Genomic DNA, 126,758 nt, shown 5'->3' on the forward strand with positions numbered 1-126,758 from the left:
CTACTCTTTTCTTTACCAAAAATTCGTGTGAAATTTTGAGTTTCTCCCACTTTTTTCTAGCTGACATACCAAGAAATCAATCCCTTGATCCACTATAAGTATTTTTGATCCCGACGAGACGTACGTGACAGGCGAAATAAGCGACACACGCGAGCTACAAACTCTGGCCGGCATGAGGCAGTCTGCCCTGCAATTGTGTGTGCCGATGGTCCGTAATTCAGGGTCTGGTCAGGTTGCGCTGCTCCGTCCGTCCATATTCCTTGTAGACGCTTCGGTTCCCGATGTGTGTAGCACCGTACCTGTGGATAGCTTGTATTTGCTGTCCGCTTTAATCATTAATACAGGACTGGGAATCCAAATCAAGAATTTTTATTTTTTAGTGCAGGAAGTTTGACACCAGTCAATAATTGAAGTATTTTTTAATTTATAACTAAATTTTTTAACTTACAATTTGACAGGCAGAATATTTAATGATTATTTTATATTATTAATTATTATGTGATTATCAGTCAAGATTAATGTTGATGATACATTGCAAGATGAGCTCGTTAATACGTAATGTATTCCAATATCATTAGCTACTATAGTCGATATTTTTCATAGCTTACTTGTGTATGACGGACGCGGAGTGAAAGTTGCATTGAAAATACACTATTGGGATTCATTAGAGCCGTCAGTTTCCGTGAACTGTAAACCACCCACACGCAGCTTCGTCATCCGTACATCATTCCGGGACCAGGAAACGCTCGTGTGATCAGGCTTCCGCAAGTTGCATAAATTCGTAAATTCGTGTCTCGAGTGCGTGCGATAGGAAGAGAAATTCCGATGCTGCAGTCGGTGCGTGTATGCATGAGAACTGATTACTCAGACTTCCAACCAACGTCATTTTATTGCTGCTGGTTACGAAATGTGTTACATGTGCAGTTGTCACTGGTGCCGGCACGTCATGCGTTCACAACGGCGATATCGTCCTAAAACTCTTCCTATTTGAACTCCAACTTTGTTCATTTCTATTCTCCAATATTGTCGCTTTCCATCCAAACTGTTTTTGCGTACCAGTTTAGATGCGTGTTGCCATTGAACTTATGCACAATTATGTCCTGACATAGCATTATTTATTTTACTTGTGCTCTTGTAATGATTTATTTGTGATTATTGAAACCTAGTATGCTGATCTAGTTGATGCAGAAGAATTGTCGCGTATTGTTTTTCTAGAGGACACACATGACATACAAATAGTGCGTTTATGGTTTAGTTATGCAATACCGTTCGGAATAAAACGTGTACCGTGAAGAAATGAAATTTTATTAACTTGATTTTTACCATAAAAAATTGCAGGTAAGCATGCATGCAAATATATCCACGAGACGAGCAGGGCAGTCGAAAGATCTTGTATCCTTCATGCAGTAGAGATCTGAAGGTCAGCCCGTCAGCAAACATTTCTAAGTCGCTAAGTGTTCTCCGAAGATCATAAGTAATAATATCCTCCCGTGCGCTGTGGTCCCGTCAGTAGAGATCTGAAGGTCAACTCGTCAGCAAACATTTCTAAGTCGCTAAGTGTTCTCAGAGGATCATAAGTTTAATATCCTCCCGTGCTCTGTGGTCCGTCAGTGGAGATCTGAAGGTCAGCCCGTCAGCAAATATTTCTAAGTGGCTAAGTGTTCTCAGAAGATCATAAGTAATAATATCCTGCTGTGCGCTGTGCCATGGTCCCGCCAGTAGAGATCTGAAGGTCAGCCCGTCAGCAAACATTTCTAAGTCGCTAAGTGTTCTCCGAAGATCATAAGTAATAATGTCCTCCCGTGCGCTGTGGTCCGTCAGTAGAGATCTGAAGGTCAGCTCGTCAGCAAACATTTCTAAGTCGCTAAGTGTTCTCAGAAGATCATAAGTAATAATATCCTCCCGTGCGCTGTGGTCCCGTCAGTGGAGATCTGAATGCTGCTGGCCCCTCACTCGGCACGACTCGCCCCAGGCGCATGATTGATCTTGCGCCTCTTCCGTACGTAGGCCCCGCGCACACCGCCTGCATGGATGGCCTCATGTCTTTGCTAGCAAATCCTTCTTAACCCTCAACCGCCGTATATGTCACTCTCCGGAACATAACTTTCAACTTAACCCTCTACCGCCGTATGCGTCACTCTCCGGGAACATAACTTTCAACTTAACCCTCTACCGCCGTACATGTCACTCTTCGGGAACATAACTTTCAACTTAACCCTCTACCGCCGTATACGTCACTCTCCGGGAACATAACTTTCAACTTAACCCTCTATACCGCCGTATATGTCACAATCCGGGAACATAACTTTCAACTTAACCCTCTACCGCCGTATGAGTTGTCGTACGTGGCGGCAACCATCAGTGCAAGTCATTTTGCGCTCAGTAGAACGTATTCTTTTTGGGAAGTAGGCTTGTGACAATATTGCTCCGGTTACTCATGTCAGGCGGTAGAGGGTTAAACTTATTTCCCGGGCTGAGGAATGGGATTAATCTCATGTTTCACGATAACCCGTTTTAACTCGTCGATTGAATATGGTTTTAACTTTAGTTGAATGATTGAAATTGTGAAATATTATTAGTTCGACGATTTATGGTGTACAATTTAAGCTGTCGAAGGTGCTGCTTTCAGCATGGCCTCGGCTTGGTTTCCTAAATGAACTATGGGTACCTTAATTCCTAGGGAGATTTAATGAGAAATTATAGGATGTATTTAAAATATAGAAGATGAATTCTCATGATTTGGTTTGTTTAAATTTAAAAATAAGAAAGAGCAGTTTTCTTAACGATAATACCTTTATGTTTATTTCATTATTTTTCATTTCAATTCTATTAGTTAAATTGTTTAGTTCCTAACCCAGTGATAATTACTTATAAGCATAAGGCAGACTACTATTGTATTAAATAAGAAGAATCAGGCTTAGTTTCACCCTCGGTGTCATCGAAATCAGCGCGATGCGGCTCTCAGTACCTCATTTCTCTCTTTTGCTTCATGTCCTTAATTCAGCTTAGTATTGCGGATTAATAATTAATAGAGCACAATAATTATTACTGTTACAACGACCGTGAACGGGGGAAATTGTGTCGTGAAAATATACTGTCTTAGATAATGGTTCTTTATCACTGTTATAATTAGTGTTGTTAATCATCTAATTAGCTTGAGGATATCGACTGATGGTTTTTTTTTTCTTTGCAGCGATGGCAGAGGAGGTGGTTCGTGCTCTACGACGACGGTGAACTCACCTACTCTGTTGATGACCTGGTCAGTGATTGTGTTTGTTAAAATTCAATAGATTTTAAAACAAAACTTAGCTTTCAGTTATGCATGTTGTTAATAATCAGCTATGCTGTACTCATTATACGATTAATCTTACTGCTGAGTGTTGGCGTAATTTTCACTCTTTTAATTACATTAGATATTCCTTAAATGCATACGGTTGTTTTTGTGGAATTGATAAAAAATTATTTCTTTATCCTTGAACAATTATTAAAAAATGACCAATGCTACTTGGTCAAAAATTTTTTTAAGCAGTGCTCACTGGTATTGCAGCAGTGGAAGAAATGAATGTGTCATAAAATTTTTACTAGAGTCGAAACGCTTTATTCTCACATGAGATCACTAATTGTCGGTCTTTGTTCATATTCTTCTTATTCAATAATCTATGGATTCCTGATGCTCGTCTCATTCGCCTCTAATTGCAAACGAAATTTTTCTCATTTGCAAATTTTAACCCTTCATTTTAAAAATCTATGTAATTACCAGCGTTAAACATGAAGATATTTGTGCAGTTGCATACAATACCGATCTTGACATGAGCAATCCAAAGCTCGTGTTGGCCGCGGCGCTTCTGCTGCTCAAGTAGTTTGGCTACGTCATGGCAAGACGGTCTATAATTTGCCTGTCAGAAGCCTGCATGGGTCGGACACCTAACTCTATGCAACAGCCGCTGCTTTTGTCCTTATCCTCGCCGATCTGCGGCGTACGATGGATGTTTTTCTGATGCTTTCCAGCATAGCGATGTACTCTTGTCTCGTCTATCTCTGGCGAATAAGCGCTCATGGAAATTTCTAGGTACCTTACGTAAGACACCAAACTTCTTTTGCAATAACAAATAATCAGAAAAAATAATGCGGTGACTTTCATCTACGGGCAAATATTATTGTAGTGAAATTAATAAGGAAAAATGTATTCAAAACTATAAATACTATTGGATCATGTTTGAATACGATGCATTTTGGGAATTTAAAATTGACGTCGTCGATCGAGAATGCCGCTGATCTGTAAGCACCATGTTTCATTGCTATCCTCCAGAAAATAGACGGTGAAAATATCACTAAATTTTCGCGCTTTATATTGCTGGTGGCCACGGGCATAAAGCATTGCACGTAGTCTTTTCTACGAATCCCTGAAAATTTTTAAAATTTACGCAGTAGAACTACTCTGTTTCAGCTACAGTACACGAAGAAAATTTTAGTCTCTTGAACCTTGGTCCACTGACGCTCTTCTCACCAGGCATTTAGGTAAGAACAGCTCGTGTTCATGCTTCCATGCATAGACCAAGAATTGAACTGTCTTCTAAGGGTTGCGCTTGTAATAGACTTTAAACACGAATTGCACTGTCGAGGGTTAATGTAACACTCAAAATAATGACAAAATTAGAGTTTCAGTACACCTGCATGAACACTACTTTGATTCGACTTAAGAACGAAGACTACATGCATGCCATCTATCATCAGTCCTTCGAATAAGACCATCAATCATACTATTGATAAAATGACTCGTGCTGAATTTCACATCTGATGCGTCGTTTTGCCGCTGCTCCATAGCCCAAACAAGAATTTTGTACAGAATTTCACTATAGGAAAGTTAAGGCATTCCATATAATTTTCTATCTCAATTCACGGGTAACCTTTCTTATCTACTTGAATCCTTTGTAAATTGTCTGTTCGCAATGATTTTATTTTTAATTAATCAGGCGTACCTGAAGCTCGCACGCCTAATTGTTTGCGAGTTGCTCATATTACGTATCAGACTTGCTATTATACATGAACAATCGGGGAACAGTAATCCTAATTTACAGCATTTTGGTTGCATTCTAAAACCACCATTACCACCCGAACATTTTCCTCTCAGCATCTATGTGCTGTCAGCTCAAGGTTTATTTCACCATCTACGAGACAAGCAATGTTTTGTCTTCTCTGCCATGAACAAATGGCACGATTCAGTTTAGATGCACGAGTAATATGACCTGAAGAATTCGATCTCCGTCAAGCAGCGGGATGTCTAACTTTCTCGTAGACGGGCTTGACATTTCTTGAACACGCCTAGGATTTTTAATAAAGAGGCAGGCAGGAATAATTGATGAAGCTATCATTAGTGTTAGAAGTGGCACAGAATGAAGAAGTTGGCTTGATCTTTGCACAAAGATATGACGTATTACGCAGCCGACACCTTGTAGTACTCAGAGAAATGAGTTAAACATTGTCCAACTTGTGATGTACTTTTGCCAACGTATGTGTCATCCTCACCTAGTTTGGCTGGCCGAAGGACATATCAGTGCAACCTCCGTTCTCTGCTTGCGCCTTAGGGGTAAAATGTATCACTATTTGGACAATATGACCCATTAATTTTTTGAAGTGAGTGACGCTTTCTTAATTGAATTCTTGTTGATTCGTTTTGGAGGATTGAGGCAATGTGTACATAATGCAAGTATTCCATGAATGATCCGACTGCACCCATGCAGGTATTATCTATAGCTACTGTGAACACCTAAGCATGCATGCCAACTATCGTTTTTTACCTGGTTAAATTATTCACTGGTACTATGACGAAGCTTTTGGTACGATGACACTTCTGTTCGCTCTACGCTCCGTGTATTAACTAAGTATTGGATGCAGTGCATTTTTTGACTACCTGCATTGCACGCTAGCTGTGCTCTTTGTTATATATTTTTAGCTCTGCCGTCGCCCACGCTCCGCCAGTTCAAGCCTGATTATATTAACTCGACGTCTGCAATTTCGCTGATCTCTAAAATTATTCTCGTGCAAGGCTGCCCTGCTTTGCCATTTGAAAAGCCACTGCCCTACCGCAGTCACCGTACGGAGAACTGACTGTTGGACTTACCGTGATTGCCGTGCGCTCGAGGGCTTCTTAAGCCTGCAATGTGGACTGGTAAGCGATAATTAAAGAAAATTAGGCAATAGGTACTTTTGTATGTTACGCGTGCTGCGCATGATTAGGGTACTTTCGTAAATACTGACTTCGCTATTATTCCCATGTGATTTTTTAAATAACTTTGATATTAACGCATACAAGAGATACCTCCATAAAATCAAGTAATAGTTTATACTATCATGCGCACAAACCGTCTCCTGCGATACAGGTGGTGCGCATGGTTCTAATACTTTCTTAAAATAGTGATTCAAATTTTAAGTAACAATCAAGTTATCAATTAGTAACCTAATTGTGTAACGGAGCATAATTAGGATCGTGTATAGAGATGGGCGTTGAATAGCCTCATTACCAATGGGTTTTGTTTAGCGGTGGGTCCATTCAAGATTTCTCATTGTCGGCCTGGAGGGGACACATATGCGATTTGCCTAATGACAGTAATCCTGTTTTTAAACCCCTGTTATTAACTGCAGTTTGTAGTTTTTATATCCTTGCTGCTACTTAGTATACTCTTACAAATTGTCTCCTACGTTTTTATTCTCTACCAACCCTTTCACTTATATTTTGTCTCGGTGTTGCTTCTGCCAAATTGGCTCTCATTCCAAGTATCCTGCTGTAGCTCTCGCTATTGAATGGTTGACGTCGCAGTCTTGCTTCTGCTACTGCAAGAGCTGTGACCAAATTGAGTTGTGATATGAATTAATTTATTGAAATAAACTCTTCTAAGTGTTTTTCGCTTCTTGCTATCTAGCATTCGACTCGTATCACTACTTTATTTTCTTTCTGTTAACTCCACTTAACTCAACTTTAGCGTTCAAGGTACTCATCTTGTCTGTAAACATTAGTCTCAGCTGCCTGCTATTTTTACAAGACAGTAATTCCTGTTATTTCTTTATTTCTACTAATTTATTCATTTGCTTTTAAGCTACTATTCTACTGATAACTTTCCAGCTCTTTTTGCTCATACTGCTGATGTTGCTCTTATGACTGCATTTGCTTTCACAGCTGCTTTTGCTCCTTGTATTTCTGTATCTCTCATAACTGTTGTTACCTCTTTGCATTGCTGTTGCTCCGTCCGTTTTTTGTTGCCCCTTTGCATTGCTGTTGCTCCGTCCGTTTCTTGTTGCCCTTTGCATTGCTGTTGCTCCGTCCGTTTCTTGTTGCCCCTTGCATTGCTGTTGCTCCGTCCGTTTCTTGTTGCCCCTTGCATTGCTGTTGCTCTTACTGCTGTTGCTCCATCCGTTTCTTGTTGCCCTTTGCATTGCTGTTGCTCCGTCCGTTTCTTGTTGCCCCTTGCATTGCTGTTGCTCCGTCCATTTCTTGTTGCCCTTTGCATTGCTGTTGCTCTCACTGCTGTTGCTCCGTCCATTTCTTGTTGCCCTTTGCATTGCTGTTGCTCATACTACTGTTGCTCCGTCCGTTTCTTGTTGCCTTTTTTTCATTGCTGTTGCTCATACTACTGTTGCTCCGTCCGTTTCTTGTTGCCCTTTGCATTGCTGTTGCTCTTACTACTGTTGCTCCGTCCGCTTCTTGTTGCCCCTTTGCATTGCTGTTGCTCTTACTACTGTTGCTCCGAACGTTTCCTGTTGCCCCTTTGCATTGCTGTTGCTTCGTCCGTGTCTTGGCTTGCTCCGCGGGCCGCCGCTGCTGTCGAGGCATAAACGGTACTGACCGACGCAGGTCAAAGACCCACCTCCGCTTGAGGCCTCAGCCTCTCGGCCTAAGAGCCTCTCGTTGTAACTGACAACCGCGGCCTGCTAGCTGATGCCCCTGCTCGGCGCTGTCCCCTATACTGCAACATCGTCGCTCCCGCTTGTAGCGTCGACTAAACACTTATGCACTGGTGCTGGAGTATCAAAAATAGTTAAGAATTCATAACTCCGGTAGCCAATGGCAATTAACGATGGCATTTCAAGCTAAATCAACCAATCACAGACGAGAAAACGGCCGCTACGTGCCCTTAAGCTGCAACGTGTACTTAAAATAGTTATAAATGCCCGGCCGTGGATTTCCTCAAGTCACTTATGATTTGCAATTTAATTACGTAATGGTGTTGTGGTAGACGATAAGAAAATCGTAATGGTGTGGTGGTTCGCCATAAGAATTTATGGCGAATATTTAGGGATCTTAGTTTATGACTGACATCTTTCTTTCTAAAAGATTGTCATGCGTTAGATGTCCTTGGTTGGAGATTTGCAAGCTTTTATATAATTGTTCCTGATAGTTGCTTTCTGGCACGCAGATCGCTCTCTGCTGATCTATTTTAGTAGGAATAATTTTTGATTCTTGAGACCTCCTCGAAAGATTTCACTTTTCTAATCTTTTTCTGGTGTTTTTTTTTCTAATTCACCTAATGTCTTGCCTTTTTACCTTTGAAGTTTTTTATTTATTTTTTCTCACTATAAATGTTGAGCTTCATACGACGACTTCAATCTCTAGTTTCCATTCAAGTGCGACTCTCATGAAACTGAATGCAATTTACTTAGATTATCTTATACATTATACCTATCCAGACCATGGAGATTGCTGTCATTATGTTGCATGGTATGACCATTAACCAACCACATGGCAACTACCATCGTTCTCTTGCACTGCTGTCACCTGCAGGCGACCACACGACAATTATTCAAAACCTGACACCAGCCACGTGTTAATCACGTGCTGGAGACGCTCCATTTGAACGTATTAATCTTCCCCTAGCGTGTACGTAGCTGGCACTGGAATATATGCCACATCATCCTTGCTATGTTTGTTGTTACCGCATCTGGGATTTGTCTTGGAGACGCGCGTCACGGGCCGTGTTATTATGAACACCCGATCTTCCTTCTCCGTATCAGTCGCGCTCATTTCTCACAGTGTTCGTTTCTTGAGCGTTCTTGGCCAGGACAGCTCAGTATTTGGTTCAGTTACGATGCAAATTTGGTTCAAATGTTCTTCTTAGGCCTACAGTACCGCAATTTAAATATTTTCAGGCAACTTATTACTTTGTTTGGTTACTTAACTATATTGTTGCTGACTGGTTACTCTCAATTTATTTTATTGAAGGGAACTGTGTGTGTGAAACTAAGTTTGTTTGTGTGAATTATTCTTCAAGTTATTTTTTCAATTAGTTCATTAACCCACTGAGCACCACTGGCTGGCACTTCTTTAATGCATTCTCGCATCGTACCCGCTTTGAATTGTAATTCAACGTTTACAAGGCAGCATTGGTGTTTTTATTCACATTACCACACTCCCCTATTTTGTCCTGTGCAGCTTACGAGAGAATCTGTTCCATCCATTTAGGTGCGATTTTCTCTAGAATCTTGAAATACCTCTCATCATAATACCTCTCATTATAATACCTCTCATCATAATACCTCTCATCATAATACCTCTCATTATAATACCTCTCATTTTAATACCTCTCATCATAATACCTCTCATTATTAACGAATACATTATTTTACCTCGAACAAAATCACAACCATTACTTACGACGCAACCGTTACGTACGACACAACCGTTACTTATAACACAACCGTTACTTATAACACAACCGTTACTTATAACACAACCGTTACTTATAACACAACCGTTATTTATAACACAACCGTTACTTATATCAACCGTTATTAATAACACAACCGTTACGTACGACACAACCGTTACTTAGAACACAACCATTATTTATAACACAACCGTTACTTAGAACACAACCGTTACTTAGAACACAACCGTTACTTAGAACACAACCGTTACTTAGAACACAACCGTTACTTAGAACACAACCGTTACTTATAACACAACCGTTACGCACAACACAATTTAAATGAGAAAGCAGCTGGTCAGATAAGTTGGGCTGAACGTGATTAGAAAGAATTAATAAGACAAGCCACGTTGATTGCCTGTGTTGGTATGAGCTTCATTAATTCAATTGGCTTCATTGTGGGGCTGGCCATAAGCTTCAACGATTCATTAATTTATTCTATTGTTATTAATTCGGCATGATAAGTCCATTAGTTTCGTACGTGCTTCATCGCCAGGCAGGTTCTGAGCTCTGAAATGTTTATTACACATTTGTTTATTGTGTGGTATACTAAATGTACTATGCATTATTACATATTATGTTTTCTCCAACCAGCGACAGTTAGGCAGTTATCTCTTGCTAACAGGTACCACTTTTCTAAAAATAGTGTGTACGTCTCAAGTTATACTTTGGGAGCTAGATGAATGCAGTGATATTATTGTTTATTTTACTACATTCTGACCATGTTTTTCTCTATAATTCTTTTCTGTTTGATGATTTATGGCAAAATTTTTCATTCATTGCGATTAACATTATCTGGACAATCCTCGTAGTTTTATGCATTAAACTCAAGATGACCGATATCCGCGTTTTAATTCCTTACCCTATTGCATTGAACTCAAGATGACCAGTCTCCACATTCTAACTCCTTACCGTTGTATTTCTTGATGATGATTCTCAATAGTCGAAAGAATTGCATTGTTTCACTCCGCATCGTCATTTCGCATTCAAGACACGCGTGCATTCATAGCTAATTTACCCTGGCATTCGACACAGCTTGGCCACAATCTTTCCTGGGTTTACGTGTCGTCGTTTGTTGTTAAGAGTACTGTTCCGTTGCAGAGCCTAGCGTGGCTGTGCTAGCTTTATCAATTCATCGTACTTAACAGTCTTTATGGCTTGGAGGCGTCCTGTTTATGGCCAGTCATCAAGTTCTAGCTTTATTACAGCGACCGTAAAGTTCGTAATTGCCGAGGTGAGTGAGAACTTTTAAACTACATTCAAGACCGCTCGTTTATAATGCCCCAAGTTTATACCGTTACGACTGTGGCGCCAGCTTCGTTGAACGGTATGCTTCAGTGGTTTTGTTTATAAAAACCAGTATGGGTTGCTGCAGTGGAGCTGGTATAATGCATATATTAGGCTGAGCTTTACTTTTTTATGCAGATCATGTGGGGTATCCCTTGAGTCTTGTTGAACCCAATGGTACGGCAGCATTCTTATCATTCTAGTGCTTGCTTTCTACTGCGTAGGTTACAGTCGTGACGTTGAATGTTAATTATTACAGCCTCTGCTCTGCGTATATATGTACATTTCCAACTTGAATCTGTCGTACCACTTCGTAATTTTGTTATCATGTAACAACAATTAATAGCCAGTTTGATTTCTGCGATGAACATAAAAATCATTCCTCGATTTATGAATTCCCTTTTTTAAAAATACACAGCCTTGGATGGCAGGTTAATTGTGGCAGTTTCCTTTCAATTTATCCTCAGATTTCGGTTGAAGCAAACGTCGTGATAAGCGCTTCGTAGAATATTAATAATAATAAAATATTTGACTAGCTGGAAGTCGTTTGTTAAATTCTTGGGATTGTAGAATTTTTTAGTGTAGTTATTCAATAGTTAATTTGTCTATAACAGATTTATTCTACCAATAAAGGAAACATAAATATAGTCCTTTTGTTATATATTACTTAGGTGAGTTTTGTTACGTTAAGTAATTTTTAATTAGGAGCAATACGTGATTTATGCAGCCTCAGAAAATCATTTTCAAAATTCCATTAAATGTAAAAAAAACTAACCGTCCTTATAGTTCGCAAGCGCAATTTTCTTAAAATTGCACGAGTTCTAGGTGAGAGAACGTGATCTTACTGATCCTCATCCATTAGCTGAGTTAGTTTGCTATCGAGACACATTTAAACAGAATTTGTCCATCGTTTGTTGGAGGTCGTCGGAGCGTTAACACATCGTGATGCAGCCAATAAACTGCATTACTCAGGCGCTCACATCGCTGATCTTAAAAGCCAGATGATGTTCACGACTTTATGCGAGGCGCCTAATTTTGCATTTAATGACGTGCTCTCTAAATCCTTTATTGACCAGTTTATTATCCATTAATTGCCGTGTGTCCCTTTTATGGCTATCTAATGTTTGAACTGGAATGCCTGCTGCTTTAAATAATGAAGATTGACTATCCACATGCTTGTCACTCGGTCGTTGCATTGTTGCATTTTTATATTTTTCCGCTAATGCATGTTGTGTGGCATCCACGAACGACGTGGCTTCAGAGGTTTCGATGGCACCATGATCATATATCAAAAACTAGATCGTCCTTTTCACTTATAGCTGTCTGTTATAATCTGTATAAAATCTTTTTATATGATCAAATGTTCACAAATGTCTTCTTGATATCTTTATATTGTATTTATTTAAAAAATGTATTTTTTGGTGAATCCAGACATAGTTCCATGCGCTATTTTCTTCGTGGTATTCGTATAATGGTTCGTGACGTGTACATTTATTCGCGTATAAACTACTTTTCGACAACAATTCCAGGAATTTATTGTTGTCTCTTTGTGTTCACTTCTCTAGCAGACTCATACTTGCACGTGCAACTTTTACCTTGCCATCAATTTCAGGAATTTCTTGTTGTCTGTTTGTGTTCACTTCTCTCGCAAACTCATACTTGCACGTGCAACTTTTACCTTGCCATCAATTCCAGGAATTTCTTGTTGTCAGTTTGTGTTCACTTCTTTCGCAGACTCATACTTGCACGTGCAACTTTTACCTTGCCATCAATTCCAGGAATTTATTGTTGTCTCTTTGTGTTCACTTCTCTCGCAGTCTCATACGTGCACGTGCAACTTTTACCTTGCCATTGCTGAGGTTGAGGCTCGCTTAGTGTCGTTCATGTACGAGGTTCTCGTAGAAAGCCTGGCAGTCGGCGTACCACGTATACGCTGACCACCAACAGCCGGGCCACTCCGTGTCACTTTCGAAAGTCCGCTGGTGTTTTCGATCAGCATGCAGGCACCCAGAGAAATGAGTGAGATTTTGTCCAAATAGCAATGCATTTTTGCCTCCGTGTGGGTCATCCTAGCTGTCCCAGTTTGGACCTGCAAGAGGGGGTATCAGTCATCCGTGCAAAAAGTTGTCACGATGCGGACAATACGATCCAACCTTTTTTGGCGCATTTTCTCATTTATGGAAAAAATGCACTATTGTGCTCGTCATGTCCGTCCGTCTGTCTGTCCGTCTGTCTGTCCGTCTGTCTGTCCGTCTGTCTGTCTGTCCATCCGTCCGTGACCTAAAGTTTTCGTCGACGAGAAAATGCGCTCTCTGTCACTCACTGCAGTGAGTACTGAGTTAAATTTTTTCAGAGTACATACGTTGCACAGGTATACTCTGTCTTCCAGCTCAGTATTTTAAATTGTTTTAATTGGTTAGAATGTTATTATTTAAGTATTTAAATTATTCAATGTTGATCACAGCAATTAAACTCTTAGAATTTTTTATGTAAATTCGTTTGTACCACCGAAAAACAATAATTTAATAGAAAGTTACGGAAATATTTTTATTGCCTTCAAGAATGAGGTGGCTTTCTTTATAGCACATCTATTCCGCAAACGCTCATGCCTCTCCGCAGCACAACACAGATCATATTTTAGACTGGAATTTGCTTCTGACAGCTTTGCCCGATGCTGAGTTCCGAATCCGTTCCTGCCGAATACTTCTTTCGGCATATTATATTATGAGTATATACATATACATATAATATATACTACATAATATATAATATATACTATAATATATACTATACATACATATAATATATAATATACTTTCTATCTCGTAATCGTGATTACAATGTTACGTATTCATTCCGTTATGTTATTTTCTGCAATCGCCTTTTTCCTCAATATTGGCAAGGTATTTGCTTTAATCCAGTTTCTACAATAAATTAATACTAACATTTTTACAAAGACTATTATACTAACATAATAACACGGTCACCAATGAGCAGCCTACAGCCTCCTTCTCAGGGATTTATTCTAAAGATCAGGGGCCATACTTTCAAAACTCGCTAAGTGTACGTAAGTACTTACGCTCTATTTTCTTGTCTATGATTGGTGGATTTTGCTTGGAAGGCCGTCAATGATTGGCTGATGAACTTACGATCTCTTAACTTTTTTTTAAGTATGGCCCCAGTAATCGAGGTATGACTCACCTCGTACGGTTTTCACGTAACAGTAGTTCTGCTTTTGCCCGAGAAATAGTCTGAATTCACTGTCTTGGATTTAAACGTTATTTCTGTTTTAGACTTAACGGTAAAAAAATAATTTCGGTGAAAAATATCAGATTTTTGCTCGTGCTTGGTTTCGTTCAAGCAGCGACCGAAACAAACGCAGGGCGTTTAGTTAATACTTGGCGTGAAAAATTTATATTTTTGCTTTTATGCTCGTAAGAGAAGCGCTACTTATTTTGTATCGATTTACGTTACTGTGAGGTTCGCTGAATTTTCAATTGAATTTCTTTTATCTGCGTCGTTGTCTGTTTTATATTGCCGCTTCCTGGTAACGGTCTGCCACTCATAATTAAAGAACTTGCATTTCAAGACTGCCCGCTGGACAGGGCTTTACGATTCAATAATATAGCTTTCAGGTTCGATTAAAGTCAATGTCGCATCGCTTACCGTTTTCAATTTGGCTCTGAACTATTTATGCGACGTTATGCTCATGAACAGCTGCTCAAGACGTGCACCGCAGCAGCCTCAAGCCGCTCGCTGATGTGAACTTCGATGCAACGATCCGTGTCTCTCTCTCGGCTCGACGAACATATTTACTCCCATCTTTTATTCTTGGCATGTCTGCCTGCCGCCATGAGCATCGCCATCGGCAATTTCAGGATTCTTTTTATCGAGGCATGATCTTGATAATTACAGCGGTCGCGATTGCGTTCTTGTAAGGTGTTCGCAGATCAGTTGCGAATGCAGTTCTCTATCTTGCTTTCTATCTCGTGTGTTGCTGGCTTCTTGTCTTTACTGAAATTGTGATCGATATCGCAGGCTTCTGCTTCACACGATTCTTGGGCCTCTCTGGACCGTTGCTCGGTCACGATGTCTATTAAACGACCGCCATAACTAACTGTATTTATTTATACTAGATGTATGCATTCAGTATAGCATAACGCTGATCATTTAAGTGTTTCCAGTACAATTCAACTGCCTGTTGTTCTTGTAAGTTTCAAAAGCGTCTGGTAGTGGAAGTTAATTCTTTTTGGGTTTATACCGTGAATTTCATGTTTTGCGAATTGATTACTAAAAAACATAATAAATTGCTTTGTATCCGAATCTGCACATTTTTAGCTGTCTGCATTTTTTATTAAATCGTCATAGTAACTCCCTTACTCTTTCTAAGAATATCTCGTTAGAAAGGCTAATATTTTAGTTTGCCTTCAATTTTCTCAGCGGGCGCTGTCCTATCGTAGCGTCATCTATTAATTTCCAAGAGGCGCTGTTAGGCTAAGGTCCTCCACTTTAGAACAGCTTGAGGCATCCCGGCCGGTGTCTTGTCATCTACGTATCTCTTGATGCATCTTTCCGGTGCTCGAACACTCACTGCATCAGTAGCGAATAGGACTAAATCTCTTACTTATTTCATTCCGCTTGATCGCCGTTGAAAATTCCTGTAGACATCGCTTCGTCCTCGATAGAATATCTTTTGGAATTCACTTCGTTGTCGTGCACAGTTCTTCCACGAAAATATTTACTACAAGGGATGCAATGTGTGTGGCAAAATTTAAAGCTAAAATAAACAATTTGTTTATTTTTGTCCATGTCTTCCCTGTGTGTTTTTCAATAAAAGGAGAAGGTTTATTTCCTCTGTTCAAAATTCGTTCGCTATAATTGTAACGAAATTGTTTGCACATCTTAATAAAACCTGCATAATCACGTCCTTAGACGCCGCTTTGATTCTTTCTTTAATTCTCCCGATGAAAAACACTGGCGCAAGTTTCGAACTTTTCACTCCAACGTTGCTTATTGGCCCGATTTTCATCATTTTATTGAAGTAATAAAAGTCTGCAGTGACGCAAAGAAACTATTCCCGGCACTTTACCATATCGGTTGAACCATCTATCATAGGCAGTCTCAGACAATAGCTACTGTGCACTAAAATTCCAAATCAACCCATGAACCGTCGAAGATCTTGTAATTTCATTACATCCTTGGAATTTATCATGCAATACGTCAGATTTTTTTCTATCTCAAATCACATGGCAATTCTCAATTAGTTGCGCATAAGGGAATCTTCGAGTCCAATTAATAAGCTTGTTGGTACGACCAATGCCTCATTCGTTCCGAGTTCGTTCCGCTGAAGTACAACATTATTTATTGCTGCCTGGATCTCAAGTTGCATCATCAATTGCCAATCACTGGCTGTTAATCTCATATCTGGCGATGGATCCCGGAGTTTGAAACGTTCTCATAAACAATAATAGATTTTTTTTTACATTTTTTTCCTTTATTTACCACTTATTAGGCACAACGTTTTAGAATCGGGCAGCTTCAGCTTCCAGTTCGCAGCTCTGTTCCTCGTGTCGGGCGATTAGGCCCGAAATATTACACGCCCGTCTCCGCGGTCTCTAACCTTTTATCTGAGGAGGCTTGCCTAGGTGTCTTTAGACAATTAGCCTTTCGTAATTTTCTCTGCACTTCCTGACTGGAATTTTAAGTCAGTGGCCATTGTCGAAATCTGTGGCAGATTGCTGCGATGTTTTCATTGAAGCGAAATTTCATTGTTCAATTTTGAAATTATTGGCCAAATTGAGAATAACGTCTAGTGATTACGTTTGACTGATGGGAATGAGATTATATTTGAACTTTTATGCGTGGCTATCCGCGCATTTATAGGTTACTGGTCAGCTCGAGCTCTCATGTACCCAGCGCCAAGCTTCACTAATTTCGAATTTTAACCGGACATTGTCGTACAATTTTTGAGACGACCGACAGGTATTATCATATTTTCATATTTCAGTTTCGGTTTAATTATTTATATTAAATATTTTGAGTTCATCAGCTATGAACGATCGCTTCCAGTCACAATTCAATTGGAAAATTATAGATCAACTTGTGCTCTGTATTGAAGTTTTTTTTTTTTTTTGTTTTAATCTGGACTTTTATTCTATGGGCGACCAATTTATTTGCCTGATTAGATGGGCTCGTATTTTACTGTCCTATCAATTGATGATGATGGTTGGATATAAGTACGTGTTTTACAGTTCGAATAACATTAAGATCGCTAATCTGTAAAGGCTAGTAAGAAGTTTCTTACAGAGGCTTCTTTTTTCGATCGAAGAAAATTTGAATCTATTTCACTTTTAGAAAAATATTTTATTTCTTAATTTCTAGTGCTCTTTGTTCAAAATTAATTCATTGTCGGAAAACCTCACCATTAGACGCCTCAAAATTATTTATAATAATTTTTAGGATGTAGGAGCTTACTGTAAATGCGTTATCGCGCAAAATTGTAGCTCTTTATTAAAGTGTTCATGAGATTGCACTAATAACTCTGCGGCAGTACTATAGCAACACTATCATATGAAGCTCCAATGAGAAAATCAGAAATAGGAAATATGCATCGGAAGAAAAAATTTTAAAAGATGAAAACTTTTAACGGCTTAAATCAACAGATGATCGAGTGCGATATCCAGGTTAAGTTTTAACCTTGAGCGGTCTATGTGAGTGGGATTATCGATGAAACCTTAATTATCATTACTATATATGAGATGGGAACCGCAACGCAGTAATGGTAGTGATCCGTTAGTGACGTCCAACTGGCAGGCATCTACTGAATTTCGTACTGACTCTTCAAACTTCTAGCTTTAATTTCTTCAAAATTCTTTCTACTTCATTCACGCTGAGTGTTATCCAGCGACACATTGTTAACATTTCCTGCGTTTCAGAGTATTTGATGCTTTTGCTGCAATTCTATTACATGCAATGCATGCATGTAGTTATCTGTTAGTTTCTGTGTCTGTTATTGTGTTGGTCTTGCACATCGCATTGAAAATGGTACCGGTGTATCTGTTGACGAACATCGGACAAAATGCCAATGTATAGCGAAAAAAGTACTTGGAATTATGGATGTCTTTTGATGCGATGGTGAAAGGATCCATTTGAAGGTATTAGCTGTCACTTTAAAGACGGCTTAATGACTGTCGCGGTTTGCTTTAGTGACTGAGTGGCTCAGCGTATCCAAGAGAAAGTTTCTGCAGGACCATTGCTCCCGTCACCGCAAATGGTGCGCTAATAACCAAACGAAATTAGACGCTCTTCCCGTCGCATAGAATTCTTCTTACCTTCTGCTCCACTCCAACCACACTTTTTATCTTTTCGTCCAGTCTTTTTAAATACCTTTTTTGTCTTTTCGTACAGTCTTCTCTTAAATTACGTCTGTCAAAATGTACCGAGAATCGAGTAGTGCGAACATTAAGAAAGGAATGCGTCCGTCAGGGCAATTTTTTTATCAGGTTTTTAACCAGTGCGAACAAGGCGTCTCTGAGGATTCCCACATCAAAAATATTGGCTTGCGGTATAACTAGATGAGAATTTGGAATTGAAGTCGGCCAGAGTTGAGTAAAATGGGTATTAGGAACTCGTTATTCCGAGGCCCCTGATGCCGGGTTAACAATTAATCGCAGAACGTACGCCTCGCCTCGAGGGTTCTGACCCATGAAAATTACACGAGTCATCCAGGCAAACCTGATTTTTTAGTTCCTATTTACTTTAATTCCTTGCGTTATATAGTCGGGATATGTTTGTTGTAACGCGTCATTACTGCCAGCGTCGTGATTTGGCACAAAGTTGCGACATTTTTGTTTTAATGCTCATCATGCAATATCGTGAGGTTTTACTGACTTCTATAACGTGTAACTCTGAAGCCTGGAATGTCATTCGTACAATGAAATTAAGTTCTCTTTTTTACATTCTTTCTAGACACTGTTCGTGTTTTTATTTCACAGGCGAGTTAATTGCATTCAACGAATTCTTAGGGATTATTTTTTCCCAGCTGAAATTTATTGTACAATCTTTTTCGCAGCCTCGGTTGCGCATCGACTCTGTTGAAAATCAGTGCTTCGATAATTGTCTCATGTACACAAGCTAATTTTTTTTTAAATCAGAAACTTTAACCAATGTCAAAGGTTGTTGAAGACGAAGCGAACTTAAACTCAACTTAATTACCTTAATTAATATCACTATTTCATAAATATTTTTAGCGCATTTCCTCATTTATGGAAAAAAATGCACTATTGTGCTCGCCATGTCCGTCTGTCTGTCTGTCCGTCCGTGACTTCACGTTTTCGTCGACGAGAAAATGCGCTCTCTGTCACTTACTGCAGTGTGTACTGTGTTATATTTTATTATATTGCCTCAATTAATACGAGTGTTTTTGCACAGCCTGCGACCATCCCGCAAGGAGTGATCGACATGAACCGCGTGCTGGAGGTGTCAGGTGCCGAGGATGTCACGGGCAACCAGTTCTCGCTGGCGATCACATCACCTGATCGTGTCACGTTCGTTAAGGGCACGTCACGGGAGGAGAGCCGGTGGTGGCAGGACGTACTCTCCGTCTTTCCTCGCATGCACAAGGTACGTCAAGTTTTAGAGCTGATTTTTATTTATTTATTGAGGAAAAGTGGTTACCCCGATGGCTCGAAGAAAACCTTCACATTGAATTAAAAATATATACATATATACATACAAGTTTGATTGAAGACCAGAGCATGCTTTTTATTAACAATCTTCTTGTTCGTCTTTTCAATGAGTCGAACCAAATTTCTAGCTGGAGCCGGGAGATCGAAAAGCAGGTTTCCGAATGACATTTTAATAGATTGCGACGTTTCGAAAATACAATTTTCATTATCAAGCTGGTGAAGGTTTTACAGCACTTGAAATTAAATTTTGGGAATGACAGAAACTATTTGGGAACAACTATTTGGAACAACTATTTGACAGAAACTATTTGGGAACAACTATTTTACTCTCGTAAAAACTTATTTCTCATGCATTGAACTTATTGATGTATGCATTAATTATAGCACGGACGCCATAAGCGCAACGCCACGTTCCCCGGCATCAAAGGCAGCAGCGCCCCAGCCTCGTCTGCCGCCGCGCATCCTGCCGCTCGGTCAGGAGCTGCAGGGAGAGGCAAGTCATCTTTAATATTTATCATGCACACTTGATTCTTTTTATTCGTAGAATGATGCTAAGGTCTTTTTAGCGCATTTTCTCATTTATGGAAAAAATTCACTATTGTGCTCGCTATGTCCGTCTGTCTGTCCGTCCGTGACCTCACGTTTTCGTCGATGAGAAAATGCGCTCTCTGTCACTCACTTAGTGAGTGAGTAGTGAGTTATTTTTCTTATATTATTTTCAGATTTTTTATATTATTTTTTAAAAATCTTTATTAGAACATGTATTGTAACTACAATCGAAATTAAAATGGAATATTGTGTGCAGTGCCCAGCACGCTGGAGTCTCCAGTGAGCCAGCGCGTGCGGTTCCACAGCATCAGCTCAGACCTGCGCGGCAACAGAAGGCCTTGTTCCGCCCCATCCCTGGACACTCAACAGTCTCTGTTTACACATCAACAGCAGTTCAGCGGCAACAGAAACTCCTCGGGTAATGTCCAGCTCCTATTCTACCCTTTAGATTAGCAAATTATTATCATTTATTACGCAATTTCTCATTTTCTTTCGATTTGTAATATGGACATATCTTTATGAGATTTTTAATGGGCCTTTTGTTTGTCAGATTAGTGTACTATAATAGTTTTTCTTTAATTTGCATCAATTTAATAATTTTTCAGAAATTTTCCGAGTGTGTTTCTATTGGAAAAACATGTTGGAGAAATAATTTGATCTCAATATTAGTCCGTTCTCTTCGATCTAGCCTTACCGTTCGTCCGTCTTAATTGCAGGGCGGCAGTACGACAGCGTTACCGAGAGTAGCAATGGCAGCGACAACAGCAACGAGGATGATGATGGTCTGTCATCTACGAAAAATATTGATAATGACGACGACATTGAAAAGAAAAACCAGATCAACTCCTACTATTCATCCAGGCTTCCAGGGTCACCGACTTCACATACTATTGGCAATGATTCCGCAGGCAATGGACTTGGAAATAACATATCGTCGATCGTTAGCTCGACTGTAACACCTTTCAACAGCCTTCATCATTCAAGATCTAACCCCATTCCAACGCCATCGCAAACGCCTTCCCCTCGAGTGGGGATGACCACTTCCACAGCCCCTATCTCGCCTACGATCCTTCCATCGACTCCCCCGAGACTTGTTCCTGACGATCATAAGGAGAACACACCTCCTTATGTTCCTGGTAAATAACGATCATAAGGAGAACACTCCTTATGTTCCTGGTAAATAACGATCATAAGGAGAACACACCTCCTTATGTTCCTGGTAAATAACGATCATAAGGAGAACACTCCTCCTTATGTTCCTGGTAAATATTCCTGACTTATGTTTATCTATAAGCAATATTCACTTGTTTGGATTCACGACTTTTTTTTGCTTCTTAAAGGATTGCTTTTATGAAGCAATTCTTTTGAACATACAGAGGCAGCATTCTGTTTCTATTGAGCAATTTATTTATGGTTCCCGAGCTTAAGTTTCTGTTTGTAGTATGTAATTATTCTGGACCTTTCAAGCATTGTTGAGGTCAATGTTCATAATTTGTATGGGATTTTTGCCTCGTCTTACTTCGGATTTCCGAACATGGAATTGAAGTGTGTTCATGGAGTGTAGATGCCATCAATTTGGATTAATTTTTTATTCATTATTCAAGTCTGTTCAAATAATGCGTATATTTGATGAAGATAGCTTGAAAACTCTCATTCATATTTAGGTTCAGACATTTATATATCAAATTCATATTACCGATGTATGAGTAATACGGTAACAAATAATTTGGTAACAAAATAATATAATAATAATACGGTAACGAAATAATAATTACGGCACTGGCATAAGAGAACAACCTCGTTTCGGTAAGATTTATCGTAACATGAAAACGGTCTTCACGAAAAATATGAATTTCTGCAGCATGCTGAAGAACCTGCTTTGTTTGACTTGGGAAGAAAATTTTCATCATTTTACGTTACAGAAGTCGCGCAAGGTCACACTCAACACACACGATGCTTGGAACTAACTAAATTATGACTCAAAGGCCAATTCCCTTAACGGCTGTTGGTGTGTCCCAAATGCTGACAGTCGCTTCAACAATAAACACAATATATATAGTGTTAGTTAGGGAACTGGTTTCATTCACAGGATTGAAGTCTTCTTCTGGGCCTATACTTTCAAAAAGTTAAGAGATCGTAAGTTCATCAGCCAATCAGTGACGGCCTTTCAAGCAAAATCCACCAATCATAGACAAGAAAATAGAACGTAAGTACTTACGTTCACTTTGCGAATTTTGAAAGTATGGCCCCAGACCATTTATTGTGACTGTATTAGTTTATTTTCTTACTAAATTGTAATTACATCTTGCACAGCGTACAGCGACCATTTATTGTGACTGTATTAGTTTATTTTCTTACTAAATTGTATTTATATGTTGCACAGCGTACAGCGACAACCCGCCCACATCAGAGAGCCCCCCCACACAAGACAAGCAGACTCACAGGCTCAGGACTCGCCGCGCTTTGAACAGAGAAGCCCGCGCGTTGTCCCAGCCTGGCAGTGAGTGAAGCCTCATTCTATTCCCAACCACAAAGTTAAATTCGGAAAAACGGCTCCATTTAACTTTAAACTCACTGTTCAAATGCTGCCATGAGTCGTAAAAATTCGAACTCATCGATAAAGCATTATCAGAGTTGAAAGGTCTACAACTCACTATCATATTTTAGTCAGAAACACAAAGTTAAACTCGAAAAAACGTCTCAATTTAACTTTAAACTCATAGTTCAAATGCTGCCATGAGTTGCAAAAACTCGAACTCGTGGATAAATCATCATCAAAGTTGAAAGGTCTCCAACCCACTATCATATTTTAGTCCCAAACACCAAGTAAAACTCGGAAAAACGGCTCCATTTAACTTTAAACTCAGAGTTCAAATGCTGCCATGAGTCGTAAAAATTCGAACTCATCGATAAATCATCATCAAAGTTCTAATGTCCACAACTGTCATATTTCCAAATCATATTTCCAAATCGCACTCTTTAATTCTGGTTACATCCTTATCAAAAGTCACTATCATTACGCATTTCATCTCTGCAACGTTGTTTCTACTTCGCATGACGGTGCTAAAGGATCAGCTCCTTGCTATAGGTAACCCCTAACCATGCTTGGATTTATATAATCCTAAACAGTAAACTTCTAAATATATTCCCAGAAAACTTAACTGCCCGGCAATACTGAAAACAATAAATAACGTTAAAGCGTTCTTAATATTGAAGTTCATACGTTTTTATTAATTCATTGGATTGATTTATTGGTTTATGGTGTTTCTTGCGGTGACTTAATGCGTAATATGCAGCCAACGTCTTTTTGCGCCTGTGATCTTGGTACTCTGAACTTTAACCACTGGGCCACCAATTCAACTTCATGTCTTTCATCCGAGGTTTGGTTCGCCTCATTTGAATTGTAATACGATGTTGACACCTTGTTTTGAGGTTGATAACCAAACCAGCGTTTATTTTTCCAAATGATATATTTTTCTTATCATGCGTTTCCAATATATGCAATATATCATGTTATTTCTCAAGCTTGACCATTTGGGTCCCCTTTTTATTGTGCGAATTTTGTCTAAAATGCTTCACTATGAGATTAATTTTGAAGTTATATCGTACATCAAAGAGCAGTTCTAGCTTCTTGGAAGCCTTTATTCTTGCGGCCAATTGCCTACCTTCATTCCTTTCTCTTCATCCCCCATTCTCTCGTATTCACTCCTCATCCTCTAGTTTTCATTCTTCATCGTCTAGTGTTCATTCCTCGCTCTCTAGTCATTATATTTCATCTGCTAGTGTTCATTCCTAGCACTCTAGCGTTCATTTCATTCCTAGTTGTTTTAGTTTATATTCTTCAATTTTTCCAGCTTGGCCTCGTATCAGTTCCTCTAATGATTGATAGTTCTTAAATTGATTTATTTAAGTCTTTTGGCAAGTTTCGGTACGCATATTGGCAGAAACTGTTCTGTTCTGATTATCATTTTTGTTCATAGCATGTGTCTAGTGCTAGTTTCATGGCTCTTTCATAGTGTTAAGTTTAGTGCTGAAAAAAATCTAATCAAACTACCTTACGCCTGAATTAAAAAAAACTACCCTACCTTCTCGGTGTTTCAATAATGGAATTCTTTCTGAATTTTTCTATTTACATGACTTGAGAAAGCTGTCAGTATTGATGCAGTCCTCCCATCTTCAACCAGATGCTATTTTCTAACTAAACTTACTGGCAATAACGGTTTCACGGACAAATATCTTGAAATTAGAAGCTATTTTCTAATAATTTATGCATTACTTGATTCCAGTGTTCATGTTAACAATGCTTGTGATTGATCTCCGGTTACATAACTTAGCTGAAGCATGTTTTTTGCAGAGAAGCTAATTAAACAGGCCTTAATCTTACACTTGCTCTTCCGATCGGTAGCTAGATTTTGCATGCTAATTTTGTGCTTCTACTGGCTAAATTTTCCCTTGCATTGTGCCTGCACTACCCTCATCTAACCGTTTCTCATTGAACTGCTTGCAGGTAGAGAAACTAGTTCTACTCACGGTATGACATCTGTAGCTCTAGTGCGTAGCGCCTACGTTGCATCTCAGCTGCACAAGAGGCTGCCGTCTGGCATCGACAGATACAGAAGTTTACCATGTACTACAAGCCGTGATTCTGATTCATCAAACATGTTTACTAACTCCGATCTTAGAACAAATCCATTTGTTGACTTTAGAAGCCGAGCTTTGTCGATTCCCATACAAAGTGATTTTGGGTCGTCCCCGGCTACTGTTGAACCTGATGGAACGAAAAGGTTGGCCGATGAATCATTCAAAAATGTTTGCAAAGCTCCTCTTGACAGTCCTGTATTAGGCAGCTCTTATACTCCTGTATATCAACCAAGAACTTGTATGCCCCTTAAGAGTATTTTGAAGAAATCAGCTTCTGCGAGCTCTTTTGCTACGTATCGACCTAGATGTGACTCTGGGTCATCGAACACATTTCCGTCGCTGGATGGCGCCTCGTCTTCTACCGACGACAATCAAGTGTTCGATTCTAAACCAAAGACAACTTTTTTTCCTTCTACTGCTTCATCCTACGTGAAATATTCGCCGGTACCCGACATTCTTAAAGACTCCATGTCTCTCAAGCCGTCGTCGGCTAAACCGAAACCAGAAAACGAAAACCTCCGTCGATGCGACATTACGCTGGAAAGAACGCATTCCTCGTCTCCATCTTCTGATGCTTTCGATTTCAAAACCGAAAGTTCTCGAGGAAGAAGTACTTCCTCATCCACGTACTTACATGGTAACGGTGTACTAAATTCTTATGCATCTGAACTGTCACTGGGTGCGTTTTCTGTCACACCCCTCTCTTAATATTTATACATTTGGCCTAAGGTTGGTGCGGTCTGTGAGTGGTCAGGAGGATTAATGAGGCATAGAGTAAGGATTAATCCAGTATTATTTGAAGATTATATACGGCTTACAGTTTATGGGAATATAGATCAGAGCAAAAGGTTAACACTTTCTGGCAAATGCTCACAACTCTAATGGAATTGAGTCTGAACATATCCGCAACCGTTCTTTGTCCTGACTACAGTTCCTGTTAAAGTGTACCGTTAAATAGTCTATATTTAGCTGACGTCACAAGGACGTGAGTTGCTAACTGTTAAGTAGGAAGAGGGTATAGATAAGGAAGATTTCATTGACATATGCCAATCATGGAAGTTATCTTCCGAAAAGGAAGTTATTAATGAGAAAATATCCACGGTCAAATGATAATAACGAATTGTGACCTGACAACAAGTCTTTGTTTAATCTTATCTGAATATTCGCCTTACTGGTGAGTAATTGTGGAAATCATTACTTGATATCAGCTGTTTTGCATGTCGACATCGCATGACTCCTCTGCTAGTTGTTTTTCTTAACCATTTAATTTTGAAATCATTCTGATTTAACAATATGACAACTTATGGTGCTATTCATTCGGTTTTGGTCGCTGTTGCAACATATAGCTTTGGTGCCATACTTGACCCATGGCTTATTATACCTTAAAAATATCTTTATCATGTTCCTATTACAGATCTCGAAAAATTACCTTGCATAATTGAATTATAATGATTTTTATCACTGACACTCATCCAGCAAGTCATTACGATAATCAACACTCGTCCAAATTTGTATTTATATAGTATACATTTTTTAAAGCCTCATTTATACTATTTTATGTCCATCTGCTTCAGTAACTTGCTATTAAAAACGTAGAATTTAGGTTACTAAGTTTTTGATCATCACTTTAAACTTATGTTTTCACACCGAAATGAAATAAATGCATCAAAATTTCAATACTCAATTTTACTTAAAAGCGACCAAGCTCTATCAATCTTATGAGATACAAACAATTTTAACCGATCTTTAATATTTATCAAAGTAGTGTCCTGTTGCTTCGGTCGAGTCCTGTTAACCAAGTTTAATGGATGAGTCAAATTAATTATCGTAAGTAAATGTGATACGAGCAGGCGAGCTTGAGACCAGTACAGCACTGGCAGACCTGGAGGCCAGTAAGAGGGAGGCCAAATTGAAGGACATAGCAGCGTCCATCACCACGACCTCCTCCAGACGTCGCCAGTACCACCATCTACACCATCAGCAGGTTCTATTGGTACTATAGTTATAGTTCACCATTCTCATAACTTAATGTACCACCATCTACACCACCAGCAGGTGCTAATGGTACTATAGTTAAAGTTCACCATTCTCATAACTTAATGTACCACCATCTTCACCACCAGCAGGTACTAATGGTACTATAGTTAAAGTTCACCATTCTCATAACTTAATGTACCGCCATCTACACCACCAGCAGGTACTAATGGTACTATAGGTAAAGTTCACCATTGTCATCACCAATGTTGTGTACGCTACGTTCATCACCGCAACCTGGTACTAGCGCCTATTGATGAAATCATAACAGGAGTTTTGTTAATGGTTGAAAATAAAATGTATCTTGAGATATATAGAAGCTGCATACATAATTATCACCTAAAAATTGCCTAATAATTACAAAACGAAGAAAATGTCGAATAAACGTATTGTTTTCCCTGTAAACGTTCCGGAGTCATTTTAAATTGAAGCACTTCAGGAATACCAGTATAATCAATAGAATGAAGTAATTAAGAAAATTAAATTTAAATTGCTCAATATATCTTGTGTGAACCACGTTCTACTTCAAATTATCAATCAAAAGGATTTTTGGCCACTCACTTTTTTGGAAATCTATATTTTTATCTTGTAAATTTGTGCATCCTTTTGATCTTGCCTTTTTAAGTCTTTGAACTAAGTACGGAGCTGGTCTCCGGCACGTTTTTAATGGAGTATAATGAATTAACTGCAATATCTTAGCTTTTAAATCAACAATTAATTTGCGATTCATCCAAAAAAAATGATTTAATATTTGAAAATCATGTAAATCAGAGCAACGTGGCCGACAAACCGACTCGTGACCGCGACACCGACGTCCTGAACACCAATAGCGACCCAACCGACATACCGCCATCGCAGGTGATGTTCTGTTTTACATAAAACTTATTTTAAAACATTACCCTTTGGACTATCATTGGTTCATTTATGTAAATTTATTTTAAAATCTTAAACTTTGGATTATCATTGGTGAATTTATGTAAATTTATTTTAAAATCTTGCACTTTGGACTATCATCGGTTCATTTATGTAAATTTTTTTAAAAATCTTAAACTTTGACTGTCATTGGTTTATTTATGTGCATAAATTCACTGCCACTACCATGCACAAACAGTTGCAGTTTTCGATGCAAGAGCGACTGATCGGTAGCTTTTTTCATGTATTTTGTTTGTTCCACAATCTACGTATATATTTACAGAATGTTTTCCCGTGTATGAGACAGAATGTTTTCCCGAAACTGATTCAAGCATGAGACGGATTCAAGAGCTGACGTTTTCTTAAGTTGCCCTAGATTTAAAAAAAAGTAAATATAAGAAGAATTAGCGGTCGATCGTGATATTCCGTGATTTTGATCCGTATCCAATGTTTTTAAACTGTTTACGTTTCAACTTCTTGCCCTACGTACCAATACCTCTTCTCTTCTGTACCAATACGTAACTTAATTGTTATTTTCTGCTTCAATTTCCGATTTAAATATAATAATGCTATCGAGCTACAATTTCATTTTGAGCTTGATGTGAATTTGTTGTACTTCGTCTGTGATATTTGTGGTTATTTTTCGTCTTCAATTTCCGAATTAAATATGATCATGTTTTCGATCTACAATTTCAGTTGCGCTGGATACAAATATTTTGTACTTCGTCTGTGATATTTGTGCGTCTAAACAAAACTTAACTTCTGAAATATTCAGTATGTTTTAGAGCTACAATTTCAGTTGCCCTAGATGTGAATATTTTGTACGTCGTCCGTGACATTTGTGCGTCTAAAACTTAACTTTTAAAATATCCAGTGTGTTTTCGAGCTACAATTTCAGTTACGCTGGATGTGAATATTTTGTACGTCGTCCGTGACATTTGTGCGTCTAAATCTTAACATCTAAAATATTCAGTATGTTTTCGAGCTACAATTTCAGTTACGCTGGATGTGAATTTTTTATACAACGTCAGTGATATTTGTGCAGCTAAAACTTAACCTAAAAAATATTCAGATGCGCGGTGCCCCGGACGGGTGTGGCGGCACTGACGAAGGAGGCTCCGTAAGCCTGCCGCGCGTCGACCTCCCAGCGGAGGACCTGCTCTTCATTAAGAAGGGCTGGTTGCTGAAGGCGGGCGATAACCAGGTGATAATGACCTTCATAAACCAAGTGTACTTTTGGCACTATTTCATCTTATATTCGATATAAATGGGCAATATAGATCAACTATACTAAGCCATGGAAAGTAACTTGGAAATTTGTAGCAATACAATCATAAACCAACTGTACTTATGGCCCTATTTCACCTTATATTCAATATAAATGGGCAATATAGATCAACTATACTAATCCAAGGAAAGTGACTTTATTTTTTAATAATGGAAATTTGTAGCAATACAATCATAAACCAACTGTACTTATGACTCTACTTCACCTTCTATTAAATATAAATGGGCAATGTAGATCAACTATACTAATCCAAGGAAAGTGACTTGGAAATTTGTAGCAATACAATCATAAACAACTGTACTTATGACTTCTTCACCTTATTGTCTATATAAATGGGGAAAAAAAGATCAACTATACTAAGCCAAAGAAAGTGACTTTATGTTTTAATAATGGAAATTTGTAGCAATACAAGCTCTGTAAAATTGAGAAATTATTCAAAAATCATAAAATTGACTTCAATTCAGGAATGCCTAAAATGGTTCATGTTTCATTCTATCTGTAGCCAAAGCAAGCATGAAACTTTTATATATATATTCTCGCCAGCGCCCCACTGTTAATAGTTTCTAGTTGAACGCGTTTTATCGTAATATTTATTATAGTTGAACGCATTGAACGCGTTTTATCGTAATATTTATTATAGTTGAACGCGTTTTAGCGTAATATTTATTATAGTTGAACGCGTTTTATCGTAATATTTATAATATTTGAACGCGTTTTATCCCGAGCAGGAATGGAACAAGTACTGGTTCGTGCTGCAAGGCGCCGGCCTTCGCTTCTACAGGAATTCCAGCGCCGAGGACAACGGCATACTGGACGGCATCATCGACATGGCCACCGCTGAGGACATACATAATGTCGACGTCGCCAGAAATTATGGCTTCGTCATCAAAGTGAGCGTCAATTATTGAAATATTTGTCATGTCATATTTATGTTGGATTTGGCGTATTAGATCGCTGTGTGTCTTCAAATCTGCATTGTTTTCGGAAGTGGCGGATCTAAATAAAAATTCTGGATATTATTGGATATTTAAATTTTCAAACTTATATTTTTATTTTCGATTTCATGACTCGCACAAAAATTTACATTGGGCTGGATTACATGTGCCCTTCTCGGAAGCTTTACAAAACATTACAAAATAGCAATTTCAAATATTAGATTCGTATATCATTCACGTAGACTATTTATACAGGTGATTTAGCACGCGTCCTTTTACTTTTTTAGACGTGGTCGGAGAAACAGTTTGTTTTCTCTGCCGTGACCGCGGGCATCCGCAACAACTGGGTGACGGCACTGCGGAACGCCGCTGGGCTCAAGGCTGTCAAGACCACGTTGGAAAAAGAAGCGCTTCAGAAAACGTGAGTATTTTCAGTTAAATCATAATTTTCGGATGCATAATATTGCTGATATTATTAAAGACTCTAGCTCGTTTGAACATGTATTTTTTGTTGGATTAATTTATATCACATTGCGTTCTAAGTTTATCTAACTAGAACAATTTGATCCTCATGGTTAGTTTTTAAAACATCTTTGCTTCTTCATTTTTTTCTATCAATGATCTGTTATATTAATTTGTGTTATAATTATAAATTTTATTCTTGAAGTGCGACCATTGAAAGCATCGCAGCCGAGCGCGACAACTCTACTGTAAACAAAAGTTTGCTCTCGAACAACAAGAAAAATGCCTCCCAGCTCAACAACTCTGGCTCTAAACTTGAGTCTTTCTCCACTCCCAACGGTGCGCCTAAGTCTAACTTCTCTTCAAGTGAAGCCGACATCTGTAAGCCCTTCGACGGCATTAAAGACGAGGATGTTGGTGAGATACGCAGCCCGTCTCGAGTTGCTTTGTCGTCTGATGATGAGTACAAAACAGCGTCCGAGACATCGGGGGTTAGCAACGTCAGCAACGAGAACGCTGAATTCTTCGACTGGGGTGAGTTGCAGGAATTGATTCATTATGATTCATTCAATTGATTGATCAATTCATTCAATTGATTGATTCATTCAATTGATTGATTCATTTAATTGATTTATGCATCCAATTGATTGATTCATTTTGCTAATTCTAATCCGCGATAAGCCGTGCGAGTTGAAATAGCGCCTCTTCAGATATATTTGCTTGGACTGATTTTTTCAAGACTGTTTTTTTCCAATTTATTTACTTGGTATTTGTTATAGAAATCAATTTTCATTGTTCTTTATAGTTCATTATACAAGTTTAACTAAGATTGTTAATTTTGTTATTTTCATCAGATGGGTCACGACTTCCGCACTCCACCAGCAGCCCCGTTAGAAAGCCTCGGTCTCAGTCGTCCCCACCCAACTCCCGAAGAACAACCGCTGATACTTTCCCGACTTCGGAGAGCCCATTCGGTCTGGGCAGGAACCTTCTGGACCGCTACAGAGACATGCAAAATCTCACCGTCAAGCAGAACATTCCAAAGACTTCTATTTCTGATGAAGTTGATTCACAGTCGCCTTGTGGTCGTGGTATCGACGGCCACCCTTGCGCCGCCCAGTCGACCTGCGCAAAGTTGTCCAACTTGCCGACCGGCGTCTCGTCGCTCAAGTTGTCCGACTCGCTCAGGTCGCTGGACTTGGAAGGCTCCATCAATCACGAGAAGGCAAGTCTGCAACTTTGATCAATAATCGCCTACTGCGCATAATTTACAGTGTGATAAGACTTTAATAAAAATTTATTTCTTCAATTACATTGTAACTCTGCATTGGTAGAATTATATTTTGAATTTTTATACATTGAATTTTTCACTTACTTGCGTAATATATGTGATGCAGGTAACTTCAAATTTCAAATTTACTTTAAATAAATTGTTCCTAAATAACAATGAAATGATATGTTCTTTCTGCAGCCATTTCTCTGATGTACTGCAGTGTTGCTTCTTAATTTGCGATACCTTTCGCAGTGATATGCATTAGTACTTAGTTATACCATCCTCAGAGCTGCATCTTAACTTATTGCGCCATTTGCAGTGCTGTAACTCATTTTTTTGCGCCATTAGCAGTGTTGCAACTCAATTTATTGCAGGATTCGGAGTATTGGATCCTAATCAGTAATTATATATTGTTCATGTGCAGGTCTCTAGCTCCGGCACGCTCGCGTCAGGCAGCGGCGACGCGCTGCTGGTCGACCTGCTGGAGACGCAAGTGGAAACTCTCAAGGCGAAGCTCGAGGCTACTCAGGTAAGGATCAAGGCTTCTTTGATTTTCTATTTCTATTCGTAGTTTTAAATATTTTTAAACTGAGAGTGATTTTTTTAGCTAATGGAGTGCATTTGTCTTCAAATTTTTTGAATGTAGAGTGTTTTCCCTGCATCGAGCAACCAGGCTTTGATGTTCTATTTCTATTCGTAGTTTCAGAAATTTTTAAACTGAGAGTGATTTTTTAGCTAATGGAGTGCATTTATCTTCAAATTTTTTGCGTGTAGTGTTTTCCCTGCATCGAGCAGCCAGGCTTTCATGTTCTATTTCTTTCCGTAGTTTTAAATATTTTTAAACTGAAAGTGATTTTTTTAGCTAATGGAGTGCATTTGTCTTCAAATTTTTTGAACGTAGAGTGTTTTCCCTGCATCGAGCATCCAGGCATTGATGTTCCATTTATTTCCGTAGTTTTAAACTTTTTTATTAAAATGAGTGATTTTTTTTTAGCTAATGGAGTGCAGTTGTCTTCAAATTTTTTGAATGTAGAGTGTTTTCCCTGCATCGAGCATCCAGGCATTGATGTTCCATTTCTATTCGTAGTTTTAAATATTTTTAAACTGAGAGTGATTTTTTTAGCTAATGGAGTGCATTTGTCTTCAAAGTTTTTGCGTGTAGTGTGTTTTCCATAGTATGATGTGCCACAGAAGCGTGTGATCAACTAATGCATTCACGTTCATTATCTCAGCACTTAGTCTCATATTCTGATCGATCAAAAATATGCATTCCTCATGAAACCTTCCCCTACAATTTCATAACAATTGTAACAAACACGATCTATAATTAAACCTACGTAGGGCAAAAACAATGACGGTGTAGATTCTATGATCAAGCCCTAATTCACCAAATGTTTTCTCTTGACTCAAATGGATTTTAACCTAGTTTCAGTTCTAGACAATGCGCATGCGGCCGATAGTTAACGTGCAAATGCGCCAGCGCTTTTGACGTCGTCAAAAATTTCTCAATAATAAATTAGTCGGTGTCTCATTCGGGGTTTTCAGTGTAAACATATTTTTCGATTATTATATAGCTTTCAGACTTACCAAAAATGATACCTAGAAACTTACCGCCTTTAAAGCACCTCGTACATCGCTTGTCTAAAACATGAATATACTCTCAATGCTTTGTCCGGGTATTGCAAGAACTGAAATATGATCAGTGACAAGACAGCACTTGACGTAACGCTCATTTTTCTCCAGTATATCATTAACATTAGCACGTATAACGTTCTTATTCAGCATTTGATGATTGACTATATCGGGAAGAGAATTAGACTACCTCACATACCTAGCGTATTCTGACTCGCTCGACTGGTTTGCTCTGTGACGTAGGCTGACTTATTGGAGCTGCACAAAGAGCACGTGGCTCTGCACCAGCGCGTGACTGTCGCTCCATACTCCAGGGGCTGTCATGGAGCTCTCCTCACGGCACCTCAGGTAGCGTTGCACATCATAGACTTTAGATGGACAGTCATAAAAAGTCATAAAGTCATTCATAAAGTCATAAGCCTTAACCTGACAATCTCAGTTCAAAGACATAACCGCTTCGATGGCATCAGTTTCATCTTTCTTTTTAAAGAAACTGCTTCAGCAATTCAGATTATTCCTCTAAATTTTTTGATGTGTTTCAAATTCAACTCAATTTCATTTTGCATTATTTTCCTCAACATGATTAATCTGTTACGCTTTTTTCAACGTTAACTCTGTTTTTCGTATGTAGTCTAGAAGAAAACCAAATTATAAGTATAACGATACGATTACAATGTCTACTAAAATCGTAACACGAATGTAAAATTAATTATTGACAAGTTTTTGACGTTATTTGACTTAATAATTACGATCAATTAAATGTAATAATATTTTCTGCTGCACCAGTCAACTCCCTGCACAGTTTACAAAACGTCGAATTTGTGATGATTGAAATTTATTCTTTTCTCACAGTTCTCCACAGCGTTTGCATTTAATTGATATGTTTTAAATAATAATTAAAGTGAGAGTGTAAAACCTTTGTGTCAGAGCGAAACAGCATTGCATGCACTTTACACTTCAGCATGATTACGTTGATAAATCATATCCTATACTCTCGTAAACGTGCACGTCACTTCGTTTTGGAGCACATGCAATGACCAGGCGATTTTGTGTAGCACCTCCTATTATTTTTCATCAAAGTATATTTCTGATGCACCAGCATGTCCTCTTCACCTGTATTTTCGAGGAAGGTTTGTGAGGCCGTTAATCAATCTTATTTCAACGGCGACACTTTTGCAACGTCGCTCCGTTAGTGTTCCAACCTACACACATTTCCTTTATTCAAATAATCTTGCTATTGTGTATCGATCGAAGCATCATTTCGTCATTCCGAATGTTTATTTGACAACTTTGCGCGTCAGATTGCCCCCTCAAACGCCGAAGAAAGTCCGCCTGAATCACTGCAGGAGCTCGAGAGTGTGAGATCAAAGTTGATGGCTGCCGAAGCCAACCTGGCCGAGACCTTAGAACAGCTCTCGGAACTACAGAACTTGAATCTCGATTACGAAATACAGCTACAAGAACTGCGCGACGGAAATCAAGTCGTGAGAAATGAGTGCGATGAATTTAAGGAAGAAGCAATAAGATGTCGTAAACAAGTTGAGGAACATTGTGCTACAATTCTCCAGCTTCAAGCTTGTGTGGATGAATCCGATGACCTCCTCTCGCAATTCCGACACCAGATTGAGGTGAGGGACAAAGAATTGGATGCATTACGACTAGAGTTTCTTGATGCCCAGGCTTTTTTCAACGAAAAAGAAACTGCATTGGATGAAATTCAACGCAAGTTCGTTTCGGAGAACCTAATATTGAAAGAAAAACTCGAGGTGACTGAACACATGCTTTTGGAAGAAGAACAGAGAAATGCAAGATTGGAGGAAGCCACGCTTGTCGCTGACGAAGATAATACTATAGCACGATCTCAAATGGAAGAAGTTCTGACACGAGCTGACTTCTTGCAAGGAGAGGTAACCGCCGAGTTCTCTTCCGTCCCCTTGTAGAGTTTGCTGGTGCACTTGGGGTCTGAATTTACGTTGATATTTTTTTGTAGAATCGTGTAATAATTCTTATGGTGCTTCTATTTTACATCTTTACAGCGAACCACAAAAATTCTTTACAACGCTCGATGGTTGGATGGTACTTGAGCTCTCCCTTGTATGCTGTTTACTGAAAAATCTTCATTGACTTTACAATTCTACAGCTGAAACGTTGTTTATAGTTGTAAAAACGAACACATAGAAAGTAACATGATGAAGCGTGCAGATAGTTTGTGCTTCGAAAGTGTATATAAATTACTCGTATATTAAATACTCAATCCATTTGTAATGTATTGCCTCGTATTAATAATTTAGGATATTGTGTTTTTTTTGTAATCACTCGTATAATTTTTAGTGCATTTTTATTTCTTAGCGGCATTAGTTTTATTTGATTTACCTCTTGTAGTTTTTTGTTGCGTTATCTTTCTTTCTCATTTCGATTAATATTAGAAGTAGCTTTGTATTTACCCCTGGGTTTTTGATGCTTCCACTGCATGTAACACGCATGTTGACTTGTTCAATGCTAAGTCACTGCAAAAAAACTCAAAAATTTGTTCTCGTTACTTTCAATGATGAAAAAATTCCCTTCGACTTTTATTGGTCACTTTCATTTAATTGGTATTTTTTCGCTGTTGAATTGGCGCTACTGAGAGTTTGGGTGCAATACTAACTCGAACAATATGAGCTGGAAATTAGATTTATTTTATAAGTTTTAATTCGTTTTATTTTATAGGTACAAAAAAATTGAAATGCAATTTTTTGTGCGACACATTTCTAATCACTATGAAGAATTATTCCCCATTTTTAAAGTTTATTCATTGTAAAAAATTTGAAGGATTTCATATATGTCCACATGGTCGTAGCGCAGACTGAAACTAGAAGCGACAAATCTGAACAATTGGACGAATGACCTTCACACATGAACAAAATACGTTACATTTCTAATGAAAAAGCTGGTGACATGTAGTATAATTAACACTTGAATGAAAATACGCTCAAGTGCTACACTGAAAATATCGTTTATCTGAAACTTATTATTCGACGTCACGTCATGAGGGGATGTGCCTTACACCCTTCTGGTCAAATAGTTGCTTCGGTAGAAGCATTTGTTGCACGTTCCTCCTTTTTTATTTTTCATATATTCTGACTGGACATTTTCTGAAGATAAAAAACCATGTGTTTTTGCAATTTCCTCGCTTGCACATAACGCATCATGGTTTCTGTTTGAATTCACTATTACTAGTTAGCTGATGGTCAGGCAGTTTCTTCCAGGTAGTGTTGTAGGACTGCGTCTGCAACCCCGGCATGCAACGTAGGACGACATGTCATTGCATGTTATGTAAGACTGCGTACGTGCCCCGGCATCTAGTACTACAGGGCTGCGTGTGCACTTCGGCGTGCAGTGTAGGACTGCGTGTACACCCCGGCAGTATAGGTGAACATCGTGCTCCTGCATGTCGTGTAGGACTGCATGCGCGCCCGGGCATGCATAGCAGCTAGGACTGCTACGTGCTACCTTGCCTGCAGTGTAACTCTGTTACGTACGACCTTGTCTAGTGTACGACTATTGCTCATCCTGTGCCTTGTGCATGGCTGTTGAATTTTGCGAAAACCAGATCTTATTCTGATTTATTACACCCTCGTGGAATCTTATTAGGGGCTTCTTGTTAAAAAATTTCGAATTCAGAGGGCTTGATTACAAGTAGTATCGGTCCATCCTTAACATCTCGATGACTTTCTTCTCAACTTTTGGGTGACAGTATTGAACAGACTGAAAAGTCTTCATCAAGAACACCGTCATCATCAAATAAATTGTGTTTAGAGGCACTGGGAGAGGTAGTTTTGATGTGTCGCTCTATTTTGCTGAGAAGCATTCTTATAGAGTAGAAAAATTTAATTGGACTCCAGTAAACAATTCTGTAGAACACAAAATACGTCAATATGTGCAGTTAACACTCTCACCCGCTAACATAACGATCAATAATTGACTAGTTTCAAAAGCCTAGTTAGATTTACATAATTTATTTTTAGTCAATATTTCACCGAAATTTTTCAATATGCAAATGAAATTAAGTGAACCCATGACCTTATTAAAATTATGAGGCTATGTTATATCACTATAGGCATAACTACGCTGAATTGCCAAGTATCACGCAAAGAAGTTCTGTTTACAGTGTTTTGCGACCGACTGGACATATGGGCAGAATTTCCAGCGGATAACCGTTAAATTCAAACAATCATTTTCTCAATTCATTAATTATTTACGCCTGAGGTTGAACAAAATGCAAAAACTACAACCTATTAACAGCCAATACGATAGTAGAAGTCGGTGGGTCGGTGGCAACCACTATTGGAAAGAAATTTTTTTGAGCCGCACTTTACTCGAGTCATTAACTCATAAGCGAAATGAGTTTCATTTCATTTTCTTTTATAAGTAAGATGCCTTCTTCAGCTACTGTCAAAAGCTGGCATTTAGCTAACACGTCTAATTTCTGTTATAACTGCATTTATTGATGCAAGTCTCGACCTGCATGAGGAGTCTGTTCGTTATTTGTGTCGCGCATGGCGGCAGAAAGGCAGATACTCGCTTACCAATATGAAAACTCTTTTGCTTGTGACCTTTCGTGTTAAAAAAGCGGTACTATGACGGGTACTCATTATGCAATCAAACGCTCGATAACATTTTTGTGCATTGGTTAATTACTACGTCAGTATTCGTAAACGACAAAGTTTAACACTCGAGCCAAAATTTTTAAATTTGATTTTTCACTTTGAAATTTTTTTTTCATATAGCGTTGGCTCAGTTTGAAATCGAAATGTTCCGTGTGCCATTACGATATAAATTGACGATTTACAATGCGCCAGACGATTTACAAAAAGGTAAATTCATCACAAGGCCAATATAGACTTATTCTGTAGTGTTGTCTTCCTCTCTTGAATTTATCAACTTTTTAAATACATTAACATTATCACTAATTTTGTTTATTAGTTCCTGTTCGATTTCATGATACTAATCGTTAGCGGTCCATTCAGACGCATTTGTTTCTTATGCTTATGCTGCTTTTCGTACGAGAATGTCTTACTTATTTGATGATTAACAGCGTGAATGCTCGCAAGATATTCTTTGTTTGAAATTTCCTTGTGAATTTTTCAATATTAAAAGATATTACTCCTCGATGTCGCAGGTGGATCGGCTCGTGGAACAAGTAAACATCAAAGACCGGCAGCTGGTAGAACAGGCGAACGTGCTACGTGAACTTCAATCAAAGTGAGTATCAGCTTTGGGATGGTTCAATATCTTTATCGCTTCAATATTTAATGGTAATCTGTGAAGTTGATTACCTAAAAATAGTGTAAAACTGTAAATGAATTGATTATCATGGACACGTGCAGATAGTCCATTTGCAAAATGATTTGCAAATTGTTCGAAGTTAATAGCTACGGTTTGGGTTGTTGTTGAGTTATACTGAAACGCTTGCCAAATTCGCATTGCAATAATTTATACTATACTTTTGTTTACTACGAATCATTCGGATCGACAGTTTTCTTTTTGATTCGCCTCGTCGTTAACTTCACCACATGAACGTTCCCTCGATGTAAATTGTAAGACATATCCGCACTGCACTGCATGAATCCTGCCATCGTTATAGGAGCAGCCGTCTTGCATATCATCACTACACTGCATGCATCCTGCCATCGTTATAGGAGCAGCCGTCTTGCATATCCGCACTGCACTGCATGCATCCTGCAATCGTTATAGGAGCAGCCGTCTTGCATATCCTCAATCCTGCCATCGTTATAGGAGCAGCCGTCTTGCATATCCTCGCTGTACTGCATGCATCCTGCCATCGTTATAGGAGCAGTGCTTCATATCCTCAGCTGTGTGGTGATCGAGTTCTCACGGTCACCGCTATCTTGAGCTGAACTGGGTCGCTGTCATCAGCCATTATGGTTTTTAATTCAATGTCTGTTTCATTTATACCTGTCTTTTACAAATGGACGTATATATTACGTTTTTTTACTAATTCTTCTTTAGCCGGCTATACTACGTCGTTCTTACTTCCTTTATGGTTCGGAATTAACGTGCAATTTTAACTATTAAAATGAGATGCAACATTCTAATAAATTTGAAATGTGGAGTTTCCTCCATGTAGATTTAGGAAGTTCCTATGAAAAGAATTTCATTTTCATTCAATTTCCAAGCTCTCAAAATTGTCGGAAAAAATGTAGAGTCTCCTGAAATTTTTTGCAAGAAACGATTGTGATCGTGATAAAAGTTCAGTTTCTTCACTTTAGTTTTCTCCCAAGTGCATTCCGGAAAAAAATGTGCTCACTGATAGATGCCAGCTAGTCGGCCTTTTCAGTCGAGCTAATACCGTGAGCATTGTGTCGTTTCCCGGTGTGTGCATGGGAAAGAATCCCACAACAACGAACTCTTTATGAACTTTTTCATATGTATACACTCTGCCGTTTTCCGACCTAGAAAAAAATTGTCGTGAAATAACCGATACCATTTTTTTACATTTACAGCCTTACTTGTTCGCGTACCGTATAAACATTTGCAATCGAATAAAGTTTCACACATGTCGTACTTGTATGAAAAGAGTTAAGGATGTCTAATTTATCAGAAGAGACTTGGTTTTTCATGGTTCTGAACTGAGTGCTAATTAATGGAATTATTGACATCATTCCTCTCCTTAAACTGTGAGTACTTGAACCTTGACTCTACATTTGTAATAAACTCATTCATTCAATTTCCACAGCGGTTAAGGAATGTTAATGCATTGCAAGTAGCTGTCGTTGAGCGCGAGGCACTCAACTACAAAATGCTCAATTTCGGATTACTTTCAAAAGGAATTTTTTTATCAGAACTGCTTAAGCTTCACTTTGTACAGTCTTTAGCCAGCTTTATTATATTTTTTGTCTTTTATCTACTCTGCTCTCAATGATTTTTCTCATTAATTTACTGCAAGTATTAGCTTTTTTCAAGTGTTTTCGAGTAAGGGATTCCATTACTCTGAGTAATATGGCCAGTTATCTGATGCCGGAAGTTTTAACTAATTTTTTTCGAAATCGTGCGCAAGAAGTGGCTTTCGTCATCAAGTGTTGCGTAAGACAAGTTTCTCCAGTGAGACCTGTCACAGCTTAAACAAACAAGTATACAATTTAGTAAGAATATGAAGCTCAGATCCCTTTTGTCTACCAGAGCGTGAACTCGTCCATTCTCCTCGCATCCGCGTTAAATGTCACCCTCATTTTCTCAAACTTGCGTGGTTTTTATTTCAAAATCCCTTGCATAATACAGAACGCTTGGATGTTAATTATATCGTATTGCTAGCATTAATTATGAATCTGTTGATGCAGGTAGTCATAGATTGATTATGAAACTAATATCGATACAATTGCATCTGTATTACATGAAAAAATTGTTTCCATTAAAATCTCTAAAGTCAATATCTACTAATAATTTATAAATATTTGTATCATTTGTCTGCTTAAATCGCGAGTTCACCAATAATTTAAAAGCAAGTAAAGCGTCAAGAAAACTAAGAGATGGATATAGTGAATTTACTTGGTGTTATCGTTGCTTTTAGATTCTTAGCTACTTATCATCTTATCAAGTCTTGAAATTAGAACATTTAGTTAAGCATCAAACTAGGTACATCTTTTTCATTTATTTGTTTCTTGAATTGTTTTTGCAGCTAGCGCATTGAATTTTTATTTCAATGCGATTTTCAAGTAAAGTATCAATTCCTCAACGATAATATGAGTCATGTTGAATGCTGGCGCATCCGGATGTATTCCATTTAAAAGACATAATCAAGAGCGAATGCGGGCGTGTGTTAAAGTATAAAAACTTGATTTATTTCGTTAGGTTTTATAATATGAGTTGTATGATAATGTGAGTGGTATTAGTGGTATAAGTTCTCGGTTGTTTTCATTATGAAGTTACCCAGGGCATCCACTTTTTCCTCGTTAGAAAGTTGTTAGAGTCTGGTCCATGCTTGCTTGCCGACCGAGCTTTCTTTTACCTTGCCTTTGTTAATTTTTTTTTCCTATTGTGGCACTGACCTTTTTAGTATCTCTTTGTATTGATGCTGGTGCAATCTTCGCGCACTTTACATTTCTACTATTCTAGAGAATTTAATATATTGAAAATTCAGTGTTATTGGATTCAGTATTGGTATTCAGTATTCAGTTATTTTCTCTTCATATATTTGATACTTAACAGAAAATTCAGTATTATATTGTATTGATGCTGGTGCAATCTCCACACACTTTACATAGCTACCATTTCACAGTAATAATATATTGAAACTTTAGCGTGAGGCACTCTGTGGCTGCCTGTTCGTTGTTATCCTCCTGTGTTCGTTGTTATCCTGCTGTGTGTAGTGTGCTGTGTAGGATAACAATGAACTAGAAAATATCTGGTAGTTATGATACGAACTAACTACCTTCCCCAATTCCCAAATCTAGTGGATCGCAGCCGCTCTCTTCTTTCATCGCTCAAACTTTCGGCATACTTTTTTTATGTAGGAAAAAAACCATCATGGAGCCGTGCAAACATCCCTTATTTTCTCTGGCCTTGTTTGCATATGATAACTTCTTCCTGGTCATGTAGGCATACACCCAACTTTCCCTCTATTATTCATTAGCATTGTGACGTATTAGCAATTAAACTTTGTTGAGTGCACCATGCGTGGGTAGCCAGCTGGACCGCTGCCTAGATTTCGGGTGACTTTTTGTCCAGTTTTGTTGCGAACTTTTTGGTTGCGATTCCGTTTTGAGGGCACCCTGATATGCTCATTAGTGTGCGCATATCTTGATAATGCGACATACTTTGGCAGCTTTATGTTACACTCAATGAAGCGAAACTGTTGTCGTTAGCATTACGCGCCATGATTACAATTTGGACACTTAACGGTTTGTTGCTGGTGTGGCTTAGAATACGTAATATCTTCGAAGAAAATAAGTATTATAGATATATAATAATACTTATAACTGGGTGCAGGATTTCTGTGTGCGTTGCATTATCTTAATTTATATTATGTCAAGGCGTACGTGTATTTTAACGCTTTTATTACCTGAGCCTTCAATTAATTCAATGAAAGTTTCAGATAATACATCCATCGAAATGTTTAATGCAGTAACTATTTATCGGTCATAGTTATGAATTGTAGTCGTGCATGCTCCCTAATGTTTTTTTTATTCGAGTCTCCGAGAAGATAGTAGTTAATGATTGTGCTCGCTCGCAAATGTTCTTCTATTCGAGTTTTCGTTTTGTAAACTGCAATAGTTTTGGTCGCATTCTAATGGTTTTTTTATTGATGTCTTCGATGAGGTAAGCGTTAACATAGTTGTGGGAGCTTGTTCCCTTGATCGTAACGCAGTCGTGCAGAGAGCGGTGTGTTGGATGGTTACACGTTTGGTCTGTCCGTAGCTCTTGCGCGATTTACCGGACACGAATATGATGTGAAAGGTCTGGGTCCTAGTTTGGTTTTAAAGTCCATTCCTGTATTGGTTCTAAAATTGGGACGGTTTTATTCTAGGAACTACATTTTCTAGAAAGTCGTACGGTTTACATCTGAAAGGAGTTCCTAACAAGAGAGAATGGAAAAATAATGGAAAATACGTTCAATTTTCGTGAGTTTTCAGTTGTGTACGTATTGATTTAATTTGCATTACATTGACTAGTGACAAACTTTCACAATTAAAAAGTGTTCATTTTTTAGGTTGATCATCTGGGTAACGAAATACGATAACGGGAGTGGAAACTTTTGAAGTATAGAAGCACATTTATCATGAAAAATTGAATGGTGGCTCTAATTGGGTGAACTATAACTTGCACGAGGCAATACTCTTGAATTGTTATACATATTAAAAGTGATAAACGTCTCCCATTAAATACTACGACGAGTGTTATTCGCCATCATGATTTGCTCGCCGCCGTTTCGGTACAGCAACTCGCGAAGCTTGTATGCACATTTCTTCTCCAAAGAAGGGTGAGTTACGCGATCAGTTCTCATTAAAACATCGCGTCTATCACTGTTTCCTTTCGTGTGATTTTTAAACATGTTTTCGAGTGCTTGAATGATCATTGATTAATGCACAATTTTTCCAGTCTAGCATTACACTAATTACGTGATTTCTGCACACCAAAAATTCAACTTTTTTGTTTTGATGGACAGGATCGGATATTTTTACTGTGTTGATATGTAGGTTTCGTGTTACGAACGATAGATTCCGTCACATCCTGACTGAACGCTCATTTGATCGCGTCAACAAAATTCATATAGATTCCCATTACCAATTGTAAATATTATCAGAATTTGTTGTAAAATACACTGTCTCATAGTTTGAAATATTTGTTTCCTGTCATTCTGTTTTCCATAAGCAAAATCATTTTTTTTTTTGGAAACGTTTATTCTCATGCATGCATGAATGCCTTTACAATATTAAAATTTTTCCGGGAGTGAATTCAAATTTTTAGACTAATCATGCGTATTGTAAGCATTTGGACTAATTCGGGCCTTTAAATTACGTAAATTTTGTATGATGTCATTAATTTGCAATGATCGCTCGATATAATTTGAGATTACTCCATTTCGAACGTTGTTATGAAATATTAATCAAATCGAATCATTTTTTATGTTATGTGGGATTTATTTACTGTAGTTGGGGGAGTTTTTTTATACATCCTATTCATAATCCCTTGATTAGGATTTCTAAAACCTTCATTGGACACGCATTCATTGGTCGTGAGCGTCGTAGCTCTCACGATAACGTTCGTTGTGCGAAGTTTCCGTTAAGGGGTAATAACAGCCTGCTCGTTATATTACAGTTAGGCTGCGAGAAGCGCGTGTAATTTCCTACAGCACATTACGTTACTGCGTAAATTGCCAATTTTGTCACCGTTAAGGTAGGTGAAAGTGCGCATGACTGACTTGCGTAATGGGACAACAGCTGCTTGATGGCTCTCTGTCTGCATGACGAGGCCGGACTTGCAAAGAATGACGTGAAAGGAAAAAGAAAGTGTTGCGAGATGAGGTATGCATGCATAAAATATATACCCTTTGGGCTAATGCTACATCGTATTTGTGTCTCAATTACGTCATGACCCATTGATGAAATTCGAAATTCAAATTTTCTATCTGCGAGTCTCTCCGAAAGTTTGCTATTCATAAAGACAATTATGTTGTAGACATTCTGTTTGCCTAATTCTCCGCTAAAATTAAAGCGGAAATTCTATAATTTCATGTTGTGAAGAGCAGAATATGTTACGTGTCGTTATACATGAGCAAATAAAGTCATCTTTTATATAATAGACGACGTGAGTGTGTGTTGGACTTGCTTTACGTTTCAGCCAAGCATTATAAACAGACGAGTTATTCACTCGCACGTACTCCAAAAAACTTACGATGGAAAGGCATATTGTGTAAGCCAATGCCTGCAATTCAATACCACTATACGAGGATTAGATGAAACTTGTATTGACAGCGGTCTAGGTGGAGCTATACTCAGTTATATCATTAAATCGCTTTCCTTTATTAGTCTCGTGTGGGGTTTATCGAACCAATTAAGGAGCGAGTTCGTATATGTATAAGTGCCTTACGTATGTAGATCGCATATAACTGACGTCAATTTCACTCTTAGTATATTGGATGGATTTTTAACCTTTTGAAATTAAAAGAAATCCTCATACCTTTTCTTGCGTTTGCTGAGACAATACCGATGGATTAGGGTTCTAACAGGAACTGAAATGTATTTAGAAGAACCCACTTTAATTGATTGAAAAAGTAGCATCGTTTTTCATTAGGGCTTTTTAATCAGGTAGTCTATATATTAGTCATATATTAGCACTGAATGTTGGAGACAGTGAAAAAAGCTTTGGTCGAGCTAGGATTGCCCTTCAATTCACTCGTTATTGACTATTAATCTATTTTTCTAAGGTACAAGTTTCATAATGGAAGACGTTCCTTTCCAAATACATTCTAGTTCCTATCGCCGATTGGTTGCTCTTCGTGTTGGATGTGCCACATCGTATTGTGCGTTAATTGCGTCGCTGCGTGCATCGTTGATATTGCGAACTCCCCTCGAAACGCTTCCTGCTTAGCTTGTGTAAACGGTCTGGAGCACGTTTTTCTTATTTACCAGGCGAAGTTGTATTAGGATTTAAATAGCTTTCATGAACTATTTAACAACATTGTTTTTTAGCGCATTTTCTCATTTAAGGAAAAATGCTCTATTGTGCTCGTCATGTCCGTCTGTCCGTCCGTCTTTCTGCCCATGACTTCTCGTTTTCGTCAATTCTGAGAAAATGCGCTCTCTGTCACTCACTGCAGTGAGTACGGAGTTATATATATTTTATATATTTTTAAATTTTATGCCTCATTCAAATTGAAATGATGACTGTTTTTTGTCTCGCAATGCAGACACGAGCAAGAGAAAGCAGCCTGGCGAGAGGCCGCTGAGGGAGGGAACGGTCATCTCGACACCGTCCGGCAGCTCAAGAGGTTGGTTGCACATTATCACTAAAAATACAATTATGCATAATTTAAGGATTAATATTACGAGTAATTGATTTGAAAATCTGTTAAAGAAAATATTTGTATTCGTGTTAACGTTACTACTTTATTTTTGAAAATTCGCACGGTCAATATCTCGACAATTTAGATTATTTCCGTCGTAGAGCCTTAACTCGTATTGTATTTATTAAATGTATATCGCATTTTCTCATTTATGGAAAGAAAGGCGCTATCGTGCTTGCCATGTCCGTCCGTCTGTCTGTCCGTCCGTCCGTGACTTCATGTTTTCGTCGACGAGAAAATGCACTCTCTGTCACTCAATGCAGTGAGTACTGAGTTATATTTTTTTATTATATCTATTGAATACTTATAAAATGATTGTATTTTTTCAGCTCACTGGAAGAGTCGGAAAGACGCGTGACGGCATTAAGGGCTCGGCTGGATGATCGTGACGTCACTGATGGACTGAGGGAACACAAGACCCCCGCGTCGCTGCAAACCGACAACTCTGCGCTACTTGCCCAGGTGAATTTTTTCTATTTTTATGTTACGCGCTCTACTATAAGGGTTAGATTACTCATCTCTAGTTATTATTTATATACTAGCAGGTTAGCCCAGCTTGAAAATTCCTGCAATTTCGTAATTTTGTTTTGCCAAATTTTGTCATTACTGAAATCCCTATTGCCGGTGATAATAATAAGTGTATATATTCTAATAAAATAATCCTTTTAACCCACAATTTACGTAGAAGATATGCCTCCCATTTTGATCTCGTTTTAAATAATGGAAACAAAATTTTGCGTCTTTTATATTGAATTTATAATTACCACTTTCAAAATCAACTATAAATTTTTGATCCAATCCTTTCCTCCCTTTCTTACAATTCTTTCCCATTCTCCATTAAAAATGAGATTTCAGGTCCAGGTAATATTCCGACTCGGTAGCTATCCTTGATATGCGCCCCAACAGCCTCTAAATATTTACTGTGCCAGGCTTCCAACAAACACGTATATATACGCACGCAAACTTTTATAAATGACTCGCTTCAAATTTAGGCTGAGGTCACTATTCTTTAGATTTTTTTACAGTACGCGCTTCTTTTAGGGTGGTGTATTTAATATTCCGATTGAAGAAGAACTTGGAATTTGATTTAAAAGTTGGACGTACTGTTTTTCAAGTTGAACTTTTGATATAGCATGAAAGCCCAGTCTGGCTAAATTTTGTCCCTGTTCTTTTGTCCGAATTGTAAATTTCGACTTCTATTTACTCTAATACTGAGCAGTCATGATAGACCCTGCGTCATCGGTATATGAGTGGCTACTTTCCACAGGAGTCAAATAAAAAGGCATAAAGGAGTCAAATAAAGGCATATCATTGACAGCTAATATGAATAAATCTCTTAGACACAGTAGTTTTACACAGCGAGACTGCAAATAATTCAAGATCGGTAAAGAAATAACAACCACTACTAATTAGCAAGGTTCGGTAGTATAACAGCAAATGCTCGAGGTACACCTAACAAATAACGGCGACTAAGCACCAAATTAGCTTCGGGCTCATGGAAGCCAAACATGTTGTGGATGTTGGATGTGTGGATGTTGGGGCATATGCTCAACAGAGTCCAATGTGTCAAATCCTAGACGGGCTCTCCAAGTATCCCACCCATCTGATAAACAAAAATGTTCAACATTTAAACGAAATGGGCAACTAAACTATACATAAACCTAAACCTTACAAGTGAAGTTAACATGCAAGGAATACAAGGACGACAATACCTAATATCGGCAGCAATGGAGGGGGCTTACCAATTTATGTTCATTAACTGAGGAATCATTGAGGCAAGGTTGCTAGAGAGTGTAAAAAATTTGATATCATAAGTACGCATTGTTCAGCAGCAGGTAAATCTGATAAATTTAGCTGATGAATAATACTCTTCCCGCAGCCGTGAAAAAAGGAGGCATAAGTACTAGTTACAGGCAACAAGTTAAGCTTAACAATCTTGGAAAAGTAGAAAATAGTGGCGTACCGTGAACAAATATGACTTGATGCACAATTAATTCAATAGGTGATGATTTTTAATTTCACAGAAGTGACCAGTTAGGAAATACACTGAAATTAAAACTGCAACCAAACCAACACGCGACATAACATCTGGTTCAACTGTTGCCAACGTTAGGCGCCAAATCCTGGGCTACTACAATGTTATATGTTATTAAAGTTTCAATACTTCCTACAGCTCAACGACTGCAAGAATGAGATCGTGCAGCTCAAAGAAAGCATTAAATGCGAGAAAAGTGAAGTTTACAAATGGAAGGACCTTGTCAAGGAGCTCAGGTCTCTACTCGATGGACGGAACATCGACATGGACAGGAAAAGAGAAGAGGTGAACCCCTTTCAAATGTAGCGTTTTCTTGAGAGAAAAATGCCTTGAATAGCCTTATTTCAATTTAAAGTTGTCCCAAATTTTGATATGAATTGGACGAACTAAAATTGAAATTGTTTCTAGTAAATGTTTTCATATGAATTAAAAATATTGCTCGAAAATTTGCCTCATTTCTCATTTACATGTTTGATCATTTGCGTTTTATATCTGTCCTAAGTATAATGAAGCTGATAACAAATATCAGCAGAATAAAATTTCAGAAATACTAATTTAAATTTGAAAATGTTCTAAATAGTTATTTTTTAACCATGTTAATTGTTTCCAGATTCGGCAGGCTCGCGAGAGTCTTCGCATATCTCAGCAGGAGCACGAGGTGACCAGAGACAGACTGCAGCGCGGCATTGAAGAGAACGAAGCTCTCAGCGCCAAGCTCAGGGAGCTGCAGAGACAGCTTACGCCACATGACAAGGTGTGTTATGTTATGTTACGGCTTATAACAAGGTGCGTTACGTTATGTTACGCCTTATAACAAGGTGCGTTATGTTATGTTACGCCTTATAACGAGGTGCGTTATGTTATGCTACGCCTTAAAAAAGTGCGTTGCGTTATGCTACGCTTTATAACAAGATGCTTTGTGTTTTTACGTTACACGTTATGCCTTATAACAAGGTGCGTTATATTTTTACGTTACTCCGTAATCGAGGTGCGTTATGTCGTTACGTTAATACGTAAACGAGGTGCGTCATGTAGCTAAATTATACCGTAGACGAGGTGCGTTATGTCTTTACACCGTAAAACGAGGTGTGGTACATCTCTGCGTTATACCGTAATACGAGGCGCGTCACGTTAAACAACCCCACTTGTGGAAGACAGGTTAAAGATACGAAGAATATTTGTCTGTAAAAATTTTAAGAGAAAGACTGTAAAGACATTTCCTTTGTAACTTTCAGAAAAAATTAATCAAAGTCTTGAGTGAGGCGAGACAAGCGTTACGTTACGTAAATGATAAATTATCAAGCCGCTACCGTTTTGGTGTCACAAAACTACTGATTGTTCAGAAAAAATAAGTAAATTTGCAGTTGCCTTTTTGCTAGATATTTCCACGCATTTGAACCGCCATTCTTCATCACATTTCAATGTACTTCTACGATGTTTATTGCAATTCTATAGAAAATTGCATCAGTGAAATCTCTTGTACAAGTATACTTGACATTCGATGTCAATAGTACTATTTGCTTTACTTTTGAAGTACTATTTGCTTTATTTTAAATAGTACCAATAGTACTATCTGCGATATTTTTGATGCCAATAGTAGTACTATTTGCTTCATTTTTGAAGTACTATTTTGCTTTATTTTAAATAGTACCAATAGCACTATCTGCGTTATTTTTGATGCCAATAGTACTATTTGCTTTACATTTGAAGTCAATATACTTCAATTCAACATGACTAATTTTTCGCCATGACATTACACAGCGGACGTGCTCTGTGACGTCAGTGTACAGCAGCCGTGAAAAGTTCTCATCGCGCCGCCACTTGCCGCTCTTCGACAGTCTCAGCGACCTCAGCAACGTCGACTTCTCTCTCGACCCTGAAGCTATGGACCGAGAGACGTGAGTTGTTCATAACAGTTAACTTGGTGCTCTACTCAGTGACTTGAAGCTATTTTTACCAGAAAGTCAATGAATGATACTATCATTAAACATTTTACATAAACAATGAATGCTTTCATTAAATTTTACCTGATCGCTCACTTTTTTTAGGACTACTTTTTACCAGAAAGCCAATGAATGCTATCATTAAAAATTTTACATAAACAGTGAATGTTTTAATTAAATTTTACCCGATCGCTCACTCTGTTAACGTACTCCAGACTCAACGACGAGTTTTGCAACGTTCGCTCGCGACTCGAGCTGAGTTTAAGTGAAATACGCGCGCTCCGGCGCGAGCTGCGCGAGAGTCAGAGTGAGCACGACGCACTTCAGCTCACGCACATTCAGCTCGGTCAGGACTGCGCTAAACAGCGTCAAGATGCTGAGGCTCAGCTTGCGCTCATGACTGAAAGAGTGCAAGACCTCACAAACAAGCTCAGCAACTCGGAGAAACAGGTGATTCACGAAAAAAAATTACCGTTATTCGTCTATCTTATTTGCTTTGAATTTTGTCTCGTTTAGACTCTTGATAAAATTGATTTTAAATTTTCAGAAGAGATATTTAAATGTACAGTTATTCATTCTGTATTTCTTACGATGATAAAATCATATTAATTACGAAAGCCGTACTAGAATAAACAAATCTTGCTAAATTTCTCTCCTCTGACTTTGTGATACTTGGACCACATTCCAACAGCATATTCGTGATTTGGCCAGCAGTAATAAGACAGGGATTACTTCAGGTTACTTCTCAGTATATTTAGACTAAACCCGACGTATAACAACTCGTTTATTTTATGCCAGGTTCGTCAAATGAAGACGAAGATGACGCGTGCCGAGTCTCGTGATCGCAGACGCACGCAGTCGCTGCGCGGCAAAGACGCCGCCGGTGTGGGCAGGGATGTGGACGCTAAGCTGTGTCAGCTCGAGGCTCGCATTGACCAGCTCATGCCCACCATCGAGACCGCCGACCGACCACAATCTTCTATTCCGGTACGAATAAAATATTTTATGAGAGTAATGTTGACAATAGGATTGTATTTGATGCTTTCGTAAAGATGAGAAAGGTTTAATGCGACTTCACTGTATAATGGTTTAGGTCTATTATCGACATCACTCGGGTTCGACGGAAGATAAATTGAGGCAAGATACTTTCTCTCTCGTATTCCCAAATTGTTTGACAAAATACTAGTACGATTTATTTGTTTTTATTATCCTCTTACAAATTATCTTTGCAACTCATTTGAATTTACCATATTTTTTCATTATAGTTTTGCATTCTAAATCCTCCAATCGGGATTTCATTACATTTTAGAATTTCATTACAGCTGCTGGTACGTAGATCCCTATTTCTTTTTCTGAATACTAAATCTCCTATTTCAACCTAATTTTGACCGAATTCTAAAAATTAAATTCTTCTGATATACGCACTTGCATGCGTTTATAACTCTGTCTATCTTGTTTCGTAAATTTCAGCTCATTTATATTGCCTTGCATTACTCCCAACCTTCGTTGTGCAGTCCATGGAAGACGCGCGACTAAGTGAGAGCCAGCGTTTATCCCTGCACTCCAAGAGCGGCAGAACAACAAAGCGCTCTAAAAGTTTCGACGACCCGACCAAAGCGTCGAGGTTGCGTCGCAAATCACTGGAGAGCTCGGCGGCAGCAGGCGACGGTGTTACCGCTGCGCTAAGAATAACAAAACTCGAATCTAAAGTCGCCGCCCTAACTCCCGCTCGCAGTTCATCTCCTTCACGTACCGGATCACCTGCAGAGTAAGAATATATCTTGCCTCATTTGAGAAAAAAATATGTATATATCTCAGTACTCACTGCTGCGTGTGATAGAGAGCGCATTTTATCGTCGACGAAAACAAGAAATCATGGACGGACAGACGGACCGACATGGCGAGCACAAAAGCGCTTTTTATCCATAAATGAGAAAATGCGCTAAAAAGATAGTTTCACCCTATCTGCCAAGTCTGATATATTTTTCGTCTATATATGAATACTTTTAGCAAGTTACAAAATTTATTATCCTTCAAAAGGCTGAGCTTAATTAGTGCCAGTAATTTTAAACTTGCCTAATTAAACATGCTGTCACTGAAAATATTTCAAATTACTTAATAGTTACTCTCTTTTTAGCTGTCCTTCACTAGGAGGTCGCAGTAAACTAAGGAGCAGCGGAGAGCGCTACAGCCGATCACGGCGCGGTGGTGCCGAAGTTGAACCTAATCTTTCTATGGAAACGCCTGGTGACGTCTTGCCTTCCCTTTCTATGCAGGTAATTGTTGTAATTCTTCAGAAGCTGCTGGTGTAGGTTTCTTTGGTTCTCAATATGGTTATTTGTTTGAGTGTTCTATCCGTTTTAATGTTTTATGGTTAAATGTTTGTATTTTTGTTAATGGGTTTGTTTCACTTACCTCAATTTCTCATGCAATGCATTTCGAATGGTAGAAATTACTGATTAACTTATTAGGCCCGATACTTTCGACAAGAGTAACTTCGGTTATTTCGGTTCATTATATTAACATGCATTTCAAATTCATACCATTTTCATTTCAGTCGATACATTTATCATTTTTCACTGACTTGTATAATTCAAATGAAGTCTCACTAATTTGTCTCACTTTAAATTAAATTTTTTTTTTATTTTACGCTCTGCGTGCGGCAACGCAACTGCTCAAATAATGTGTATTGCTTTCTTGTATATGTAAATGTTTTCAATTACCACCCTGATGATTATATTCGTAACTTATAAAGAATCCTCGACCATGATTTTATATTACTTCTTCTTTTATATTACCGCTGAACATTCATTTTCAGTTGGGCGAGTGTGTGGAATTGTTGGACGCATACCGATGCTCTTGTGGGCGATCAGACTTGTCTTTCTTACGTCATCGTCTGACAGCGGCCTATCGAACGGTAGCCGTGGACATGCCACTGCCTCCTGCTCCTGCGCCTCTATCGCAAGCATCGGAGAAACTTTTACCGGTCGTGCAGCAGGTTGTTCTTTTACTTCAACAGAAATTGAGCTCCTTGAACGAACGTCGAAATAATCTAAAGAACAGCAATTCATGGACGAAGGAAGCACAGCTCAAAAACTTTGCTGAAAGAATTGCATACGAGACAGTTCTATTGGGTCAAGTTTTGCAGGCCCTTAGAATATGTAATCAATCTCATTGTAATTCAGAATCAGTCAAATTACAAGACCTCATGGAATCTCACCGGAAGATTGCTTTCTTGGAAAAGAAATTAACTAATCCTGAGTTTGACTTGGACACAATGGCACCGCTAGAATTCTATACGAGTATGCTTGCGGAGAAGCTTGTCGTCACAGGGGAAGTGTTGTCTAGTGTCAATACTCCAGACTCACAAGAACAGAACCCGGTTCTCAGTGCAACGTGCCGTGACTTACAGTTGCGTTTGCTCGAGCGTGAGCGCCAATTGGCACAATTAATCTTAAATTACAAAGAGGAGAAGCTCCATGAAATTGCTGTAGTCATGACGCAAGAACAGCGATGTAGTGCACCTCTCGACGAGTCTATTTTGCTTGAAGAAGTTAGAATGCGAGAAGCGTGGGGCAGAGCGCATCGGTTGCTCGTGCAAGAACTGATCAGTCATCAGACCTCTCAGTCGTTGTTCCGTATGACACATATGCTTAACTTGAACGATGAGACGGTCTGTTCTGCTCCTACAGCCTCGTCTTTATCCTTAACATTATGCTCGGCAGAAGCCATCGATCGGTTACAAGCCGCTGCTGAGGAGTCTCTGAAGCAAGAAATGGAAGAGTCAGTGTTGACTTTGTCGCAGAAATACGAAGAAATTCTGGCCCAGCAGAGAGCTGGTGACACTTCTCTCATCAATTCCGTGTCAGCCAGCATGGAAGAGGTGTTGAATGAATTTGCCGGCATTATGGCTCAAAAGGCTCTCATCGATGGTCATTTGGCGTTGTTGCAAGAGGAATTTGATAAAGGTTCTCTGCCCACCGCTCAAAATTCATTGCAAATATCCGAAGATAACAAAGACCCAATTGAATCAGCTGTTGATGTTCTAGATAGTGAAGCTCATCTTCTCATGTTTTTAGGTGGCAAAGATTCTTCGGTTGAATCATTAGTCAAACCTGCACTTTCACATGCTGAGTTTACTTTCTTGTACAACAAAGGAGTCCAACAAGGCAATGAAGACGCCGTGCAAGTTTTGTCCCAAATTTTACTGAAGAAACCTGAAGTTTCAGAAGTTCGTGCGCTAGCGTCATCGTCGAGCTACAGATCGTCATCCTTATCGCTACAGCAGGCGTCTCCTGTCGCTTCAGATCGGGACCTGGATGTCATTGAACAACCTCGTTTAAGAACTGCAATTTCAATGTCCAAAATTAATCCTTCGCCAAAGTCTCGTCGCAAACACGAAACAAAAAAATCTCGTCGGTCTTCAGACATAACAGGGATGACAGTTCCAGGCTGTAAAATGTGTGAGGAACTTCGTCACGAGCTTGCCAAACTCAAGAAAAAACATCAAACCCAGGAGAGCAAGTGTGACAATTGCCCGAAACTGTTGGATACAATTGAAGTGAGTTATAACGGATGACTAAAGTGTAGCGTTGGAAGACAGGATAAACTTGTGTATTGTATCTATGTGCAATGATACGCATTTTTAGTATTAAAATAACTTCCTACATCATATGGCTTCTTTCTTGCCACGATACGACAAAAAATGTTCGCGTTATTTTAAATGTTCACACTGAGTTGGATTAAGCCTGATTTGTATCATGAACCTTGAACTGGACACTGTTAACTGTTACTGTTTATTCTATATATATTAAATTTTGTTCTTCCTCAGCGTTTGGAGGCAGCGCAACGTGCTCGAGTTGAGCTACTGACTCCGACCGATAGCGATCAAACTTTGGCTGAAATGGAGAACAGGATTATGGTTCTGGAGGCAGCATATGAAGCGAAAATTGCAGCACTTGAACTCCAGTATAAGCAGGCTCTTGACAACCATCCTGATAGCGGTGACGATACCATCAGGAAAAGGTATCAAAAAGAGATCATAGAATTGAGGGTGAGTACTTTAAAACTACCGTGAAGTTTTATTTCCAGTGTTAGATATAACAAAATAAATTGTATCAATATTTTTTCTGGGTGGAAAAGTTTTTTCTTCTGCCCATTTTAATACTTTTACGAGAATTTTGAAATGGTCGTTCATTTTCAGCGGAAAGCTCTCACCAATTTCTCAACCATTCAATTATATGAAATTTTTTCACAACTCCTCAAACCGTTTGCGTCAAAATTTTCAATACAGTTTTATTTATTCTACGGCTCACCTATATATTCTCTCCTTAGCATAGGGACAAATCAACACTACTCTATTTAGTCTAGGCTCATTTATCTATTCTCACCTTGATACAGGGACTGTGTGAGAAGGGCTTAGGAACAATGGAGATTTCCACGCAGCGTATAGTGGCTGAAATCAAAGAAAAACATCGCCAGGAGTTATCGCTCCTGCAGGCAGAAAAAGAACAGGCGTTGGCTGAAGAGACGCACGCCACGTTGGCTGCGCTCGACGCCATGCGCAAGGCTCATGAGGCCGAGGTTCAACGCGAGGTCGCTAAAATGAGGGTGCGTATTGATTACTATGGTTATTTATAAATTTTAGTTGCATAGCTTATCCCAAAATTTTCTAGTCATAATTAAAAAAATATAACTCAGTACTCACTGTAGTGAGTTACAGAGAGCGCATTTTCTCGTCGACGAAAACATGAAGTCACGGACAGACAGACGGACATGACGAGCACAATAGTGCATTTTTTTCTATAAATTAGAAAATGCGCTAAAATCGGAATTTTAAACATAATTTTGAGTGATTTTATTTATCGACTAGGGATAATTGTAGATAATTAGGTTGAATAATACAATTATATTCGTATAAATAACCCAGGAGGAGTTCATATCGAAGATGCAAGCTGGTCAAGACTTCGGGGAAATGTCGCAACGCCACGAGACCGAAATGCGCGATATCAGGAGAGAAATTCTCTCGCTCTCGGAGAAGTATTCGGTGAAATGTTTGGAATCAGCTGACCTGGAAACTAAAGTAGATAATCTAGTGAAGCAACTGAATGAAGCCTGCAAAACTATAGCCGATCTTGAATCTAGGAATACGAAACTCAAAGCTCAGCTAACGGAGAAAATCTCTTCGCTCAAGGTTAGTGCATTTTGTTCATAGTTTGATGCCTTAATGACACCAGCAATTTTGTGTACGGTGTTCCGTGTTAATTTGCACTGAAATTCACGTTACGTGGTAATTTGCACCTGTGCTTAATACAAGTGTGACTTTAAGAATTTGCGATCAACCAAGAACTCTATTATTCGACCTCCATCGATGACGTAACTGACTAGGGAAATATTGACGTTAACTTTATTTAATTAACAACTTTTGTAATTTCGATGATTGTGTTTGGATAATATTGTAGATGAGCGTTAATGCATGTTCGTATAGATGTTTTTAAATTAATTTTATTTATATTTCGATTCGACAAAGCGCATCCAGACATTGAATTTAACCCATTTTTGACTAATCCACAATTGACGCAACTTTTGTGAGGTGTTTTTCTTCTACGTCTTTTAACACCGACAGGGTGGCAATTGCACGACGATGTTTTACCCTATATTTTAAATAAATAAAATCAATGCGGATAAATAATCAAGGCAGGTTCATCAAACAAAGATTGAAACGGCTTCGAACTTTTCGTTTTAATTACTCGATTCAATACCAAACAATTATTTACAAGAAGATACGAATTTCATGCCGGTGGAAAACATTAATAATGCCCGTATGATTTCGATGCATCGATGCATCAATTTTTTCCCGTTGCTTATTTCTTTTTACAATAATTTTTTTACCCAAGATAACATAACGGCATCTACTCGTATGTATGATAAACTCTGTTATTGAGCGACGTGAAGCGAAAATAGCCTGGAGTTCATATCGACAATGAAGCCGTAGTAAGCCATTGCTCATGACTGGGAAGATGAAGTCTAGGTTTGATTCTAGTATATCACCGACAAAACTTTTATTTATGCTGGACTTATCCACTTAAATGTAGAGAAATAGAGTAAAGTTTTTGTGGTTATGCTCAGGCAACTACCACTCCGGGAGATACTGAGTCTGAACTGAGACTGCGTGTTGCTGAAGCCTCACTTAAGGATGACAAACTTGCTAAAATGGAAGCAGAGCTTCAAAGAGTCCAGTCGGTGAGTGCAGACCAACAGTTTTTTTTTCATGTCAAGCTCCATTTTTTTGTGGTGCGATAAATTCTTTAGTTGTCTTCATGCGAATTGTAAACAACATATCAATGCGAAAATCGGGTAAGCCCATTTAAACTAAAGTGGTTTCGCCACTTTTGAGTTGGTTTGAGACTTGAAAATTTTCGTCTCGTCGAACAGGACGACCGTAGCTAATGTAAATGATCGAGCTTTCACCGTCACAATGCATGGGGTCATAGCTTAAAATTTTGAACGCGTTTAAATGTTGATTAGAATCCTTGTTTTATATGTGGACTTGTGTAGTGTCACACTCGATGCACTCGCCTTTTAACGATTAGTTATGCTTTGCAACCTGGTGTGCTTTGTGTTGTTCCTTATAGTGCATGCGTTAATAATAGTTAGGCTACGTGTTTGCGTTGGCTTTGCTTTTGACGTTGTTGCTTACCAAACAGCACGAGGGCGAAGTTTTGGAAGTTTGTCGTCACCTACGTCATTTTTTGAGAAGTGACAGGCCGATCATGGCCACTGATCAACTATCTGCAGTTACTGACAGACTTGAACACTTGATGCTGACTGCCTCGACGGCGCTGCGAGGTAATGTATCCAATATACTTCTCATTAACACTCGAATTCATGAGCTACTTTCTCGAAAATTATTACCGTGATCCTGAGCAATGAGAAGTATAGGACTAAATTCCTTCATACAAAATGGTTGGGTTTGATGGCATGCTTTGCATATGCTCGAGGATTTTGTAATTGTTTTCTTGAGTGCGATCCTGTTTCGGTAACGTTCATTGCTTGAGCTAGAACGCTTGCCCTGCAGTAGCAGAGGTATTGTTTGTCGCTTTCAGTATCCTTAATAAGTCCTATTTAACGTAAATTTTTGTCTCTCTGCTCGACTGTCAACTTTCTTCTTTGAAACTTTTGTGGTTTGCTGCCCTAACAGACGTGCTTCCTACCATTTACCTTCTTTCTCTGTATTGTTCTGAAATGTCCAACCTATTCTTTCATGACCATGCCATTTTTTTCCAAACATCTCGGTCGTAAATTACTTGTCACTACAATTTTAATCAAAAAATTGAAATAAAATTTAGACTGTCTTTTTTACGTCACGTTAGTTTCGTGAAAGGACCCAATAAGAAAAGAAATATTTTTATGATATGAACTAAAAGGGTTTAAATCCAGGTACGAATGTGCAAGTATGCATATTTTCAAAGCGCAAAAAAATGGAATAGAATGGCCATTAATGTGAAATTCACAGAAAAATCTGAAATTTCTTATCACATGTTCCCAACTTGTTTTGATTTTCGTTGTTATTTTGTTGATATTTTCCAGACAACACTGAGGGACTCAAGCAGCCGAGACAAACGCGGCCGTCCCTGAGGCGACCTAAAGTCTACTCCAGCAAAGGTGACGAGCATATATGTAACAATGAATAAAATTTTCAATGAAAATGAAAATTTTCAAAATTTGAATCAAATTTTCATAGTAAATCATTTTGAAAATTTGAGATTTTTGAGGTTAAAATCGTGTCAAAAAAACAATACTACGCGACTCGCGTGATAATTCTAATATAGTTCTCTGAATTTTATCAAGTGGGATTAAATTCTGAATTGAACACCTAATGTTTCAGGCGGTGATCACACAACACCTATACAAAAATTATGTAAATTAGACATTAGTGATCACTTCGTAAATTTTGATTAAAGCAACAATTAAATTAAATTATTATAAACTTGTGACAAAAATCTTCTTTTACGCATTGTTTTAATTAATATTTAATAATATCATTAATATGAATAATAATACAATAATATAATAATATGTGGATATTAATTAAATATCAATATCCACAAACGAATATTTAATTTCAGAATTGACCCGCTCGCCGAGCTGTCCCCGTCTCGGCGCCCACCCTCCAAGGTTGTCGTGCCCGACAACAGCGATGGATGACCTCCTGCACTGCTACCCTCTACCCAACTCCCCTCTCTCGGGGATGGTCGCTTCTAGGAAAAAAGTCTTCGAGAACACCGACAGCAACTCGTCAAAAGCCTAACTAAATTACTGTAGTTTGTGACTTAGTTGATATAAAAAGCAATGCTATGAATTTTTGCAGAGTTGCGCAGTGGTCGATAGATTATTATTTAATTCACCGCATGGAAAAAAACGAGAGATCAGTTCTTCGAAGGCTTTTTACAACTTGTACTTAATTTGAAGTCAATTTTTGTGCCATGGTAAATAGTACTAACTGTAGGAAGCTAGTACTTTCCGCAACAAAAATTGCTGAGTAAACTATCATAAGGAGACTTGCATGTACATTGCTGACGAAGTTTATATTATTTTTTGTGACTTGAATCAAGACTATTTTACTATTTCTGCTGTTTTTTGAAGTATAAAGCATCGGTAAGAAATGGTGCCTTCATGCCTGCATAACACACATAACGCGTCACTTTTTCGGAGCTGAATTGTCCATTCTTACTGATAGGATCAAAAGATATTTATTCTTCATCAGTCTGCTACACGTGTTCAGTTTTAATGTTGTTGCAATACTGACGTTGTTTTAGGCTTAATTTAATTGACAAAACAATTTCGAAAGTCAGTTCGGGGTGAAATGAATTTTTATATTTTTCTTGCGATTTCATTTTCCGGCCCATACATTGGAATAAAATTAAGTGGGGATAAGAATATGATACCTGAGAACAATGGAAAATTACGAATTGAAACTGTCGGATAATTTATGGTACATCAGCAAATTAAAAATTTGAAGGAAACGTGAGAACGTTAATGATGAGTGTAAAAAATTTTGATAGTTGAAAAGTGAGGCAACTTTGAAAACATGGTTCATTTGTAAGCAACCTATATGACGATAGAGCAGAAATTTAATTATGGTCTACCAATCAAAACAGGTTATCTATTAAGTGGGGATAATGGATTTCAACGTTTATTACAGACATAGACACGTTGGAGACATAATGACTGATGTCAAGGGAAAGTAGTGGCAACATCCAGAACAACTAAAATAATATTAAAATGAAATGCCCACTTCTCAGCTTTATCATCATATGAGAGCTGTGATCTCGTATTATTTAGCAAATCTGAACATCAACCGCGGAATGAGTTCGCAAAACTGCAGTGCCGAGGTTGGTGAAAAACGTTCAATATTATCATGAATGCTTCCCACTACTTACCATGTACAGATAGGCATGCCGTCGTATGGCGCGTAAAATACGAGTTATTTAAAAGCAATTCTCTAACATTAAATTTAACAGATGGGTTACAGTATCATATTAGTCGCGGGCCAGCAGTCATTTATTTAAACGCCATGCAATATTTTCACTTATAATCGTCTACAGAAGCAACAAATTGCGGGCTACAGGAATCAAAGAATATAACCTGAAAAAATCACCACCTCCACATGCAAATCTATGGATAGACTTTATACTCTCATTTAAAATATGAAGAGCGTTAAACGACGACACTTTACCCACAAAAAGTGGTGAAGAAGAGAATACGATAACGTCAACAATTGAGGCGCACTCACGAACACACACACACACACACACGCGCTTATCATTTTAAGTATTTAACACTGGGCTAGTTAAAGTTTGTCTAACGCTATCAATGGGTTTAATCTTACAAATTAATGTCAAATCGTCATGAGAGAGATGAGTAGCATGATATAAGAGTTCAAACGCAGGTCTTCAACGTCAATGAGTCCAGAGGAAGTAACCGGTGGTCGCTGGCTCCAGCTGTTCACATTAAAGCTACTATCGATAGTGTTAACAACGATGATATTAACTCATTGTTGACTACGTGTCATTACGGTGCAGAAAATTGCCACTTAGCACGTATCTCCATCGAGCGAAGTGTGTTCTAAGAGTAAGTTATCAATTGGCATTTTCCAGTAAAAATAATACATCGAGTTTTTAGTACACATCAGTCCCTTTCTAATACCGATAATTTGGTATAATCTTGAGGATCTGAATGCAAGATAATGATTCAATAATAATCATCCCACGGTCTCGAGGTAGAACGTCTGTGGCGTGTAGTGCGAGGAGGCGCAGAGAGTCAACTTCTCTTAAGTAAAACAACGGCTAAAATTTCGACTGGAATAATTCCAAAGGAACCAACTGCATTTTCATCCTGATGGTGGTTTGCCAATATTTTGTGTATTATCATTTTTGTAAACGAATAATTAGATTTTTAGGTGACAGTAGCCATAACTACAGATGGAATATATTTTTTCGATGAAAGTTTTCTAAAAATGTCCGAAATTAATCGTAAAAATAACTAGAACTACAGAAAAAATATAATGAATGAAAGTTATTGAAAAATTATGTCACAAATAAATCGTAAAAACAGCTAAGCAAACACGTTTATCAAGGCTCACATTGATATATTAGCTCCCATCATAAAGTAGAGCACGGCAACTGTACGACAATCTCAACCCATTTGTAGAACCCACTACAGGATTCACCCATCGGCATCTATTGGGAATGAATAGAACGTAAATACAAGACTTTCTGACAGCAAAAATCAGATAATAAGGAGCTGTCACTCTCATTGCCATGGCAATAAACACAAAGTTCCATCATCTCACACGCTTAAACAAAAGGTATATAAGATACATAAGCTATTAATAATTGTTTATAAACGCTTGCAATCAAATACACGGGCAAACTTATGGCACTGCCTTCTATAAATCATAATTCATATTCTTACCAAGAAAATAAAACCTCGTAATTTCAGCCAAACCCGACAATTTCATGTTATTTTTAACGCATGGATAACATGACATATGCTGACGTTTAAACTTGTACGAGACACACAAACACGATCCAGAAATATTCACAATAGCTGCCAATAGGGTTAACGTGGCTGCTGTACATGCAATGCATGTCTTCTGTTCCAGGGAAGATGAGTTAAGGAAATGAGTGAATAAAATTAGTAGAGTAAAGAAGATGAGTGGAGTAAAGAAAATAATTAGAGTATAGAATAAAAGTACAGTAAAGAAAATGAGTAGAGTGAAGAAAACGAGTATAGAATGAAAGTAGAGTAAAGAAAATAAGTAAAGTAAATAAAATGTGTAGAGTAAAGTAGTAGAGTACATAAAATGAGTAGAGTAAAGGAAATAAGTAGAGTACATAAAATGAGTAGATTAAAGAAAATAAGTACGTACATAAGATTGAGGACTGGAAGTGCGTCGACGTGGAGAAAACACCAAATGTAACAGCACAGGTGACATCTTATACAGATAACGGAGAAGGAGGGAGTAGGTGATACAACGTACAACAAGAGCTTACACCTACAGGAAATGTACAGCCGACCGTGAGAAAGTTTATTTACACTTTACGCTGCAATCAATCGCGCTCCATAAACAGGGCGAGCGGACGACGTTTTCCTTTATGCAGTTACACGGTCTTCTGAGTATCGATAATATAGTTATTTTAACAGGGATGAAATAACGACACACATACTCGCAAGCACGCAACCAACAACGTATAAAGATCTGGAAGTCCTGGTAGAGTGGGCAAACGGACGGGCATATTTACGCACTGCTCACTACTCCTCGCCTTCAAAGTAACGACTCGTTTTACATCCTTAAAATCCTTCAGTATGAGAGTGATTAGCAGAATATCGCATACTTATACATAACTCGAAAATATATAGATTCACAGCGGAAGCAAATTCATACAGGTTTCACAATTTAAATATTAACGTGATTAATTGTGAATGATAAGCGATCATGACCTATAGTGTATAGGTTGTTCTTACAGCTTCACTACGACGACGTCTGAATTACAACGGAAACTACCGATTCGCAAATAACGACTTAAAAACCATACGTGTCAATTAATGAAATAAAAAATAGATTAGAGAATAGTGTTTGATATCAAATTTTGTAAAGTTCATAAATTTAGACTTTGCACCCAAGTAGGAGTGAGAGCATGCGAGCAATGCGTTAGAATGCCGGTACTTCCCAAAAAACTTTGTAATTGCTGAAGCATAGCGAGGCCATGGCCGATATAACCTAGTCATTACAAAATTATATTTGTTCCATGATAGCAAAATCACGGAAATTCAATGCACAATTTGTACCAAGAACGATTCGTTTCCAATACAAGGCCAATCGTGAATAATTTAGGGAGGGTAAAATAGGGCGACCGAGTTGATGGGATTGCACGGAGCTAAGAATTACCGATACTCTGAGCATCAGTATATATGACGGATAAACTAGGTGTTCGTCATATATTATCATCATTATGCATCATCATTTGCTACTAAACAATTCTAAAACTTTATCAGCTAATCTTTGTTTAGGCAGAAAAAATATTAAAGAAGAAAAAGAGAGCCACGGTCTCGTTCGAGTTAATTGGCATAACAGTTTTGTGGCAGAACTTAATTTAAAAAAGGAGTGAACTGTAAGGGGAAAAGTTAACATGATGAACTGTTACAATTTTTAAATGAATTTCTTTGGAAAAATTATGCTACGACTTTCCTAGAATGCAATTAACGATTAACAAAAATATGAAAAGATCTCTAAGTCAGGTGAAATTTGAAAAATATTCAGAATTTGAAACTCACTTTTTAATTGAAAATTTTCAAAGCCAAGCAAATCCAGAAATCCTTCTTAAGCTACGTCCCATATAAGAACTATGAGTGTAGCACCGATGGAGCCTAATGAACATCTGTGCGTCACTGACGAATGTCGACTAATGCAAATGGCGGAACCGATGACCAATTGGCTTCTGTAACCATCGATGTTACACCTATAATTTTCATTTGGTGGATGTACTAATTCTATAAATACAATAAATTAGTGGAGGAGTGGACACCTCAACCTCATCTTCGCACTGTCACCAACGTACAACGAATGATAATCGAGAAGGGACTTGACGCCACATGCTTTCTCATAGAAATCCTAATAGTGACCCAACCAAAATCACCAAGATCATAAAATAGGCTGACAATTCTTTTAGGAATTCAAAAATGTGGAAGTGCACACCTAGTCAATAGATCACAGGTAATGGAATAATTTTGAACTTACAAGATTCATAAAATCGAATCAGAATTGTAAGGTCATGCCATGATAGTTGAAGGGGGCGATTTGGAATCTTTGGAAACCTGTGAAAGAATTTCATTTTTTTACCAATAAATGCTATCAATATTAATAGCGAAGAGATGGCTCCCTGTGCATCCGAATAGAAAACTAAACATTTACTTTTACCGAAAATAATTTTCAAAAGCAATCGATGTCATGTAATCAATGTATCAATCGTGCTCAATGTAGAGCAATTGAAATTGATTTAAATGCTTGCAATATTCTCGACTGGAAGTCCATATGACATTGCGTAGAGGCGGATCAAGCTTGGAATATTTATTACCACACGACGAACACACTCATGCTGAAATCTATGGTCACGCTGAAAAAAATTTACTACTGCAAGAAGCAAGCCGCATTCCACACACTATTATCTCGGCAGCTATCAACGAAACTATTAACGCAGGTCAACGCATAACATTTCTACATTTGTAGAACTATACAAGAGGGAATCATGTGCACGCTTTTGCGCATCTTATTACTTAATTAATAACTTAGAAATACGTATCACGATAAATTGATAATAGTGGCAACACAATCAGCAACGCAATCACTAAGAAATGGCATGCATCGGACTTAAACAATCGGTGCACAGTTTAACAATGGCTACGGAATTTATTGCAAAGAAGAAGGTCTTGGGTTCAGGTCCTGTATAAATTCCACAGTCTGTTGGGGACTGAGCAACTTAATGGGGGAAGATATAATGCGTGATTGACCTCGTACAATTAATTTATAAGGGAATAGGATTCATGAGTCAAGTAACGTTCCATAATCACCAACATTATACAAGATCAACAATCGAAACCAGGTTGGGTAATCAATAACATTTTTAAGCCAGTTGGGATGGAAATAGAAATTTAAGCAATATTGTTTCTCCACTTGAATGCTATTTGTATCTAACCTACAGTAAATTCTCATTTCTCTAAACAGAATAGCTACTTCAAGTTCTTATACTGCCAATGATAATTCGAAGAACATCGCAAATTTTCAGTCTACCGTACAAGAAAGGTAACCAAAATACACATCACAGAAGTCCACCACCTTTCACCATTTCTTCTCCTTCACTTCAAAAATAGACAGAACGAACGAAACTTGGGGACGTAATGAAGATATTTAGAATACAATTATTTCAGAGCGAAATCCGACGGTAAATTCGTAGTCCAAGAAGCAGCGCGCTGTTAATGTCTGCTCTACGGATCGAACGAAATGATGGCATGCAAGCTTGACGAGTTTTACTTCTAGTTGATGGCATGCAAGCTTGACGAGTTTTACTCTTAGTTGATGGCATGCAAGCTCGACAAGTTTTAGCTGCACATTGACAAACATGACAGACACAGACACTACGCATCACAAATGAGACGATCAGCGTCAACGTGTCATGCGGAGCTAGCCAGCCGAGAGAGAATGCGGCTGGAGTTGTAATTTATGCCGCATCTTCTTGGTGAACTGAAGAATAAATGTGTAAACACAATTAAATGTAAATATGAACGAAATGAAATGAAAATATGAGGCAGTGGCACTGTAGACATTCGTATCGTCCAGCAATCGAGCCAAGACGAAGGCTCGTGAGGATGTTTACGGCAGAGGGTTGACAACTTGCACGTAGCTTACGGGGAAGAGGCCAGTTTTTCCGTTTATCGTTCCTTCAAACCAGTTATCGTCGATGCGTTGGTTAAGGTTGATAGTATCACCTTCCTGTCAACAGAAAATGCCAGTTAAAAAGCGAGAAATTGATGATATAATGTATTACACTATAAGAAATACTTCATTACTACACAGTAGTGCAAGATAGAATAGAAAAAGTCTATATTTTATAAGAAGCCGAGCGCTAGGTTCTCCGGTTCGCTAAGTCCAAACTAACGTAAACCAAACGTAAATAAACGTAAACCAAACGTAAATTACGTAAATAACGTTATACGTAAGAACGTAAACGTAAACCCAACCAAAAACGTAAAACAAATAAAATTAATTCGCTAAGCGATATTAGTAGAAATTTCAGGGTAGACTGAGTAAAATATAATAGTAGAATTAAGACTCACGTTGAAAGCCAGCTCGCCGGGGTTTTCGGGTTCGAAGTCATAGAGAGCCGTACAACAAGGCTGGTTCAGCATGGGCGACTTAGCAGGACTCTTCATGGGAGACGGCAATGGTGACGCTGCAAATAGTGAATTAGTTAATGAAAAATCGCATTCATCTATTATATATTGCAAAACACGCAGTTCTCTGCAATAGAAAGTTATTGTGAGTAGTAGTGCTTCAAACGAATAGTGTGCATTTATTAATGTACAAATTAAAGCATTTATTACCTGATTGCAAAAGAAATTGCACTCAGTAGAAATTATTTCAAGAAAATGCGAGATTTTTTGGATGACTGCATGTAAATTGTACAGTATAATTAACGTTTTATTAATAAAAATCACAAAAAGCAAGGGGCAAAATGCTCGAAGATGAAGAAGATGATATTCACGAACACTGAAGAACCAATACACTTAGTTGAACTTTGAGACACGTAAAAGAGTGCTTAAGACAAGAAAATGTAAGAGAAAATCTTTTCAAGTTATCGCGCCGATTTGAACATTGCTCGTTGAAAGCCATAATGAACTTCTCACTCATAATTTTGCCGTAATATTGAAATATATGTCATAAAAATATATTGTGAGGCAAAAATAGTTTTCACAGCATTTATTAGGATAATTACAAGACTAACTTAAATAATATTAAAGTTGAAGACACATGCCACACGTGAATCAAAAATACACATGCAATATGAAGCGTTAATAGCTACAAAGAACACTCGTGGGATCAACATAAAAAACTTCTCGATTCAAGTGCGATCACATCGTTTTAGTTAATTCAAAATTAGGTTAATTCATTGGAACAAATCAGCGACAGCACTCGATAATAGAAACGTTAAAGGCGTGTATATCCAGTTTGTGAGAAAAATACTGTTCAGAAAAGAGAAAAAATATAGTTTTATCAAATAAAAACCCAAATAGAAACGTTGAATGTGCTGAGGGCAGCCCGCATCAAATATGAACAAAATATTACAAGAAAAAGTAGTGCGTATGTGATAGTCTGCATGTAATTTATTCAAATGGGTACGATGGTGCAAATAAATTTCAAGTGCAAATATCAATACGTGGCACAAAATTTTTTCACGCCTAAGATGACGCGAAAATTTAAGAGGACGAAGAGGCATACGATAACATTTTGCAACTGCTACGTCAAAATTTCTTTCCTATCGACACTAGAGCCATAAACTTGAAGTGTGAAGTGTGATAAATTTTTATTGATGAGACTAATCATCATTAGTCTCATCATTCACAAAATTTATTTTTAAATTTCCACAGGTTCCTGACATAATACATGAGGAACACCACCCGTGCGAACGGGCATTGAAAACAGGATGGGCTAAATATCCTGATGAAATGCAAGACTGCGGTTGGTTTGGCGACAAGCTCTGGTATGATTAATGGCACTTCTGAGATTCAAATGTGTTGCGTTAACGAGGAGTTTTGGCATTGAGAGCTAAAATTAAAAAAACAGGAGTTTTAATTGCGAGAAAAATGTCAATAACTTGAGACGAAACAAAAAAGGTGCAGAGAACAAAAAGGTGTAGAGAAGTGAATGGTAGAAGAATATAAGAAATTGTGACGTTCTCGTCACAAGCACAAGCGGTGTCGGAGGAAATATGTTCTTAGTCTTGTACAAGTTTGATTCAAGACCAGAGCAAGCTTTTTATGAACAATATTCTTATTTGTTTTTTAACGATTCGAAAAAATTTTTTGCTGGTGCCGGGAGATCAAAAAGCAGGTTACCAATTGAAATTTTAATGGAATGCTACGTTTCGAATATACAATATTCATTATCAAGCAGGTGAAGGGTTTTGCAACACTTGGAATTAAAATTTTGGAATGACAGTAGTACAAATCGTGAGTATTGTGAACACAGTTTGAAACCCAAGATTAAAATTACACTGGAAATAATTTCGGCGTCCGGTAGAATCCTGTAGTTAGGAGGTTGATGGCTGGAGACTCGCTCTTGATAATGAGGGCCTCAGCTATTGCTGATAATAATGAGAGTCTAAGAGCGAGTCTCCAGCTATCAACCTCCAAACTACAGGATTCGTCCGGACGCTGAAATTATTTTCAGTGTAATTTTAAGCTTAGCTTACTAATTTTAAGCTTAATTAAGCTTACTAATTGTATCCACAATATCCTTGATTTGAACTCCCGTCATTTCCAAAAGTTCAATTCCAAGTGTTGCAAAACTTTGACCTGTTTGATAATGAATATTGTATATTCGAAACGTCGCATTCCATTAAAATGTCATTTAATAACATGCTTCTTGATCTCCTGGCTCCAACAAAAAAAATTGTCGACTCTGAAAAACTAAGAAGATTGTTAATAAAAAGCAAGCAATGGTTCTCAATCTAACTTGCATAAAAGAAAGGCTTCTGCCGAATTACACCAACTTTAGTATTTTACGCACACGAACACGAGTCGCCAACTAGACCGATTATAAGGAAGGAAAATGGAGCTATGGCAAACTGTAATGGCTTTAATTCGATCAGAAGACTAGAAAAATACGAATAAGTAAATCAGTTTATCGTCATTGATCAACCACATGGGATCCCACTAAGAGATTAGATCTTGAAAATGCCGATTCAAATAAATAATTATGAGGCATGACATATCAGGATAAGATTCCGTATGAGGTACTAGAATACTTTAATACCATAACATATGTATGGTTTTGTATGCGTTTTGACAGCTATTTAGACTTGTCAGTTGCTGCATTTCAGACACCGGGGAGCATAACTGATCAAATGGAAGAAGACATAAACGCAAACACGAAATATTCAAACGACTTCCTGAAAGCTCTACCAATTAAAACATTTGTTCGCAACATTTATTGTTAAGAAGCTAGAGTGATCAAATGAAAGAAGGAATGCGGATGTTAAATTCAAAGCCTCATCGAAAAGCTCCATGATAAAATTAGTAAGGCTTCTTCATCATTTATTACTTGTGATTGAACAAGTAAGTCCAAGATCAACGTTATGGAAAAGCTCAATGATTAAGACTTCTTGATCTAATTGTTTGAAACAATAGGTCCAAGATCAACGTTATCGAAAAGCTCGATGATTATGACTTCTTGATGTAATTGATTGAAACAATTCGAGAAGGTCGATGATTACGACTTTTTAATCAAATTGATTGAACCAATAGGTCCAAGATCAACGTTATGGAAAAGCTTGATAATTAAGACTTCTTGATCTAACTGATTGAAACAATGGGTCCAAGATCAACGTCATCAAAAGGCTCAATGATTAGGATTTCTTGATCTAACGGATTGAACCAACAAGTTTAAGGTCAATGTCATCGAAAAGCTCAATGATTAAGATTTCTTTATCTAATGTATAGAAGAAAAAGAGCTAAGCTGAAGGAAAGGCTCTTGTTTGCCACTATGTGCGAAGAGTTACCATTAGCCGAGCGAGGTTGCCCTGCATGAAGAGAGAGAGGGTCCCAGCTTGGCTGGCCAGAAGGAGAGGGCAGAGGGGACGACCCTGAAGTTACAGGGACTTATTTCATGATAAAATTTTATTAGAAGAACTAGGATCTTAATGGTGAAGTCCTGCGATCAATTCTGAAGAATATCTGAGGGTCCCAGCCTGGCTGGCCAGAAGGAGAGGGCAGAGGGGACGACCCTGAAGTTACAGGGACTTATTTCATGATATTTTATTTAGAAAAACTATGCTTTTAATGTTGAAGTCCTGCGATCAATTCTGAAGAATATCTGAGGGTCCCAGCTCGGCTGGCCAGAAGGAGAGGGCAGAGGGGACGACCCTGAAGTTACAGGGACTTATTTCATGATGATATTTTATTAAAATAACTAGGCTCTTTATGGTGAAGTCTTGCGATCAATTCTGAAGAATATCTGAGAGGTTGCGAAGCTGACATTCGTGCGACGCGGATTGAGTGAACTCAGTTCACAAGAGACGAGAAGTAAAATTATAGACTTAGAAATAGAATCGATGATCGAGAGATGTGGCCACTTCTACTGGCAAATCCTCTTTACCTCTGCATCCTTTAGTGCAGCACCACACAAAGACATACAGTGTACCATGAACCAAGTAACGTGGTTCCTTGAAAGCCTTGCGGAGAAACCGTCACCAAATGCCAATAATTTTGTGTGGCCACGTTCGATGGCATCGGTTTTCTATTCGATACTCAAAGTCAAAATAATCACCTCGTATAAGGTGACGTCTCGACAAAAGTAACAGCCTTTTTCAACAGGCATCAATGTCATGAGATACGTCTCTGTAGTGAACCGAAAAATGTGTGGTACGCAAAGATTCATTCTCGAACCAGAAACTGAACGAGTCTTGAAAAATTGCATGCAACACAATTAGTAAATAACAGAACACACATACAAATAACATCAACAGCCACACAAACAAATACCGGGGAAATAAAAAGTTGAGAGATTAAAATGAATCTTTTGTAAAATATAATGAAAAAAAACAAGTCTACGGAGGTTACACGCGTTGAAAATAGAGGGGAAAGGATCGAAATATCTAGTCAACTAAATGTTATGATTTAACTTAACCGGGTAAGCATATTTGTCAAGTGGAATGAAATAAATTATGAACGCTACAACAAAATTATGCCCGAGCTCATGAAAAAATGATAAGAGTAGCGACAGTTTCCACCCCGACACAAATATGAAAATGGAAAATGAACGCCGATCATGACGAGGCACACGAAGAAGAACGACGACATTTGCCATGCGATGCACAACGTACTAAAGTGAGACATATGTACCACTGATGAGAGCGTGGAGGCTGTATGAATGTATTATGTATTAACCCAGCGAAAATTTACAGACGCGGCAGTTTCTGATTTGGATTACCAGAAGCTGGGGCGACTCTAAATTTTGTTACCCAGTGAAAATTTACAGACGCGGCAGCTTCTGATTTGGATTACCAGAAGCTGGGGCGACTCTAAATTTTGTTAGGGAATCCGTGACATCGCAGAGGGAGCGTTTCATGGTAACAACGGACAACACTAAAGTCCCAAGTCAAAGCAAGCTTTAAATACATCTTCGACAACGCGAAAATTTTTAATTTTTGGAGTGAAGTTTAAGGAATGATGCAGGTTATTTGTCGGGGTATTAATGGCAGGGATAAGTTGTAAGGAGTGAGGTTGGTGGTATGGGAAAACTAACTCATGAGATGGAAATATTGGAAGTTTGACGAGGCGTTGTGAAAACCTAATTTGTGAAGTCAAATACATGGCACGAGAAGATACGATAGGAGTTGTTCAAGTTATTTGAGGGAAGTCAAATACAGGGTCGAAGACGTTACAATTACGGTTATGGAAGCTGGTCACAGTTGACATGAGAATTGAGGGAGGCCAGCAAGGGATGAGGGGAGGGAGGCCAGCAATGGATGAGGGGAGGGAGGCCAGGAAGGGATGAGTGGAGGAAGGCCAGGACGGGATGAGAGGAGTGAGGCCAGGAAGGGATGAGGGGAGAGAGGCCAGCAAGATATGACAGGAGGGATGCCAGGAAGGGATGAGGGTAGGGAGGCCAGGAAGGAATTAGGGGAGGGATGACAGGATGGAATTAGGATAGGGAGACCAGGAAGGAATGAGGGGAGGGATGACAGGAAGGAATTAGGGGAGGGATGCCAGGAAGGGATGAGGGGAGGGATGCCGGCGCACCTTGCTGAGGAGTTTGTGCAGACGGAGTGTTGGCTGGGGACCGAGCAGGAGATGTGAACGGCGAGCGCTGGGGGGTGACTCCTGAGCCGTCGTGAAATTAAGTTTTTATTGCAGTAATGGGCCCGCGACCCGGAAGGAATACCCGGATAGAATTATACGATACCCGGATGAAATTATACGAGAACTCGTATGGTGTTATCGTTTGAGAAGAGTGATAATCATAAGATGGTGGAGACCGGATGGAATACCCGGATAGAATTATACGATACCCGGATGAAATAATACAAGAACTCGTATGGTGTTAACGTTTGAAAAAAGTGACAATCATAAGATGGTGACGACTAGATGAAATAATACGAGAACTCGTATGGTGTTAACGTTTGAAAAAAGTAACAATTATAAAATGGGGCGACCGGATGAAATTCTACAGGAACGAGTCTCTTGTTATTTTGGTGCTGGAAAGATATGTGATGTAGTAATTCGGAGAGTTCTTGCCATTTTACTCTCCGAAAAGAACGACGATGTCTCGAAATAACGGGATAAATTTCTCAGGGAAACAATTAAACCATTTGAAGTAATCGGAAATTTAAAGATACCCGTCGAAAAAATTATCCTACGGATAATTATTTCCATAGGCTTGGTAAATGATTTTAGCCATTTGAGTAGAGTGGTAGCTAAATTGCTTCCAATTCAATTTCATGTAAAATTTATTTGTCAATTGATTATTTTAAAAACCAATCTTGATAAGATGTTATGAAAGAACCAATGGAAAATATCAAAATATAGTCGTTAAAAAACCAAGGTGGTTTCGGAGTTTTTGAAGTCGCTTTCATTTTAATTATGAAAATTCAATGAGATTTATACCACAATTGCTTTCTTCATGCTTATGTGAGCCCATTTCTAATGGCGTATGTTAATTATAAGGATTTGGTCTGTGATCTCACTTGATATTGAGCCATAAGTGGTTGATATTTTGCGTGAAAAAAGAATCTAAGAACACGCGACAAATATTACTCAAGAAGAAAATAACAAGCAAAGAATTATCATTGATGAGATAAAAGGTGACCGAGATACAATTCCGAAAAACGCTCCAGGTTCAAGAGCAGTAAGAGAAGATAATTTTTCATGACAAAAATTACACCAGACGCGTTTTTTACCCGACAGACCAAAAAAATACAATGATTGACCGATGGACATTGAATTTCAAATCTAGAACCTAAAAGAATCGGATGGTCCGATAGACATTTACCGCTTCAGTACAATTCATCATATGGAATAAAATGTGAATGCTCGGATTGAGATGGACGACGCCAGACGAAAATAAAAAAATCTGGATCTCTACAGACCGTCCCCGAAATCATACAGAAAAACGTGTATTAAATGATTAAATTAAATGATTAAAAGTAAATGGAACTACTAGTGTCATGTCGTGGCCGCAAGACTACATAATAATATCACAAGATCGCAGCCTGTATTCGGGTTGAGAGTGTTAACCAGTATATCTACAATAAATATTTGAAAACAAAACAGGACGTTCGAACACTACAAAAGTAACCAAAAACGTCTTAGTATAATTTGAGTTCTAAAAAATTTTTCTTTAAATTCTTTGTTAAATTGCGATTTAACGAAACTTAATTTAAAAGTCATTTCAGTTCCTTCGCTAAATAATTCAAATATGAAGGGCCTCGACCGGCGATCAACACGAGATGCACCAACCACTTTTAATATGGAAGATGAGTCAATTATAAATGAATTCACGGATGCAAAAGAAACTCCAAAACAACGATAGATTTGAGAAAACCAATAATGAAATAATAGAAGAGAACAAAACTAGATGTAATGTAGATACAAAAACAACATGGTCCATACACGCAAGAAAAACGTAGTTGAGAGCTGCAAAGAAGTACTCAATTCATAGCAGACCTACACCGAGAAACTCAGAGAACGTAGCATCATCTCAGAAAGAAACTATAGCAAGATAAAGAACGCTGCACAAGTGAACAAGAAAAATAAGAAAGACCAAGAAGATCCGTTGATAACCAGGTCATGATGCCATATTAAGCTACAATTGGCCACATAATACTAACAATTTAACAAATAACTGAATATGAGAATACGGCCGTACCTAGTCTGAGCTTACACCGAGCATAACATCTAGCTTACGTTACGAGCAGTTAATGTTATTATCACTTCTTGTAGTTTGTGACGGTGAATTTTGTTGGCATAATAATAGTGATTCAGGACAGGAATCTCTTACAGGCAGGTAATTCCGAAAAAATCGACGTATGTCATCTTTTAGCTGTCGAAGCAGTTTCATTTTTAATTTCAATGTAGGGTATAAAAAGGGTAAAGTTGACTTATAAGGCAAGGTTGACTTATCATCGTGTATAAACTTAAACACAAATATGTTATTTCTGCTCGCAAATACGAACCAATCTGATGCAAGTTTATCCTGTAACATATAATTGTCCTGCCTTCTCCTAATAACGGAGTTTAGAGTGTAAATTAATCGAATTAGTATATGGGGAAGCAATTCATATTCATTCGTGTTGGCACAATTACGTGGATGAAAAATAACAAACTTTTTTAAAAAATGGGACTTCCATATTAAATTTAATACAGTTAGTTAGATTCTGCCGCCTTATCTCGAAGCAAGCGGGGCGCTCAACTACAGATATTTCTCGTTTAAATATTTGATGATTACTTTTGTAAGGAATATGGTTACGTTTCTACTCAAGATACACTCTAATCTCGGAGTCAGTTACTTATATAGGGTCTTAAGTTTACTTTGTAGGAAGCACGAACTATTTAAATTAGAGTCTATCGTCTTAAAACCTGGTTGAATGTGGGACGAAAGTATAAATTCAGTAGAATTATCGTGCCTCGGTGTTGGACTTTCAGAGCAGATATGGCCTTGAGTAAAAATCACATAGACAAGAGGTTTGATTAAGAAGTCCTACCAGAGATGGTGTTGGCGTTAGAGGTGGAGAGCATGCCGTCGTGGGGCGAGTCCAGCACGCCGAGGTCAGACAACGTCTTCGGTACGAACTCCTTCTTTGGCCTGTTGACCGCATCGTTCTTCCTGCAATAACAGATTCATTTTCATTTCGAATACAGTTAAGAAAGTATCAAACACGTAAAAAAACATGAATTATAACTAATGGCTATTATAAGAGCTTTTTGCTGTATCAGAGCAAAAATTCACATAGTTAAACCCACATTTTCTAAGCTGTGCCTCGTTGAGGTTCTTTCTCACGATTCGCGAAAAGTTAGGAGAAAATCCTTAATTGAAATCGTCATATATATATAAGTCTTTCATAATGTGCGTTTGTAGCACAATATTCTATCATCATCTTTTAACGATAGCAATCTAGCACTGGTTGCTGAAGGTTGAACTAAAAATATGATTAAAATAAAAAAAGAGGAACAGATAAGAGAACATTGAAACAGTTACTGATCATATCACGTCATATCAAAGTGATGTCATTGCTGAAGAATAAGCCTGGTGTGACCTGTCGCTAATTCTTGTACTTTTTGTGACTTGACACATAGGAGATCTAAAAAAGGTCCTTTTACCGGATCTTTTCAAAACTGATGATAGTTTGAAATTGCTACTACACTTCTACAGGGTTCGATATGGTGCTAGGCTTCAAGTCTGAACATATATCAAACGATGTCATCGGGGAGGCTGTTCCACATGTCGGTGATTCGAAGCGAGAAGAAATGTTGTGCATGGAGAAGTTGCAACGCAGTTTTTTTAGTTTATAGCCGTGACCCCTGGTGTTGGTTCTTGTTTCAAATTCTAGTAATCCTTCTGGGAGCTTGAATAAACCATGAGTATACCTGTATACATCAATGAGGTCACCACGCAGACGTCGATAACGCAGGGGCTTGGAAGCTTCATAATCTTTAATCTTTCTTCGTAAGACTTACCCTTCAAGCCTGGAATTATCCTTGTTGCTCGTCTTTGAACATTCTCTACTAAATTTTTGCCCTTTCAAGTTTCCACGGCGTTTTTAAACACTAGGTTCGTTTTTTTTTGTCCAAAGCGTTTCCAAACACTAAGTTCGGGAGCACGACAGCAACAAACAACAGCTTCATCGCTTCTGCATCTAGGAACTCGCAGAAAGGTCTGATCAGTCCAAGAAGTTTGTTGGATTTATTAGCTTGCTTTCCAATATGCCTAGAAAATTTCAGCTTTTGGTCGACATAAAATCAAAAATCCCAAATCTTTTTCCACGCTGGACTTTTCAATCATTACTCTCTCGTTGCAACCATGTTTTCTCATGCTGTAATCTTGCTGTTCATTGTTCTTCCGAGGTGAAGTACGTTAAACTTGTCAGCATTAAAGCGCAGCTGCCACGTATCAGCCCAGTTAACCCAACTATCAAGCTAATCTAGCAATTGCACTTTAATTGAAGCATCCTTCACTGTATAATAAACTTATGAGTCATCAGCATACATGGAGCACACGCTTGACATTACCTCTGGCAGATCGTTTATAAAAGCAACGAACAAAACAGGCCCAAGAACGCTTCCTTTTGGCACACTGAAAGTCATGCTCGGTAAATGGCTGTTTAGTACTTCATCATTATCATAGGAACTATTTGGTAATCTATACATGACGCCATTAAGAAGGCTGTCCTTGCCTTTTAGAGAAAGTTCGCACCACACTGATTCTATAGTTGATTGGGGCTCTGCAGAGAACTGAACTTACTGGGCACCATGAAAGGTTCTAACCCATAGAGCTACACCTCTACTGCACAGGGCCTATACTTTCAAAAAAAGTTACGAGATCGTAAGTTCATCAGCCAATCATTGACGGCCTTTAAAGCAAAATCCACCAATCATAGACACGAAAATAGAGCGTAAATACTTACGTTCACTTAGCGAGTTTTGAAAGTATGACCCTTGCTCTTCATTTAAGTTACGAAAAAAAGGAAAACCTTGCAACTGAAATCCAACAGGTACAATTTCCTCCTGTGATTTTTAAGGAGTGTTTCTGTAATACAAGTAATATTAACACATTCGTTTGCGATTACAGTTAATAGTTCACTTTTACTTGTTGTAAAATCATTTTAACTTTTTTTGTGCACTTTCACTTTGATGTATGAGGTTACTTTTTACATTATTTACAGGCCTGGATCTGTGGACATGACTTATTTCTTGTCTTCCAGCTCCGCTGACTGATCGTGTGCGGCCGGTGTTGTCCGAGATCGAGAGAGTGGTTGACCTGATTTTCCGTGCTTTTCTGTCCGATTCTCTCCTGACATTTTTGCGAAAATCCGTTCTCTCTAAAGGGGTAGAATTCTCCACAAAATCGGACTTGTACTCAGCGGATTCTCCTAGCTTCTCGCTGCCTTCAACACGCTCCAAACCTGAGCAGGTTCCTTTACAGTCAGCAACAGAGGTCTGCAGGAGTTGGTAGCAGCATCTTTCGAGCTTAGAGTCTTGCACAATGTAATAACAACCGGTGTGATAAGTGCCTTGCTACAACAGTCTGCAATAAATGCAGTTCAGCCATCACTTAAGGTATTCATATCAGATGCTGTACTTTCGGGAATATCAAACCACACAAGGTTAGACTTCCTTCGTTCTCTGTCAAGTAATGCGCGGGAGCTTTCGCTAGCGACTTCAGATAAATCATCTCTCTGGTTCTTTACTTCCATTTTTTCTGTATTTTTTTTCAGCTGAGCTGTCACTTCAGTCAGCTCATTGCATAGCGAGCTCAATTTTTCACTCAACGAGCGTACCAGATCACTCGAGGAGTTTACTACGTCATCCAACGATTTCGACTCATTGCCGTGCTCTTCCAACGGCTTAACGCTTTGTAGAGCACCAAGAGTTGGCTTTTCGCAAGCACGATAAACCAATGAAGTAATTCAGTTTTCTGGAGAAATGAGTACTCCTTAGAGCTCAACTTATTTCAGCTGATACAAATGAAATCCTCGCAACGTTCACAGGTGACCGTCTGATCAACTTTGCTCACGGACATCTCTTTGCAGTACTTGCAAAGTTTCATCTCTAACCGAGCTGATTTGATTTTGGCTTTTTGTCTAGCGGAAATAGAAGGCTTTTCTTTTTTTATCTAGCAGAACTAAAGGACATTTTTTCTTCTCTGTCTAGCCATCGTATAATGTACGAAGAAAAACCACAAGTTTAAAACTGAATTGAGTTGAGCTATAGTTCCGTCGAAAATTCCGAATCCGGCACTACAGCTGACAAGGGAGAGACAGGGGTGGGCTGAGGGAATGAAGAGTTCGACACGACAGACGGGTAGAGAGGTGGAAGGGCAGGGTAAAGGTAGACGGAGGGGCAGGGTAAAGGTGTAAAAACCTGGCTCAGGAAAAATTAGGCACACGTCCTTGTGACACGGCTTAACCGCGAATCTCGGGGCTGAGAAAGTTGGGGTGCTTAAAGATCGTTAATCGTTAAAGATTGTTGAGGGTGCTTAAAGATCGGCGTTACAGAAAATGGCGCAAATGAGAGAACATTGCACGGCTTACTATATAAAGGTGCACGTTATAGATAGTTTTACAGATAAAAGAACATTGCAAAGTTTACTTGTCATTGAGGGTGTTGACGAGCCCCTCGAAGATCTCGGTGCACTGTCTGTGGTAGTCCACGAGGTTCTCGGCAAACATGGCCAGCTGCGCGATCGCTTCAACCTGAATAACATATGCATTCAGTATTATCATAAATGACATAGGTAAGTACACTACATGAATTGTAACCAAATTTCAACATGCCTTTCAATTTTTTGAGAAATAAAACCCTCAATTCTTTCCTCATTATCTTTAAACAGTAGGGACAAAGTCTTAAATTTCATAGTGTGAAAATAACGGCCAGCATAAGCGGTCTTTACCGCTTATTAATCGGTAAAGACAATCATCTTTTTTACTTAAAAGACGATTGTCACCATTACAGGAATTACATTATACTTATCACTAAGATTTTCTATCCACTAAAGAGGAAAAACCAATACACTTAGTGCACTAGCATCAAGTATTTATACCAATACCTATTCTCTTTCCACATGATTGCAAAGTCTAAGATAGCACTCGCTATATTTACAGTTGCTATTCCGTCATATTATATCATTATTTTACCATGAGTTAGATACATGTACACGTATATAATAAATAGATAATTATCCAATATTCTATTGTAAATACATAAATATCATAAAAAATGCATGTGGTTCACTCACGTCGTTGTCGAGTAGGTTATGCATGCCCATCTGTGCGAGATGAAGAGACTCCGCAAACTTGTCTTCGGCGAGCTTGATTTCATCGTCTGTAACGGTAGATCCTGCTGGGAGGGACGGCAATGTCCGTCATTTTCAACTCTAGCATATAATAAACTATTCCAGGCCATGGTCATCAAACTAGTAATTACTTTATCAACCGGGATCTAAATTCTAAGCAGGGATAACAAAATGAACTAAGGGACGAGCTTGGGAATGATCATAAAAACCGCGGCCGCGACATGCAAAAATGCGGGACAAAATTACAGACAGAGCATATCATGGCCGTGAATTGTACGGTTATCGTAACTTTTAGCAATGCACCTGATAAACAGGCAAGTTTATTTATTTACAGTATTATTATACTAAGCTGATAATTCAGAGTAGATATGCATAACGAACTATAGCCCGGTGACTGAAGGCCGGTGTTCAGTCTCAATTATAAGCAGAGAGAAAAGAAGAGTTATACGATCGTGATTTGAGGAACATTCCAAAAATAGATTCAGCAAATGTTGCCGCAATATCAATTTCTTCAATTTAATTCATGAATTAATACGATGTATTTATATGACAAAAAAAAGCAAACCCGAAAACTATATTAAAAAATTTTCAACTTTTACATTGCAGATGAAATTTTATACGGCAATTTTGTGCTGAGAATTTGTTGACTATACAGACGGGAATTTTATAAACAAACAATTAGAGAATTAATTGGTACCTAATTTCTCTTTTCGTAGGATCAAAATTTTAATCTTTTTTTTTTATTTCCAGGCGGCATGTGAAATCCTAGAACAGAACTGAAAGCAATCTCGAACAATTCTGATTTTTTTACAGAAGCCAGAAATGAAAGAAAAATTCGGTGGCTTCGGAATGCCAATCACACGATTCGTGTTCTCGTAGCTCGTCTGTTTACACTGTTAGAAAAAACGTTGAAAAAACGGTCCCACTGGCGTTCTAGTGGCCGGTCGCCTCGTGAAAATAAACTGTTCCGCCGTTTTTATCAGATGTTTTACGGATTTCTAGTGTTAAATTAGAATAAAAACGGCGACACGGTGTTTCTTTTCACGTGCCGACCGGCCACTGAAACGCCGGTTATACCGTTAACGGTAATTTTTTTAACAGTGTACAAGGTAAAATAAATTCCTGTCAATCTCAATTTTTGTTTAACAAATATGCTCCTAAATAGAATTATTTTCAATATCGATATAGAAGACAACGAAACAAATCGGGTAAACAATAAAACTACGGTCATCATTATGTTAATTTCAAGCTCGAATGAAAGCAAAGTAATTTTACAGAAAGACTTTTCATGATTATAGAACGAAAATATAGCATGATGGCCTTAACATACAACAAAATTCATTGTGCACAGTACCACAAAAAAGTGTAAAAGTAAAAACAAAAGTAAGCAACCAATTATACATCTGATCAAAGCATGTATATCTGATCAACTTTAATTCTAATCACTGAAGAAGCGAAATAAATGTAGGAAGGTAGGAAGACTAAAAAAAATCACGCCAGAAAATTGTAATTTGCATACAAAATAAATGTAAATAAAAGTGAACAGCCCTCGCCCTCAATTGAGGATAAACTTAGTTTCTTAAAGTTCTGCAATTATCACAGCATTGCACGCTTACATTATTTATGTTTAGCATTTGATATTAAGGGGATCGACCTAGCTAAAATTTTCAATTTTGACGTTTTTCGGTTTTTGGGCTCATCTGAAAGCTGGAATTCTGCTCTTTCCAATGGTACCACTGCCATCTCTCTACGTGAATATTTACGTTCATGACGTCTCTTTAAAGGGAAGCGGGTGAGAGAGTTCTTTAACTAATTGGATATAAAGTAATTAACATTTTACGTATGTATGTGAAGTTTCATGACAATCGGATAATAACTGTAGAAGTTTTCAAAATGCTAGGTCGATCCCCTTAAATAATGAGAGAAAATGTGCAGAAAAACGTTAAAGAAACTTGAAAGCAACGTAATTCTGGCGTAAGTGACACTTTGTTCAACGTAGCAATTTTGTCCTCGTGTTAGAAACATAGCAGACAAAGTGAAAGATCGGTCGGTAATAAGTTGCAGCTAAAAGCAAAAGATCGAAGCAAGCCCCTGGCACGGAGATGCGCCAGTATTGGAAACTAATCACATTACGAACAGGTTTGTAAAGTTAGAGTCCGATTAAACGGTTAAAGGGAAGAAAAAACACGGTGGCTCAAACTGCCGTAAGAAAATTAGACAACAATTTTCATCATACCGCGATGGCTATTGAAACTGACTATTTGCAATAATTTCACTCCTACCATTCAAATTACCTTTATAATCAGTCCTAAAATAACTTAGTAAAAAGTCCTCAGACATTTAATGCTACTTGCATTGATAGCACTAAAGCGACTTAACCGTGACCTTTACTTGCACAGGCTTTCTATAGTTCTCTGATCTTTAACTCCAATGAACCTTATGTTCTTAATGAGCAATCTATTTAGTCGGGGGCAATAAATTCAAGCTGAAGCTGTGATATTGGATAGACCGTGGACACACTACGGCACGGTTGAAGTACGCACGCTAAAAAGTTATAATGAACATGTAGCGCTCAATATAATTCATTAACATGATAACGTTGACTCCGTATACCACGAGGTATATCACGCCAAAACGTTAAGGTATATACGTATATATTCCATTTAAATTATTTAATACCTAATTTAAAAATTTTACCTCACAAGATTTTAGAGTCACTTTATATATTATACCGGTAGTATATAGGATAGGGAAAATGAAAAATCATTACAAGTCTGAAATTAGTAAAGCTTATCTTAGCAAAAAAAATTAATTTGTCACCGTCTGTTAGGGAATTCAGACAAATAGGCAATTGGAGCGAACGCGTTAGCCCACAATTGGCGGTTGTAAAACATGCAAGCATTTAAAAATGAACATCAAACCACAACACTGACCTTTGACGGTAACTGTAGGCGGCAATATGCGGCAGCGCAATGTGTGTGTGCAGACGTACAAGCGAGATGAGAAAGAGTGCAGGAGATAAGAGAGGGAGAGACAAAGCTGTTGTATTACAAGTTTATGTTATAGGACCGAGTGTTGAAATGTTTCTGCTGCAACTAAGACAAGCAATGTTCCCATTTCTTGGCCGGGAATATTGGCGTTAATATAAATAAGGCTAATTGGACTAATCTTAGAACAACGCAAGAGTATCGCAAATTCTGCAAATTAGATAATTCATATTTTCGGACTGTACAAATTTAATTTTTTACTTTTAAATATTATTTTACCACACAAGGGCATTTGGAGCAATCTTTGTGCCTGGAATAAATCAAAATTTCGTTCAAAAGATACTGTTATTTTTGATTACTCATGTCTTCAGGTTTATATTTGCGCCAACAGTCGCAGATAAAAATGATAGGCAATGTGATACTTGTCTTTTACAGCAGAAAAAAATCAAACGCGAGTCTCAGAAATGACTTGGCACAATCAACCCTGCAGCCCACACGTATTGCAATATCGTGATCAGAGTTTTATAAGTTTATTTAAATCAATCACTTGTATTTTATGATCATCACACACAACGGGACACAGCAAAATTTGATTTATGGAAGCATTGCGTGCAGTCCAGGGTGATGAGCTGCCAAGTATAACAGGGTGAACCAGAATTAACTGACCCTTTTAATTTGTTAATAAATAAAAAACCAAGAACGTTATGAAGTTGAAACTTGTTTTATTTAAAAGAAGAACATTTTTATGGTAATGTTGTATCCTAGTTAAAATATTGTATCCTATTACAATATTTTATTATTGTATTAGTTAAAATATTTATTATGTATTAATAATATGTATTAGTTAAAATATTGTATGTAACATTGTATCCTAGTTAGTTATTGTATCCTAAAAACTAGGATACAATATTATCATAAAAATTTTCTTCTTTTAAATAAAACAAGTTTCAACTTCATAACGTTCTTAGTTTTTTATTTATTAACAAATTAAAAGGGTCAGTTAATTTTGGTTCACCCTGTATATAGAGATTAACATGCACGGTTATAAAGACATATATTACCCGGCATTAGAACATATCGTTTGAGCTACTTTCAGCTTATGAGGTAATGAATGATATTCAGTTTACTGAGGGAAAATAGCGACGCTCTGAAGGAAACACTGATGACTGAATAAAGAGGAATTGAAACCTGAGAAACTGTATGCGAACTCGTACGATTTAGCAAAAAAGTTGCTTATCAAAAAAATAGGTTAAGATTTAGCAAAAACCATTCCTCTGAAAAATCAACATCCAAAAAATAAGTTGTGCCGGCAAATAGGACGAAATTTTTGTTAACAAATTTCTAAAATTAAATTCCATGAACTACTACTACTTAAGAATAAGATAAAGCAGTGATTCATTCAGCTTGGATACAGCATAAGCAAGAAACTGACTCTTTCTTAGCTGATCATCTGAATTCTCATTGGTTTATAAAAGCCGTTTTACTTCATACATTTATGGCAACGATGAGAAATACTTCATCTATAATCAGGGCCATACTTTCAAAACTCGCTAAGTGAACGTAAGTACTTACGCTCTATTTTCTTGTCTATGATTGGTGGATTTTGCTTGAAAGGCCGTCAATGATTGGATGACGAACTTATGATCTCTTAACTTTTTTTGAAAGTATGGGCCCAAGTTCGTATTCCCGGCAAGCGTCTTCGTTATGCAAGAAAGTAGCTCAAACGTACGACTACGGAAATTTAATAAGAATAATTGTATAAGAATATTACGCACACGGTACAAGCCACTACTCATCTGCAACTGAACATCGTTATTGAACATCCAAGAAATTTCATTATTTAATGAACAATCAATATTATTTCATGATTTCACAAAATGTCCATACCAATCATGGACGGTAGAGAGGAAGGAGAATTTTTTTATATGAACATCGTTATTGAACATCCAAGAATTTCCATTGTTTAATATATATACTCAATATTATTTCATGGTTTCACAATTTAAGCAATTTCGATCACATGTCCAGTTTAAGTATTAATAGTTTTTGATATAAAATATGTTTATACTGCCATCATATTCATTTTTAACCAGCTCAGCAGCAAAGTTTGGTGTATTTGATCATGAAAGGTGGGCACGAAATTCTGGCTAATTGCACAATGTATGCAAATTATGTCAGCAATGAATCAAAATTTCACGAACAAAAAAAAAAAATCAGGAGATGTAGAGAAATGCCAGTTTCATGGAGAAATTCATATCATAGGAAAATTTAGGGATAAAGGTCCCCAAAATAAATTATTTAGTTCGACTTAGCATTTGAGGAAGTAAATTAAGAGGTGATAAAGTGGTAGGAGAACGGAGGATATGTAAAGTAATGTCTTGTTCTACTTGTAACTGTAGCAACAAAATCGAATACAAACAGCGTTATACGACCTCACTACAATTACATTATAATATGTAATTTCTGTGAGAAAATGGCGCTGGAAGTTGATTGACTATAAAAAAGTGGCACTCTTGCATAGAATAAACGTTTAATAAACGCTTACTAGCTGAATACATGAAACCATGAGAAGTAATAGGGGCCTTGCTGAGACGAAATTCATTCATTCAAAATTAAAAGAAAAATAAATTTTTTTTGTTGGTCAGCTTAGAAAATGATGAAAAATGGTCGGAGCAAAATGTTTAAGAAAAACGGTTAACATTGGAAAAAAGAACAAAAGTGCTTTGATACAAGGCAAGTAGAGAATAAGAAGGAAAACATGCATAGAAAAAAGACAATATAATAATGACGAATATAGATCAGAATGAATAGAATGAAAAAAGTGCATTAAGACTGTAAACCTACAGTTACGTATGAATTTAGACCACAACAACATAAAAGAAAGAAGTACATCATACTTTGCTGCAGGGCTAACCATCATCAATCACAATTTCAGTTAAATGATCGATATACCGTATACGTTTACAAATTCTATTAAATAATCAATACATTCATCGGAAGTTCAGTTAATTGATCAATTGAGAGCTTTTAAGTTCATAAAAATAATCAATACAAACTTTGAAAGTTCGATTAAATGGTCAATACATACGCTGACAGTTCAGTTCAGGGGCCATACTTTCAAAACTCGCTAAGTGAACGTAAGTACTTACGCTCTATTTTCTTGTCTATGATTGGTGGATTTTGCTTGAAAGGCCGTCAATGATTGGAACAGTGCATAATTGTTTACAGTGCATAGTTGTTTACAGTGCATAGTTGTTTACGCAGTGCTTAGTTGTTTACAGTGCATAGTTGTGCATCGTAAACTGAGGTGCTGACTAGCACTATTGAAGCGTCAATTATCACACATCAATAATTAACAAGCACTAGTATAATAATCTATTAGAATAATAATACCGAAATTGCACATGAATGATGGAATAATTAAGCCTTAATTTAGTACACGTTCCTCACGATAAGGCGATGAAAATTTATTTAGTAACGAGGCTTGAACATGAGTATGATAGATATGATAGATAACTTACATAGAACCATGAAAGTAATCTAGGCTCGAGCCAGGACCCGATGTAACCATTGAGATGCTACGGCAGATTTTAAAATTTTCTTCATATGTAGGAAATTTTGCGAAGTTTTCCATAAAAAAAATATGATTTTGTTTCGTTAGACAAATTTTCTAAATCAATAGTAATAGCAATATTTTAGGTGTGTCGATGAAAGACCTTCACATATATATATAGACATCAGAAATAAGTATAATCAGCTGAACTATTTTTTCTCAAAATCTAACATAATGCAACTTTTTTATTATAAGCAAATAGTAAAGTAAGAATTGTACATAAAGCGACTGATGAGGAAGACTGTGCTTTAGTTGAACGTTTTCTTTATATGGCATGGAGTACATTAAAACTATCGAACAAAAATAAATATAAGCTTTAACTTCCATTTCATAGCATTTATTATGTTTATAGGAAGAAAACTGGTTGAGCGTCGCAGGAAATGAGTATATAATATATATCCATTCACAAATACGAAGGAATCCAAGGATTCATGAATTCAGTCTGGAAATCCAACAATAAATTTATCTATAATAATAATCGAGGGAAAGCGCGTCAAGCCTGCGTCGCACCAAAACTCAGATGATTCCTGGTATCATCGCTATAGGAATCAGGAATCATAGATTCCTGGTATCATCGCTATAGGAATCAGGAATCATAGATTCCTGGTATCATCGCTATAAGCTGCTGAACACCACTCCAAATTATTTATGATTGAAACAAAATAATTTTGACGTAACATGAACTTCTAAATTTTTGAGAAATCTTGTGAATACGTTGGAAGTTATGGCGGTTCTTTATGACTTTTTGGAAATATGTAAAATTGCAAGTGATTTTAGTTTTCCCGTTTCAGTGCACTGGCATCTAAGAATATCCTAGGATTAACATAACGAGATATTTACAGTTTTGAATATATTTATATTCAAATTTGAATATATTTATATATATAATACTTGAATTTATGATAGAGATTAAGAGAGCTAATTAAGTAAACTTTTAACGCATTAGCAAAGCTAATGCGTTAACGCAATTAAAATAAAACGCAATTAAAATTAAATGAAGAATAATTAAATAGCATAGTTGCACTCAATATGTTAAAAGAGACTGAAGTTAAAGGCATCTACGTTCCGGAAGAACAAATTAACAAGATTTTTTTTAGCATTATATTATGAAATCAAGGAGATAATACTCGTTCTCTTGTACTTATCAAAATAATTTCGTCAAAAGCAGGGGAATTATTTGATAAATTACAACAATAAATTAAATTGTCCCAATTAATGTTTATAAATATAGTGGATGCGCATACAGTCTACATTTTAAAGCTTCACCAGAATACAACAAGTAATAAAGGCAAATGATTGCTTAAATCGCAAATTAACATAAAAGAATTTAACATCATGGTAATATGAAGCAAATTCAGAGCTAGTATTGTCAATACTACGGTTTCAGCAACAGCCAAAAAGTGCGGCGGTTATACAAAAAACAGAGGGAGGAATTTTTTTTACTTCAACAATAGCAATTACGTGGACTCAGGTTTGGGCGTTCAGATTTCCAACAATACATTACCTTCATCAGTAAAAAAAGCCGCAAAGAAGTGAAATTAGTAATTATTAATTGAGGTGCATTCCTGGAACATCATGGCAATAATGCTCAACGATGATAATTTCGTAACTATCGATTAGTTTTCACTAGCGCAACTAATGGGTAATCATAATATCATAAATGGATAGGTCTTCAAAATTTTCTAGAAGGTAGACATGATGCCTATGTGAACTTCTCCACGCACTACATGAGGTATGTTATCATAGATCTCGTGCTTCAATAGAAACATTCGTTATTACATTGAACTTGTGAAAAGGTCAATTGTAACACAGTTTAGAACGATAAGTGACAATGTTGTTGGCAACGATGCGGCCAAATCACTGAACACCGTCTAGAATTTAAAATAAACTGAATATTCACTTTGCTTATGGACATTTTAAACTACACCAACACCGCAGATAACCGGAAATTCCTACAAAACAATCGCGTCAAAAATTGACTTGCAGCACAACGATAGAAGATCAACTACTGGTGAGACCAATGCAAGTGATACGACCATAAACAAGAATTTTTTAATACGGATTCATAAGTCCTACACGGAACAGGATATTCTCATAAAATTCATACTTAACAAGCGTTACTCGCAAAATTTTTGAGTTCATTTTGAGAACTGCTATATATAGCAGGTTAGCCACGCTTGCTCTGGCTTTATAACTCCTACACTATTGGAAACCAGTTATCCCGAATCCTGAGGCCATACTTTCAAAACTCGCTAAGTGAACGTAAGTACTTATGCTCTGTTTTCTTGTCTATGATTGGTGGATTTTGCTTGAAAGGCCGTCAATGATTGGCTGATGAACTTACGATCTCTTAACTTTTTTTTTGAAAGTATAGGCCCTGGACATTCCAGTTACCCTTGATCTCGTAAATAATAAAAAAGCTTATGTATTTTAATTGATTGAAGAAAAGATCCTTTCAAACTCACATTTGATGCATAGTAATAGAACACAGGACTCCTATATTTTTCCTGTTTAAAACAAACGGCCAAATTAAAAATTTGTATGCAATCCTTCTCTCCTTTTCCCCCAATCTTTACTATTTTCCCACTAAGAATAGATTTTAAGGCCCAGGTAATATCACGACACTTAGACAAAAATAGATTAGTTTAGGGATTAATAGTGAAGACATTAAAGTAAGACCAATCTCTAAGTATGTGACGATGACGACATTAAATGAATACGTATATTTTTAGGAAGTGTTAATAAAGGCTTTGCATGAATATGAATCTTTAGGCACGTGATAATGACGGCTTTGAATGAATACGAATCTTTTCACTGTTAGAAAAAACGGTGAAAAAACGGTCTCACTGGCGTTCTAGTGGCCGGTCGCCCCGTGAAAATAAACTGTTTCGCCGTTTTTATCAGATGTTTTACAGATTTCTAGTGTTAAATTGGAATAAAAACGGTGACACGATGTTTCTTTTCACGTGCCGACCGGCCACTGAAACGCCGGTAATACCGTTAACGTGAATTTTTCTAACAGTGCAGGAAGCAATATTAGGGGCTTTGTCAACAATGAATAATGAAGATAAAATTCGCTGCGCAAATGTTGTACATGAATAGAAATAAAAAAAGTAAAAAACGAAAAGAAATTGGTTTCATAAATCACGCAAAAATTAAAGGAAATGAAATTTGAAGAACGAAACCGATATATAAACAAGAATCCAGGTAAGAAAAAAAACGTGTACGTATAATGAGCTTTCGTGTATATGAAACTACAACATATAAAGGGCGGAAGAAAGAACTGTGGAAGTGAATTTTTAGATGAAATCTAGTTGGTTGGTGAACTTAATCAAAATGTGTTGAATTTAATCAAAACCCAAAGTACTTCTGCATTTCACCGACATTTAGAGAAGCAGCTGTGAGCAATACCACTATTATAGGCCAATAAGCTCCTCCATTTGTGAGCTTTACTTTTACTGATAAATTTACTATTTTACCGATAACAATTTATTATTCTTGAAGAGTATGCAAGCAATGAGAGTAAACGAAACGATACGCGCAGCAATAAGTTAAATTATAATAATTGGTATTGCGAAGGCATGCAATGATGTAGAGAACACGCGCCCGCTACACTGTTAGAAAAAACGGTGAAAAAACGGTCCCACTGGCATTCTAGTGGCCGGTCGCCCCGTGAAAATATACTGTTTCGACGTTTTTATCAGATGTTTTACGGATTTCTTTTGTTAAATTAGAATAAAAACGGCGACATGGCGTTTCTTTTCACGTGCCGACCGGCCACTGAAACGCCGGTAATACCGTTAACGGGAATTTTTCTAACAGTGTATGAGTATACCGCTCGCTCCTTACATCGTCGGGATAATGAAGTCTTACAATCTCCTTTGACCGGATATTAAATTAAAACAAATACATGAGACTTGAATTGGATCCTGACTACTTGCCAGTGTGAGTTCTATAAATTAAGCCGTATATACTTGAGACTTGAATTGGATCCTGACTACTTGCCAGTGTGAGTTCTCGGAATGTATAATGCGCGTCTGCAAATCTTGTTCTCCGTTTTTAACCTACAAGTTTACCTGAATTAAAATCATCAAAGCAAGAATTGGGGAATTGATTGCATATAGAAGCTTCTCACTACACAGTCATCGACGATAATTTTCTGATTTGCGACAGACATTTTTGTCAAGGAGCGACAACAAATTTGTTGCATTAAATACGCGACAAAACCAAATCAAAATCAAAAAGCAACATCACTGGTTCAAGTCAATCAATTCTAAAAGTAGCGATGGTCACAATTCAAAATATCAATCACGATCTACCAGCATAGCAGTTGAAAGTCATTGTTCAGAAACCGAAAATGCATCAAGTGCATAGCAAAAATACTACAGGAACTCTAGCAAGTGTATAAGCCTGAGAAACCTACTGAAGAATTGCACGTCGTTTGTAAACTGCCAACGCTCACCTATAACGGAAATACGCCAAAAAATAACTAATACGAATGTTCATTGGTGCATACATACGAATATACAGAGAGCACCAATATGAATTGTCTTTGATGAGCTACATTTGGCAAAGCTACACGAGCTAAACTTGTACGCAGTAAAAACTAAAGGTATGCAGTCGATTGGGAGAGTAGCTTTCGCATCTGTAATCGAATAATAGTAGGAGGATAAAATTTACAATGATTGATGCCTATAAAAAATTTCATAGTCATTATTAATAGTGGTAATTTTTAACTTATGGTGATCAAGCGAGCGATGAGATCAAGGCAATGTTTTTAATTTTTTATTTATTCGTAATATTTTCACATCAAAACTTTTTTTCAAAGCGAACATCTCGCTTCAAGGTCGCATTGATAACAAGATGATTTTGGAACGCCAGAAATTTTCAGAGTTTTTTTTGTAAGCCCTTTCAATTTCTTTGGAGAATAATTGTAAATAAAGCATAATTTGAAACCTCCAACAAATTTAGGCGATGCGGAACACGATGGAAGATGATGGAAGTAAAAATACACTAAGCGGAACAATACATTTCCACGAATAGCCATCATTACCAACACGGGACAAAGAAATCTTCTAAATAGAATTATTCAGAGCCCGCGTAACTAGCGCCACTATTTATACAATAATAAATCTGTAGCAAAATCAACGCAACAGCGAATGACATAGTACCCCAATGATCAATGGCAGCCTTTCTATCAAAGCAACGCAATAAAGAATGACATACCCCAATGATCAATGGCAGCAGTTCTATCACTTATTATAAAATCGGCTCGGGAAAAACGTATTCAGCAATAAAGCAGTTCTATCACTTATTTTAAAATGGGCTCGGGAAAAACGTATTTAGCAATAACGTTAAGAACATAAGCCCCCGTACAAGAAGCGCAGCAGTAACCTACCCGCAGCTCGGTTGGGTGAACGACCAGGACTGCTGCCTGGGGTGCCGTACGGACTCGCTACTCCTGACACATGCACATGTACCGAGCACGTGGGTAAAATAAAAGAATTATAGTGATAAGTTACTACTAGTGAATGATGGTGATAAAAACTAGTAAAATAAAACAGAATTAAAGCGATAAATTACTAGTGAATGATGGTGATAATAGCTAATGAATGATGGTGAAGAAAAAATTGGGTAAACAAAAAATTATCCGTGATGATGATCCGTTCCAACACCGTCCGTACCTCTGTGTTATAGTTTTATGGAAAAACGTTCTGTGTTATAGTTTTATGGAAATATGTCATGTGCTATAGTTTCATGGAAATAAGTTATGTGCTATAGTTTTATGTAAATATCTTATGTGTTATAGCTTTATGGAAACATGCTATTTCTTATAGTTTTATGTAAACATGTTATGTGTTATGATTTCATGGAAATATATTACATTTGGATATGGTAGTAGCCACAATTACTCCTCAAACGATCACATCCCAGCCTCTATGTAAGCGGCGGAGACATAACGATGGTCATGGGAGTCACGAAGCTGGTTTTGTCACGGGTTTTGAATTTTCCCCAAAAAATTGCTCTAAATGAAGAAAAAAAAGACCGCACGGCAACCATTGAGCATCATCATTACGACTCAGCATTGCAAGACATCACGAATGGCCGGCAGCATGTAACATCACTCACTTATAATTATGACAACACTAATGCTCAGAATAAAGAAAATTCAGTTATAATCACACTTCAGATGCCGTTCTCTCCATCGTTCCAATATCTCGCCGTGTTAATCCATCCAACGATGTAGGATTAAATTATTATCCTTTATTATCGAGGATTTTATTATTATTTTTTTCTTTAAATTACTATGAACATTTTATTATTATCCGAGGATTCAATTATCCATATATGTTCACAATAGGATTCTTAACTCCCATCAGTGGGCTAATTTTTACACTAATTAATTATTGACGACTGATAATTATTAATTAAAAGGAAATCTCACGATTCCCGTCAGCGAGTGATGTGTAATCTTAATAAATTCTAAAACAAGTGCAGTGTCTATGCAAATATAAAGTGTTAGTTTATTTAGTTTTTTCATGCACGTAACCAAGAAAGTTATTCATGAAACAAGGAAATTATTCATGAAACTCATAACTATTCATGAAACCAAGGAAGTTATGAAAGTGAGTGTAAAACTTATGTTATTATGATGCTGAATTAATGGTATTTTAAAGAGAAAACTCAGGGCTAAGTTTATATAGTTTCGAACCAAGTGAAATGAAAACATGAAAGTAAAACAAAAATGTCAAGTGAAATTCATGTTTTTGAAAATTTTGTCCAAGAATTGGTTTTAAAATAAATATATTCTAAGAAGAAGGAGTACATGGAGAGAAAAATAAATAAGTAAGTATATTCTAAAAAAATGGGAAAAAACACCAGGTATATGCCGTTGAAACAAAGTTGATTTGACGTCATTATAGCGAAATTAACCTTATAAATCAACGTCGCTTCCTGGCAGTATCAAAATAAAAGGAAATAAAGAGGACATCATTTTCATTTTCCGAGAGATTCAGATTGCAATTGAGACGAATAATAAAGAATATAGCAATAAATAATAAAGACATGATGATTTCAATATAGAAATAAATAATAAAGCAATAATGAATTTGCGATTAAGCCGAATAATAAAGACGTGATGATTTCAATATAGAAATAAATAATGAAACAATGATGATTTCAATATAGAAATAAATAATAAAGACATAATGAATTCAATATAGCAATAAATAAATACTCACCCTTTTCCTTTCTCCGCTTCTTGCAGTCGTAGTCTAGCCTGCGCCCCTGCAGCTTCTTCCGGTGGTGCTGTACATTATTGAAACTTTATTAACTTCATAATGTGATCACACAATCATTAACTTCATAATGTGATCATACAATCATTAACTTCATAATGTGATCATACAATCATTAACTTCATAATGCGATCATACAATCATTAACTTCATAATGCGATCATACAATCATTAACTTCAAAATGCGATCATACAATCATTAACTTCATAATGCTATCATACAATCATTAACTTCATAATGCGATCATACAATCATTAACTTCATAATGCTATCATACAATCATTAACTTCATAATGCTATCATACAATCATTATACTAGACTGTTATTTCAATAATGCAATCATTATACTAAACTGATATTACAACCATTATTCATTCTAAAAATAAATTGATTAGAGAAGTGAAGAGTCCATGATGGAATAATATATTCAAATAGTACTGAATTAATTCTTAATATTATTCACACACTAACAAATAAGATGGTTATGGACACTTTAAGTAATCACACACCTAATGATAGGAAAGTTTAAATCGTTTACGTCATCTTCATTCATATATTGTTCATTATTAAGAAACTATATTCACCTGAATTTCATTCATGCATTATGCATTATTGAGAAATTATATTTATCATACCATCACCCCACTGTAGGTGATAAACTCACCATGACCTCCTTGATGTCTTTGGTGTTGAGGTTATGGAGAGGCTCCAAGAAATTCATTTTCATGTTGTCGTCCAAGCTGTACTTGATGTCAGCCACCTGCCGCATGCACTCGCCTGTCTCCACCAGCGCGTCGCCTGCAACAGACGAACGTTTGAGTGATAACGTCGCCTGCGATGCACAAACGTTTGAGTGATAAGGTCGCCTGCAACAGACGAACGTTTGAGTGATAACGTCGCCTGCAACACATAAACGTTGAAGCGACGTTGCTTGCAACGAAGAGTGAATTTTGACGGCCGATTTTGACCGAAGTAGGAAATCGCCTAATTTTTAGATGACTGGCTTCCAGGATAACCTCGCATCAGGTATTAATAGAAACATAGGACGCAACAACCGGTTTAATGACGTCAAACAGAAACAAATTCAGCGTTTTTGGAAAGATAGTTAAATTTCAGTACTGAATTCCGTAGACTTTCCAAAAATGAACTTTTCGTAGACTTTTCCAGAAATAACAATCTACATTTAATAGGCCAGATAACACGATGCGTTTTCCTGCAAGAGCTTCAACAAATTATGATTTGGCAAATACAAAAAAAAAACAATATGGAAACATGAATAATTTCAGTGGTGAAAAGGTTTTTCAATTTGTTTATGCAGAAGGAAGAACGTCCGAGTTTCGTGGAGCAGAAGATACCATCATTACATTAAAACGTAGCCTCATGTTTATTTCAAATGCATTTCAGTAAAGTGAGTATTTTCAGTGAGCTCCGATTACTTTCTCAAATAAATCAAAGAATTAAATCAAAACTTTTTATAATCAAGTGCTTCTATATAAATTCAATTTTATACAATCTAAAACTACTAAATTTTTACCTCGGCAACGCTCGCCATACTAATTATTCAAACACAAAATAAAAGTATTCAAAATAACGAAAACTTTCCTATCATCAATAGTATACCTTCTCGAAAATTGTATTTGACGATATAAAAAGGTAAACTTAGGGAGACTTAAAATTTTACTGTAGAAGCCACCAGCTAACCATCGAACAATCCAAAATGGTTAGAATCATCGACGTACCGTACAGGCTATCACCACAATTGTCCACGTACCGTACAGGCTATTACCACAATTGTCCACGTACCGTACAGGCTATCACCACAATTGTCCACGTACCGTACAGGCTATCACCACAATTGTCCACGTACCGTACAGGCTATCACCACAATTGTCCACGTACCGTACAGGCTATCACCACAATTGTCCACGTACCGTACAGGCTATCACCACAATTGTCCACGTACCGTACAGGCTATCACCACAATTGTCCACGTACCGTACAGGCTATCACCACAATTGTCCACGTACCGTACAGGCTATCACCACAATTGTCCACGTACCGTACAGGCTATCACCACAATTGTCCACGTACCGTACAGGCTATCACCACAATTGTCCACGTACCGTACAGGCTATCACCACAATTGTCCACGTACCGTACAGGCTATCACCACAATTGTCCACGTACCGTACAGGCTATCACCACAATTGTCCACGTACCGTACAGGCTATCACCACAATTGTCCACGTACCGTACAGGCTATCACCACAATTGTCCACGTACCGTACAGGCTATCACCACAATTGTCCACGTACCGTACAGGCTATCACCACAATTGTCCACGTACCGTACAGGCTATCACCACAATTGTCCACGTACCGTACAGGCTATCACCACAATTGTCCACGTACCGTACAGGCTATCACCACAATTGTCCACGTACCGTACAGGCTATCACCACAATTGTCCACGTACCGTACAGGCTATCACCACAATTGTCCACGTACCGTACAGGCTGTCACCACAATTGTCCACGTACCGTACAGGCTATCACCACAATTGTCCACGTACCGTAAAGGCTGTCACCACAATTGTCCACGCACCGTACAGGCCATCACCACAATTGTCCACGTACCGTACAGGCCATCACCACAATTGTCCACGTACCGTACAGGCCATCACCACAATTGTCCACGCACCGTACTGGCCATCACCACAATTGTCCACGTACCGTACAGGCTATCACCACAATTATCCACGCACCGTACAGGCTATCACCACAATGTTCCACGTACCGTACAGGCCATCAACACAATTTTTCACGCACCGTACAGGCTATCACCTCCACAATTATCCACGTACCGTAAAGGCTGTCATCGCCGAGCTTCTTGCCGAAGGTGATCATGGACTCGCCCAAGACGCCCTCAGGCTGAGGGTAGGTCTGCGCCTTGGCCTGCCCAGACAGCTTGCTGATGCCCTTCACCGCCGACATCTTGGCCCGGGACGCGGGGTTCGGATGCAGGAATTCCTTCGTCTTGAGCTGAATGTCCTCCACCAGCTCGCACATCACGTCCGTTTGCTGCAACATCACGTAAATATCAGAAATATGGTCATTCTATCTCTAGGGGGTCGAGAACAATTGTTCTCCACGAACCCTGCAGGGTTATGACTAATTCAGAGAACACCCCCTAACCCTGCTGTCACCACCAACCCTTAGGGGAAGAGAAGGGTGGCCTGACTACATCGTTCGGCATGGTGGCAACTAAGTGGCTTTGGCCCTCCACTGACCTCTGCAACTGCCGGGCCACGGCCCACTGATGTAGGGTATTTCTTAACCACGGCCCACTGATTAGGGTATTTCTTAACCACGGCCCACTGATGTAGGGTATTTCTTAACCACGGTCCACTGATGTAGGGTATTTCTTAACCACGGTCCACTGATGTAGGGTATTTCTTAACCACGGTCCACTGATGTAGGGTATTTCTTAACCACGGTCCACTGATTTAGGGTATTTCTTAACCACAACCCACTCATGGCCCCAGACCTAATGATACTGACCATTGTGATGATGGATGACGACTTTTATAAACCAACATCATGATCAGAATATCAACTCCAGTAGAATCCCCAAACAAGTACCAAGATAGAATATAGCAGAGTAATTTGACGTGCTCAAACCTTGTCAAATTAAGTTGCTCAACATTTTTTCAGAGACAAGCTCGTAAGCTCTTCCTATCCGCCCCTGGTCTGACCGTCCAGCGGCTAGTATACGGCACGGTCATTGGATTGGCGGCAAATTGGTCTTATAGGCACTCCGATAAATGACAAGACTTGGTCTAAATAGCGTTGCTCTTTATGGCTCTTGGGTGGGTCATGCTAACCCAGAATTAGGACCGGGAAGGAGCGTATCAGTGCTAATGCACTCATAACTCGTGCAGTGAAGTGTGAAAAAAGTGAGTCACTGTGTGGACAATGTGACCCACTAGGGCTGGTGACGAAAATATTAAAGTGAGTCACTATGTGGACGATATGACCCACCAGGGCTGGTGACAAAAATATTAAAGTGAGTCACTATGTGGACGATATGACCCACCAGGGCTGGTGACAAAAATATTAAAGTGAGTCACTATGTAGACTCGTGACAAAAATCAGAGCAGAAAGTGAAGGCGGTATTGACCGGAGCTGACCTCGACGCCCGCAGCCGCGACGACGGCCGCTGCCGCCGTAGCAACAACGCCGGCTCCCCACACTACACTCATTCATGTGAAAGGGTCACATTGTCCAAATAGTGACACACTTGCTGCTTGTAGCACTGATACGTGCTTTTACAGGATTAACGGGGTTAATATTACTCACATAAGGACGAAAGTGCATCGCTATGCAGACCAAGTCTCGTTAATTCAGACTACACTCACTCATGTGAAAGGGTCACATTGTCTAAATAGTGAGACTTGCTGCTTGTGGCACTGATACGTTGATGTGAATGGGTCAAATTGTCTAAATAGTGACAGACTTGCTGCTTGTGGCACTGATACGTTGATGTGAAAGGGTTACATTGTCTAAATAGTGACACACTGGCTGCTTGTGGCACTGATACGTTGATGTGAAAGGCTTACATTGTCCAAATAGTGACACACTTGCTGCTTGTGGCACTGATACGTTCTTTTACAGGATTAACTGGGTTAATATTACCCACATATGAGGACGAAAGTGCATCGCTATTCAGACAAGTCTAGTATAGTTAATTCAGACTACACTCACAAATGTGAATGGTTACATTGTCCAAGTAGTGACACTTTCTTACACGAGCAGAGAGCGGGAGCATCACTGATACGTTCCTAACTGGGTCAGGATAAAACAGTCACACGCAATAAATGTATGGCTTTTTTGTACAATGTCCCACTCATTTTCATAAGTGTAAAATTTCAGCGGCATTCAGCGTAACGCGTATTGACGCCATCTATTTGTTTGGCATCATTCTAGTGTGAACCACTATTGCCTAGTCATCTATTTCAGGTTTTATTGAAATTAAATTATTTAAGTGCATGACGCGCGTTATATAGATGCTACAGTAGGTAGTGAAAGGTAGAGAAGGATTAATATGCTGTTTTAAATAATAGCCGCATCTATAAAAGGTAAGACGGGCCAAGGAAAATGCGTTCATTTTTGTTTTTTTTTCAAGCTCTACTTAAAACGTACATTTTGAAAATTCTAATAATCTCCCTCCATTATTAGAGCATTATTCTCAGCTTTGCGAAAAAATATAATCTATAAAAAAATATGCTAAACAATCTGAATTAAGTCTACAGAATTTGAGACCTGGATTTTTCATGGAATAAATAGAACTGTATTTCTTCTTACTAACTCTCAATGTTCTTAGCGATGTAATGCACTAGACGGATGTGATGTAAAGAAATGATAGATGGAAGATTGCTGAGATTACTGTGCCTATGTCTATGTTTTAGAGGAGTGTAGAAATATCACATTGAAGGATACATTCTTATGCATCGTGAAAGAAAGTGTAGGAGGAGATGGCCCCATAAAAGCATTTGTCATTTTATTGAGAATGCAATTACACGAAGAAAGCATAAGATCTTATGACGCTGGAATGTCTTCGCATTCCCTTACAAGGTTGGAATTGTGGCTCGGAGACCTCAGGTCTCCTCAGGTCAGTCCTAAGGTCAGATTTTTTTTTCTCAGGTCAGATTTTAGTATTGGTCGGCCATGAAGATCATGGTCATATTTTCAACTCCGCATAATAGAAGGCTATTATATAGTCATTAAATTGAAGACATTAATTAGCATTTCCATAGACAACCTAAAAGCCTGAGGCTATTTTCGTGGCATCCAAAGAGACCATGATGCATTCAATATAAAATTTTACATCATCCTAAAACAGGAACCAAAGTAAAGGTATTAATTTTGGTTAGTATTCATTCATTTTTACTGAAATATTCAGCAATAATATTCTTTCAATCCATCCTCTTACTCCCTCTTGGCCTTCACACGATCTACAAACATATTTCAGTACTCCAAACCATAATTGCTTCAACAAAGAAACCAGCAGTGCAATCCTCGCCATTACCTCTTTGTTTGGTCATTATACCAATTTAAATCAGGTTTCATTAATAGTAATTTTACATTCTTAGTTTGGAGACTTCCGTACTTTATTTTTTGCTTACTTTTGAGATTTATTCATTGATGTTTAACATGCTAGCTGGTAAGAACTACTACATGGCACGAAGCAACTGTACACTTCCATTTCACCAAAAATGCGAGTAAATACTCGGCGTCTATATGAACAGAACATGCACAATTAAGTGATTTAGAGAATTCTAGTCACAGAGAAGCGTAGTGTCCCAGCAACCTCTTTTTCAACATAACCCTCCTGCATCACAACCCAACAATCCATCTTCCGTTCGCTACGGTATATTTCACATTTCTAAAACACCCTACAGTTCCCTCTATGCTGTATTCATAAAGACATTTATACTTGAGTATTGCTTTTACAGCTTGGGGCGGATATCGCTGGAAACACTATAAATTAAAAGAAACAACACAGGAACAAGCTAACTGTGCAATAATGTTGCATTAATGCAGCATTATATCTTTATATTAATTCCTTTCCTTTCCTGTTGTAGCTAAGTAAAGAGGAACAGCAGTTGCAGCGCACAGAATAGAACGTGAAGAATATGTTTCACATATTAATTGCCCCTTATTATATTACATAGAATAGCTAGGGTATCAACTTAAAAAGGTATCACAATTAAAAATAAATATACATATATAGAAATTTTAGGTTAGAAAATCAAGGAAATAAAAAAACGCGTCTACAAATAAAAATCAAACTCTTGGGACGTCAGAAATCCGGAGTCATAACAGCCTAACCATTACACGTTTGAAGATATTCGAAAGCTTTCGCAGATATTCTAATACCTAACAATTAATGGTACACTTCTAAATCAGTACCTATATATCCGTAATCAATGCAACAATTAAAAGCGCTTCTCTGTTGACAATCAACTGCTGAAAAAAAAAATTTAGAATGATCGCTATGAACCATCAAATGTTGTGACAGAAAGAAATAATTTTTTTAAATGTATTAACGGAAGTCTAGATAAGATAACCTAAAATGAAAGTCAGGCGCCATCTTTGTTGCAAATACCGTTCATCTTCGAGCGATATTTCATCTGATTGATATTTGCGCTATAATTCATCCGACCAATAAATATGCAATATTTTATCTGGCATATTTATTTCAGCGCGGAGTGAGAGAACAAATGACATTAAAGATTCTCGTCTTTACTCAGCAAGCATTTCCTTTCCCTAGCAATGCGAGTTTAAATCTTTACTTACAACAAAGATAATATTCATACTGAATAATGTAACAAGATAGAAATAACGAATAGAAAGCAATATGATCGCGAAAAATCGCCTAATGCCATGGATATAATTAGCATAGTGCAGAACTGCAGATCAAATTAGAAGTGATATTTACAAGACGTACTCACCCTTTCCATCTCGACGAAGTCATCGTCCAGTTTAGTTCCTTCGACCCCACCAATCTTCTCGTTCATGAACTGTGCAAAGGAGAAAATTCCTTAGTCACTTGTAGAAAAAAGTTACTAAATTATAACAGGATAACATTATACAGTTTCTATTTTTAATCATTATGATTTTTTTTCTTGAGATTTATCAAATAAAATTTTAGTATTTTCAAAATCGAACTAAATTCGCAGGATAACTAAACTAGTTAAAATGATAGAGAATTAAAGCTATTCTTTCAAATCCCTCAAATGATAATAGCCTTTATTTTGAGTTCGTATTTGCTAGAATGGAATTCTAGCAATTGCAATTTAGCCTCAAATTGCAATTACGACGCTCGGCGTAAACCGTGCATTTAAATATTCGAAACAATGAAGCGTAGTTCAACGTATTTTCATGCACGAAGAATGGTACTTTTTCATAATGAGTTCGAGATCACAACTCGCCAAAATTCTGCAAGTTGCCACAGATAAAGCAATACTTATTGCGCTTTTAATGCAGAGTGTATGACAGCCGCAGCAATCGTTTATTACAAGCTCGATCGAGAGACTGGTTTCAAGAGTCAATTAACAGGCTAGTGAATAGATTTAATTTAAAATTGTCAGGCTGATAGAATTTTCACGTAAAAAAGTAAACAATAATATGGGCTGAACTTCAGCCATTTTATCAAGTTCTCTCCAAATGAACATTGAGAATAGCAGTAATTTTCACCGACATTATATCAGTAAACTCGACAACCCATTAGGTGCAGGAAAGTATTACGTCTTCAACTGGAAGGCCTTTGGTGCATGCCGAACTTGTCGAGCTTAGCTCCTACAGCTTGAAGAGCGCCATATATAGTTCCTCAATATCAGGTATTGTAATATACTTGAAAGTATGGCCCCTGGGGCCATACTTTTAAAACTCGCTAAGTGAACGTAAGTTCTTATACGCTCTATTTTCTTGTCTGTGATTGGTGGATTTTGTTTGAAAGACCGTCAATGATTGGCTGATGAACTTACGATCTCTTAACTTTTTTTGAAAGTATGGGCCCAGACCATCGGACAGAAGCACAGCTAAGGTCAATACAAGAGAGCAGTCGTCATAAGATGAAAGGTCAAAAGCATGTCGGCATCCGCCTCTTCTCCGTCCTCATCCCTGGCTATCTCCGACCATCCAGGGCCTATACTTTCAAAAAAGTTAAGAGATCGTAAGTTCATCAGCCAATCATTGACGGCCTTTCAAGCCATACTTTCAAGAAAAGTTAAGAGATCGTAAGTTCATCAGCCAATCATTGACGGCCTTTCAAGCAAAATCCACCAATCATAGACAAGAAAATAGAGCGTAAGTACTTACGTTCACTTAGCCAGTTTTGAAAGTATGGCCCCTGGTGCAGCAGAGGAGTCTTTGCAGTACGACGCATTCAGCGCAAATTAACCAAAAGTAATGAGAAATAATAACCCATCTTACAGTCAGGAACAATTATTGTATGAGAAATAATAACCCATCTTACAGTCAGGAACAATTATTTTATTCCTTGTGGCTAGAAGTCAGTGTACGGAGACAAATATATACACTCGGAATAACATCTGGGTCATAGCGTAAACCATAGAATAAGGTTTTTTTTCGGGGTTTTAAAGCCAAACCCATTGTTTGAAAACCATAGCACAAGGGTTTTTCGGGGTTTTAAAGCCAAATCCATGGTTTGAAAACCATAGCACAAGGGTTTTTTCGGGATTTTAAAGCCAAACCCATAGTTTGTAAACCATAGCATAAGGGTTTTTCGTGGTTTTAAAGCCAAACCCATGGTTTGAAAACCATAGCATAAGGGTTTAATAAGTGAGTCTATTTCTTAACCGCAGCACGAGCAGAGAGCAGACGTTACACGTAATCGCCCTTTTGCCGGGCCAAACTGAATCAGGATGACCCACACAAGGGCTAAAGTGTATCATAATTTAGACAACGACCGGCTCATGTCTCTGAGTGTTCACTTTGTGATTTGAAGAATCGCGTCGATAATACGGTAACTATGGAGACGATTGTACAATGCGGCGATAGTTCGAAGCACGATTTTTCAGTGTAGCCGATCTTGCATCAATAGATTAAGTAGAGCGAAAATTCGGCCAATAAATACAGCAATTGCAAGAATAATGCGGATGATGAACACAGGTGGAGCCGAAAATAAAACGTTCTTCATAAGCTCAAGTAAAAATAAAGGATTTATTCTGGTCTCAGAAAGTTCAAGTTAAGATACAATCGTTCATTTTTCGGTCTATCACCACTTCAAATAGTCATTATAAACTTCATCATCCAACTCTTGCTTGAATAGGATATTTACTGTATAAAATAGGCACATAAATTCCAGACGGAACAGGAACGTCAAACTTGGCATTCAATATCCTATGTGGGCCAGACCAATATGAGCCTAGCTTGAAGATATCGATATCGTGACCTGCAGGTTCAGCTTCGACCACATTTATCGTTCATCACTAACTAATAACTATACTAGAGAATCTATAAGCAAGACTATTTGTATACAACACTCGAATTCTGACATGGGAGAAGTAGCGATGTTCAGCGTGTAAATGAATCTAAATATATATTGAGGTAGAATGAAAATAATAATTTGTTAACAATTAAATTATTAATCAAATAAAATTGTGGATCAAAAGAGATGTGAAATATGATCTTTGGTCTGCACTATAATGATTTGATATGACGATTGCACCACTACGCACCGGCCACGAAGCTAGTCAACTTCGCCACTTTGCTTTTGTTCACCAAGCAGGATTTATAGTGCATGTTTTGCAGTGCCTATTTTGTTGCAGTGCAAATTTTTTATGTTGCAGTGCATATTTTGTCCACAGACACAAAGTTGATGGCTAACATTTTCCCGTATACTTGATTTTGAACATTTTTAGAGCAGACATTTGAAATCAACTACTTTCCCACTATCAAAAACCTTGGCAAACATGAAAAAATTATTAGATACTACAGCACAAAAAAAAATCGGCATTCCGAACGCTAGTCAAAATTTCAATCTTCACTACATTGCATAGATGGCCGATCAGTCTTGAATTTTCCCTTATTCATAAAACTAATTTAACATAAACAAATATGATCAGCTTCAGATGCAACTCAACTGTACAATTATACAATGCAATGATACAAACAACGGAAGGCATGTTTTAAAATGCTTATCCGAGTACACGGTCTTTCTGTAGCTCAAATATGACTGGTTTAGCGTCATCGTTGACTTGACTGCAAACCGTCAGTGGGGCACTCAATAAACATGAGGTCATACAGCCACTCATGGGCTCATTATAATAATAATGAGCTGTACGCATTGCTCATTATCATGCTGCATGAACTGCACTCATTACTCATTAACGTGGCGAATGAGCTGCAGCTCCGTCCTTCCGTGACTTCACGGACGGACGGACGAGAAAATGCGCTCTCTGTCACACACATCAGTGAGTACTGATCTAATTTTTTTATTTAGCGCAGCCAGAATCTTAAGGAACATAGGGTGGTCTCATCACCAGCTTGCCTTTCGTCCTCACTCGACGATACGATGAAGCTGTCACGGTACAAGCAACATCTTCTTTATTCATCGCTGGATCAAAATACTAACATACAGTGGGGGGAAATAAATATTCGTACACTTGAAAAATCGTATTTTAATGTATGTAAGTACACAAACTTAACAGGAAAAGTGATTTAAATTATGTATAGAGACGCATAGTATTAGCATTGTTTTTTGTTGCATTGAGATTTAATTTCTTTTGATAGTATTTTTGAATACTATGCGTCTCTATACATAATTTAAATCACTTTTCCTGTTACGTTTGTGTACTTACATACATTAAAATACGATTTTTCAAGTGTACGAATATTTATTTCCCCCCACTGTATATCTTCGAAAAATTAGAGTAAAAGATCGAGGAGTTCGTTTCTAGTTCAACAGAGACGTCAATTTCAACAGAAACATCGAACAGATGGTAAGTAAGATATTTATTAAATTTATTATGAAATAGATCGTAAGATACAGATAATCTGACCATGAGTGAGTTAGAAGCACTTAATAATTATTACTTTTTGGTCAATTGATGAGACTCTACTTGTGAAAAGTATAGGCGAACGCAATATTTCCACTCCTACTTGCAGTATTTCTATACTACTCGTATTTTCGAAATGGACAAGAGAGAAAAAATGCATCTTTCCAACATGTAAAAGTCCTCAAAATTACAGAAAATAACAAAAAGCAAGTAGCTAGAACGTGCCAACGATGAGGGCATTGAATTCCGCTCTTATTTCCATCAATCATGCAAATGCATGCAAATCATAGAAATTTCCTCAGGCCTCTATAGTTAGATTTCAGAGCCGAAATTCGTAGACGAGTCATGACATTTGTTAATGAAACATATCCTAAGTAATTCGAACTATAACTTCCATCATGAGAGATAAAGACGGCATTGGAGCTTTCCTGCCAAAGTTTGCACGAAATTTCTTGGATAACTTACGTACATAAAATGCCAATTAAAAGTCCAATTACTATGAGTCAAGTAGAATTCAATTAATCGAAGAGTTAAAGTTTTTTATTAACTTGAAACAGATAGCAAAACTCGCATCTTATTTATTTACAGCCCTTGCCTTATGTTCCCAGCAAATGCACAAGGTCGCTCTACGGATATTTTTTATACTAGGATTGCATAACATGAACAACTGAGTAAGTTGGGATAACCAAATGCGCCAATTTTTTTTATAATATTGCTAAACTAAAAAATTATTTTTACGCATATTACAAAACTTCAAAATAAACTTTCTTCAGCAATACAAATTCATACGAACGTTCGATTAAGAAATTTATCACTTTTACAGGCAGTAATGCTCGATTTTATTTCAGTCTGCGATAAACTGAAATGAACATATAATTATATAAAAACTTCAGCTTTGCATTTTACTGGATCACTTTTACGGGCAGTAATGCTCGATTTTATTTCAGTCTGCGATAAACTGAAATGAACACATAATTATAAAAAAAAACTTCAGCTCTGCGTATATAAGCGTCCATATTTGGCACGAAAGTAAGAAAAAATTCCTGTTTGTTGTTTGCATCCAAAGCACCAAAAACAAATCCTCATCGCAGTATTACTACAAAAAAAAACATATAAGAAATACTTATTTTCCAGCACAGAAATCCCAAGTAAAGTCTTGCAAACGTGGAAATAATTTATGAATATTCAGAGAAGTGTTGCAGCAAATACGCACTGCTGCAGCTCCATGGCAGAATTTAATCTACTAGATCTACCAGGAATTTAAAAGTAAAGAAAATAGTCAAAAAGTTCACCATTTCTTATAAGCGAAAACGTTTCGGAGTCCAGCTCCATCGTCAGTTCAAAACTTAGAACACAAGTACAAACAATTAGTAGCCTAAAATTCACATTAAAACAATTCACCTAAACTTGAGGACATTAGAACTAAAATCGAAGATAACAGAAATAAAAATGAGATAACATAACATGATAACACTAGATCTTAGATACCAGTCAGTGCACTCAGACGAATGAATGGGTAATTGAATATAGTTCGTTGTTCACACACATTCTGCAGGTAGCACTAATATTACCCTTTTTACCAAGCAAAACTGGGTCAGGATGCCCCACACAAGACCGAAAATTGCATCAATTTTAAGACAAATTCTGACGTATATTTCTATGAGTGGACATAAAGAATCGACTAATATTTACCCCAAAAATAGCAGATGATTACGATTCAGGTCACTTCACGAAGGCTAAGCAAGTGGATGCAAAATAAAATTGATTTAACTAGAGGTTTGTCAGGTAAATAGTGACAACTTTAAACTTGGTCCAATCGGTTAAGTTAAAAGTTAGATCAAGTTACTTGAAGACCACGTAGTTGGCAGCTTGTAAAGGACTTATCTCGGCTCAAGCTGGCTGCATATATAAACTTATTGCTTTAAAAAATATATATTTAAAAATATATGCACAAACTAGATAGCTGATCCATGCAGACTGAAGGTGAAATATATTCTTATCTGGGCACAAAAAAAGTAATTTAATATTATTATAAGCTCTAACATCAATGAATAGGATGGAATGTAAAGGATGAACTTGCATAATTATCTGAAACCATAAAATTCCGAATAGCCAAGCAAGGCGCTGTGCAAATATTCCGGAGAAATTTTGTTTCAAGCTTGGGAAAATTTTTTTAAAAAATTAAATAAAAAACATAGAATAATCTATGTATAATATACTTGTTGAATAATAAAGTATTAGAGGACAATTAAACTCAAAACTTTTGATTAAACAGCCAAATATATAAAAAAGACAATGGCATCGAAAAATACAAACCGGGAAAATTGGCGAACATCGCTATTGTTTCAATGTGAAAAATTTGTGAACGTACAATAGCTCAAAAAAACTGAAACAAGGTTGAAGGTGGAAAAATTATTAAGGAATGAATGCAAAATGAGCTCTCAGACGCTCTTGATTTCGTTTAGAAGCTGGCGATTCGACGCTTCACTTCCAAGTTAAAATAAGAATCGATGAGTAAACATAATCCTTACTTAATCCTAATCAAAGGCGGTGCCATCAAAAAAGGTAACGTGTTGGTAATTCTGTCAGCCAATGACTCATGGCCTTTCAGGCTGAGCCTTCAATAAAAAATCTGCCGATACGTGTACTTACAGCGCTGTGGTACTGCTACGTGTAATGTAATAGTTTTAATAGTAATTCTGGCAGTAATTTAACAGTAAATGAAAAATTAGTTTCCAATAATTCGATTAACTTCTACTATTAAAAATAAAATATAAAAAAAATAGTTTTAACCAGAAAAGTTGGAATCGAACGGCGTAGCTCGCATTAGTTGAGAACAATCGTGAATATTGGATGAAAAGTTTAATTATAGCATTGCTTGCAACGTGGTGGTGATGCCGGCGATGGTGACCGGCAAACTGGAGCTCATATTGATCGCCGCGACCAGACGCCTAGCATCGGCTTCCCTCTCTTACCCTCGGCCGTACCTCCCCTCTCTTACCCCTCGGCCGTACCTCCCCTCTCTTACCCTCGGCCGTACCTCCCCTCTTACCCCTCGACCGTACCTCCCTCTCTTACCCTCAGCCGTACCTCCCCTCTCTTAACCCTCGACCGTACCTCCCCTCTCTTACCCTCGACCGTACCTCCCCTCTCTTAACTCGGCCGTACCTCCCCTCTCTTACCCTCGGCCGTACCTCCCCTCTCTTACTCCTCGGCCGTACCTCCTCTCTCTTACCCCTCGACCGTACCTCCCCTCTCTTACCCCTCGGCCGTACCTCCCCTCTCTTACTCCTCGACCGTACCTCCCCTCTTACCCCACGGCCGTACTTCCCCTCTCTTCCCCTCGGCCGTACCTCCCTCTCTTACCCCTCGACCGTACCTTCCCTCTCTTACCCTTCGACCGTACCTCCCTCTCTTACCCCTCGACCGTACCTTCCCTCTCTTACCCCTCGACCGTACCTCCCCTCTCTAACCCCTCGACCATACCTCCCCTCTCTTACCCTCGGCCGTACCTCCCCTCTCTTACCCTCGGCCGTACCTCCCCTCTCTTACTCCTCGACCGTACCACCCCTCTTACCCCACGGCCGTACTTCCCCTCTCTTCCCCTCGGCCGTACCTCCAATCTCTTACCCTCGACCGTACCTCCCTTCTCTTACCCCTCGACCGTACCTCCCCTCTCTTACCCCTCGACCGTACCTCCCCTCTCTTACCCCTCGGCCGTACCTCCCCTCTCTTACCCCTCGGCCGTACCTCCCCTCACTTACCCCTCGACCGTACCTCCCCTCTCTTACCCCACGGCCGTACCTCAAACTCCCCTCTTACCCCTCGGCCGTAACTACCCTATCTTACCCTTGGTCGTACTTCCCCTCACTTACCCCTCGACCGTACCACACGTTTTACCCTCGTTTCTTGCAACTTCTACCATGCCGCTCAGTCCTCACAATTCAGTCTTTTCCTTATTATATTTGACTACATAATTCATATTCCCTGCCTGCTCACAATATCAACTGATCACAAGTCATATTTTCCGAATGCTATCTTCAAGAAACAACTTGAGGCAGACAATAGCGATACCAAGACACGGTGGCCAACGCCTACACAATCAGAGATTCTGGTGCGCTCTATTCTCGTAACACTAGAAATTTTCTGGAGTCAAGCTCAGAGTAACTCCGTAGAGTTGTTTACGAGTCATTCGAACGTTTGCTATCGCCAGAAAAAACAATAATATCACATTTATATTATTAACGTAAGCTCTATTAATCTAGATTAATTATCTACGAATTTATTATTCAAATAATGAACTAAATGTATAACTGATAAATCCTTCGCAATAACGGGATAAGAATGTAATACGATCAACAAGTAGCGTAGAATTGCGAAATTCGAGAATCTGCTAGCGGAACTTGACTCAGATTGACCGTAGATTTGTTAAATGGTGCTGTTAAGTTTGTTATATATATATAAATATATCTATGGATTGTAGAATTTTTTTTAATGGCATTCATGTTATCATGTTATTGGCCTGATGTGGCGACAGGCCACATCAGGCCTATATACACTACAGCGCCGAGATCACTATATATGTTATGTTATGTTTCATTATGACTATCGCACACCTTCAAAAACACGAACAATCTTTTATCAAACACCATCAAGTTTATGATCTCACACCATCAAGAGCCGCTACATCAGTTATATCGTACCATCGAATGACCACGCATCATCAAATGGTTACTCCCATCACGCGCCATCTTACGAAACATCAAGCTTGATGTCATGTCATGAGATCAAGTATATACTTAGTACGTACAGAGTATCCACGACTATACTTAGATTACATATGACTTTCGGCCGTGCTATCGAAAACAGTTCGTAGCCCCATCTGTTAATTACAGATGGCTTTTTAAAGGCCAATTCACCAATCATTGTCGGTATATCGGCCGCTACGTGTACTTAGGCCGCTACGCGTACGTAGGCCGCTACGCGCACTTAGGCCGCTACGCGTACTTAGGTGAGTTATGACAATACGGTCACAGCACAGGATGCTTCAGGTCTGCCCCCCCCCCCGCGACAGTGTAATGAAGTGCTTGCGATCACGGCGGCACTGGGGGAGAGGGAGCAGCCTGCCACCTTCTCATGATGGTTCTTACAAGCGCAGCCCGGAAGTTATAGAACAAAATTCCTCCAGAGAATTCTAACGAGGAGGTCAAACTTGTTGCACATCCGGGTCGTTTGGATGATAAGCCTCTTGCGTATATCTCATTGCAGGATTTATTACAAAACTTTGGGTTATGCGTTACTTCTCTGTAGCCCAAACAATATGGAATTGGTTAATATGTTTTTTATTTTGTTCTGTATAATTAGCAGCAGCAAGCTGCTATTCGCGTTAAGCTGTTACGACGTTAACCACACAAATCAGTACTTCTGATTAGTTCCATGATATACCCGCTTTGCATTTGTACTTCAGCTGTTCATTCGAATTTTTGCCTCATTTTTCAAAAGAATAAAATGTTCGAGTATTAAACAGAGTACCACTTGTTGATGTAACAGTATTCAATTTTTAAACGGTTTATTAGATACTTGTTTTCCTTGTTCATCGTCATAAATGTCAGCGTTACGATGTGGAACGGAGTATTGTTCGAGAGCTTTGCAGACATATGGAGAGTTTTGCATCAGCTATACATAGCGGTGTCTATAATTAGCCTTATAATATAATTAGCCATATTTCATGTTTCCATTACACATATTATATAGTGTTGTCTCATAATAAATATAAATATTACATAGTGTTGTCGCATTGCCTATTTCCTATCGTGTGGTATCATTAGTCGTTTTACTCTACGTATAGTCTCACTGGTTAAAATACTCAGCATTCCTCACTAATCCATTTAATTATTAATTAACACGTAAAATGGGAACAGACTATATATTAGGATAAGTACACGTCACTCACTCACAATAGTGAACACTTTCAGCCCCGTTAACTAAAGTGGATATCATAAACAAACTTCACGACATGAAAAAATTGATCATTTATATATATATATATATAGAGTCCCAATTCTCAGAAAAATGAAGGAGCAATATTGTCGTAATAGTGACACGTTCTGCACGTAGCACTGATACGACCTTTTGTCGGGTCAAACTGGGTCAACCCATACAAGGCAAAAAGTGCATCGCTATTTACTCACTTATTTCTCTGAATGGGTCATGGTAAAGATTTATGTCAGTTCTCACCTGATTAGCCTTGTTGATCTGTTTCTTGAGTCCCGCGAACGCCATCATGGATGTATGGCTCTTGTCAGTAGTAAGCGAAGAAAATCCTGTAGGAATTGGCGAAGAAAACGCGTCTTTCTCTCCGAAATGTCGCTGAAAAAATGCGGCCCTGGTGGATTCGTCAAACTTTTATTTGACGAACGTCCTAGAGTTGCTCACAAACAAGCCACGTGATTTGGGACACTAAAAAGATGTTTTTTAAATGAAAGTTCGTCACAAACTCAAGGCGGAAATTCACTTCACTGATTCACTCAATATTTCTTCTCAAGATCAGTGCAAAGGAATTACGTAGAGCTACAAACACGAGAAGCTACAAGGCTTCTAACTAATGAGCTATACGAATACCTGTAGAAGAGAAAGCGGTATTAGAACTGAGGTTAGTATCAACATTACCACTAAATAATACTTAGAAAACAAGAGGATACCACTGAAAATAAATAACCAATATTTTTCCATAACCTGACATTTTGTGGAGACATCATCAAGGAATAACTCACGTACAATGTGTAAAGTAATAGTAAAAATTTACAAGAAAGAACCCTGAGTCACGAATATAAAATATTACAATTATTTACGATGCACAGTAGACTCAATACCGTACAAAACTCCCAGGAAACACCAATGCGCCTATACTTTCAAAAAAGTTAGGAGATCGTAAGTTCATCAGCCAATCATTGACGGCCTTTCACGCAAAATCCACCAATCGTTGAGAAGAAAATAGAGCGTAAGTACTTACGTTCACTTTGCGAGTTTTGAAAGTATGGCCCCAAGATCTTAAGAGAACCAAGTTAAGTCATCCAAGAGGCCGACGCTGCATTGAAAATCCATTAAGCCTAGCAAACTTTGCCATTTTCCGATAATCGATAATCAAAAATCGAAGTTCCGGCATTGACCAGATGAGGTCATTACAATCTGTATTACACGAGTAAATAATGAGCTTTCAAAAGCATGCAATATTACACTTAAAATAATGAATGGGTAAGTGTCGGAATAGTGACTTTCTGCAATTAGTACGGCTACGTCAGATTGCAAGGCCAAATTGGGTCAGAATGGTCCATTCAAAGGCAAAAAATTGATTGTTATTGGGACACTCATATCACTCATTTCTAGGAGTGTAGAGTTAATAATTTAGACTGTACAGAATATCATATTATGCACAGCATTGACTGTACAGAATATCACATTATGCACAGCATTGACTATAAAGAATATATAATGCACAGCATTGAAGAGGGCTGCCTTTAAAGCCAGCCGCGCGCCGACGGCTACACTGGCAGCAGCGCCTCCCGTCCTTCATAATTCATCTTTAAAAGCCACCTCCGGGCAACGTGCAGCTGCGAGAACACGGTTACTATGATAGCTTAACTAGTACTGTTCCAGCTCTCAGCTCGTTAACGGTCAGCTGTTAACTGTTAACAGTCAGCTCTCAGCTATTGCTGTTGCAGCTCTCAGCTCGTTAACGGTTAACTGTTAACAGTCAGCTCTCAGCTAGTACTGTTCCAGCTCTCAGCTAGTACTGTTCCAGATTCAGATCGTTAACGGTCAGCTGTTAACTGTTAACAGTCAGCTCTGACACCGTATCATAAACTATAGGCACTGAGCTCTGACTTAACAAGCTGTGTTACAAGCTATTGGCTTTCTCTCAACACTCACCATAATCAAATATAATCGAACCAACTGAATGCTTCCTCTACACCCACCGACGACTTCGAATAGCATTCACCACTCACTAAATCAGCATGAAACTAAGGCAAATTGTTGACCAGCAGAAAATCTGTATTTTGGTAAGGGAATTATTGCGCAGTGTTGCAGTTGTTAGCCGGAATTACGTTCCGCTAGAAATGCACGATGACAGCTTAAGAAAGCTTACCTTTTGTATTACGGAGCTGTCAGACTTCTGAAATTGAGAAACAATAACGTCGAAGCCTCAATAATTATCCAAATTTTGTGCAGAATTATTTTCGATTAATCTCAGCAAAACATAGTATAGATTATCTTCTACTTTAGCCATGAAATTATATAAAAATTAATATACCGGCAAATTATATCAAAAAAGAAGTGAAATTATTCGATTTTGAGATGAAGATTATGAAATTACAGAGAAAATACGTCGTGAACTGAGCAAAAATGAAGCTAATAACATTCACGTTCTTCAATCTGCAGAGATTATAAGTGAATGACCGGCAGCCGACCTTCACTCATTGAATGCTAATCAAGCACTGAAAAGTGATTTTAAAATATGTTTCAAATAAGAGAAGCGTACGAATGCGTTATAAGAAAGAACAAACAACAGTAAAGCCGAGCGTCACCACTTGAGCAGTTAAGGGAACCTCGCTGCCGCTCTTCAGGGGGCATCTCAGGACCTGATTTAGTTCCTTTCAGCGAGAAAAATGTGGCGCGCGGCACACGGTACACGGTGCACGGTTAGTTCGTTGCATACGATGCGGGATACGAGATGTGCGGCACAAGGTACGCGGTACACGATTAACGGTACGCAAGACACGGTACACGGTGCACGATATACGGCTCACGGTAAGTTCGTTGCATACGGTGCGGGATACCAGATGTGCGACACAAGGTACGCGGTACACGATTTACGGTGCGCAAGACACGGTACACGGGGCACGATACACGGCTCACGGTAAGTTCGTTGCATACGGTGCGGGATACGAGATGTGCAGCACAATGCACGCGGTACACGATTTACGGTACGCAAGACACGGTACACGGTGCACGATATACGGCTCACGGTAAGTTCGTTGCATACGGTGCGGGATACCAGATATGCGGCACATACGCGGTACACGATTTACGGTGTAAATCGTGTTATACATTAAAACAGTGCGAGACGATATTTTCCACTGTTTTTTTATGAATAAAGTACGAAAAAATATGGAAAGCACGAATTAATCTGCGTCCCTGTACATGATTCAGTTGGTGAACATCAGAACGTCTTGGGACTTTGATCCTTTGACTACGAAGTCCTTACTCATCATAAGGTAAGGTGTGTAAGACATGGTGCGCAGCTTATACACAAACCGCGGCACACGGCACACGGTATGTAATACACGGCCAAAGTGCCGTGTGAGCACCACAAAAGTTACCACTTGAGGCGTCAGGGAAGACTGTAATGACCGCTCATCACAACGAAGGCAGTGACGTAGTAGTTGGGCAGCTCCATTGAAACTTCGTCAGAGTTTAATCCGCTGCAAGTGAATCATGTTTGTGCGAACGTTCATCCGATCCATTAGGTACGTTTTTAACAGGTGAGGCTGTGAGAGGAAGAATGAGCTCAGATAACGCAGGTCTGGTGCTGCTGTACCCAAGAAGCCTGGGCCAGCATTGTAATAAGTAAGCCTGCTTTTTCATTCATTAACACCACAATACAATTCGTGTTCTGCAAATATATTTTGAGGTAACTTCAGAATTAGGGGGCGTCGAATTCTTGTCTTCTGCTTTTGAACTATAAGTTGATTTTCGACTACAGCAAACAAGGCGATAGGTACTGCACAAGTATTTATCATTCCCGATCTGAATCTGCACGCAACGTGACATTTAATATTGAAGCGCCTAGACGCGAAGCTCAGTAAAACAAACTCTTTGAGTGCAAACTACCTTATTTACGTACAAACTACTCTCTTTGAGGACAAGCTACTACCATCTTCTCGCCGAGGTTATTAAGCGACAATCGAAGTCAAGTGGACTTTAACAACAAGCATTTGCACACGATGCATAAAGACACCTCATCTAACATCCCACAACTATCCTTCTAGTAAAATGAATAAGAAGAGTTCATTTTAAACGCTTTACACATCAGGATCCAAACAAGAATTGCAGTACCGTCTCGGCGACACATATTTACGCAAGTTCCGGGTGGCGAAGCGTGCACAGTCGAGCTTGCGTGATTTCCGTAGTTACCACATTCTTACGAATACAAGATCATCACGAACACTACGTACACTAGTCTCTAGTGATCGAATGGATCAACACATTGCATGGGATAGATATCTAAACTTTACTTCCAATGAATTTTTCTGGAACGACTAGAACGAAAAATTGTCAATAATGGAATAAATAATCAATCTGACTGAACAGATTGAGCAGCTTTGGCGGTGGCAAATATTATACAATAAAGTGACTATTTAGCGCTGAACCAGGCACCGAAGAGGGCATTAGCGATGGCACGATAACGCTGAACTCGAGAGGGCGCCACTAACAGGGGCGGGGGTCTACACAACAGACATCTCGAGGAACGGAAGGAGCGACACCCACCTCACACGGCGGCGCGCCGGCCCACACTGACACCAGACACGTTCCGGCACTCAAGCTCCAGCCGCCGAGGGGAGGAGACGTGGCCAGTGAGGGAAGGGGTCGTGAACTATTGTTATATCTATTTAGAATAGAATAGAAGTGTCGGCGCTGAAGAAATAGGCCCATGGCCTGTTGCCGATTCTTGAACTTTTCGTGACATGATTCACAAGGGATCCGGCCTTTGGCATCCGATTCTTCCATAACTGACGATTTATTGAGATAGCTGCTGGACTTATTGCCTGCATGGTCGGTAATTTGCTGGGCATTTTAAGACTGAACATATGTTGTCTAGTATAATTTGAATAAAAACGGGATACAATTGAATGCCAACCACAGTATGTTATAAACTATTATAAAGAAATATAAACGAGATATGATAGAATGTGAACCACAGGATGTTAAAAGCCTTTACTATAATATAGGAGCTGGACACGATAGAACGAAAACCAGAATATGTGGAGCCCTTTACAATAAAATAGCACGGGATACGAAAATCAGAGTCAAACGCAAGCAAAATAAATAAATAAATAAAACAAGAGCATATCATTATCTAGAATTGAGATCCAGTAGATTTCGTACGTAAAGTGGAGATGGTAAGAAAATGAAGTGCAACCGGCACACAAAAAAAAGAACGGGTCAAATTGTGCAAACAGGGACACTTTCATACCCACGGCGGAAGCAGGGAGCTGACGTGCCTCTGATACGGCCGTTTCCGGGCCAAAATATGTCAGGATGGTCCACACTAGGGAAAAATATAACTCAGTACTCACAGCTGTGAGTGACAGAGAGCGCATTTTCTCGTCGACGAAAACGTGAAGTCACGGACGGACGGACGGACAGACAGACGGACGGAAAGACGGACGGACGGCCAGACAGACAGACAGACGGACGGCCAGACAGACGGACGGACAGACACGGACAAACGGACAGACGGACGGACAGACAGACGGACGGACAGACAGACGGACGGACAGACAGACAGACGGACGGACATGACGAGCACAATAGCGCCTTTTTTCCATAAATGAGAAAATGCGCTAAAAATGCATCGATCCCTGAACAAAGTCTCACTGAATTCTCCGAGTATATACATTTTTATATATAGTATAAAGTATAATTATTATAATTATTCCAAGTATAATTTATTCCAAGTATACATTTCTGTGCAGTGACGTGTAAGAGGAGTCAGACAGCGTGGTCAGCGGCTGACGAGAGAGGCGGACTGACAGTTCATCACGAGTGCGGCACATTCAAATATCAATACTAATTAAATGTACAGCAAATATCAGAGGATTGAATCACATTTAATTCAACGAAGGTTCCATATCATAACGCTGGCATGGCGATGAATAAGGAAAACAAGTATCTAATAAATAATTTAAAAATTGAATAGCGTTACATTAACAAGTGATACACTGCTTAATACTGAAATATCTTATTCTTTTGATAAAATGAGGCATAAATTTGAATGAACAGCTGTAGTACAAATGCAAATCGGGCATATCATGGAACTAATTTACAATAAATAAATTCAAATAGAAATCAAACCAAAGTCATTTGAATATGATGAATGGAATTCACATAAAATCAAATTACGGTAAGATAAATAAATATAATAGTAGTAAAATAGTACAAACCAAATAGAAGCGTAATAAATAAAATAGGATGAGAGTCAAAAATAGAAAGCAGCTCGAAGTCAAATAAAAAAAATCAAATCAAAGTCATACATAAATCAAATCAATGTCAAATAATATAGATTTCGAATGAAAAACAACTCAAAGTCAAATAAATAACACTATAAATAAATAACGAAGATCAAATGGGAATCAAAAAGAAGCCTTTAAAGCCTTGCGTAGCGCAGGAGGCAGCAAAGGACCCTCGCATTGCGGGAGGCCAATATTAAGTTTGGCCTCAGCAAACTAGGACAACTTTTGTGCCTGTAGTTTGGGGCACAGGCAATACTGCGCGCCACAACAGCGCAATACTGCGCGCCACAACAGCAAACAGCGCAATACCGCGCGCCACAACAGCGCAATACCGCGCACCACAAAAGCGCAATACTGCGCGCCACAACAGCGCAATAGCGCGCGCCACAACAGCGCAATACTGCGCGCCACAACAGCGAAATAGCGCGCGCCACAACAGCGCAATACTGCGCGCCACAACAGCGAAATAGCGCGCGCCACAACAGCGCAATAGCGCGCGCCACAACAGCGCAATACCGCGCGCCACAACAGCGCAATACCGCGCGCCACAACAGCGCAATACTGCGCGCCACAACAGCGCAATAATAGGATCCCAGAAGGCTGGCATACTGCAGCAAAAATAATGTAAAATTCTTCCTTTTTACATAGGGAAACGCATTCGAAATATGTAAACATAATTACGTAAGCTATGCCGTTTACATGGGATCCATGCTTGTCTCATCAGAGCAGATGTTATCACAATTCAAATTAAAATGTCACTGCTCTGATATGCAGCAAAATAAGAGCGAATATTCATCTTTAACGGATTTTTATTTTGAATTTCGAAGATGTAACCTACATACGAGGGCCCAAATTTATGCTTCTTGTCGAGATTGAAGAATGTTCTTGGTTTGAATAAAGAAAGCATTTGGTGTTTCATATAATATAGTAAATAGTAATAGATGCTTCCTTCTTCCCTGATAAAAACTATTCTAAACGTGATCAACTTCGTCACATGCAGAATATGCCGTAAAAATTCATCAACATTTTTTCATGACCAAATATTAAAACTTTTGTATAGAAACTTGAGAACCTCAAGGGGATGACATTTTTCCCAATTGCCAATTCAAGGCCAACAAATTGAAAAACTTCCAATAAAAGGCCAACAAATTCCAGAACTTCCAATGAAAGGCCAACAGATTCCAGAACTCCCAATAAAAGGCCAATAAATCCCAGAACTCTCGATTAAAGGCCAACAAATTCCAGAATTTTTTTCGAGGTCAACAAATTTCAGAAATTCCAACTCAAGCCAACAAATTCGATGCCAACAAATTCCAGAACTTCCACCTATAACTACATTACTATTCCAACTACATACCAACAAATTCTAGAACTTTAAATTCGAGTGCAACAAATTCAATAATTTCCAGCTAAAGCAACAAATTCTAGAGATTCCTTTTCAAGGAACCTATTACAGGGGCCATACTTTTAAAATTCGCTAAGTGAACGTAAGTACTTACGCTCTATTTTCTTGTCTATGATTGGTGGATTTTGCTTGAAAGGCCGTCAATGATTGGCTGATGAACTTACGATCTCTTAACCTTTTTAGCGCATTTTCTCATTTATGGAAAAAATGCACTATTTGTGCTCGCCATGTCCGTCTGTCTGTCTGTCTGTCCGTCCGTCCGTCCGTCTGTCCGTGACCTCAAGTTTTCGTCGACGAGAAAATGCGCTCTCTGTCACTCACTGCAGTGAGTACTGAGTTACATTTTTTTCAAAGTATGGGGACAGGCCCACAAAATTCATCAGTGTAAATTCGTGGCCGGCGTCGGCGGCAGAAGAATGAAGGAATTGTGACAGCATGTAGCGGCGCTCACGCCCCCCTGAGCGCCATGACCGCTACAGAGCACGACAGACAGTGTCAGCTTCTGGCACTGTGCCAGGCGCTCGGCTGCTGGACCTCCAGACTTGCTGGTACCGATACTTATTGTCGTACACTTAGCTGCATACACTAACACTGGCACCGCTCACTGAACACTTTGTATTGAGTATCTCACACTGGCACCGCTCACTGAACACTTTGCATTGAGTATCTCACACTGGCACCGCTCACTGAACACTTTCCATTGGGTATCTCACTGTTAACTGGATACACTAACACTGGCACCACTAACTGAACACTTTGCATTGAGTATCTCACACTGTTAACTGGATACACTAACACTGGTACAAGAAGAATTAAAAAGAAATGCAAAACATAATAATTTTTACAGTGGAGAGTTGAAATACATTTTTTGATGGAATAGGTATTTGGTTGGCGAAAAAGCCGTATGATGAGCAATATTTTGGTCAGTTAGAAGGCTTTAAAAAAAGCTCAAAATAAATTTCTTTCTATTAAATGCAGGTCACTACGTAATTTGTTCAAAGAATTTCGAGTATTTTGTACTAAAAAATAACATCTAACAGTAAATTCTAATATAAATAATTTTTAAACAAAATACCGTTCCGTAGTAGTACTGCCCAATTTTGAGATACATTTGGAAACTCATCTGCTATTACAGCAAATTCTGAGAGTTGAACAGCGAACGTATGCATTATACTAGGAAGTATTTCCCGCGCGCAATACAGAAGATAACGATCAGTAAATTATGAACATGGAACATATATATACGTACGTCTGAAGGCTAAATACGCCTAAAAGCGAAAAGAGGTAAGGCCGCGTGGCCGCTACACGCTGCGTCATACTGATACACGCTGCGTTATACTGATACACGCTGCGTTATACTGATACACGCTGGCGTTATACTGATACACGCTGCGTTATACTGATACACGCTGTCGTTATACTGATACACGCTGTCGTTATACTGATACACGCTGTCGTTATACTGATACACGCTGTCGTTATACTGATACACGCTATCGTCATACTGATATACGCTGTCTTTATATTGATACACGCTGTAGTTATACTGATACGCTATCGTGCAGTCGTTATACTTATACGCTGTCACGCTGTGGTTATACTGATTTATTTAAGCAGTCGCGCCTATCGTTTCCCCGAGTCTCGTTCTCGTCTAACGTCGTTCAGATTGTCCACTTTCTATCTTTTCGTGTATTACTCCGAATTATAGTCAACAATAATTCAATTCTGTCTGCTATTGGAATCGCGCTTATATTTTTGCATCATCATACAGTTGGCACCGAAATAATTCTTGATATTTTAGTAAGTGTTCATATTACACTCGAAAATAGAAACTAAAACACCCGGTGAAAATAAACCCTAAGAATGCAACGTTTGCTGCATTACATTCCTATGAAGACACGTGAACATTTCTGGAATAAATTCAAGAGAACAAGGTAGGCAACCTCAGCACAAGCCGATAAATTAAAAAGATATCTACTTGTCATTACTTTTATTTGCAGCGTTTAACGAGAAAAAGCATGGTGACGAAAAAAAATTGAGCTGCCAACGAGGAAGAATAATTCTGATGATCCAGACAAACAAGGTTCGCAATCTTCGCTAATATTGCCGTGACTATAAATCACGAACGCAGACTTTGTACAAGAAATTATTTGGAAATTCGGTCGCTGATTTTATATGGACGTCACGTAACGATTACTAATTAATAAACACGAATCATGCCAAACGTAAGTCAGCGTTCATCTTCATGCATAAAAAATATACCACACGGAAAACAGCATTTATTACCTACCAAGGAATAATAATTATATCTCACGTAAACCAGCATTCATTAGGCAAAAAAATTATACGACACGTAAACCAACATTCAACATTCAGCAAAAAAATATTATACCCTACAAAAAGCAGCGTTTATCATCCAGCAAACACAACACAATCAGCAGCACGATTTTTCAGGGTAGGAAGAATGACAGCAAGAAAAATGCTTGTGTCAGCACACACTCAGCAGAGAACGGCATGAATATCTCAGGGCGAGGGGAAGTATATCAGCCTAGATGGAGTAGCAGCTTGGATATATCAATAATGACGATCGTATGGCAGCTGGCAGCGGGATCGGTCATATAATATAATAATAAACATAATTTGAGAAACTGGAAAAGAATTCAGAAAACGGTTAACCATTTATAAGCAATTGAATAATGGAAGAAAAAAATAGTGTTAAATATATAGTTAGCATCACTTGAATAGTGATGCTAAATAAGGAGGCTAGCATCACTAAATAGGAGGCTAGTAACGCAAAATATGTAGATTAGGTTAATGACATGGAACATGGAGGCTAATGACATTCAATAAGGAAGTTAATGATGCACAATAGGGAAGCTAATGTGATGTTAATCAAAGTTTGACCACCATTATAGGAGCCAACAAGATTTCATTCAAAATTAGGAAAATTCCAATTTTGTCTACAAATATGAACTTTTTAGGCAATGGAACTTTTAGCAATAACATGTTAATCACAAGCATAATTCAAATTTAGTCTGCAACACTGTATTTACAAGTTGCAAGATTTACAATGGAACTAGCATATATGACTTCAGAGCAAGCTCAATATTACAAATTAACTGAAACCAAATGATTTGTAGCGCATTTTCTCATTTATGGAAAAAATGCACTGTTGTGCTTGCCATGTCCGTCTGTCTGTCTGTCTCTCCGTCCGTCTGCCTGTCTGTCTGTGACCTCAAGTTTTTGTCAACGAGAAAATGCGCTCTCTGTCACTCACTGCAGTGAGTACTGAGTTATATTTTTTAATCTTTAACAGAAGTAGAACTTAGAAGTATTAGTTGTAATAACTTGTACAGTCAATCTTGAATATTGGAAAGAACTTTCCTTAGAACATCAGTATAAAACTATAAATGATCATTTCACTGATGATTTCCAAAAATTGCCAATGAAAATTAGAAAAAGGCCAATTTTCTAATTTTTTACTGAATAAACTGGAAAACAGCCATAAAAATGAGAAAAATTGACCAAATTCACAAGCATTTTCTCTGATTTACGGCTAACATAGTGCACTAGACTAGTGGGTTCAGTGGCAAACTAGAGATTTTTGGAATAAATTTTTTTATAATATCCTCACTTATTCAATATTGTAATCAATTTCTTATTTATGATAATGTTGGTATCTAAGATACTGGTCTAATACTAGTATGGAATATATCTACTTGGCGAGCCGCAGTTGAAAATTTTATGAAATGACATGTTTGCGAAGTGCAAACCGCGATTTTTTAATCAAACAAAAATTTATGACATTCGAGCCGCGAGATTTCATACCTACTGAAATTATATGATATTAGAGCCACGATATTTCAGACAAAAATAGGACTTTTCCAGACTAGGTCTAATAGGTATAACCGTATAACCGTATAGGACTCAAAATTGAACTTGAGGAAGGGCAACAAAAAATATTACTTTTTGCCATTAAAATTGCCAATTTGAAAGAACAGACAGGAATTTAGCAAAAATTGCAGGTAAAAACAATTCTTTTGCAAATTGCAGGTGATTCCCAAAAATCAGGAAAAGCAATAGAAATGCATAAAATTTGCCAGATATGCAGAAGTCAGATTCATGGTTTTTTATTTTCAGATTCACAGCCACAGATAGGCTCCTAGACCTAGGTCCTAGCTTCTGCCCAGGCAATAGGCCTATTTTAATCTTTTCATTCATTACAAAGATTCTTGCATTTTGAATCTTGAAAAATCTAAATCTTTTAATTAAACTGCATAACTAAGATTGAGAAGCAAAATTTAAAGTTGAAAAAAAATATATAGGTATATAATGTAGCAGCTACAAAGTACAAATTTTTAGTACACTACTTTTCCAACTAATTTGAGTTGCCTCATCATTCATGCTCATTACACACTTGCCAGTTGCCACATGCCAAGTTGCTTCAAGATTCAATTTAGGTAGGCCCTACCAGGCCTACCTCAACCTCAAGGTTGAGACATGGAGGCAGTGACAGTCTGAGTGTCTGACTGAAGTAACTAGAAAGATGTCACAAATAGGCCTACAACCAAAATTTAAGTCATTGAACATGTATAATATTATTATTAATTACGATCTTACAACTGTCCTCATTCTCATTGTCTAGCCCTAGGTAGAGATCCAAACATAATTATTAGGTAAATTGTTCTCTCCCGATGTACATGTAAGAGTCAATTATAAAATTAAATTTTCAAACAAAATGACCAGTAAGCTTTGAGTCAGAGCCCTAATCATTGACGTCCGATCGATTACCTTAGCCCTTGGGGCAGGGAGTGACAAAAACGCAAAATAATGTCGGTCCGCGTGAGCAGAATGATTGTATTTTCAATTTTTTTCTTCATTACTATCAACACGTATTGTCACGTAACATGACATCTTTAAATAAATAAATAAAGCAGTTTTTTTAAATCTATTAAATTTTACGATCAAAATTGGTGAAATTTATTGAGATAAAGCATTAAATATTTGAATAGATTATTATTGCAATAAAACGCATCATAAAATTTTAATCACATAGTGATATTAGCGCTGAAGAATATGCCTGATGTGGCCTATCGCCGATTCTTGTACTTTTCGTGACTTATTCTCAGGAGATCTGAGGTAAAATTTAATATATATCAAATTGATGTTCACATGGCCGACTATGAAATGGATACTTGAATATTAGAACGTTTGACACCCATCTGAAGCAAATTAAAAAGTCGCTTCCATACGTACTAATATTAATTACAAATTCCTGCTGCCTTTACTACGAAAATTTTTTCCAAATATAGTATTGTGGTTTTCATGTTAATTGGGCCGTTGGACCCGACTTCTATTCTGAACATGGCAGAACATTTTGACTTATTACGAGTCTAGAACACGCATCTCAGTGCTTCAATTTTGTGTTGCTTAAATATACGTAATAATGCGTAGAAGCGCTATAAATATACGCAATAATGCGCAATAAACATACGCAATGGTGCGTATAAATTAACCTCTCGGCCACCTCGCAGATTTGAAAAGAACTGTCACAGGTAACTGGGATGGAATCCAAAGCTCACTGTCCAATCTTGGTACTCATAACTGTAACCACTAAGCCATCCCGCGTAGCTGTCAAATAGGTAAATTAGACAAGAAAAATATTGAACTTTTTTTATAGTACGAGTGAGTACATGTATGCTCTGAATTGTTTGCTTGAGTTTATGCTGACTCAGTCATCAACAATAAATCATAAGAACAAATAAAATAAAGCCGCCATTGTAAGAGCCTCGCGCAAGGCGTGCCTGCCCCGATTAATTTTGATTCTTCTTCAGCACTAAATACCCTTTGAAATTTCAGGATTAAAATAATTTACACGCGAACTAGATGATAACGTCACGAACAAATTTATCACGTAGGGATAAATACACGTAAAGTGATTGCGTCAATTAAGACAAACATATCACCCGACCTCAAGAAGAAAAATTATACTGCAATCCAACTATTAGCAAATTAGCAAATATTAGCAGATAAAAAAATTGTAAGCCTGATCGCCGGGTATAATTGAACTATCACTAAACGGGATCATTCATTCTTAAATAATTTATTCGGCAAAACATTTCACATACAATTTACATATACAATTTACACTTCAGCCAATAAGATATCTCGCAAGAAGACTGAAAAAATTAACATCGCTAGGAAGGTTTATTTTTAATATATCAAATCGAAAATAATTTATAGTTCACGAAGAACATAAGGCGAGCTAGTCCAGTCTTGTGCCGCTCGTGAAATGTAGAGAATAACGGAGTAACATTCGTCAAGTGCAATTTTCAAGTGACTGCTAAGTATTTAACATTTGCATCACATAAATGATAAAGATTCCATCTCACTCACATTACATCGCAATGCTGAACACCTATGAAGGAAATTTGTTATATTTCATTGTTTCCAAACTATTTAAAACTATCATGTATAGGCAACGTCAAGAAACAAGCGTGAAATAATCCGCGAAAAGCTCTTCATCGTCGCGAACATCTCTGGTGGTGACGAGGGCGACCAACCGCAGGGGCGCGTCCAGCGACGAGGACTTGTACCAGATGTTAGGCAGGTAAGAGCGGCCCTCCAGGGGCACGTCTGAGGGCAGCAACGTCACCTCCTGGTACGCAACGTTGCTGCTGTGAGCTGCGTAACATCAAAACGTTGCTGCTGTGAGCTGAATAACATCGAAAACGTTGCTGCTGTGAGCTGAATAACATCGAAAACGTTGCTGCTGTGAGCTGCGTAACATGAAAACGTTGCTGCTGTGAGCTGCGTAACATCAAAACGTTGCTGCTGTGAGCTGCGTAACATCAAAACGTTGCTGCTGTGAGCTGCGTAACATGAAAACGTTGCTGCTGTGAGCTGCGTAACATCAACACGTTGCTGCTGTGAGCTGCATAACATCAACACGTTGCTGCTGTGAGCTGCATAACATCAAAACGTTGCTGCTGTGAGCTGCATAACATGAAAACGTTGCTGCTGTGAGCTGCATGACATCAACATTAAACACATGGGTTTAGGGAGAGCATCCATGCGTTATAGTTGAATTACGTGAAAAACTTTGAGAATAATAATTTTTTTGTAGTAATCGATTTTCTACTTATCAATTTGCTATTCTTTCAGAAAACGATCACTCCGAGCGCTGCAGGAAATAGAGTGATAGGAAATTTTTCTACACAATACATCTTTGGTACTTTATAAGTCCGATGTATTCGTGCGACCGCAACTTGTTCTGGCTGTGCCTAGGTTATAGTCACTCTATGCATATAATGGCGCCCATTTAGTATTACTATATAGAAATGTAGTATAGTCACTCAATGTATAACTAATGACGCCCATATAGTAAAAGGGATAAATGAGATGTAAATGCTTGGTGCCGTGCTGAGTTCTACAATACTCAAAACATCCGTACAATTTAGGTTAGAATATGATTATAGTACGGTAGTTCAGTTACGCACTTTCAAGAGGAAGTCAGAGTGACCTTAGACTGTCATCATCTTTACTTGCCTGACTCTGAGATGAAAATATGGATATATTCTCGGTAATACTAAATCAGCGAACGAATCTGTAACAAAGCTAAAGGAATGAGGTCTGTCGGTAGACAAAAAAAAAAACGATTTTGGTCAGTCTCTGCATCCATCAATTTTTCTAGAGTTCGGCCTAGATTTACTGGAATGCAAATACAAGTTAAAAAATGTAACTCAGTACTCCCTGCAGTGAGTGACAGAGAGCGCATTTTCTCGTCGACGAAAACGTGAAGTCAAGGACGGACAGACTGACGAAAAGACAGACGGACGGACGTTGCGAGCACAATAGTGTTTTTTTTCATAAGGGAGAAAATGCGATAAAAGGCGTACCAGATGAGGTCTGCTCCTAGACAATTAAAGATTATGATCAGTCTAAACATCAAACCAAAGATTAATATCAAGTTTTTCAAGCACCTTTTGACTGGTTATTGACGTACTGCCCGACACTCAGCGGGTTGACTGGATACGCCGTGAGCCACGACACGTCGGCAGTGGGACAAGGCCCTACGCGATCACGGCCCACGCAAGACCTGGGAAAAAACTTTGGCTAGAATTAAAGCTCGTCTCAACTAAGGATATCCCATTATTATTATAGGGTAAGGATGGATAAGGTTAAGGATAGCCCATTATTCACTCAAATTTCAGCTAAGCGTAAGATGCTGGGAGCCCAAGTTGAGTAATTATACAATGAATAAAAATCACCGAAAACTTATTTCCCAAA

The 126,758-nt window shown here is 38.1% G+C and overlaps 2 protein-coding genes across 10 annotated transcripts; one reads left to right on the top strand and one right to left on the bottom strand.

Annotated features, from left to right (window-relative positions):
• Positions 1-1,792: 1,792 nt before the first annotated feature.
• LOC108667928 lies at positions 1,793-59,824 on the top strand. Its single transcript, XM_047884123.1, has 36 exons — positions 1,793-1,834; positions 3,194-3,259; positions 19,416-19,607; positions 20,057-20,165; positions 20,478-20,639; positions 20,938-21,357; positions 22,605-22,721; positions 24,729-25,499; positions 26,713-26,846; positions 27,668-27,754; positions 28,881-29,012; positions 29,825-29,986; positions 30,319-30,452; positions 30,699-31,027; positions 31,348-31,718; positions 32,191-32,295; positions 33,642-33,746; positions 34,700-35,305; positions 38,560-38,642; positions 45,808-45,888; positions 46,293-46,425; positions 48,137-48,283; positions 48,609-48,752; positions 49,760-49,896; positions 50,157-50,391; positions 50,740-50,928; positions 51,456-51,709; positions 52,079-52,217; positions 52,760-54,502; positions 54,773-54,994; positions 55,342-55,551; positions 55,871-56,134; positions 57,070-57,183; positions 57,648-57,789; positions 58,531-58,605; positions 59,070-59,824. Exons 1-36 carry the CDS (start codon positions 1,793-1,795, stop codon positions 59,249-59,251), a joined length of 8,538 nt encoding a protein of 2,845 aa, XP_047740079.1. The 3' UTR covers positions 59,252-59,824.
• A 2,475-nt stretch (positions 59,825-62,299) lies between these two features.
• On the bottom strand, positions 62,300-115,340 carry LOC108667946 (endophilin-A). Of its 9 annotated transcripts, none has more exons than XM_047884134.1 (13): positions 115,320-115,340; positions 111,009-111,392; positions 100,701-100,769; positions 96,051-96,267; positions 93,853-93,986; positions 93,130-93,196; positions 82,222-82,233; positions 79,232-79,317; positions 78,586-78,689; positions 74,982-75,103; positions 72,022-72,102; positions 66,337-66,452; positions 62,300-65,992 (listed from the first exon to the last, which is right to left on the bottom strand). In XM_047884134.1, exons 2-13 carry the CDS (start codon positions 111,054-111,056, stop codon positions 65,873-65,875), a joined length of 1,176 nt encoding a protein of 391 aa, XP_047740090.1. In that variant the 5' UTR covers positions 111,057-111,392; positions 115,320-115,340; the 3' UTR covers positions 62,300-65,872. The 9 variants fall into 9 exon arrangements, with proteins under 9 accessions (XP_047740090.1, XP_047740087.1, XP_047740086.1 ...); XM_047884131.1 differs by having other exon boundaries at positions 79,232-79,332; XM_047884130.1 differs by having other exon boundaries at positions 79,232-79,335.
• Between the last annotated feature and the right edge of the window lie 11,418 nt (positions 115,341-126,758).

Source organism: Hyalella azteca, unplaced genomic scaffold, assembly GCF_000764305.2.
Source record: "Hyalella azteca isolate HAZT.00-mixed unplaced genomic scaffold, Hazt_2.0.2 contig14662, whole genome shotgun sequence".
Taxonomy (NCBI): domain Eukaryota; kingdom Metazoa; phylum Arthropoda; class Malacostraca; order Amphipoda; family Hyalellidae; genus Hyalella; species Hyalella azteca.

Bases quoted from the DNA above. Each gene is read 5' to 3' on its own strand.
- LOC108667928 (XM_047884123.1), top strand. From the start codon at position 1,793: ATGTCCTCCCGTGCGCTGTGGTCCGTCAGTAGAGATCTGAAG. The intron at 26,847-27,667 runs GTTCTATTGGTA...CATGTAAATCAG, and splicing joins ACCATCTACACCATCAGCAG to AGCAACGTGGCCGACAAACC. The intron at 31,719-32,190 runs GCAAGTCTGCAA...GTTCATGTGCAG, and splicing joins GCTCCATCAATCACGAGAAG to GTCTCTAGCTCCGGCACGCT.
- LOC108667946 (XM_018155051.2), bottom strand. From the start codon at position 111,056: ATGATGGCGTTCGCGGGACTCAAGAAACAGATCAACAAGGCTAATCAG. The intron at 93,197-93,852 runs GTGAGTTTATCA...AATAATGTACAG, and splicing joins AAGACATCAAGGAGGTCATG to CACCACCGGAAGAAGCTGCA. The intron at 91,350-93,129 runs GTGAGTATTTAT...TGCATGTGTCAG, and splicing joins GAAGCGGAGAAAGGAAAAGG to GAGTAGCGAGTCCGTACGGC.